Source organism: Anas platyrhynchos, chromosome 33 (genome assembly GCF_047663525.1).
Source record: "Anas platyrhynchos isolate ZD024472 breed Pekin duck chromosome 33, IASCAAS_PekinDuck_T2T, whole genome shotgun sequence".
NCBI classification, from domain to species: Eukaryota; Metazoa; Chordata; class Aves; order Anseriformes; family Anatidae; genus Anas; species Anas platyrhynchos.
Genome location: NC_092618.1, coordinates 1,263,510 through 1,401,042, shown reverse-complemented (window position 1 = coordinate 1,401,042; position 137,533 = coordinate 1,263,510). Strand labels below are relative to the sequence as shown.

General features: G+C 50.5%; 6 protein-coding genes and 4 long non-coding RNA genes across 18 annotated transcripts; 8 read left to right on the top strand and 2 right to left on the bottom strand.

The window, feature by feature from the left end:
- The first annotated feature begins 29,474 nt into the window (after positions 1–29,474).
- Positions 29,475–30,445, top strand: LOC140000144 (uncharacterized). Its single transcript, XR_011805424.1, has 2 exons — positions 29,475–30,001; positions 30,089–30,445. It is a non-coding gene; the product is annotated as an uncharacterized lncRNA (long non-coding RNA).
- LOC140000142 (protein N-terminal glutamine amidohydrolase-like) lies at positions 30,406–46,830 on the bottom strand. Of its 5 annotated transcripts, none has more exons than XM_072029913.1 (6): positions 46,150–46,830; positions 38,302–38,401; positions 37,492–37,542; positions 36,136–36,284; positions 35,665–35,789; positions 30,406–30,707 (listed from the first exon to the last, which is right to left on the bottom strand). In XM_072029913.1, the coding sequence occupies exons 2-6, from the start codon at positions 38,302–38,304 to the stop codon at positions 30,574–30,576; spliced, it is 462 nt and encodes a 153-aa protein (XP_071886014.1). In that variant the 5' UTR covers positions 38,305–38,401; positions 46,150–46,830; the 3' UTR covers positions 30,406–30,573. The 5 variants fall into 5 exon arrangements, 4 of the variants coding, with proteins under 4 accessions (XP_071886014.1, XP_071886011.1, XP_071886012.1 ...); XM_072029910.1 differs by lacking the exon at positions 46,150–46,830 and adding an exon at positions 38,589–38,723; XM_072029911.1 differs by lacking the exons at positions 37,492–37,542; positions 46,150–46,830 and adding an exon at positions 38,589–38,723.
- Positions 39,051–54,725, top strand: LOC140000140 (ATPase family AAA domain-containing protein 2-like). Its single transcript, XM_072029908.1, has 15 exons — positions 39,051–39,185; positions 43,008–43,122; positions 43,559–43,664; positions 44,470–44,592; positions 44,821–44,923; positions 45,144–45,259; positions 47,520–47,694; positions 48,066–48,154; positions 48,490–48,649; positions 49,494–49,584; positions 50,012–50,326; positions 50,637–50,763; positions 51,741–51,924; positions 52,898–53,056; positions 54,584–54,725. Exons 1-15 carry the CDS (start codon positions 39,060–39,062, stop codon positions 54,611–54,613), a joined length of 2,019 nt encoding a protein of 672 aa, XP_071886009.1. The 5' UTR covers positions 39,051–39,059; the 3' UTR covers positions 54,614–54,725.
- LOC140000143 (uncharacterized) lies at positions 39,895–41,269 on the top strand. Its single transcript, XR_011805423.1, has 2 exons — positions 39,895–40,025; positions 40,122–41,269. It is a non-coding gene; the product is annotated as an uncharacterized lncRNA (long non-coding RNA).
- LOC140000141 (ATPase family AAA domain-containing protein 2-like) lies at positions 54,648–61,482 on the top strand. Its single transcript, XM_072029909.1, has 7 exons — positions 54,648–54,780; positions 55,924–56,083; positions 56,438–56,551; positions 56,648–56,797; positions 57,867–58,115; positions 58,801–58,934; positions 60,229–61,482. The coding sequence occupies exons 1-7, from the start codon at positions 54,658–54,660 to the stop codon at positions 60,274–60,276; spliced, it is 978 nt and encodes a 325-aa protein (XP_071886010.1). The 5' UTR covers positions 54,648–54,657; the 3' UTR covers positions 60,277–61,482.
- Positions 61,483–81,477: 19,995 nt separating this feature from the next.
- On the top strand, positions 81,478–82,448 carry LOC113841597 (uncharacterized). The gene is made up of 2 exons (XR_003494072.3): positions 81,478–82,004; positions 82,092–82,448. It is a non-coding gene; the product is annotated as an uncharacterized lncRNA (long non-coding RNA).
- Positions 82,409–98,834, bottom strand: LOC140000134 (protein N-terminal glutamine amidohydrolase-like). Of its 5 annotated transcripts, none has more exons than XM_072029897.1 (6): positions 98,154–98,834; positions 90,305–90,404; positions 89,495–89,545; positions 88,139–88,287; positions 87,668–87,792; positions 82,409–82,710 (listed from the first exon to the last, which is right to left on the bottom strand). In XM_072029897.1, the coding sequence occupies exons 2-6, from the start codon at positions 90,305–90,307 to the stop codon at positions 82,577–82,579; spliced, it is 462 nt and encodes a 153-aa protein (XP_071885998.1). In that variant the 5' UTR covers positions 90,308–90,404; positions 98,154–98,834; the 3' UTR covers positions 82,409–82,576. The 5 variants fall into 5 exon arrangements, 4 of the variants coding, with proteins under 4 accessions (XP_071885998.1, XP_071885995.1, XP_071885996.1 ...); XM_072029894.1 differs by lacking the exon at positions 98,154–98,834 and adding an exon at positions 90,592–90,726; XM_072029895.1 differs by lacking the exons at positions 89,495–89,545; positions 98,154–98,834 and adding an exon at positions 90,592–90,726.
- LOC140000132 (ATPase family AAA domain-containing protein 2-like) lies at positions 91,055–106,728 on the top strand. The gene is made up of 15 exons (XM_072029892.1): positions 91,055–91,189; positions 95,012–95,126; positions 95,563–95,668; positions 96,474–96,596; positions 96,825–96,927; positions 97,148–97,263; positions 99,524–99,698; positions 100,070–100,158; positions 100,493–100,652; positions 101,497–101,587; positions 102,015–102,329; positions 102,640–102,766; positions 103,744–103,927; positions 104,901–105,059; positions 106,587–106,728. Exons 1-15 carry the CDS (start codon positions 91,064–91,066, stop codon positions 106,614–106,616), a joined length of 2,019 nt encoding a protein of 672 aa, XP_071885993.1. The 5' UTR covers positions 91,055–91,063; the 3' UTR covers positions 106,617–106,728.
- On the top strand, positions 91,899–93,273 carry LOC140000135 (uncharacterized). The gene is made up of 2 exons (XR_011805418.1): positions 91,899–92,029; positions 92,126–93,273. It is a non-coding gene; the product is annotated as an uncharacterized lncRNA (long non-coding RNA).
- Positions 106,651–113,236, top strand: LOC140000133 (ATPase family AAA domain-containing protein 2-like). Its single transcript, XM_072029893.1, has 7 exons — positions 106,651–106,783; positions 107,927–108,086; positions 108,441–108,554; positions 108,651–108,800; positions 109,870–110,118; positions 110,804–110,937; positions 112,232–113,236. Exons 1-7 carry the CDS (start codon positions 106,661–106,663, stop codon positions 112,277–112,279), a joined length of 978 nt encoding a protein of 325 aa, XP_071885994.1. The 5' UTR covers positions 106,651–106,660; the 3' UTR covers positions 112,280–113,236.
- The last annotated feature ends 24,297 nt before the right edge of the window (positions 113,237–137,533 follow it).

The following is a 137,533-nucleotide window of genomic DNA, read 5'->3' as shown; positions in this document are numbered from 1 at the left end:
GCGGCACTGCCCAGCTCCAGGCTGGGAGGCCATTCCCTGACACCACAGGCTACCCCGTCTCCTCTCCCTCGTTCCTATGGCTGCATTGCTCCTCCGCCCCGAAGCATTTCCCTGGAGCAGGGCAAGGCACGGGGGCCTCTGCCGCTGTCCCCCCAGCCCTAGCACACCCCCCACTGCCCTCACTCACCTCTGAGGATTTCATTCAGCTTCTCCTCGCTCTGGTCCTCGCAGTAGCGCGCAGCAAGACCTAGACACAGAGACCCCATCAGAGCCCCGCTCCCCAGCACGCTCCCAGCAGCGCAGCCCCTGGCCTGGCCAGCCAGGCTGTGCCCCCTCCTGCACCCTGGAGCAAGGGCCCAGTCGGGGGGCTCTGGGGGCAACAGGGCAGTGCCTGGGGCTGCCAAAGACTGCCCCAAGAGGGACCCAGGGGCTGGGCTCACCAATGAATCTGACGGCCTCAAGTCGCAAGTCGGTCTGAGTGGCCTGCAGGTAGGGCTGGCTCTGCTGCAGGTATTCTTCTACTCTGCCTCTGTCCTGCTGCAGCTGGAGAGAGAGAGAACGCAGGGTCACGGGGCTTGCACACCCTCTCCAGGGTCTCCTCCAGCATCCTGGGGGCAGGGAGGGCAGAGGGGCCTGCAGAAGAGCCCCCTGGGGCTCTGTGCTGGCAGGAAGGGAGCGAGGATGCGGCTGCAGGCAGCGGGCTCTGGCCGGGCACGTTTGCCCAGCTGGGGCAAACCAAGTTGGGTCCTTACCAAGCACTCCCCGATCCTCCACGTCTGTTCTGTCTGGGCCAAGCGCTTCAGCTCCTTGCATCGCAGAAACTCTGCAGTCACGGCGAGAGCTTCCCCAGAGGCCTGCGGAGCAGCAGAGGTTGGGAGGTAGCAGCACAGCCTTGGGAAGGAGACCCTCTGTCCCCTCCTCTTGGCAGGGCTGCGAGCCTTTCCCAGCGCGTTATGGGAGGCTGTGGTGGGGGGCAGTGTGCACTGGGTTCAGTGGCCAAGGCAAGGCCACGGGACAGCCACCATCGGAGGCAGCTCATGCTGCCGGCCAGAGATCCCCCAGAGCAACCCTGTGGCATCAGCACACCCTTGCCCACATAACTGCTCAGCTCTGAGATCTGTACCTTTGCTACGCTCTCACTCTGGTCTCTCATGTGAAAGTAGAGTGGGAGAAGGCTCCTGTGAACTGTCCTCTTCATTTCCTTCTTCCTTTGCCGCAGCACAGCCTCCACCACGGTTTGGAAGAGGCAGATGGAGTGCTCCCGCATGTGGCTGGACTCCTGGCAGGGAGGAGGACAGGAGGAATTTCAGCATTAGCATGGCCGATGTGAAGGGAGCTCCCAGCACTGTGAGATGCTTCAGCGCTGGATCCTTCCCAGAGGAGCTGCTCAGGGGCAGCTGCAAGGCCTGGTGCCCGTGAAGGGCAACGCAATCGGTTGCCATCGCAGGCTGCCCGCCAGCCACCCCACTTTCGCCACCAGCCGCACCAGCCATGCCCAAGCAGAGCTCCCCAGCGCCTGGGCTGACGAGGAGACTGGGAAGGCCCTGCCTGAGTGCTGCCCACAGGGCCGGGCTGAAGGGCAGCCCTCGTTACAGGGGGCCCAGCTGAGGGCTCGGGCTCCCGCAGCACACTTACGTGGTCAAAGAATGGCAGGAGCTTCTCAGCCAGCTGCAGAGCCGGGCCACTGGCCTTCCTCCTCTCCACATGAGCCATCACGTTTTTCAGCACAAGCAGGGCCTTCAGCACCACGTCTGTGTTGGTGTCCTGCAGGGCCTCCAGGATGTCTGGCAGCAAGACCTGAATTTCCCTTGCCTGTAGGAAAGACACCATTTCCCTTCCGTGAGGCAGTGAGAGACCACCCTGGGCAAAGGGCTCTGGTTCCTGAGCACCAGCCTCCTGCCTTGCTTCCTGGCAGCGGGGAGGGACGGGAGGGCAGAAGAGCAAAGCCCCAGGCTGCCAACATGGCTTTGCTTGACGATGGCCCGCTCACCTTCTCAGGGCTCTCTGACACGGTGCAGAGCCCTTTCAGAACCAAAAAGCGCATCATTGGTCTTGGGTGCCTCAGGTAGCTCTGGAGGTGCACTGGGTTAACAAAGTCCTCCTCAGAAATGTGATTCTGGGCCAGCATCTGCAAGAAAGAGCAGTGAGAGCCTGGCAGGGCCTGCAGGGCTCCCTGCAGCCTCTTCTTCTCCCACCTTTGGGCAGGGATGGGGCAGCGCCAGCTGGCACCAAAGAGGCACCAGGCGCGGGGAGCTACGGGGGCTTGCCGGCCCCAGGGACCATGTGTCCGTACGTCCTGCGGGAGCTGGCAGTTTGGGGGTAGATGGGCACAGGGCTGTGCCTGTGTGCCTGAAGGGGCACACGTAGCCCTGCTGTGAGCAAGGTTTCATCTGGGAACTCACAGCCAAGCGACGGATGCAGGTGTCTTTGGTGACTTCGGTGCACCAGTTGCGCAGCGGCAAGTCTTGCATCATGATGTTTAAAACCCTCTCCAAGGTCTGCGGCATGGCCAGGATCACCTCCCACATGGCCAGGTCAGTGCTGCAAGCCCAGAATACTCTGTCAGTGAGGCTGCCTCAGCCGCAGGGCCACAAACTGGGCCAGCCCCGGAGGACCCAGGCTGTACTGCAGCCCCTGTGACTTGGGGAGCACTGAGGGCCCAGCCTGGGCAGGCAGGAGGGGGCTGAGCTGGTGTTCCCTGGGGGCAGGGGGACTCTGGGCTGCCTTGGACAGCTGGGCTGCTGCAGCCCTGGCTGGCCCAGTAGGGCTGGAACACATTGGTGGGAAGGAGGGCTGTGCTCCTTGGGGATGTCCTGCTCTTTGCCATTGGTGTGGCAAGCAGAGAGTCTCCAGGTGCATCTCCCAACACGGAACAAGCCCTCAAGGATGTTAAGGCCAGGACCTGTCACGTGGCGGAGAGAACTGCAGCAGGTTCTTGACTTCTTCCCTGGACATCTTTTTGGTCATCTGGAGAAGCAGGGAGTCCAGGCACTGCCGCGCCAATGCCGTGTGGATGCTGCCCAGGTTTCTCCTGATGCACTCCATGGTCTTTGGCACCTTGGGGGACAAAGTGGGAATGGTGTTGCCAGCAGACAGCAGCCATTGTCACAGCTGCCAATCAAACTTTGGCCCCTTCCATTGCTCTCTGCTGGCTTCAGGTGGCTTCTGGAGCCCAAGAGACCCCGATGTGCGAGGGAGGCAGGGAGGGAGGCAGGGAAGGAGAGAGGAACCACGCCTGGAAGAGCTCAAGGGCAGGGCCATGGCCACAGGCCACTTACATCTTTCAGCCAGTAGAAAGGGTCCTCCAAGGCTGCGTCCAGCACGCTGCAGGCCCCCTGCTTGTCATGGATGCTGGAGTCTTGTAAAGCTTCAAGGGCTGTGAGGATGATGTCCAGCCTCTCATCAGGGAAGAGATGTCCTCCAAACCCCTGTGGGAAGAAGGAGGAGCGAAGACATGCCTCACTGAGTGTCCCAAGGGTGCTGCTTAGCTGAGCAGCAAGGGCAGCTCTGGAGAGAGGGCCCTCGGGGGAAGGGGTGAGGATGGGGCATATGGGGCCAGAGTGCTGGCCCTGCAGGTAACCAGGGCTTGCTGGTGGCCAGGAGGGTGGAGCTGCTGCCGGGACACAGGGGAGCAGCCTTCGCATAGCCCCAGCCTGGGGACAAGAGGAACCCTCTCAGCAGGGCGAGTGAGGCCGTGCCAGCCCCACCGGTTCTGGACCCCTTTGCTCACACGAGATGCCTGCTGATGCTGCGGACAAGATCCCCAGCAAGGCCAGAGCTCATTACCTTGGCAATTTCACACGGAGTTGATGTTGTAGAAAATGGAAGTTTTGCATACTCCAATTTCTTGTGTCTCACTGCATAATATAGCATGTCCTCTCTCAATATGCATTCTAAACAGGGGGCAACAGCGAAGAGTCAGTAGGGAAGAGCATCTTTGCCAACAAGCTTGCCAAATGGTGAAAAGCACTTTCACTAGGAATGGCTGAGGAGGGAGGCTCAGACCCACGGCGAGGAGAGTGGTGGGCAGGGATGTAAAGCACAAGGTGAGGAGTGCTGGGAGCAAGAGGGACCTCAGGGATGATGCAGAAGGAGGAGAAGCAATGGCGTTGGGTGCCGTGGGGGTAGCAGCGTGTCACAGACCCCCTTCTGCTCGGGGTCAGGATGTGCAGGAAGCCCCCTGACACCTGCCTTTAAGACGGCAGGGAGCAAACAGTCAGGGAGCATTCTGGAGGGCGTCACCATCCCTGGTGATGCACGGCTGGCTCTGCTGTTCACTCCTCGGGGAAGATGCCGTTTGGGAAGTGCTCATCGATCGATGGCTTAGACTGGGGGACACCACAAAACAGCGTGGTAGGTGATCTGGGGAGGGTTGGGAAGGACAGCAGCAGAGAACTGCTCCTGGACGGCAGGTGAGCGTCTAGCTTCTGCGGAAAACGATAGCCAGAATGCTGCGGGAAGCTGCTGTGAGGAGCAGAGGAGGCCAGGGAACCTGGCAGAATTCCGTGGGCAGCCTCCACCAAGCACAAAAACAATCCTTCACAATACTCACAGAATCACAGAATGTCTAGGTTGGAAGAGACCTCAAGATCATCGAGTCCAACCTCTAACCTAACACTAACAGTCCCCACTAAACTCGGGGAAAACAAGTAGACAAATCAGTAGATGTTTGTGTGCAGACGGACGCTGCCCACCACACCTTCTTACCTCTTCCTTTTCTGATGATTTTGTATATGTGAGAAAGAGTTTCTAAAGCTGTGAATCTGATGGAATCTTTGTCACTGGTGAAAATGAAGAGGATGCCCAGCAGCTGTCCCAGGATGGGGATGTAGAGCTCTGTGGGCTCATCATCGCTATAGTTTTCATAGTCATCTGTGATCTGGGTGAGGAAGGGAGGAGAGACAAAGGGCTTAGTGGAGGCAGAGCCAGCCCCTGAGATAGCAGGGCCTGGGGAGGGAAGAGCAGGGGCGAAGGAGGGACGAAGACCCTCGATTCACGGTTCTGAGGCACTCACGTGCATCGAGGCTTGCCTCACAGGCACCCCTGAGTGGCAGGATGCTCTGGGATGCAGGAAAGGGTGGAGGGTTCCTTGTGCCTTACCTCGCTCACAAAATAACTGATGATGAAATCACCCAGCCTCTCAATCCTCCTCACAGCGCTCTCACGCACAGCTGAGTCTTTGGAGACAGCAAAGTCCAGCATCACCTGTGAGGAGAGAAGTTGCTGGGTTGACAGTGGTCTGCAAATGAGACCTGAGAGGATTCTTTGGAAATTCTTTGCAAATGCCAAACCTTCAACATATTCTCCAACTCTATGCTGACACTGGTGTTGGCACAGTTGCGTACGAAGCCCTCCAGCATGGTGTCCATGGCTTTCATAGTCTGCAGGGAGGACAGAAGAGCATCGAATTATTTCTGTGGCCCTCCTCACCCCCAGGAGCTGGCTCTGAGCCCCTCGGGAGTTCAGGGGTGGCTTTGGGGCTAAAAAGCTGCTGTGTGCAGACCTCCTGCAGCACAAGATCAGGTCGGGGAAGGGGCGAGGCTGGGAAAGCAAATCTGGGCCCCGGCCCTGCACTGGTCTCTGGTTGTGTCAGCACGGGGAAGCAAGGCAGCAGCTCAGCAGGACTGGGGGTGCTGGTACCTCACCCAGCACATACCTTGGCGTAGAGCACTCCTGTCTCTGGCACATCCGACTCCGGAGGCAGAAAGAAGATGCTCTTGCAGCACATGTTTAGGAGACTCTCCTTTTTGCCACACAGTGCTGTTGGTATGGTGTTGCTGAAGAAAAGAGAGAGAGGAGCCTGTTGGACGCAGTGCCTCGAGGCTTATGAAGGAGGACACGGACCTCCCTTGGCCAGGCATCCCTGGGAGGGACGGGCAGCCTCCCTGCCAGCTTCAGGGCCACCAGGACATTGCCACCAGGGGCTGGGCACGCACCTGAGGAGGGCGACAGTCTCCATGGCCTTCTGCCGGAATGCTGTGCGCAAGCTGTCCATGGGCTCCTTTTCCAGCAGCGCCTGCAGAGCACAAGCAGGATGAGACCTTGGAGCCGCCGGCACCCAGCAGCAGCAGAGCCAGCGCTGCCCCAGCCCTCGCCTCCCAGGGGGCTGGTGCCGGGGGGCCTTGCCCCTTCCCCAACCCGCTGCGCATCCTCTCACCATGATGTTCTCCACCAGCTTATGTTTGCTGCAGAAGCCATGCAAGTTCATCGGCACACCCCTCTCTGTGACACATCTGCACAGATCGCAGATTTTGCTGAGGAACAGCATCTTCTGCTCCTCGTCGTCCTGGCAGCCACAAAGACACCAACAGAGCATTAGGGGGACACCCACGGCCAGCAGGACCAAAGCCTTGAGGGGTCTGGGGCTGTGTGGGACCCCTGGAGGGCAGCGCCAGGAGCACAGCTGTGATGCAAGCGGCTGCCATTACCTTTTCTGTGCCTCTGACATACGCCCTGATGAATTCCACGGCCTTGTCTCTGCACAGTTTCCATGCCTTACCTGGAAAGGAGGAAAGCAAAGAGTGCTGCAGAGAGGGGCTGAATGCAGGGGTGAGGAGAGGAAGGGCCCCAGCCCCAGAAGGCCGTGGGGAGGCCGTGGGGATGCCCAGAGGCTGCAGCAGCTCCACTGGGAAGAGAGGCTGAGGGAGCTGGGCTTGTGGAGCCTGGAGAAGGCTGCGGGGGGACCTCGCTGCGGCCTCCCCGTGCCCAAAGGGGCCTCCAGGAAAGCTGGGGGGGGATCTTCATCATGGACTGCAGCGACAGGACAAGGGGTGACGGCCTTAACCTCAAAGAGGGCAGGTTTCTTTCGGACAGGCAGGGATTTCTCTCCTTCACGCCCAGGGCAGTGAGGCCTTGGCGCAGGCTGCGGTGCCCCCTCCCTGGCACTGCCCACGGCTAGGCTGGGTGGGCTTTGGGCAGCCTGGGCTGGGGGGAAGCATCGTGATCGCCGAGGTCCCCCCCAGCCCAAAGCGTCCTGGCATTCTGTGGTGCTGCGGAGGAAGCTCGGCCCCGTCAGCCCAAGCGCCGCTTTACCCAGGGAAGGAGTCCTGGAGTCAGGCAGGGGTCTCTGTGTCCCCAACCCTCCCCACCCCATCCCGAAGACCCTGACTCACTGGGATCCAGCCACTGTACGTCGTCCTGGCTCTCCTCTACCTGGCTGCTGCCCGCTGCCTGAGCAATGGCGTCTGCCGGGCTGCTGTCCTCTTCCGGCAAAAAGGCCTCAACTGGGGTTCTTTCCACTGCCAGCAAGCTGTCCTCTGCTGGCCGGTTGCTGCCCCTAAAAGACCAGGTCTCCTGCCAGGCCAGCCTGGGCTGCCTGGGGGGCATGCCTCCCTCCTCATCCCCTTCAGAAGCAGCCTCTGGAGTGGGAGAGTTCTCAGATAGAAACCGGCGGCTCCTCCGGGCGGGCGGTTGCGGCATTGTGGGACGTGGGCTATGCTCGGGGACTCCTCGAAGGCCCTGTGCTCCTGCCCTGTCCGTCACTGCCGTGCACCGACACTGAGGGTCCGAGCCACCGCTGCGCTCTTATAAGGCGGAGCCCTGGGGTGTCACCAAGTGACGTCACAATGGGTGCCACTGTGACACGCGCCTGGGCTGGGTGGGCACCCATTGTGACGTCACTTGGTGACACCCCAGGGTGCTGCCTGACGCGAGTGCAGCCGTGGCTCGGACAGCGTGCACTGGGTTCAGTGGCCAAGGCAAGGCCACGGGACTGCCACTATCGGAGGCAGCTCACAATGAGAGAGATCCCAGAGATCACAGCCAGAGATCAGAGGCTGGACTCGATGATCTTGAGGTCTCTTCCAACCTAGAAATTCTGTGATCCCCCAGAGCAACCCTGTGGCATCAGCACACCCTTGCCCACATAACTGCTCAGCTCTGAGATCTGTACCTTTGCTACGCTCTCACTCTGGTCTCTCATGTGAAAGTAGAGTGGGAGAAGGCTCCTGTGCACTGTCCTCTTCATTTCCTTCTTCCTTTGCCGCAGCACATCCTCCACCATGGCTTGGAAGAGGCAAATGGAGTGCTCCCGCACCTGGCTGGATGCCTGGCAGGGAGCAGGACAGGAGGAATTTCAGCATTAGCGTGGCTGATGTGAAGGGAGCTCCCAGCACTGTGAGATGCTTCAGCGCTGGATCCTTCCCAGAGGAGCTGCTCAGGGGCAGCTGCAAGGCCTGGTGCCCGTGAAGGGCAACGCAATCGGTTGCCATCGCAGGCTGCCCGCCAGCCACCCCACTTTCGCCACCAGCCGCTTTTTGTTTTGAATTCTAGCGCTTTCTGTCACTGTTACGCAGTATTTGTGTGTTCTGGGATATCGTGGTTGTTTAGCATTGCTCTTTACTGCTTAGGTGTCTGTGCACAGACAACAACAACAGTACGACTTCTCCCTTTCAGTCTGGAAGACGTTTATCCATCTTGCAAAACCATTGTTGTATTTGGCATAATTGTTGGCAGTTTCTGCAGGAAAAAGCTTGAACTTGAAGACAACGGGTCCACCCACACAGCCCTTTCAAAGCAGTTAACTTTAGTCTGTCAGTAGTTTTCCTTGAGAACCATTTTGGGAGTGGGAGGACTATGAAGGGAAGGTGCTTTTCTAAGTCTTTCACTTGCTCTCTCCCTCTACAGCCAGTCATGCACGGTGATAGTGGTTGTTCCATCCTTGGAGAGAAATTTAAGTATATAACAAGAGTTTGAGACTTCTCTCTAGTCACACTCTAATCTCTTTTTAACTAATGCGCTTGAGCATCTGTAACTGGGGAGATTTCTGCCTGTGCCAGTTTTACACTGAGTCAAATTCTCTGGTCTCTTCCTGTAAAAGATGATTTCTGAGTTGTCCGAATTCCTCCGAAATCTGCGTGAGGCGTCCATGGTCCAAGTCAGGTGTTCCCGGTATACGCTGGATATTCACTCTTCACATTGAAGATCCTTGAACCCATTTATCTTAGAGTTGCTTGTGCTTAAGAACAGATAAAATGTGTTGTGCTGATCAGTCTGCCTTAAAAAGAGAGTGCCTCTTTTTTTTAGGCACTGGTCATCTCGATCTCTTTTTCCACATCTGATAAAGAGTTAGAACGGACACACTCTGTTCTGCCTGTGAGAGGATTATTTAGATTCAGGGAGGCCGCTCCTGAAAAAAAAAAAAAAAAGAGATCTTTTAGCTCGAGAAGGGATTTATTTCTAATCTCATGGCCTGTGAACTTTTGTAACTTAACATTTAATTTATTATTTGGGACCAATTCCCCTTTTTGGGAAACAACTCCCCATTTGGGGAAAATATTCCCTTGTTTGGGGAAATTTCCCCCTTTTTTGGGAAAATTCCCCTGTTTGGGGGAAAAACTCCCTCTTTCTGGGTAACAACAACATACTTTTAGGAACAATTCCCCCTTTTTGGGGAAATTTTTTCCCCAAAAAGGGGGAGTTTTTCTCCAAAATTGAGATTTTTTCTCCAAAGGGGGGAGTTTTTCCCACAAAGGGAGCAATTGTTGCCAAAAAACGGGGAATTATTACCAAAAGGGGGGAGTTGTTCCCCAAAAACGGGGGAATTTTCCCCAAAAAGGTGGCATTGTTACCTAAATAAGGGGAGTCATTCCCAAAAAGTGGGAGTTGTTTACAAAAAGTGGGAAGTTTTGCCAAGAGAGGTGGAATTGTCCCCAAAAGGGGATGTCTTTGAGGTCTTGTGTGGGGTCTCCTGTGAGACAGGAGGGGTCTGGACCCCTCGTTTTTGGGGTCTCCACCAGCACTGGGGTGGGCCTGAGGGCTTGGCTGCTGGTTTGGCTCTGGGGTAACCGGGACAGGGTCCGGATCGGCCCCCTGAGGGGTTCAGGGGCTGCTCTGCTCCCTCTGCGCCTGCCCTAGAGCACCTCGACTCCCCCCAGCAGCCCCTAGCTTTTCTGGGACCACCCCCCCCCCGGTGCTGTTTTGTGTGGGGTGGGGGCGAGAAATGGGGGCTGGAGGCGCTCAGCTCTGCTCTTAGCTCTGCTCTTCCCCTTGTTATACATGAGGTCTCAACTCAATCTGAACTTTGTAATATTTATAAAACAAATATTTCTAAAAGGTATAAAAGCTATAAAAGGTATAAAAGGCAAGTAAACAGCGCTGGGTGTGCGGGGAGTCTACGCTCCACCAGCACGCACACACGAACATCAAACATTCTAAATATACAGAACATTGCTTTACATACTAAACCCAAGTATGCCTATACATACGTACAATCAGGAAAGGTAACAAACAATCCTCCAAGTTCCACGACTCAACTGTCTCCATTTTCCACTCCTTTTCCTGATTACTAACAAGTCTCCGTTTTCCATTCCTTTTGAACAATATGTCTTGCTTTATGTTGTCAAGCAACTCGGTCCTCAGGCCCTATGGATCCCGTTCTTCCCAAATCGAAGACAAGCATATCCAGCTCCTTCTCAAGGCCATAGGGCCTGGGCCAAAAGGCACATCCAGGTCACCATGGGCGTAACAGCAAAAGCCTTCGATGGCTGTAGCAGCAGAGGGGCCGATGGCGTGGCAGAAGGAGCAGTAAAGGAGCCCGCAGCTCCCTCACAGTCTGGCAAACCACACGTTTCTGACTGTGGTCCCACAGGGCTCTTTAAGGCCTCAGAGACTGCTCGCCAGGTGCCGAGCAATCCCACTGCAACCTTGTCGTTTCTAGTTGCAGAGTCCCACACCTTGACCTCAGTTTGGTCCCATGTTTCAGGATCATAAACTGTCCGATTGTTAATAAGGAGAATAAGCTGTGAGGTGACCAGGACAGTCTTTGTTCCTAAGGACGTATGATTCCCCATAATGCGCAGCTGCTTAGCAGCGAGGGGCAGTTGTGTGCTGGCTCCGCTTCTCTCAGCTCGAGCTTCTCTCCAGCTCTGGCGCGCCTGTTTCCAGTACGAGCTTCTCTGAGCAGTTTGCTGAGTTTGGCCGAACCTATCTTCATGAGGCAATCAAAATGCCTGTTCCCGTCCTGGTCTCCATTCTGCCAGCCTGTTCCTCTTCACTTCTTTTTCCTGCTTCTTTATTGATGTAACTTCATCGTGTTGCCTTTTTTTCTTCTTCTTTCTTGAGGGCAGGCTCCCCTCTTATCCCCTTCTCTCCACAGCAGTTCTTTTCAAAACAACTTTTCATTGCTCAAACAACTTTGAATGTAACAACAACAGCAAACACCCAGGAGCTTCCATGCCTTACTGGCTGGAGAACAAGAAACCCAAGCCTGCATGGAGTCTCCTGAATCACCCTTCTTGGTTCCCTCTAAACTCTTTTACATTCCTGATGGCCTCCTCGTTAAGGGTCTAATTTTATCTCAACCACAGGGCTTTCCAAGCCCCATGGCCACACTCCCAAATCTCCCCCTTCTTTATTAATATCAACCATTTTCTCCACACGAATTACCACTCCATATATCACAATCCCTCATCTTCTTTTGAGTATCATTAATCCGTGTCTTGTTTTCAGATTTGGCCAAGGCCAATTGAACCAGAAGAGAATGCTTTCACAATATTCTCTGCAAGATTTATAAACAAGTTTTTAGCAATTATTGGACTCCCATATCTAGAATATTTCACCCAACTCATTGTTCCACACAATGTATACTAATCATCCCCAGCAGCATCACATACATCAAATTTGATTGATCAAAGTAGATAACCAATCCTCTAGGTATAGAGGATTATATATACTTGCAGTGCCGCCTCTTCTGCAAGTGGGGGCTGCACGCCAGTGAGGGGGGCACAGGGTCATAACGGGTGACAACATCGACATCCACTACGCCACCAAGGGCCTGCAAGGTGCGTCCCCAGAGTGTCCCCAAGGTGCCCCCAAGGTGTCTGCAAAGTGTCCCCAAATAGCCGCCAAGGTGTCCCCAAAGTGTCCCCAACCTGTCCCCTCCCTTTTGTCGCCCCCCCCAGGCTGACCCAAGCTGCACCTCGAGGTGTGGCACCAGGGCTCCCTGGGGCATAGCGAGCTGATGGGCTTCAGCTCCTGCCAGATCCCCAGCACCCCGGGGTGCCACGCGCTGACCTGCGTCACCTGGCGGCCCCAGGGGACCTGGCGGGAGCGCCTGAGCCAATTTTGGCTGGGGGGGGGGGGGCCCCCAACCGCTTACCCCCGACCCCGGTTACGGCGACCGCATTCGGCTGCGCACCGGGGCCGCCGGCACCGTGCGCCTGGAGCTCGGCGTCATCCTGGGCCACTTCGAGCGCTATGGGGTGCAGTGCTGAGCCCCCCCCCCGCGGGGGGGACACAGGGGAGCACCGAGCACCCCCAAGACCGACGCCCCTCCCCCCAACTCCACCAGCCCCGGTACTTGGGGGTCTCGGGACTGGTGCAGGATGGAGACGCGGGGAAGGGGCCCGGGGAAAAGGGTCTTTTTGGGACAGGGGGGGGTACTGCTGGGGGGGGGTCCTGGTTGGGAAGGGGGTTCTGGGGGGGCAATTGGGGGTGGGGGTTAATGAGGGGGGCTGGAGGGGGTAATTAGTGGGGATGGGGGAAATTGGAGGACTGGTTGGGGTAATTATTGGGGTGGGGGCAATTGGGGGTGCTGGTGGGGTAATTATTTGGGATGGGGGGCAATTTGGGGGGTCTGTAGGGGGCAATTGGGGGACTGGGGGGGTAATAATTGGTGATGGGGCAATTGGGGGGGCAATGGGGGGAGAAGGGAGTAAGGGGATGTAAAAGGGGGGGCGGGGGTGCAGTGGGGGGGGCGTGGGGCAATAGGGGGGGTCAGACAGGGCAATTGGGGGGGTCAGACGGGGCAATTGGGGGAACAAGAGGGTGGGGGGGGCTGCGATGGGCTTGGGATGTGCAGTGCAAGGGGGTGGGGAGCTCCTTGGAGGGGGTGCAGAAACCCCTGGGGGGGGACATGGACCCCCCCTCTGGGGTGGGGTGACACCGTGTGTGTGTGTCCCCATGTCCCCCCCCCCCCGTGTCCCCGCAGGGCATGGCGGAGCTGCACGTCATCAGGCAGCTGGTGGGGGCCAGCGGCTTCCCCCAGCGCAGCCTCTTTTGCAAGTGGGGGCTGCACGCCGGTGAGGGGGGGGCACAGGGTGACAACAGGTGACAACATCGACGTCCACTACGTCACCAAGGGCCTGCAAGGTGCGTCCCCAGAGTGTCCCCATATTGTCCCCAGGGTGTCCCCAAATAGCTCCCAAGGTGTGTCCCCAAATAGCCCCCAAGGTGTCCCCAATGTGCCTCCAGATTGTCCCCAAATTATCCCCAGAGTGTCCCCAAAGTGTCACAAAATAGCCCCCAAGGAGGGGGCTCCCCTCTGGAGCTCTCCTCAGGCCCTCCCCCCGGTGCCCCCACGTCCCTCGGGAGCCCCCTGAGCACCCCCAGACCCTTCTGAGCACCCCCAGAGCCCTCCTTAGGGCTCTCCCCTGCACTCCCGCATCCCTTGGGAGCTCTTTGACCACCCCTGAAGCCCTCTGAGCACCCCCAGACCCCTCTGAGCATTCCCAGAGTCCCCAAAGCCCTCCTCAGGGCTCCCCCCATTACACCCCCTGCCCCTCAGGAGCCCCCTGAGCACCCCCAGAGCCCTCCTCAGGACTCCCCCCTGCACCCCCACATCCCTCGGGAGCCCTTTGACCACCCCCGGAGCTCTCTGAGCACCCCCAGAGCCCCCTGAACACCCCCGAAGACCCTCTCAGGGTTCCCCCCATTACCCCCCCACCCCTCAGGATCCCCCTGAGCACCCCCAAACCCCTCCGAGCATCCCCAGAGCCCCCTAAGCCCCCCCGTAGCCCTCCTCAGGGCTCCCCCTGTTACCTTCCTGTCCCCTCAGGATCCCCCTGAGCATCCCCAAACCCCTCTGAGCACCCCCGGAGCCCTCTGAGCACCTCAGGAGCCCCATAAACCCCTATAGCCCCCCCTCAGGGCTCCCCCCGTTTCCCCCCTGTTCCTCAGGATCCCCCTGAGCACCCCCAGACCCCTCAGAGCACTCCCGGACCCCACCCCCTCGGCCCCCCCCACGCCCCTCGGAGCCTGGCCCCGACCCCATCTCCCTCCCGAGCCCCCCCCCCCCGCCAGGCGGCCCCCACCTGGCAGCCACAACTTGGGGCGCAGCAGCACCTCCAGCGTCGCCCTCTCGGGGCTCTCCTTTGAGCCCCGCACCTCCGCGGGGCCGTACAGCCCGGCCAGCACCGAGGTGTCACCTGCGCGAAGGGGGACACAGAGGGGACGGCACTGCCACCGGGCCCCGAAAAACCCCGGGGACAGAACAATAATGGATGATGCTCAGAGGGCCTTACGGGGCGAGTGAGCTCTCCAGAAACACCTTTTACCCTGATCTCCTGGGAGACAGCAGACTTCTCCATGGGTTGGGTCAGGCCGGCATATGCGGCCCTCTGTTCTGCTCAGAAGGGAGTCACTTATGACAGTAACCCTTCTCTTCTTCTTGATGGAGGTGGTCGTGATACTGGGGAAGGCTGACTTGCCCTAGAAAACCCCTCCAACCTGGATGGACCTTCATGCACATCATCGTTTGTGTGTCCATTACTTCCAGAGTCTGTTGTTTCAGGGCACCTGAAAGGAAGGTGAGGTAGGCAAGGAGGGGTCCGCCTGCTGCCCCGAGCAGATCTAAACTTCCATCCCTTCGTCACTGAGATGCACTCCTTCTGCCTGATGGCCAGAGGGTAGGGGATCCTCCATTTCCTCTGCTGTGTCTGCCTGACGCATCTGTCCCAGGGCTGGCACAGTACAGTTCAACCTTCTCCGACTCCCTGGTGCTCCTCAGCCTGCCCACCTCCTCCCGAAGCTCTGCCAGGAGGCTGAGCAGTTCTTCTACCTGGGCGCACCTACCACAGGTGGACTCACAGGATGGGATGTCAGGAAGAATTTCTTCATGCAAAGGGTGGAACCGGCTGCCCAGGGCACTGCTGGAGTCCCAGGCCTGGAGCTATTAAAGAAATGCGTGGACTTGGCGCTAAGGGCCGTGGTTTTGTGGTGGGCCTGGTGGTGTTAGCTGACGCTTGGACTTGAGCTGAAGGCCCTTTTCCAAGCGCAAGGGTTCTGTGACTCTTTCACTGATTGAGTAGGCACCATGCAGTCACCGGGCCCAGGGAAAAGACGTCCATGGTGGCCTCCAAGTTAGCTCAGCGTCATGGCACCGAGTCACTGTGAAGGAGCTGCTGGAATAACGAGACAACAACCTAGTTCTATTAAATATATATATTGCTCTTTTGAGGACTGCTGCGGGGCTAGCGGCAACACGGCAGTGGAAATCTCCGTCCTGACGTTGCGGTATGCCTTGACGTCAGCATCACGGTGGTTTCAACTGCCCCGGCACGGACCATGGGTTCCGGGTCTTTCTCTGAAGGCCGGAGGACTGCAAAAGAAAGAAGAGCAGAGATGAAAACCCACTCGTTGCAGAGATCCCCAGGCATCCCCTGCAGACCATGCCAGCCCCACTCGACTCTTCCCCAGGCCAGGAGGAGCAAGAGGGACAAAGGAATCCGTTGAAAGCTGCTGCTCAGCAATGTCCCAAATGCAGCCACCAGTCCTTCCCCACCTGCGCACCACAGGTCAAGTGGGGCACCTTCACAAGCTGGTTCCCTCACCACCTGCCTCCATCCCTTGGGAGGATTCACACACTCCAGGAATCTCCTGGACTCTTTCCTCTCGCTATTGTGCTTCCCCATGAGAGCAAGGGCTAGCAATCGTGACCCTGCTCCTAGCTGCTTGTAGGCTGTCTCATCTCCCTCTTCGTCCTGGTTGCGTGCTCTACAACAGGCTCCCACCTTCTGTCAGCCTTACTGTCACCTTTTCCCCTGACTCTTCCTCAGGGACACTCAACCCTTTCAGCGGCACTGCCCAGCTCCAGGCTGGGAGGCCATTCCCTGACACCACAGGCTACCCCGTCTCCTCTCCCTCGTTCCTATGGCTGCATTGCTCCTCCGCCCCGAAGCATTTCCCTGGAGCAGGGCAAGGCACGGGGGCCTCTGCCGCTGTCCCCCCAGCCCTAGCACACCCCCCACTGCCCTCACTCACCTCTGAGGATTTCATTCAGCTTCTCCTCGCTCTGGTCCTCGCAGTAGCGCGCAGCAAGACCTAGACACAGAGACCCCATCAGAGCCCCGCTCCCCAGCACGCTCCCAGCAGCGCAGCCCCTGGCCTGGCCAGCCAGGCTGTGCCCCCTCCTGCACCCTGGAGCAAGGGCCCAGTCGGGGGGCTCTGGGGGCAACAGGGCAGTGCCTGGGGCTGCCAAAGACTGCCCCAAGAGGGACCCAGGGGCTGGGCTCACCAATGAATCTGACGGCCTCAAGTCGCAAGTCGGTCTGAGTGGCCTGCAGGTAGGGCTGGCTCTGCTGCAGGTATTCTTCTACTCTGCCTCTGTCCTGCTGCAGCTGGAGAGAGAGAACGCAGGGTCACGGGGCTTGCACACCCTCTCCAGGGTCTCCTCCAGCATCCTGGGGGCAGGGAGGGCAGAGGGGCCTGCAGAAGAGCCCCCTGGGGCTCTGTGCTGGCAGGAAGGGAGCGAGGATGCGGCTGCAGGCAGCGGGCTCTGGCCGGGCACGTTTGCCCAGCTGGGGCAAACCAAGTTGGGTCCTTACCAAGCACTCCCCGATCCTCCACGTCTGTTCTGTCTGGGCCAAGCGCTTCAGCTCCTTGCATCGCAGAAACTCTGCAGTCACGGCGAGAGCTTCCCCAGAGGCCTGCGGAGCAGCAGAGGTTGGGAGGTAGCAGCACAGCCTTGGGAAGGAGACCCTCTGTCCCCTCCTCTTGGCAGGGCTGCGAGCCTTTCCCAGCGCGTTATGGGAGGCTGTGGTGGGGGGCAGTGTGCACTGGGTTCAGTGGCCAAGGCAAGGCCACGGGACAGCCACCATCGGAGGCAGCTCATGCTGCCGGCCAGAGATCCCCCAGAGCAACCCTGTGGCATCAGCACACCCTTGCCCACATAACTGCTCAGCTCTGAGATCTGTACCTTTGCTACGCTCTCACTCTGGTCTCTCATGTGAAAGTAGAGTGGGAGAAGGCTCCTGTGAACTGTCCTCTTCATTTCCTTCTTCCTTTGCCGCAGCACAGCCTCCACCACGGTTTGGAAGAGGCAGATGGAGTGCTCCCGCATGTGGCTGGACTCCTGGCAGGGAGGAGGACAGGAGGAATTTCAGCATTAGCATGGCCGATGTGAAGGGAGCTCCCAGCACTGTGAGATGCTTCAGCACTGGATCCTTCCCAGAGGAGCTGCTCAGGGGCAGCTGCAAGGCCTGGTGCCCGTGAAGGGCAACGCAATCGGTTGCCATCGCAGGCTGCCCGCCAGCCACCCCACTTTCGCCACCAGCCGCACCAGCCATGCCCAAGCAGAGCTCCCCAGCGCCTGGGCTGACGAGGAGACTGGGAAGGCCCTGCCTGAGTGCTGCCCACAGGGCCGGGCTGAAGGGCAGCCCTCGTTACAGGGGGCCCAGCTGAGGGCTCGGGCTCCCGCAGCACACTTACGTGGTCAAAGAATGGCAGGAGCTTCTCAGCCAGCTGCAGAGCCGGGCCACTGGCCTTCCTCCTCTCCACATGAGCCATCACGTTTTTCAGCACAAGCAGGGCCTTCAGCACCACGTGTGTGTTGGTGTCCTGCAGGGCCTCCAGGATGTCTGGCAGCAAGACCTGAATTTCCCTTGCCTGTAGGAAAGACACCATTTCCCTTCCGTGAGGCAGTGAGAGACCACCCTGGGCAAAGGGCTCTGGTTCCTGAGCACCAGCCTCCTGCCTTGCTTCCTGGCAGCGGGGAGGGACGGGAGGGCAGAAGAGCAAAGCCCCAGGCTGCCAACATGGCTTTGCTTGACGATGGCCCGCTCACCTTCTCAGGGCTCTCTGACACGGTGCAGAGCCCTTTCAGAACCAAAAAGCGCATCATTGGTCTTGGGTGCCTCAGGTAGCTCTGGAGGTGCACTGGGTTAACAAAGTCCTCCTCAGAAATGTGATTCTGGGCCAGCATCTGCAAGAAAGAGCAGTGAGAGCCTGGCAGGGCCTGCAGGGCTCCCTGCAGCCTCTTCTTCTCCCACCTTTGGGCAGGGATGGGGCAGCGCCAGCTGGCACCAAAGAGGCACCAGGCGCGGGGAGCTACGGGGGCTTGCCGGCCCCAGGGACCATGTGTCCGTACGTCCTGCGGGAGCTGGCAGTTTGGGGGTAGATGGGCACAGGGCTGTGCCTGTGTGCCTGAAGGGGCACACGTAGCCCTGCTGTGAGCAAGGTTTCATCTGGGAACTCACAGCCAAGCGACGGATGCAGGTGTCTTTGGTGACTTCGGTGCACCAGTTGCGCAGCGGCAAGTCTTGCATCATGATGTTTAAAACCCTCTCCAAGGTCTGCGGCATGGCCAGGATCACCTCCCACATGGCCAGGTCAGTGCTGCAAGCCCAGAATACTCTGTCAGTGAGGCTGCCTCAGCCGCAGGGCCACAAACTGGGCCAGCCCCGGAGGACCCAGGCTGTACTGCAGCCCCTGTGACTTGGGGAGCACTGAGGGCCCAGCCTGGGCAGGCAGGAGGGGGCTGAGCTGGTGTTCCCTGGGGGCAGGGGGACTCTGGGCTGCCTTGGACAGCTGGGCTGCTGCAGCCCTGGCTGGCCCAGTAGGGCTGGAACACATTGGTGGGAAGGAGGGCTGTGCTCCTTGGGGATGTCCTGCTCTTTGCCATTGGTGTGGCAAGCAGAGAGTCTCCAGGTGCATCTCCCAACACGGAACAAGCCCTCAAGGATGTTAAGGCCAGGACCTGTCACGTGGCGGAGAGAACTGCAGCAGGTTCTTGACTTCTTCCCTGGACATCTTTTTGGTCATCTGGAGAAGCAGGGAGTCCAGGCACTGCCGCGCCAATGCCGTGTGGATGCTGCCCAGGTTTCTCCTGATGCACTCCATGGTCTTTGGCACCTTGGGGGACAAAGTGGGAATGGTGTTGCCAGCAGACAGCAGCCATTGTCACAGCTGCCAATCAAACTTTGGCCCCTTCCATTGCTCTCTGCTGGCTTCAGGTGGCTTCTGGAGCCCAAGAGACCCCGATGTGCGAGGGAGGCAGGGAGGGAGGCAGGGAAGGAGAGAGGAACCACGCCTGGAAGAGCTCAAGGGCAGGGCCATGGCCACAGGCCACTTACATCTTTCAGCCAGTAGAAAGGGTCCTCCAAGGCTGCGTCCAGCACGCTGCAGGCCCCCTGCTTGTCATGGATGCTGGAGTCTTGTAAAGCTTCAAGGGCTGTGAGGATGATGTCCAGCCTCTCATCAGGGAAGAGATGTCCTCCAAACCCCTGTGGGAAGAAGGAGGAGCGAAGACATGCCTCACTGAGTGTCCCAAGGGTGCTGCTTAGCTGAGCAGCAAGGGCAGCTCTGGAGAGAGGGCCCTCGGGGGAAGGGGTGAGGATGGGGCATATGGGGCCAGAGTGCTGGCCCTGCAGGTAACCAGGGCTTGCTGGTGGCCAGGAGGGTGGAGCTGCTGCCGGGACACAGGGGAGCAGCCTTCGCATAGCCCCAGCCTGGGGACAAGAGGAACCCTCTCAGCAGGGCGAGTGAGGCCGTGCCAGCCCCACCGGTTCTGGACCCCTTTGCTCACACGAGATGCCTGCTGATGCTGCGGACAAGATCCCCAGCAAGGCCAGAGCTCATTACCTTGGCAATTTCACACGGAGTTGATGTTGTAGAAAATGGAAGTTTTGCATACTCCAATTTCTTGTGTCTCACTGCATAATATAGCATGTCCTCTCTCAATATGCATTCTAAACAGGGGGCAACAGCGAAGAGTCAGTAGGGAAGAGCATCTTTGCCAACAAGCTTGCCAAATGGTGAAAAGCACTTTCACTAGGAATGGCTGAGGAGGGAGGCTCAGACCCACGGCGAGGAGAGTGGTGGGCAGGGATGTAAAGCACAAGGTGAGGAGTGCTGGGAGCAAGAGGGACCTCAGGGATGATGCAGAAGGAGGAGAAGCAATGGCGTTGGGTGCCGTGGGGGTAGCAGCGTGTCACAGACCCCCTTCTGCTCGGGGTCAGGATGTGCAGGAAGCCCCCTGACACCTGCCTTTAAGACGGCAGGGAGCAAACAGTCAGGGAGCATTCTGGAGGGCGTCACCATCCCTGGTGATGCACGGCTGGCTCTGCTGTTCACTCCTCGGGGAAGATGCCGTTTGGGAAGTGCTCATCGATCGATGGCTTAGACTGGGGGACACCACAAAACAGCGTGGTAGGTGATCTGGGGAGGGTTGGGAAGGACAGCAGCAGAGAACTGCTCCTGGACGGCAGGTGAGCGTCTAGCTTCTGCGGAAAACGATAGCCAGAATGCTGCGGGAAGCTGCTGTGAGGAGCAGAGGAGGCCAGGGAACCTGGCAGAATTCCGTGGGCAGCCTCCACCAAGCACAAAAACAATCCTTCACAATACTCACAGAATCACAGAATGTCTAGGTTGGAAGAGACCTCAAGATCATCGAGTCCAACCTCTAACCTAACACTAACAGTCCCCACTAAACTCGGGGAAAACAAGTAGACAAATCAGTAGATGTTTGTGTGCAGACGGACGCTGCCCACCACACCTTCTTACCTCTTCCTTTTCTGATGATTTTGTATATGTGAGAAAGAGTTTCTAAAGCTGTGAATCTGATGGAATCTTTGTCACTGGTGAAAATGAAGAGGATGCCCAGCAGCTGTCCCAGGATGGGGATGTAGAGCTCTGTGGGCTCATCATCGCTATAGTTTTCATAGTCATCTGTGATCTGGGTGAGGAAGGGAGGAGAGACAAAGGGCTTAGTGGAGGCAGAGCCAGCCCCTGAGATAGCAGGGCCTGGGGAGGGAAGAGCAGGGGCGAAGGAGGGACGAAGACCCTCGATTCACGGTTCTGAGGCACTCACGTGCATCGAGGCTTGCCTCACAGGCACCCCTGAGTGGCAGGATGCTCTGGGATGCAGGAAAGGGTGGAGGGTTCCTTGTGCCTTACCTCGCTCACAAAATAACTGATGATGAAATCACCCAGCCTCTCAATCCTCCTCACAGCGCTCTCACGCACAGCTGAGTCTTTGGAGACAGCAAAGTCCAGCATCACCTGTGAGGAGAGAAGTTGCTGGGTTGACAGTGGTCTGCAAATGAGACCTGAGAGGATTCTTTGGAAATTCTTTGCAAATGCCAAACCTTCAACATATTCTCCAACTCTATGCTGACACTGGTGTTGGCACAGTTGCGTACGAAGCCCTCCAGCATGGTGTCCATGGCTTTCATAGTCTGCAGGGAGGACAGAAGAGCATCGAATTATTTCTGTGGCCCTCCTCACCCCCAGGAGCTGGCTCTGAGCCCCTCGGGAGTTCAGGGGTGGCTTTGGGGCTAAAAAGCTGCTGTGTGCAGACCTCCTGCAGCACAAGATCAGGTCGGGGAAGGGGCGAGGCTGGGAAAGCAAATCTGGGCCCCGGCCCTGCACTGGTCTCTGGTTGTGTCAGCACGGGGAAGCAAGGCAGCAGCTCAGCAGGACTGGGGGTGCTGGTACCTCACCCAGCACATACCTTGGCGTAGAGCACTCCTGTCTCTGGCACATCCGACTCCGGAGGCAGAAAGAAGATGCTCTTGCAGCACATGTTTAGGAGACTCTCCTTTTTGCCACACAGTGCTGTTGGTATGGTGTTGCTGAAGAAAAGAGAGAGAGGAGCCTGTTGGACGCAGTGCCTCGAGGCTTATGAAGGAGGACACGGACCTCCCTTGGCCAGGCATCCCTGGGAGGGACGGGCAGCCTCCCTGCCAGCTTCAGGGCCACCAGGACATTGCCACCAGGGGCTGGGCACGCACCTGAGGAGGGCGACAGTCTCCATGGCCTTCTGCCGGAATGCTGTGCGCAAGCTGTCCATGGGCTCCTTTTCCAGCAGCGCCTGCAGAGCACAAGCAGGATGAGACCTTGGAGCCGCCGGCACCCAGCAGCAGCAGAGCCAGCGCTGCCCCAGCCCTCGCCTCCCAGGGGGCTGGTGCCGGGGGGCCTTGCCCCTTCCCCAACCCGCTGCGCATCCTCTCACCATGATGTTCTCCACCAGCTTATGTTTGCTGCAGAAGCCATGCAAGTTCATCGGCACACCCCTCTCTGTGACACATGTGCACAGATCGCAGATTTTGCTGAGGAACAGCATCTTCTGCTCCTCGTCGTCCTGGCAGCCACAAAGACACCAACAGAGCATTAGGGGGACACCCACGGCCAGCAGGACCAAAGCCTTGAGGGGTCTGGGGCTGTGTGGGACCCCTGGAGGGCAGCGCCAGGAGCACAGCTGTGATGCAAGCGGCTGCCATTACCTTTTCTGTGCCTCTGACATACGCCCTGATGAATTCCACGGCCTTGTCTCTGCACAGTTTCCATGCCTTACCTGGAAAGGAGGAAAGCAAAGAGTGCTGCAGAGAGGGGCTGAATGCAGGGGTGAGGAGAGGAAGGGCCCCAGCCCCAGAAGGCCGTGGGGAGGCCGTGGGGATGCCCAGAGGCTGCAGCAGCTCCACTGGGAAGAGAGGCTGAGGGAGCTGGGCTTGTGGAGCCTGGAGAAGGCTGCGGGGGGACCTCGCTGCGGCCTCCCAGTGCCCAAAGGGGCCTCCAGGAAAGCTGGGGGGGGATCTTCATCATGGACTGCAGCGACAGGACAAGGGGTGACGGCCTTAACCTCAAAGAGGGCAGGTTTCTTTCGGACAGGCAGGGATTTCTCTCCTTCACGCCCAGGGCAGTGAGGCCTTGGCGCAGGCTGCGGTGCCCCCTCCCTGGCACTGCCCACGGCTAGGCTGGGTGGGCTTTGGGCAGCCTGGGCTGGGGGGAAGCATCGTGATCGCCGAGGTCCCCCCCAGCCCAAAGCGTCCTGGCATTCTGTGGTGCTGCGGAGGAAGCTCGGCCCCGTCAGCCCAAGCGCCGCTTTACCCAGGGAAGGAGTCCTGGAGTCAGGCAGGGGTCTCTGTGTCCCCAACCCTCCCCACCCCATCCCGAAGACCCTGACTCACTGGGATCCAGCCACTGTACGTCGTCCTGGCTCTCCTCTACCCGGCTGCTGCCCGCTGCCTGAGCAATGGCGTCTGCCGGGCTGCTGTCCTCTGCCGGCAAAATGTCCTCTGCCAGGCTGTTGTCCTCTGCCGGCAATATGTCCTCTACCGAGGTGCTGTCCTCTGCCAGCAAGCTGTCTTCTGACAGGCTACTGTCCTCTTCCGGGAAAAAGGCCTCGACTGGGGTTCTTTCCACTGCCAGCAAGCTGTCCTCTGCTGGCCGGTTGCTGCCCCTAGAAGACCAGGTCTCCTGCCAGGCCAGCCTGGGCTGCCTGGGGGGCATGCCTCCCTCCTCATCCCCTTCAGAAGCAGCCTCTGGAGTGGGAGAGTTCTCAGATAGAAACCGGCGGCTCCTCCGGGCGGGCGGTTGCGGCATTGTGGGACGTGGGCTATGCTCGGGGACTCCTCGAAGGCCCTGTGCTCCTGCCCTGTCCGTCACTGCCGTGCACCGACACTGAGGGTCCGAGCCACGGCTGCGCTCTTATAAGGCGGAGCCCTGGGGTGTCACCAAGTGACGTCACAATGGGTGCCACTGTGACACGCGCCTGGGCTGGGTGGGCACCCATTGTGACGTCACTTGGTGACACCCCAGGGTGCTGCCTGACGCGAGTGCAGCCGTGGCTCGGACAGCGTGCACTGGGTTCAGTGGCCAAGGCAAGGCCACGGGACTGCCACTATCGGAGGCAGCTCACAATGAGAGAGATCCCAGAGATCACAGCCAGAGATCAGAGGCTGGACTCGATGATCTTGAGGTCTCTTCCAACCTAGAAATTCTGTGATCCCCCAGAGCAACCCTGTGGCATCAGTACACCCTTGCCCACATAACTGCTCAGCTCTGAGATCTGTACCTTTGCTACGCTCTCACTCTGGTCTCTCATGTGAAAGTAGAGTGGGAGAAGGCTCCTGTGCACTGTCCTCTTCATTTCCTTCTTCCTTTGCCGCAGCACAGCCTCCACCATGGCTTGGAAGAGGCAAATGGAGTGCTCCCGCACCTGGCTGGATGCCTGGCAGGGAGCAGGACAGGAGGAATTTCAGCATTAGCGTGGCTGATGTGAAGGGAGCTCCCAGCACTGTGAGATGCTTCAGCGCTGGATCCTTCCCAGAGGAGCTGCTCAGGGGCAGCTGCAAGGCCTGGTGCCCGTGAAGGGCAACGCAATCGGTTGCCATCGCAGGCTGCCCGCCAGCCACCCCACTTTCGCCACCAGCCGCACCAGCCATGCCCAAGCAGAGCTCCCCAGTGTTATAAGTTGCCCCCTTAATTAATTTTCAGAGAACATTGCATTAATAATAGAAAGGAAGTTATTGAGTAAGCAACAGCAAGCAAAACAGCGCTGGGCGGCCACGGAGTCTCGGCTCCACCAACGGCGCGCACCTCACCCCCGCCAGCATCCCTTTTTATATCTTGGTAATTCCGGGATTACACAGCACATCCTGGTATATTCTGCGACTGCGCGCACTGTTGCTAGGGGGTCGTCTCTGTCCCTCTGGTGGTCGTGAAGATGAAGGCCGTAGTCTTCCTCGGCGTTGTGGTTCAACTTCTTTTTTTAGTTGGTCATGTTGGCCCAGTGTGAGACAGGAAGGCAGGATGTTGATACACTAGTTTAACAACTTATCAGGAGATGGTTACATGAGCTTTGCAGCAGGGTCTTTGAACGAAAGAGGCAACTGAGATGCAGAGGGAGAGAAGGGGAGGGGGTTCTCTTTTTTGTTACATTAAGCAAAAGAATTTTCATAGTGTCTAGCCAAGTATTATACAGCTCCTTACTTCAGCAGGGAGCTTTTGCAACTCCTGCTCCTCAAACGGAACTCCTTGTTTTTATAATACAAAAGACAATGAACAAACATTTATTGTGTATTACATGGTGAGGCCGCCCCTCAGGTGCTGTGCTCAGCTTTGGGCCCCTCAGTACCAGAAGGACATCGAGGCCCTGGAGTGTGCCCAGAACAGGGCTACAAAGCTGGGGAAGGGCCTGGGGCACAAGTCCTGTGAAGAGCGGCTGAGGGAGCTGGGGGTGGTTGGTCTGCGGAAGTGGAGGCTCAGGGGAGACCTCATTGTACTCTACAACTTCCTGAAGGGAGGTTGTGATGAGGAGGGGGTCAGCCTCTTTTCTCAGATAACTAATGATAGGACTTGAGGAAATGGCCACAAGTTGTGCCTGGGGAGATAAGATATCAGGAACAACTTTTTCTCTCAGAGAGCAGTCAGGCACTGGAACGGCCTGCCCAGGGAGGTGGTGGAGTCACCGTCCCTCACAGTGTTCAGGAAGTGCCTGGACAAGGTGCACGAGATATGATTTAGTAGCTTATTGGGTAGTAATGGTAATAGAAGGATGGTTGGACTAAATGATCCTGTGGGTCCTTTCCAACCTCGTGATTCTATGATTCTTTCATGAGGAAGCTGTAGATCGCGATGAGGTTTCCCCTCAGCCTGCTCCTTTCCAGGCCGAATGGGCCCAGTGCCCTCAGTCGCTCCTCATATGTCTTCCCCTCAAGGCCCTTCACCATCTTCGTAGCTCTTCTCTGGACACTCTCCAACAGTTTAATGTTCTTTTTGTACTGTGGTGCCCAGAACTACAGTTGTGTTTTACTATTCCCTGCTTCTTGTGAACATTTGAAGGAAAAGAGGCTGGGTAACTCATTTCTCACACACACACACACAGAGAGCAGAGCTGCAGGTAGCACGGCCTCTGCGCGCTCAGTGCTAGGCCTCGCAGTTTGTAACACACCTGGGCACCTTAAACCCCTTCTCCTCAGGCTAGAGCCTCAAGGTTTTTTAGTATTTGTGAATTCAGTTCATCTTTATTTGAGAAAGAAACCCTGAAAATGCAAATTTCCCTTGCTTGAGCCTTCAGGAAAGCCCAAGGCCTTGCTGGCCCCAGCAGGCAGCAGGGCAGTGCCTCTGCTACAATACAGGATGGGACACCGTTTATCTCATGCTCCTCATCCCCCTCATTTGAAATGTTCTGCCTGAGCCAAATGTCCCTGTGCATGCTGTCAGCCTGCCAGAAAGCCCTGTCCCCAAGGCACAGTGGCGAGGCCTTGCCCTGCCACCGGCCTGCCCTGCCCGACTGGTGGCAGCAGGGTTAGCGCCATTCCTGTACTTCATTTTACTGTGATCCTCTTCTTATTTTGAAGGCAGATGTGGCTGAAGTGTGCAAATCCCTGAAGCAGTACTGTAGCTAATTTTATGGCTTCTTTAGTGCCATCCAAAACAAAAACAACAAAACCCAACACCAAACAAGCAACTCCCCCTGATGGAGCAGTCTAAAGAAAGGATGTTAAGCAACACAGCATTAGCCTGTGCTTTTGTCAGTGTTTCCACTGCCAGGTTGTCTTCCTAAAGGAACCAAACTTTGGCATGGAAAAAAAAAATATCTTGAAACGTTTTCAAAGGGCTATGTGATGGGGTGACAATGAGAGTTAAAATGACTAACAGCGCTGCAAATTTTGGCCCAAAATCCCGCAAATGTTGCCAGGCGGCAGCAGCCAAGGTGTGAGCATTTCTCAGGAGGTGCCAACTGCCCATGGGAGCGATAAGGGCACATGCACACACATTACGTGCAAATAATTAATAGATGACTTTTAGATGCCGGGCGCTGCAGCATGAGTAATGGAGGTCAGTAATTTCTTGTCAGCAGCAGCTTTTCTTGAACGAAAGGTTTTAAGACGTGGCTCATACTGTGGTGGGGAAGAAATCTTTCTGCATTAATCACGAACTTGTCTTTTTCACGAATGTATTCTGCTGGAGGTAAGTACACCCTGCCAAACTGTCTAAAGCAACCAGAAACAGCACTTGATTTCCAGAGAAGGTGGAAATCTGAATAGAAAAGGACACAGGTTTTCTGAGGGCCTTCGTTTTAGTCCCTCTCCATGAGCACGTGTAAACCCTCAAAGTCTCTTGGAGCAGGACACTGGTGGAAGAAGGCAGTCCCAGCCCATTTCTCCCAGCTGCCATGCCAAGCAGTGCAGAGGCAACGGAGAAAGCCATGAATGAGGGATTAAGCATCTAATTCCTCCCAGTAAAACACCACTGGTTCATATGGCAGGTAGGGCACTGTAACCCCCTCCAGGTCCCCTCTTCCCACCCTGCTGCTGGGACCAACGTGGGGGGAACATGGTGCTGCTACCCCTGGTCTAGAGCCAGGCTGGAGGCACTTGGCCTTCCTCTTCTCTTCTTCCTCTGCACCTCAGGACTGAGCTGCTCGGGCTCCGTTTACTGTGTAGCAGCTCCCTGGAACAAGGCGTTTGAAAACATCTTCTGGCTAGACACATACCTTAGCATATTAGAAGGTATTTTTAGTACCTCTGGCAGAACGGATCAAACTCGGCTTTCAGCTCTGCTAATGGAACCCTGTGGACTGTGCTGGCATCGCCTCATATTCGTACTGAGGTAGCAGCTGAGCAAAGTTTACTAAATAGTTGTGTTTACTTCACACAAGACAAAAAAAAAAACAAGTAGAGAAAAACACCAGAGGGGTTCCTGACGTACAGCAGGCTGGGGTTTTTGTGCTAGGAGCGTGGCTTGGGCTGGTAGACGCTCCGTTTGCTGAAGAAACAGCAGCACACAGCAAGGGCAAAACACGCCGAACGTTGCCGCCCGAGTTTGTGATGACTTTGTTTTTGCACAGGGATAAATATAACCACGACCATTTCATACAGCAAAACACTCTGTGATGAGTGCATGAGTACAGTATAAGTGGCCTTACTGATTACAGGAGCTATAAACACGGGCTGGAAACCCTTGTTCCCCTCTGCAAGTCGGAAGCCATGGCAGCGGAGGGAGGTTTTACAGCTAAATCATTAAAAGCCGTGGCAGAGTGCTTTTTCTGGAGGGCTCCGAGTGTGAAGCTGGTGCTCTGCCACCCGACCAGCCATGCCAAGGCGGTGGGAAGCATGCCACCACCATTACACACTCGGAAGAGGGGAAGGCTGAGCTAACTACCATATTCTTACCGTGTAGGCTGGTTAAAAAAAAAAAAAAAAAGTAACATGTAACGATTCCTGCCTTATTGCAGTGTTTGGCTTTCAGATATAGCCCTGCATGGGAAGGCAGGTATGACGTTGGAGAGAGCCAAATGAGCATTTCCTGCTTTTAAGTCATGTAATGTCAGGAATCTGGCCTGCTGGAAACACCCTGCTCATCACACCCAGCAATGCCACCTCCCTCGGGCCTGGCGAGCACCGATCCACAGCTCAGGTCCTTTGTGTGCTGATTTTCGGCAGCACGAACCCGAGCTCTGTGTGCCTCCCGCATGGGAAGCGGCTTAGCTCCCCCAGAAACTCAGGGACTTGCCAGAGGCCTTAGATAAGTAGGCAAGATTTGTTTTAGCCGCCCTCAGCATCCAAGGTATTTCCTACTATAAGAACAAGGAAACATTGAGGACGCTTCAGCTGCCATATTTGTTTATCTTAGGTCAAACCGGGGAGATTTTCCAGAACCGCTGCTGCAGCTGTGCTTTGAGAGGCTGCCCTTCCAGCGAGTGCTTCTCTGCTGACACCATGATGACAAAAAAGCCTCGCTCAGATCTTCGCCGAGCTCCAGGGGCAAGGGCGCAGGCAGCTGCTGAGCAAAGCTGCGCGGATGCCTCCGGACACTCCCCGGGTATGCCTCATTCACCTTGACCTCGGCTGGGTCAGCACGGGGGAAGCCAGGAGGGAGAAGAAAATCACCGGCGCTTGCTCCCTCCAATTTCTGAGCAGGAAATTACCGCAGGCGGACGTGGAGATGGGTTTCACGTTGAGATTCCCCGAGCCTGCGAATCCTAAGTGCCCTAAGAGGGCAACCCCACAAAAGGTGGAGGCAGGTGCTCAGCTGCTGGGGGCTACAGGAATGACCCGGCGGGGTTTTCACACCTCCTGCCTGCTCCTTGCAGTGTCCTTCAACCCACCACCCGCGTTTGCTGGAAAGGCAAGGGGAAAAGGAGAAAACAACCTCACGGCACCGTAAAACGGGAAAATTCGGCCCAATTCATCCTAACAAGGGAAAAGCAGACCCTAGAGCTGACCGTTTTCACAGCAGATGGTTTCACAGCACACATGAGGTCCTGGCTGGATGACGCCGAGCGGGCGAGCAGGGAAGGGCCCCACAGGCCAAAATGTTCCGACCCGGGCTCTGATCCTGGAATCTGATTCATACGAGTGCAGCCCGGTGCCTCCCAGCTGCTCTACTTAATGGTGCAGATCGGATTACAGCCTCCCGGGTGCCTAAATTTAGCCCCCCAAATCCATACATCGATTAGTTTGACATCCTCAAGTGCCACGCACCCATTTCAGTAGGAATTACAAACGCTGGTTCGATCCAAAGGCTTGGTTTGAAGGCCTTGGCACGCTCCTCGATGCCCTCAGGGGCTCAGGCTGACAAGGGCAACACGAAACCCGGTGCCCCAACCCTGTGAGACACAGATCACCTCTGCGCCGCTGTGGGATGATTTGTTTTGAGCTGTAACAGCTCCTGGCACACCGTGCCAGCAGGGAACTGGCCGCACGCTTGCTGCGTGCTGACTGCTCTCTCTGCTGGCCAACTGAAAAATTTTATTTCCACGAGACAGGCCTGCAGAAATGCATCAACCGAGAAAATGCATGTCAGAAAAATAGAGCTTTTTTTTTTCCCCTAAAGTCCCAAACAGGCACATAAAAGAGGTTGAATTGAATAAATGATATTCTTAACAAAAAGGAAGCAGCAGAGGAGAAAGAGGCAGGACAGACATGGGTCTTCTGTCCCATCCCAGCTCACTGCATCCATAGTTTGGTGGAAGCGAGAGGACCGACCCATGGGACAGGGTGACCCCAGCGTGGATGTCAGGCCGTCAAGGCCTTGCCCTAACATTTTCAGTAGCAAACGTTGTAGTGTTGGGTTACTGGAGAATTTCCAGTGACCACCAGCACAGAGAAGCCAGGAGAGAGTGGGACTGTGAGGAACTTTTTTCTGTTTGTTCAATGCCTAATTCAAGGGTGACCGAGTCCAAAAAGCCACCACACGGGGACTCTCAGCACATAAATACTGTAATAGGAATGGACTACAGAAAGTCAGGACTTCTCTGTGGGAAAGGACAAGCTAAAGAGTGAGTAAAGAGAAAAAGGAACGTTTCTTCATGCTGATTTTTAACTTCTACATTCTGAATAATGGTTGTCTCTGTTCTCCTTAACAGCCTTGATCCTGAAATTAGACCAAACGTGGCAAATTCTCCTATCTGAGCCTCACTAAAGGGAGCGTGCCATGGATTTCAGCCACCAGGAACCAGCTCAGTAGTTTAATCAAGGAGCAAACTCATGTCTGGAGGGATGACAACCTGATGTTCTACAGCTCAATGGCTCTGTTGAGTGACGCCCAGGTGCTGGGTTTATGTGGCGAGGTTTTGGTAGTGGGGGGAGCTGCAAGGGTGGCCTCTGTTTACAACAGAGCAACACGTTTATGGTGGGATGTCAACCTCTGATCTGATTTATTAAAAAAAAAAGAAGTTGACTCTTTTGTAATAAAAATAAAAGACTTTATTCAGTTCAGTGTACCCTGGGTACTGTATTTGCCCAAACGCTTATTCCATATAAAGAAATGTAAACCATTCATAAATACAATGTAAGAGCAGCAAAACAAATCAAACCACCTGCAACCTGCAGCAGAAAGAGCTTCTTTACTTCACTGTGCTTTCACGGAGCAGCTGAGATGAGTCTGTCTGCCAAACTGGCGCACAAAGTCCGATAAGGGCAGCACTGAGCCCCAGCCCACTCTGGGATTCATACCGATGAAATCATCCAAGTTCATCTTGGAATCTAAAACAAGAGCAGAGAAGTGAAATGTCAGAGTTCCCGATTCAGCTTCTGTAGCACATACAGCTACCATGAAAATCCCAAGAAAAACCGTTTGAAAGTATAACTCAGAGCAGCTCACAGCACACTTGCTGAGCAGCAGTCCAACAGCTCTGCAGACCATACAGAGCCACCAGAACCAAATTCCATAGAAATGGAATTTGCTCCAGCTGCAAAAAGCCTGTGTAATTAGGCTCACCATTACAGATAGTGTAAGCGAGGAAGGGAAGACAACGTTTGGGAATCCCATACCCAGCAGTCCCAGCCAACACGCAGCCCCTGCAGCCCTCTTGTTTGCACCATATCTACACCGCAGCACAGCTTTGGGATTTTCTGAGCCCCAGCTCTCAGCACCTGCAAGGTCTGGCCCCTAACTTGACCTTTTCCTTGTCAGCCCCTTTGGGTACTGAACATCAAAAACTCTCTCAACCACAGTCCCACTGCTGCCACAAGTGCCAGCACTAGGCCACTTTCTACTTGACTATGTGGGGATTTAAAATAGCACAAGCCCAGCAATTTTCTGTTGGAACTCCAGAACAACCAGCAGAGGATAACAGTTCCAGCATGCAGGTAGCCTGGTAAGCTTGTTTTCCAATCCCCAGCTTGTCTTTTCCTCTCAGATGCTTTTATTTTACAATTAATGTGATTACTCATGTAGTTTAAGATCTGAAAGATAAACAAGTCCCTGCTTTATGTGCACTGAGCATAGCAGAAGAATAATTTAATTAAAATGTTCTGCGAATGGTGAAGAAGCCCAAGGGGGATTGTTCCAGCAGAGTCACAACCAAAGCAGCTGCTGTTAGCAACTTGGGAACTGCTGTCACACTGTCTGTAGGAAGGGAAACAGTCTCTGACAGTCAGGAGGGTGGTGGCAGGGCATAACACAGTGCATCAGGAGTTTAATGAGAGCAAAACCTGTTGTAACAGGCAAGCAAGAAGAAGAAACAAGCTTCACCGTCCCGCGAAGAGCAGATGGTCTAAAGACCAGTCAGTAGGTGGCACTAAAGCAGTATGAGAGCCATGTAACTGCCTGTAGTGCTCTCCCATCTCCTTTGGTTCAGGAGACAGAAGTCCCCCTTTGTCATCCTTGTTATTCACGTGTCACATCTAAAGGCTGTGCACTTATGTGAGACCTTACAGCTTTAGCCAACAGCTCCGCAAAAACAGACCACCACAAAAGCCTTTTTCTGAAGCAGATAAAAAGTGGCAAAAAATAATAATGAAAAATCTCCTGTTTATTTTTAAGATTTACAACACGCTCACAGTCCTCCTCTGATGCTGTAGGTGTTACACTAGTCTGCATTTGGGCACGCACAGAGCTAAGGCTTCCTCTTTGCCCAAACTCACTTTGTTTACAGTCCGTGAGACCTACCTGGTGCATTCCGAGATCCGTGCACGTTTTCATTTCTTTTTTGATCAAGTCTGACACTTTTGCCCTGAGCAGGGACAAAACAAAAACACCATCCGATAGTGCACAGCCTAACAGCCACGATACCTGTGGCATCTGCCAACAGGAGTTTTTGGAGTAATTCCAACCTCCAAAGGGGGTGTTGCTGTAACAATATATGGATGATCTTCTATTGTTAGGACAGGAGAAAACAGCTGTGAAGGAAGGCACTAACAAGCTATTTGAATTTCTGGGAAAACAGGGCTTGAAAGGATTGGAAAATAAATTAAAATTCATAGAAAAAGAGAAGTCAAATAGTTAGGGCATCTAGTGGCTGAGGGGGAACGAAGAATAAATCCAGAGAGGATTCAGTGAGGAAACAGGGGAGGTGATCAGGCATCGGGTAATAGCGAATAAAAGGTTATGGTTTGTTTACTGAAATGCGCTCCTGATTGACAGGCCGCATGCCATTGCACTCGCAAATAAAATAACTTCACAGAAGATCCTGTCTGAAGAAAATTATTTGAGGTGTTTCTCACAACAGTTTTATTTTCAAATGGGAATCAGGTTATAGCACGCATGAGCTGCTTAGATCTGTATCAGTCCTTCTTTCCTTCTGCTAGGATCCTGCCATTACCTTGTGGAGAAGGTACAGAAGGGAACTGCAGCCACCTGCCTGCCCTGTCTAGCAGCTGCCCGTTACAGAAACGCATCACACACGGCACCCACACAGTTCCTCAGCTGCCCTACCTGCATTCTTCAGAAATAAACCCCCAGAATTCATGGCTTCTAGGGATTTCAGTAGTAATAAAAAGAACAAAAAGCCTTTACACATCCATTCTGCCTGTGTGCTGCCAAACACCTGGGGAGAACTGAAAATCAAAGTGAGGCTTTTCAGCGTTAGGAGCTGGTGCTACCAGTTGTATCGAAGCAGTAAGACCTGAGTAACTGCAGGGTGCAAGCTGGATTTTACACAGGCTTGCAGCAAGGAGGGCTGATCTCATCGGGACTTAAACCATGCAGAATCAAACCTCATTCATTTGTAGGAGGAAGACTTAAAAGAAAACCCCAGGCTGGGCTAGCCAGCTCCAGAATGGTGAATCCACACCTCAAAACAGATCTTGTTTAGTTTTATTTAAAAAAGCAGGATGAGCACCTGCAGCAGAGGAACAGAGGCCAGAGCACTGCCAACACAAGACTTACTCCAACACAAGAATTATTCCTTTTGAGTTAGTATTAGGAAAAAAAAATGCTTCACTGGTTCCTGATAGTTTATTGGTTGAATTCCAACAGGAATTTCACAGTCCTTTAACACTTCCTGGTAAACTTCATAAAAAGGCATCACTGGTCCCAGTGCCTTGTCCCAGCACCACAGTGGGTATTTACATTACCCTATTTGGCCTACATTTGACTTAAATGCTACAGAATTTCCTTGCCCAAAGTGCTCTATTTGGGCTCAGCAGCTGCTCTGCCCTGAAGAGGCAATATTTCAGTATCAAGAACAAAACCTCCAATCTTTTTAAGTTTACTAAAAGCTTTAAACCCCCACTGGATAAGTGAAGCAGGGTGTGTTGAGTGTAACTAACATCCTTTAAGACGCAGCAGCACCAGAGCGCTGATTTTCTTTAAATACCCTAAGTTCACAAGCTCATTTCTTTTTAACAGTACAATGCTCATATACATTAAAAAAAAATATATGTATTTATGCTATTTTTCAGTCTTCAAGCATTTGTTTAGCATCAAAGACAGACCAAATAGATGTAATATGAGTCCTTGTAACTGATAAGCTTTTGTAGTCATCTTCTCAAGAGCTTATAACTCTGGCTTCTCTAAATGACAGCAATATAACCTCAAGGAGTAATGTAATGCTCTGATCTCACAAATAAATTGGCACTAAAGCCATATACGTGATCAATTCCGCCAGCTGTTAAATTACAGTCACCTCTAACACCAGCAGCGAGCAATTTAATCTTCCACAAACACAAATTAGCATGGAAAAGAGAGTACTCTAAGTGGGGAGGAAGCAATTATCCATAAAGGCATTTGGCGTGGATGAACATCAATGTCCCAGGCTGTTTTACACTAACCAAAGGTCAGCCACCTGGCTTCCTATCAAGTTTGAAATCAGGTGCTTTATGCCTGATAAGACTGTGCATACATTGAAGCACACACCATTACGAGGTGCCTCAGGTGAGGAAAGGAAAAACAAAATCAAAGCCTGAGAAACTTGCACTGAGCGAAAGGCAGTGTGAACGAGATGTCCTAGACCTGACAGAGTCTCCTCCTGTTCTGACCCCAATCCCAGAGCTACCCAGTCAGCGATCCTCCACCTTGGGTGGGCGCAGGGTAAGCAGTCACCGTCCCCTGCAACACCCAGGTGACTGCCCAGACAAGAGCACATCACCACAGGTGCACTCAGAGCCTTCCAGGTGGCTGGCAACAGGACAAGAAGCAAAGCACTCGAGTGGGAACACAGGAAACTCTGGTTGCATACTGGAATTGTATTGAATTCATGCCTGGGATCAAATATTGGAACACTGTGCCCAGAGAGGTGGTGCAATGGCCGTCCCTGGAGTTGTTCCAGGCTAGACCAGACAGAGTCTTAAAGCCCCTCAGTCTAATTGCACCGGCTTTGAGCAGGGTCTGGACTGGATGACTTGGGGATGCTCCTCCCAGCCTGGCAAGGTACAGGCTAAGGAATGAAGTATGGGAGCAATCAAAGTCTCTGCATCTTTAGCTACCTACCAACATCCCAAGGATGACCTGGGGGCTGGCTGAGACAGGTGTTTCATAGCCTGGAATTTCTAAAAATGCTTCACAAGGCTGTACCTGTGCTCCCGCCCCCACTCATAACTCATTTATACCCAAGTGAAACGCCAAACTTTCTTAGAAAGCAACACAAAAACTGTGAATTAACTTGCCTGTAGCTTAAAACCACAATAAACTTGGCTCTAGACACAAGACATGTTCCTTTGACCCCACCTTCTCTAACAGAAATATATGGTAGCATTGTATTATTAAAAAAGCAGCAAAACCAAACGTGCACAGCATCAACAAACTCCACCAAAACAAAACTTCACCACACTTCTCTCCATCTGGGAAGAAAAGGAGAGAATAAGCACATGGCAAACATTAGCCAGCTTGGCAAACACCTGGTTCGAGTAAGCTGAAACGCCGTGTGATAAAAAAAAGTGGGGTAATCACCGTGTTAAAAATTCCCTTTCCAACCCTAGGCAGGTTGCTTGGCCTCTGTTTCAGCTCCCCACTGCAACATTTCATACCTCTTACTCTCTGCTCAGTTTCTGAAGACCAGCAGTTCGTGTTTGATAACAGCAGTGGCAGCTGCCAGGAAGCACGCTACACTTTACATGTTCGGAAAAGGCAAGCACTGCAGAGCCCCATTTTGTCCCCACACACTGTGCTGGCTGGATACGCTTCCAAAGCACATGTCCAAAAGCACATTTATTTATTGCACCCACCTCTGACTGAATCATTCAACTCTGTTAAAAGGAAAAAGGAGTCCTGCCAGCTCACCTGCTGTTTCAATGCAGGGGTACGAGGGAGGAGGTTTCTGCCATTTCCCATCTGCATCTTTCATGTGAGATCTGTCCGAAGCAAACGTCTCCAGGTACAGATCTGCTCGTATCATCCGGATTTTCCTGAACAACAATGCACAATTGTATCAAGAGATATATGTACATAACGCTGCATTAGCCACTCTGGAGAAGAGCCCTTTCTTCCTCCCAGGGAGCCTTAGCTTAGTTAAATACTCCACTCAGAAACACTGGGCTAAGCTGCTGGGCTGTTAAGAATAAACATCAGCAAGGAAAGGCTTTTGATGATTAAACAACAGCAATTAAAGAGCTTTAGAAAAATAATGCAGTGCATTGAGTTTCTTGGAGTATAACAGAAGACTTCTATCAGTATATATCCACAGAGACAACTTCAACTTGGACTTCATGAAATAAAATTCATGCTCTTCATCTTTATTTTTTTTGTCCTCACCTGTGAAATTCAGGATGAAGGCTGTCATCCAGCCTGAAGGCCTCCGTGCTGTACCCGTCAAAAGGACAGGGGAATGGCAGCTCTGTGTCAAGATCATAAATGAAGTTCTGCTCCCCACTGGAGACACGAAGTAGGATAACGTGGTAGTCCTGGGAAGAACGGTAATTGTCAGGAGTTAAACAGTTGTTAACCAGAAACCGGCACAGGGAGTAGAAAAAAAGCCTCCTGGAAGCTGAGGCTACAGCTTCTCTTCTTTAGAGACTGCTTTCTGATGCTCGGGTATCACGCCTGTGATGTTCCAGCACCAGGAGAGACGTTTCCTAATGCCTGCCTCAGCCCTCGTGCCTTTTGGTAAGCCTTGCTATTCTCCCCATTACTTGTAGCCTTCTTTGATATCAGCCTGGGCAGCTAACCTGAAGAGTACGCTAGTCCTCATACCACATCTTTGATTCCTTAACATGTAGGAAACACGGGTATGGCAGGGGGTTGGAGAAACTCCAGTTATTATTTTCAGTGTTAGTTACTTACATTCATTGCAGTTTTCCAAAAAGTAAATTGAAGATAGTTGTTGTTAACTCCTATTCCTTCTCAGATCATCCCGATAACACTTGTACCTCTTTTTAAACCAAGCCTTTTGTACAATATAAACACACTGATAATTTTCCAGAAAATGATTCTGTAAGGACAGAATTTCAGAAATTCATAGATTTTTTTTTTTTAAAACAGAATTTCTGAAACAAATTGCCATGCAAAATTTATTTTTTCCCTCCCATACAGTATAACCATAACTACACATCTTTAAAAGGAATTCTGTAGTGGCAACTACTGAACTACATTAAATTAAATGACACGCCAAAAACTCTGGAAGAGCTTACATACAAGCTGGCACCTGAAGACATGTATTGCTCACGTTTTTCCATCCCATGTCAGACCTATATGGATATTTTCACCCGTCAGCTTGTTACAAGACATCTATTTAACATCCTACAAAGCTGGCGGGCCCCAACAAAACCAGACAGTAATTTTCACAGAACTGTTGTGCACTCTTACCGATGCTAACTAAGCTTTGTCACCTGGTGGTTTTATGGGCCATCTCACTGCTATTTCCCTGTGAACAATAAAAGGGTTGCATTTAGGCTGCTGTAGAAGAATAATAAATACTAATACAGAACTACAGGACGGCTGAGGTCGGAAGGGACCTCTGGCACATACAGAGTGCTTCCTGATGCTCAGGGGGGACATAAACCTAAATTCATTCCAGCAGAGGTATCTAACACTACCCACATCTGATCCTGCAGACCTCAGCTGCAGAGGCACGCACTTAAATACTGACAAAGAAAGAACAGAGGGCCTTACCCAGACAACAGGCTCATCTCCATGCCCTGACTTCTGTTTCCAGAGCGGGACCTGAAAGTTAAGCAATTTGGCATAAACCACTCCTGACTTACAGAGATTAGTTTCACGTTGGGTAAGTTCTTTGCTAAACTCTGCATTTCATCAGCTTGTATCAGTGCTGCTGTCAGAAAGCTTGCTCCAGTTTTTATCTTTCAGAAACATTAAACTGGACGCTATTCTGGACCATATAATGTAATATTCCCCCTAACCTGATGGATGACAGGGAAAAATCATCCCACAGCCCTTAGGGGCACCGTGATTCCTTCTTCCCACAATCCAAGCGTGTCAGGTAAGGACATTCATAGAAACATTCAGGTTGGAAGAGACCTTTAAGATCATCTAGCCCAACCTTTAACCTTTAATTAAGATTGATCTGTTGTTTTAGGGCAACTTCTTTTAAGCTTGGAAAGAATGCCATGAACCTTTTGTTCCCCTGAGGGTATCCTTATCCTTGGGGCTTCTAGAGGAGAGAGCAGGGCTCTCTTCTGGTGCAGCAGGTCGAGCTGTTTCCTTTTACTGTTTCTCAGGTTCTGGTGTTGCCTTGATGTCTTGAGCAAATACTGCGTGGGGTCTGGAGGCCAGAAACAAATGAAATTCTTCATGCTCCCAGGTGCTGCTGCCTGCGTGCCTCTCAGCTGCTGCAGGGGGGCCTGGGGCCAAGACTCACCTACCCCAGGCTGTACTTAAAAGGCCTGGGGTAGTTAAAGCGCCTCCCACCTCCCCCCGCCTCTGGTTTACCACCCCCACGGAGCGCACAACTCACCCACTCACCATCCTCCTCTCGTTGGAGATGAAAACCGCGTAGAACTCCTCCACAGGGCGCTCCCCCCGACTCCTGATGTAGTCGCACAGCTTCCACACGTTTTCCTCACTGCAAAACACAACCGTCGACGGCACCGTTTTCTTTTCAATCCCCTTTTCACCTTCACTTCCAGCAACCCAAACCGGGCCGGGAAGGTTTCCCTGCGGGGTTTTTAGCTCCGTTTTCAACTCCCCCCCTCAGCGTGCCGCCAGCCTCCAGTCAGGCGCCGGCCGCCATTTTCAGGCGCCTCCCTTACCAGTAGCAGCCGGTGTAGGCGCAGGCGGCTCGGGGAGGCACCGCCGGCCGGTACCGGTCCTCATCCAGCTCCGCCATGCTCCGGGGGCAGATTTCCCGTGCTGGGGAACGGGGCCGGGCTCCTGAGGGAGCCGCCTGAGGGCGGGCGCGGAGCCCGTGAGGAGGCGGTGCCCGCCTGAGGGGGCGGCACGCGCCGCTTCCCGCCCGCCAAAAGGCTCAAACGGTGCTGCGCCTCCCGCCTGTAACCCTCCGCCGGCAAAGATTTAAAAAATACTTCCAAAAAAAAAAAAAAAATTAAAAGAGCGGGCGAGGGCCGGCCCTCAGTGAGGGCCGGAAGAGGGAGCCGCGCCGAGGAGGGAAGAAAGGGGGGAGGAGGGGGATGGAGGGCTCCGTGTGAGGCGGAGGGATCCGCAGCGGGCCGCGGGGCCGCCTCAGTGGGCGCCGCGCCTCCGGGAGGCCCTGCGGCGCCGCCATGGTGGTGCTGAGGCGCAGCGCCGGCAGCCGCCGGCGGTCCCTGGCTGCCATGGACTCGAGCTCCGAGTTCCTCTCGCTGCAGCCCGGCGGCAGGAGGACGAGCAGGCAGAGAGCAGCCCCGGCCGTGAGTTCCCGCGGGGTTCCCTCCGAGCGAGCCCGGGCGGGGAGCTTTGGGGGGGGGTTCGTTCACCAGCCCCCCACCCCCTCAGGCGGCCCCGCGGGCAGGTGCACGCGGGGGGTGCTGAGGGGGCTCGGAGAGCAAGGCTAAAAATCAGGGTTAATTAGTGCTGAAGTAAAAAAACCGTTAGTTAGGGGGTGTAATGTGGTTACGACTTCCCTTAAGGGGTTGATGGTGTTAGGGAAAGCCCGAATTTGCTCTTAGGGACGATTCGTGTGTCTGGTATTTCATCCACACCTTTCCAGCTCCGTCTTGCTGCTCCCATCCCCGCTCAGCATCACCTGAAGGAATTGGCTGCTGTACACACAGCTAGCTAGAGCTCAAGCTCTGCTCTTCCCAAAGGCAGAGCAGAACCACCTCAAAGCACCTCCCAGCTCTCAGGGCGAGCCCCGCCTCCGAGCGATGCTTTCAGCTCTCCGTGCCGCCGAGCTCAGCGTTCTCGGCTCTTTGGGTTCAGGCTGGGGTTTTGTTTTGCTCTTTCTCTTCCCCCTTCTCATTTCAAGTCTACTGAACTAAGCAGGAAGCAGCCCTTGGGGTGTCGTCTCTTTGCAAGCAGGCGCTGGAGGCTGCTTCAGTATCTCCACTTTGCCGTTGCAGTGTGCATGAGAAGCGGTTGTCAAAGCCTGCAAGGACTTGAGCTGCCCGTGGCACGTGAGGGAAGGCTGTGCAAAGTCAGGCAGGGCAAACAGCTGGCCCGCTTTCCTTGTGGGAGCAGGAATGAGGAAGTTAAATGTAAAGTTTTCACTGAAGCGAAAGCAGAATCCTTCTCATGAAACAGGTTGTAAGGTGTGTTTGGTTTGGTTTCTTTCTTTGTGTTTTTTCACCTCTTTGCAGAACTTTCCCATGCTTCAAGGCACAGAGTCACTCCTGTTTCGTTTGTAGGACCGCCAGCCTTTGCTGGAGCACTCATATAGCAGAGACATGTAGAAGTGCCCTAGATGACAGAGATGGCGATCCTGCTCCTAGCTGCTTGTTCACATCCTAATGTCTCTTCCCTGACTTTCTGGTGCGCAAAGACTCGGCAATAGCAGCTTTTGCAGTTTTCCCGATACCAGCAAGCCATTTACCTGCGTATTTCATCCATCTAGATTAAGGAGCATGCAGCAGAAAGTCTCAGGTAAACCGGAGTCTGATGGCTTCGTCTTCTCCCAAGTTTCCAGTCCCAAGGAGTCCTGTGGCAGACCGTAAGCGGCGGCTGTCCCTCTGGAGGCTGTTTGTCTGCAGCTTTACAACCCCGCTGTGATTCCTCAGGCCGAACAAGGTCGTTTTGTTGTGACCTGTACTTGACACCCGTGTGCTCCAGAGTTCCCTTTTTGTTTGGGGAAAGTGGGAAGTGGCCCTTTTCTCTGCTGAGCCTTCCTGAGTCATCTGCGTAGGGACTTGACACCAGAGCTCCTAGCCTAAACACACTTACCTGTTTGGCTGGCACTTGAGCATCTGCTTGCTTCCTTAGAGACACCCAACAGCTAACTTCTTAGAAGCAATTGTTGATCACTTCCCATAGTAGGAGGAAAATAACTTTCAAACTACTACAAAATTCCTTCCTGCAGTTTCCTTGCTCTGGTTTAGCCACTTGCTTCTGCTGAATTTCACTTCTTGAGTGTGTTTTTTCAGCCTTGTGTGACTGATACGAGCCAGTTCTGCCCTGCTGGCAGCCTGCTGCAGGTAACGTAGTGCTTCTCAGTGTCTGCTGTCTCACTGACTTGGGATGCTTTTGTAGGAGCCAGAGGATGGTCAGGGTTCCTGGTCCATTGTTCCTGGCTGTGCCCTTGTTTGAGACAAGGTGAAGATAAAAGAAGAGCTGATAAAGAATAACACGAGTACACGGCACTGTGCTTGTTGCAGAGAAGTCATCAAAGAAATGCATAACTATGTGTACAGAGGTCTCCTGAGTTATTCCACTCTTTCCTTTCTTAAGCCTCCCGGAGGAAAAACATTAAACATCACTGTGGCAGACCAGGCTGGTCTCATCAAGCTTTAGGTCTTGTTTCATCTCTGCTGGGTCTGGGGAATAAAAAATGTCTTCAAGAGTTGTTTCAGATGCCTGGATTCAAACTTGTGCTAGGGCAAGCATCTCGTGAGGCCCCTTTCTATCAGCACGGAGAACAGGAGGGAGAAAAGCATTCTCCCACGTGCCCTTACCAGTGCCCTCCTCTAACTTCTTCATGCCTTTGCTGTTACCTTGAGCAAACACTAACTAAGCTCTTAGTAAAGTTAGTGCCGGGAAGCAGAAAAATCTTGTCTATTTTCTGACTTTGGAGTGAAATTTCATTTGATGTACTCTTGCTGGAACTTCATTTTGTAAACAGAACGACCCCCCAATCAAGGATATCACAGCTTCCCTCCCGTACTAAAAATGATAGTACTCACCCTTGTAGGAGCAGCAATGTGAAGAAGGTCAAGGGCAGTAAGAAGGGTTCAAAGCTTTGATATAACAAGCCTTACACTTTTTTTTGACAGAGCTCCTAATAAGCATCTTTAGCAAGGTCTGGAGATGGGAGAAAAACTCGAACTAGATTTTAATTCTAGGATGTATAATGTCAAGCTTGACTGTTCCTCTGAACAGTCAATTGAATTTAAATTTTTTAATTTAATTAGTTTAGTTTTTTTAATTTAAATTCAATTGAATTCAAAGTTTTGAATTTAAATTCCAATTCAATTTAAAGGTTTTTTTTGTTGTTGTTTTTCACGAAACACTAAGTTTATGTGAAAGGTTTTGCTGCAATATCTTTTTGCCAAGGATATTAAGCTTAAGTTATCCACAAGAAAATGGTGGGGAGAGGGAAGCTTTAGTTTTGAAAGTTTTTTTTTGTTTGTTTGTTTTTTTCCTCCAGGTTTTTCTTGAGCACAGGGTTTCTTGAGAAAGGGTTAGTGGAGCAATAAAGCAAAGAAATTCATGCTTTTGTGATAGAAGTGTTGGAACACCAAGGACTGGAGATGGTAGTGATCACAAACTCATTTACTGATCGCTCAGTTTTCCGTGTGCTGTCTGTATACCCCATGGCACCTACCTTGCGTTCAGAAAGCAATGCAACCTTTGGGGTTAAAAAATAAAAACCAAAGAGGGCGGTGCTTTCCAAGAAAAAAAGATAAGTCCTTTTGGCAAACAGGTAGGTGAACGGAGTATGTACGTTCCTTCCTCGGTGTCCTGCTGTTAACGTGAGAGGATATTCACCAGAACCCAGTAGATAATTGCACTCTGGTTTTTGTGTTTTTTACCATCTTTCATGAAACAACTTCAGGTTACTTGACAGAAGCTAATGGCCTAAGCTTATGTGCATTTGGCATTGTTTTCTCATTGGTGAGCTTCAAGCCTGTGTCTGGCCCATTATTGCTCACAGAATTTGTGGCAGAGCTAGACTTGGACTTAGATTACTGTGCTTAGTCTTAGCACTACAGATTATTAAAACCCTTTCCATTAAACACTTTCTCAAACTAAGAAGTGACTTTCTGAAATAGCTGTTTTCAGAAGATCTGCATCTTAGCTAAGCAATATGACAGAATTTTGCCTGTTGTTAAACACTGAGGCTGACGACAAGTCCATCAGCAGTTTCAGAGAGGACAGACAATGTCTAGATGCATGCTCATCTGCTAGGATTTGTGATTTCTGAAACGTGACTTGCATAAATTCATCTTAAGGTTTTGCAGGATCCACTGTGTCATTAAAATAATGATAATAATAAAACTTACAGGCATCTGTGTAATGCATTTTGGATTTCATATAATTTGCAAAAGTACTTAACGATTCGGTGTCATTTTGTGGTACAGTACAAACAGCAAGAGGAAGTGAGAACAAAGAAAATGACGGTGAAGATGTTCCAAGGCGTTACAACCTTCGACGGAGGAAACCTGTTGACCGCTACCAAGCTCCTATGGAAAGCAGGTTGAACGCACAGTTTCTCTTAAAACCTTATTTCTTGCACATAAGTGAGATAATTTTTTTCAATGCAAATACATGTGTTTGCGCACACAGTTCTGTTTCAGTTCTGTACCTTCATTCTGCACATGAACTTCGCTGTTTTTATCAGACACGTGTGTCCTGTGCCCATTATATTTCTTTGCTGTTTGGCCTACTTAGTGCTATGTATCCTTGATATAACAGTAATTAATCACACTTAATAGTCTTGCTCTTGTGATTTTCAGTTCACCTTTAAAAAGGGCGTAGTTTTCCACTTGTACCATGCACTGATGAAAAGCAAAAACGGTTAAAAATTCTTCTGGAATTAGGGATGAGTGAAACACGTGGCATTTTCTTTATCTTTTGATATCCTCCTCTCTTAAATGTATCTGTATCATTATTCTAAATTCTTTCCTTTCAGTAAGACAAAGAGATCGAGAGAGGACTAACTCGGGCCAGCCCTGTTCTGTCAGACAGAAAGAGTCACTTGAAAATGCTGGGTCACAAAAATGTAGAAGACGTGCCAGGTTGGTGTATGGCTAGTGATAGCTCTTACTTATCCGTAGAGCTGTCAGTCTCCTTACTGCATAATGCTTCAAAGGGTTTTCAGTTTAGTGGTAATTACAGAGTAAGTTTATGATCGGTACTTTGGTAGTCTGAGGATAGAGAGGAAAGAAATATTTGGAGGGCAGGAGGTGGATACTTTTAAGTTGGTTTCTTTTTTAAATCCAATATTTGTGGGTCGCTGATAAGATGATTATGGAGGTAGTGTCTGAGTTTCTGTAACTGAAATTCTTTGGTTCTGGAACTGAAGCCAGAATCCCCCCTTAAAAATCTTAGTCACACTATTTAATCTTGAAGGATACAAATTATTTTCTTAAAACCAAAAATAATTTTATTCGATTTAGAGGGAGAGGCTTTATGGAAGTTTTGTTGGATTAAAAAAAAAAAAAAGTTATCACTCAAATACTGACTCTAGTTTCTGTTTGGAATCAACTAATGTTTCTATATGAAGTTAACCTTAAACAATAAAAGATCTAAATGAAATCATAAATTGCCTTAGTAATGATAAAGGCTTTTTGGATTCTGTAAGCAGTTAGTGCGTAGAGAATGCTGTTGATTGCCAGATATTTTGTTGAGCATTCTTGAAAGCAGACAGTTGTCACGAGGAAAATCATGTCATGGCCTTTGAAATCAGATTGCTAAGGAGTACAATGGACTGGAAAATAGATCTCAGAGTAAATTTTGAGATAGAATTCCCTTAATTTTTGGTGTTACTTAGTATCTGCTCTATTTTCTTTTTAACTTTCTGGTTTATATGCTTGCTTGCAGACAGAGACATGCAGATGACATCAGTGATTCTACACCCTCTTGCTCATCTCCCTTGCTTAGCACATGTGATACGGAGGAGAGTGGTGAGAGCAGTGAGGACAGCGAGAGCACATCTCCAAGAAGGTTGCTGTCATTAGAGAATAGGGGAGGGATGAATCTCCTTCAAATGAATATTTAGCCATGTTTAAGTTTATCTAAATTTAACTGTGTGAGTTTATGTCAATTAGTTAGGTCTTCTATATATTAATTAATGTTTTCTACATTTGCTTGGCATTATTATGAAAAACAAAAATCTTCGAGTTGCATCTTAAAGAAAAAGAAGCCCTATAACTTCTCCTTAATTCAAATCAGGACTTTTCGAGTGAAACTTCAGAAACAGGACCTAAAGAGAGTTCAGAGGGATCAAAAGAAAGTTGGAGGAAGTCAGGGAGATGCAATGCAAATAGATAGTGCGGTAAGTCTTAAACTAATCATCGTGTCAGCGAGTGTTTCCAGGGATTATGAAAGATCTCAGTGTGCCATCTACAACTACCTTTGTTGATGGTTTTCTCTAAAGCAACTTCAAAAGTTGCCCAGAATGTTTCCGTTGTGCTGAGATAATTTCTGATGAAACCTTGATCTAGGTTGCTGCTTTCTTTAACATACAAACTCTGTTGTGTTGAATTTCTCTTTAGATTGGATTTGAGAACGTGGGTGGTCTTTCCGAACACATCGCAGCTTTGAAAGAGATGGTGATTTTTCCCCTCCTGTATCCAGAAGTTTTTCAGCGGTTCAATATTCAGTCCCCCAGGTAACTCATTAAAGTGATAAATCGTAAGTCAGCTGTTTTCAGGAGAAAGTTCAATTCAGGCATCAATATGCTTCCATGCTTCAACATTTTGGCAGCGGTGAACGTTTGTTTTAGTAGTGGCAAAAAGTGGTTTCTTAAAAATGGATAGAATCCAGAATATTTGTAGGTTAAAAATATAAGCAACGTCTTAAAATTTTAAGTTTTACCGTCTGGTGTCTTTAAAAAGTTGGGTTAGTTGGGTTGGAGTGGTTTTGTTCTCAGTTTTATGTACAAGTCAGTGTCGCGTTAAAGGGGTGTAGCTGATTAACCGTCACGGGCCCGTTTGAATTCAGAGTACTGAACCAGTCGGACATTCACCAAAACTGGGGGTCCGTTCGGACAATCACCAAAAACGTAATAACCGCCTGGGGGTCCACTCAGACATTCACCAAAAACGTATTAACCACCTGGGGGTCCGTTCAGACATTCACCAACAATGCATTAACCGTCTGGGGGTCTGGTTAGATTCAGAACACTGAATTATCACGGATAATCACCCTCACCCAAGTCGCATTAATGAAAGCTATCACAATGCAATCAAGTATGGTTTATTACAGCAACAGAATATCAGGTTCTTTTGGATTGCCGGCGATAGTGACTGTCTGCAAAAGCAAGCTAATATGCATGAAATACACAGGCGTTATAGGTGTTATAGATGTGACAGGTGTTATAGGTGTTGCAGATGTTATAGGTGTTATAGGTGTTACAGATGTTATAGATGTTATAGATGGTATAGATGTTACAGGTGTTACAGGTGTTATAGGTGTTATGGGTGCACAGCCTAGAAATAAACGCGTTGAAAGGATCAAAGACTCTATATAGAGATTTATAAGCAAATATTCAGATCTCACCCAAAGGCGTCCCAATGGGGGGGGAAGAGAGGTTCAGCCCGTCGACTGATCCCAGGAGTCAGGAGGTCCTAAGGATGCTGTATGTCCTCGGGATGGTATCTCCCCTGACGATGGTATCTTCCCTCACATCCCCTCTCTCTTGGGCCAATTTATATTATTTTCTATCTTTTAGGTGGAGCTTGAGTGGCTCTAGTCAAGCATATCTTAGTTATGATTGGTGTAAAGTTTTCCCGTCTCCGTTTAAAGTAATAGGCTCCGAGAAATTCAGAGCGCATGCTCAGTGAGGGGTGGTCGCACCTTGGAGGCGGGTAGCTTTTGGGATGGAGGTGTGTTTTGGTATTATAATGATATTATAATGAGCAAAAAGTACACTAGGGTACAGCATTTGTCAAAACATGACAGGTCTTTGGCTTAGGGTGGCAAAAAGTGCTGCTTTGTGCACAAGAACAATCGAGGTCCCACCTGATCACAGAGCCTAGCCGTGGTGTCTCCACTCCACTCCACGCTCCGTGGTGTTCCTTAGAGCTAGCACACCAAGTTTCCCCAGCGCGATAGCATCTAAGGTTGGGAGCCTAGGGAACACTCAGATAATGCAGTTATGCCCTACCCTGAAAGCCTCTTCAAAGCTGTACCTTTTCCTTAAAAACGTGAATGTTAGTTTTATTTTCCTAGTTACTTCAGGCATTTACACCACAGTCAGCTTGATTAGTTTGTAGGCAAGAAGGGATTATCTAGTGGAAGTCAATTGTAATATGTTGCCTGGAAGCCCAATTGTTTTTCCTGCCTACTTTTGTTTTCTTTTTTTTTTTTCCCTCTGAGTGCTAAGGCATCTCTTTTCCTTCCGGCTTTAGGCTTCCTCACGTGCCATCAGCAATAGATGGTCTGAGAGACCAAACCCAGTAACTTAATGCTTTTGAGAGGAGCATTAAATGCTTTACTATCAGATTCTGCATATTATGAAAGCAAGAATATGCAGTTTATCACTGAAGAATGAAGTGGTGATTCACCATTCAGCCCATTCTCAGATTCTGTGCTGAAGTTTGCCTGTTTGGCTCCGGTTTGCTGTGATCAAACTGTTTGTCAGCAGTTTTGGAAGTGTCCTTCTGGGACAGTATGCTCTCTTTTGAAGGTTTTATACACTTGAGTTACCCCCTTATTCATTTCTTTGGGTGAAAAAAATGAATTTTCTTGTGAAACGTTGTAAAAATGCAGAACTTCTATCTGTTCTGACTCTACCCACACTTCAGCTATTACTGCTGTCTTGTACATGATGTGTTTTGGTTAGGAAAGACGCTTGTTCTAGAGATGATGGTTGTAGGAGGTACTCATCATGATGTTTTTTTTCCTATCTGGATCGTTTTTTATTGCAGAGGCTGTCTATTTTATGGCCCCCCAGGAACAGGGAAAACACTAGTTGCTCGTGCACTTGCCGGTGAATATAGCCGAAGTGACAGAAAAATAACATTTTTTATGAGAAGTGCTTCGGACTGCATGAGAAAATACGTGGGGGAATCAGAACGCCAACTTCGTGTGTTATTTGAACAGGTAAGGTTGAAATGCACAGTGTGTTCTGTCAGAGTTGAAACCATTATTTTCTGTGGTCAACGTTTTTAAGTAGAACTTGCTTTTTTTGTATTTTGTTATTTTTTTTTTCCCACTGAAACGGAAATGCCAGTGTTTCTGCTGTGAATGTCAGCTGTAGGAGCTACTGGAACGATTTGCTTCCTGTCACCCGGATACAGTGGGTTGACACAGACTGCTGTCTTCTGTTAGTCATGCCAGATACTCCAGTAGCTCTATCAGTAGAGGTCCCAGAGGCTGAAGTGAAAAATCTAGTTTAGATGACATTCCAACCATGATGTTTTTGTGTATTTTTCCTTTAGATAATGGTGTTTTACTCTGTGTTTTTGTGCTAGGCCTATCAGATGCGACCTTCAATTATTTTCTTTGACGAGATAGATGGTCTCGCTCCTGTGCGCTCTAGTAAACAAGACCACATTCATAGGTATTACAGTTTTGCACCTACATAAAATCTGCTTGATCTTTGGGGAATGAAAAAAAAAAAAAAAGGATGATGACCTGTTTAATTTACTGTGAACACGTTAATTTATCCTGAAAACTTGTAACTCAATGCCAAAACAGGTGCTTCTAAACAATAGTTGAAACCAATTTACTAAGCCTGATATCAGCATGTGGTCTGTGTTAACTTACCTATTGTTTATGTCTTAAAATGAGTCTTGTCCTTAAAGCTTGTCCTTTTTGACTACTCATGGAAGAAAGTCATGTGGAATGTGACAAAATTTACTGAACCAGTAAGTAAAAATTATATTTTTCTATTAGTTCCATTGTTTCAACTCTTCTGACGCTTCTGGACGGCATAGTTAACAGCGGGGAGATCGTGGTAATCGGAGCTACCAACAGACTGGATTCTATAGATCCTGCTTTACGAAGACCAGGACGCTTTGACAGAGAGTTCCTCTTCAACTTGCCAAATAAAGAGGTGAGAACTGAAATTCAACGTTAGCGCTACCATGGCAAAGTCCAACTTTATAGGAAAAAAAAATTGACAACTTGAACAAGAGAGTGATATGTGGAGACACTGCGTTGTTCCATGGAGGGCAAATCTGGTACTGAATATATATGGTCAAGATGATACCACCAAGTAGTTAGTTCTGTAATCAAACCTTTCATTCCCAAAGTTGTACCTGTTTGCTTAATTATTTAGTCCACTTGGGCGCTTTCATCATGAAGTTGTGTTTTTGGTCTCAGTCCTTCACTTATGAATGAATAGGGGGCATGTGTGCATTTGATTGTGCCCCAGATCAGTGGTAGTAGTTTGAGTCATAATTATTTTCTTCTTTATAGTAATTGTAGCAATTTGAAACATTGTGCCAGAAGTGCTTTCTGTGAATTTACTGCCTGAAAAGCAAATGTGATGAAGTAATGAGACTGTCACAATGAAAGCTTGTTAAATTTTAGAGAAGTTTTTTGGACAACAAAGAAATGTTTCTGGATAAATTTTTCATTGCAGTATTTTCCTCTGGGTCTTTAGGTCTCGTAGTTTGGAAACTTGTTATTGAAGCTATAAATGCCTTTTCTTTCACTGTAGGTTCCTAGAAAAAAGTCCAGTGTAACAAATAAGAAATATTCAATTTCCTGGTTGACAATGCAGAGTGTATATTAAATAACTGTAAAATACTTGAAAGTTGAGCAAGTAAGAAAAGCGTATTAGTAGATGAGGGGTTTTGAGGGAGGACTGTTTTGGTTTTTTTGTTTGTTTGTTTCTTGTTGGTATTTTTAAGGAAAACTTGAGACAAGCTAAAATGCAATGATTTTGCTTCCAGGCTAGAAAAGAAATTTTCAAGATTCATACTCGTGACTGGACCCCTAAGCCACCGGACATGTTGCTTGATGAACTAGCTGAGAAATGCATTGGTAAGACTGAAACCAAAATGGATTCTTGCTTGTGACCAAGTTGTAAAGAACCTTAGCTTGTACCAGGCAGTACCCAAGCTCTTGTGCCTTGCTGCACAACTAGTCAACGAGGCAGCTGGCACGCCTTCATAGCAATCAGAGTTAGATGCTTTCATCTATTTACTCTTTGTTGTCGTTCCTCTTGTTGTCTGAGAACATTAAATGGTTCTGGGGCATCTGCCTCAAGAGTATAGTTTTTGATGAGGAGTCTGCTTCAGCTGCATAAGCGCAGGATATCAGGCAGTGAGCAACATGAAACTTCCCTGCAGAGCGGTAGCACTTTGAATTCCCTGTTAACCTGTTTGGTTTTGACATGACAAATTCTTTAAATGTTGCATGTTGTAAACCTGGGCCTTGACTGATGTAACGTTTGATTTTTGTTTGTTAGGATACTGTGGTGCAGATATCAAATCCCTATGTACTGAAGCTGCTCTGTGCTCTCTGCGCCGATGCTATCCTCAGATTTATGCAAGTAGGGAGAAATTGCAACTAGACGTTAATTCTATTAAAATAAAAGCAAAGGACTTTTTCATGGCTCCGAAGAAGGTTGTTCCGGCATCAAACAGGATCGAGGCTTCACCCGTACAAGCACTATCACCCATTTTCAAGCCACTTTTTAAAAGATCAGTAGCGAATATTTTACAAGTTGTGCAGAAGATCTTCCCGCAGGCACAGCTAGTGCTAAAGGAGGACCGACAGCAAGGTATAACCACAGCATCCACTTCTTTATAATTCTGCTAAAGATTGTTCGTAAGCTCCTTTATTCTAAGGGAGAGAAAAAAATCACCAAGAGTAGCGTACCTTATACGTACACATCAGTGGGACTTGGTACAGCTTTGTAGGGCCTTGTGCCATCTGCTTAGATCTGTGGTGGGATGAACTCTAGGAAATAGCTTTCAGTGTGTGCTCTCAAATGAAGAAAGGGTTTTGGCACTGATTTAGAAGCTGTATTAATGTAAGAGAAAGAGACAAAGGCTATTCAGGGAAGTTAACAAACCTCTTTTGCCTTTCAGACCATTTAAATCCTATTTTACAAGATGGTATGTTCAACAGTGATGACGATGCATCCTTGGTTTCCGGAGATGAATTCAAAGATGGAATGCCTGACGGACCGGAGAAAAAACTCCTCTGTTTCAGCAGGTAAAGAAAGATAGATCCCTGTTATGTTTAAATTCTCAGGTCTGATGAGTCTTTGTAAACAGTTCCAGCTGTTAAAAGTGTGAGGGGTGGTAGACGAAGGGGTAACATCAAGTTAGTGTGTAGAAGGGGTGCTTGGTATTCACAAGAAGAAAGGGTGAAGGGACTAAAGTTGTAATGAAGTTGCTCTGAATGACCCAATTGAAATGCCCAGGCTTCTCTTCCTAAGCCAAAGTGATCCGTAGACTACCAGAACACGTTGACTTAATCCATGGCATTCTTTGAAAGACTCAAGACCGCATACATGTCCTATCTGTCCTTTTAGCTAAAAGTACCCCAACTTTAGGGGTTTGTGTTGCCACCTTTTGCCCTTCTGTTTTCCAGGATTGTTAAACCAGTAGTGAATTTTGTAGTAGAAAGAACACTGAGAAATGGCTTGTTAAAACACCTTGAGAAAAATTTGAATGGTGTCTTTATTTGTTAAGCCACCAAGTTGTGTTAATCTTGTGGTATTTTAGTATGGAAGTCATGCAAGCCCACGGTTGGAAAGTTAGATCATGTTGTCGCAGCTGGATCAGTTATTTTTCTCAGTTTCTATTGCTGTGCTGTCCAGAAGATTTTCTGTCCTCTAGAGCAAGGCTAAGTCTCTAGCATCTTTGATTTAAGCCAGCAAAGGTACAGCCTGACTGTAGTGGGGAAACAAATGCTCATTGCAAATTTATTTCCTAGTAGTAAGGCAAGATTGCAGGGATATTAATTTGCAGTCTTGGTTTAGTAAAGAATAGGAAACACAAGGGAAGAAGATGAAACAATTGGAATGACTGAATAACTTAACTGGAAATCTTACATGTATTTAATGTACCACTGCCATTGGGATTATTTGGGGAGGGAAAAGAAAATCTATAGGAAAAGTACTTGGAACATCTGTGTGTCTATTCAGCACCTCATTTATAAGCTTGTTTTCTTAACTCTTGTTCTAGGAGTGCTTTCTGCGAACCAACATCACGCCGGCCCCGTCTGCTAATAGTAGGAAAAGAAGGGTACGGCCAGGTTTCTTACGTGGCACCCGTGGTGTTGCACGCTTTGGAGAAGTTTCCCGTTCACACCCTGGACCTTTCTGTTCTGCTTACAAACATTGCACCGCCAGAAGAAATCTGCGGACAGGTACCTTTTTTCTTTTTATTCTCATCGGATTCACTGACTGTATGTAGAGGATCAATCGAGTTGCAAGTAAGGTGAGCAAAATTCATTGGTAATGGAGGTGGCCTTCTTTTAATGTGCTGGGATGTTTGCTTCTGTCTGAAAATCCCCTTTTCTTTTAGACAGCACCACAAACAATCTGGATGTTGTACATGTCCACGTTTTCCATACCCAATTTTACAGTGAGGATGTTGCTAGCAGCTCAGGAAGCTGGGCGGTATTGCTAATGAACATCTCTTTGTGGAAAGAAATGCTGCTCATCTCCCTGGGATCCAGAAAGTAGTTCTCATTGCCTCCTAAGACTGTGTGCTCCCAGTAGATGGCTCTGTACCAGACTGCATGTCGGCTACTTTTTGTAGCCTTCTTTTAAATTATATTAGTAAGGCAACCAAGGTTTGGGGCTTCTGTTTATTTTGTTTTCACACGGACATACACAACTTGTGCTGTTGCAGTGTGTGCAATAAAAGCATTAACACGCTGATGTGGTTTTAGCTAGAAAAAATGAACAGATTTGGTGTTTTTACTTTTAGGCAGGAAATCCATTTTACTGTTTGGCATCACTACCTTAAAATATTTTTACCTTTAGTGGAAACATTTGAGAGCTATACAAGTAAGAACAGGCATGTTACACTACTGAATACTGATGTGTCCCAAAAGAGGGACATTTCCTTTCTTTGTTATGCGATGATTGTGGCTGTGGCCATATAGCTACGGTGTCTAGCCACTGCCTGAATATATCCTTCCCATCTTCTGACTAGAGTTCTCCGAATACTGATAATCTGAAAGGGTGCCCAGAGAAATTCCTTATGTGAAAGGATGCTTGCCACTCTGTTCACATAGTTTCATTTCATGGGGCAGTCAGATGGCTATGTAGCTATGTATTAACAGGTTATTCTCCGTGTTTTAGTTTTCTTACCCAAGCTTTCCTTTTCACTAGCTGATCCGAAATGCTCAGAAGACAGCACCAAGCATAAGTTATGTCCCAGATATCCATTTATGGTGGGACAACGCTGGACCTGCCTTGAAACTTACTTTTCTAACTCTACTACGTAACATTCCAGCATTTTCGCCAGTTTTGCTGCTTGCTACGTCTGATGTACGTCACTCAGATCTCCCAGAAGAGGTGTTTTTCAATACTTTTCTTACTATTTCTTCAGTTTCTTGTAATTTTTGAATGCTTCCAGCATCAAAATGCTGTGCTGTTAAATGCATACTGTTATTACTCAGGCACCCTAACAAATCACTTAAAATTTGCTTAGAGAAAAGGAATACTGTGAAAGCATCTGCTTAAAGTTTTTTCTGAGTCAAGCAAGTGACTTTCACCCCCTTCTCACGCATGCAAATAATAAATTAATACAATAATTCCGGTGGCTACAAAGTGGTTCAGTCAAGAATATGCAGTGCTTGAAATGACAAGAGGATGTCTTTACTGAAGAGACTTCTTCTGACAGTCTGTCATTCCATGCTATGTTGGGTAAACTGCTAATAATGCAATTTAGTAGAGAATTGAAACACTTTGATTAAAAAAAAAAAAAAATCAGTTTCTTTCTTCATATAGGCCAAAGCTTTCCAAGCTGGAAAGCTGAGTTCCAATTTCTGCTCAAGTAACTTTGGAATGGAATTCTAGTTGTATTCCTAAATAAACTGTAGTAAAAAAAGTACATGCAGAACTTCATTGACTTCTGAGAGTTTACATTAAGGGAAGGTGCCCAAAACAGGAACACGCTGTTCTCGTTCTGATTATTTTGTCTCAGTTATTGGGGGAAGAGAACGGGTCTTACCTAGACGTGTTTATTATCAACTGCTTTGAAAGTGCTTGAGTTCCCACAGAAGTTTTTGTGCAGGTTCTAAATTCCTTCTAAAATAAGTAGTGAAATTCCTTACCTACCTTTTAATACTAGAAATTGAAAATGGAGGAAGACGTAGAGGTACTAGCTACTTCAGACACCTTTTGGTAGAGAAATAAAAACTCAGCAAAAAGCCCTCACTTGTCTGCTGAAGCCTTTCTCTTCCCTCTATAGCCATAAAGGTTCTAAGTAAAGGATGCAGCAAGGCAAGTAAATACAAAGGAAGCGATGTTGGATGTGGTGAAAGGCATTACTTTATCAGTGTAGCGTACAATCCCTTCACCGAGCTTTAATTCTACAGGTGATTCTTAAAGGTGATATTTGAATTTGCCGTGCCAGCCTGTGAAAATGTAGCCGTTTAAGGCCAGGAAGATAACTTTTTTCAGTTTGTGTTCTTCAGGTTATTATTAATTTTAAAAGGTACTCGTCTTTTTGGAATAGAAGATGAGTTTTTGTGGCCTTAAATCTGAAATGTCTTTCCTCCTTCTGCTTTAGATCCAAAAATTATTTAATAAGGAATTTGGAGAAGTGTGCAATATTGAGGTGCCTGGTAGGGCAGAGAGAGCAGCTTTTTTTGAGGACCTAATTCTAAATCAAGTGGCTAAGCCTCCTGTAAAGAAAACGGGTGAGGAGGATATAAGAAGTACATCTAAAACTTTCCTATCGAAGTTACTAGCTCTTTGGGATTTGCTTTGGTGGTCATTTTCTGTCAGTAATTTGTCATATGCTTGAATTTGAGTACTGTAAATTGGCTAATTTTTCCTGATTAATTGAAGTTGATCGGACATTGGAAGTCCTGCCTGTAGCACCACCAGCTGAGCCTCAGAAGCCACAAGAGGAAGAAGTAGGGATGCTGGAGGAGGAAGAGGAGGATACCTTGCGTGAACTTAGAATTTTCTTGAGGGACATTACTCACAGACTTGCCACTGACAGACGTTTCAGGGAATTTGCAAAGCCCGTTGACCCACAGAAGGTAAACTAGTGCTGATCTGTGTGTCTGTAACTTCTCAGCGTTCGTATTTCTCAGCGTTTTGGGGAAGGTTCAACTTTGTTTTTAGGGCTGCGCTATTAGGATTTTGCAAGAAGCAGAGGCAGTGCTTTTACTTCTGCTGACTCTCAAACGTCTCTTATTGGATTATTCGCTGAAAGCCCTGGTTTCATTCTAAAAAGCCAGTCCAAATGCCAACACAGTTTGCTCGTGAAAAGGCTTTGGTATGTAGGCATGTCACAGCACTGAAAAGCCCAGAGATCCTCCCTTATAATTACAAACAGTATTTACAGGACTACTTTAATGAAGTCTAAAGCCCTTTATTGGACTGTCAGTACCTGTGGGAACAGGAATAGGAGCAGCCGTTTGTAAAAGTAAGTTTTGAGATCCTGTTCTCTGTTTCATCTGGAACTCCTCAATAGGAATCAACCATAAGTGCAGTGTGTTTTCTTTTTCCTCCAATTGGCTGCTTAGATCCCTTTTTCTCCTTAATTGATTAGATAAGTCTAAACTAGGGGCGTATATTTCAAAGACAGATGTAACTTGAATATACCTGCGGATCAGCAAAGTCCTCTTCATGTGGGCATCCACTGGCTTTTCTTCCCCTTTTCTCCTAGGTTCTTGAGCTGTGAAAAATCCAGACAGATACGTATGTCCTCATCTGAACTAGTTATTAGGCTCCTCTTACGGTCTGAGGGAAGAACTCGGCACCTCTGGGCCCAGTTACCTCATTCTAAAGTAGATGCCTGCAATAGGTACTTCACAGGTGCAATGCATGCACCTTTTCCTCAATGTCGACAACAAAGAGAATGTCGGATGGCTTACTCAGCTTTCACTGTTGTGATTTTCTGAAGCAAAGTGAAATGAATCTCCCACCCTCAGTGTTTCTTCTCTACCATGCACGTGCTTCTGACCGCCCTACCTCTTGTTGTCCTCTCCTAGCAGCTCTAATGCCAGTTGAAAGAGCCCTTCCATTTTTGAGAAGCAAACTGGTTAATTTCAGCATCTTCTGATGCATCGCAAATGTTCAGAGTTTTTAGGAAGTCGTTTATTTAAAGTTTTCAGAATAATTTGGTAGACAGTGCGCAAGGTTAAGAAAACCTCTGAATGCTTGTATTTGATCTGCAGGTACCTGACTATGCCACAAGGATTAAAGAGCCGATGGATCTTTTAACAGTTCTGACTCAAATTGACTCGCACCAGTACCTCACTGCAGGAGACTATCTGAAGGACATCGATCTAATCTGTAACAATGCCTTAGAGTACTACCCGGATCAAAGATCTACAGGTGAGGATGTGCTTTTTAGCCCTAGTTTAAAAAATCGGTCAAACGTATAGATGGATAAATGCTGTGTTCAAACAGTAGACTTCAGATGGATTAGATGATTTTGGACATCCACAGAGAACATCTCTTACCACATTGTAACTATTTTACCATTTTGCTACTTGGGCATGGAATTGTGATATAAGTGTTCCCAAGGAACTAGTGCTTTTGTTTAATTAACTTCTACGTTGTTATGCTGAAAATATTCACTGAGATAACCTTTTGGAACCAACCTATGAAGAAAGCAATTTTTTTCTGTGATCAAAACAGTTTCATTGGTTGGTAGACAACATTCAGTTAAAGTCTGTAAAATTTCAGATCGTCACAGAGCCTATGTTTTGCAAGACACTGCATATTCAATGGTGAGGAACGAAATGGATACAGAGTTTGGACGACTTTGTGAACAAATTAAAGAATCTCGTGAGAAAAGAGGTACGTGCTTTAACGCTAAGGATTTTAAGACTTGTCTCTGCATTTGTAACTGAAAATGCACGACGAAGATCTTTGGTATCTATTCTTTATTGCAAGGTCGCACCTCTCCAGCGTGGTCTCCATGGGACGACTCCAAGTCACCACAGCAGAACCCTGCTACTGAAGACGACAAACCAGAGGAAGAGAGTAATGAAAATGAGGAGATGACAGCGGCACCTGTAGATGCCAGTACACCCATTTCTAATGGTAAGTTGCATTTTATTCAGCTGCTCTTGTCATTCATACCTTCTCTGTTCTTGAGGCGCAACAGGTGTCTCTGATGCCTGGCTCTTTATGCCAGAGGTATTTTGTTTTCAAATTTACTTCAAAATGTGAGAGAGAAATCCAGAGGTCATTCATTCAATATAGTGATGAATTAAAGTTCAAAGAAAGTTGGTTTACAACATAAAAAACAAACAAACAAACAAACAAAAACAACTTTGATGGCCCAATTGACATTTAGCCGCCCCTAAATTGCTAATTCTTGAGGTAAAAAATGTTGTGGATGGCAGTTTCTGAATACTTAACTAGTTTTTAATTATGCAAAATGGCATTTTTACCCCCACTCCACCCCTCCCTTCCCCAAATGCTAAAATCTTAGCTACCTCATACTGTGATTCCCAGTTGAAGGAGGGAAGTCTAACTAGTGAGAGTGGGAATTTTGCCATGGACTCCACCCATATCCTTTTGCAATACTATATGAATACTACGAATGTTGGGCAAAACCACAAAGTTTGTTTTTTCACAAAAGGTTTACCAAATCAGGAAGCGTACGAGGTATAAGTCTTCATGTTTTTTCTCCTTTGAATATTCCCTTAAAATTGTCTCATTAATTAATCTCTTCCAAACACGTATTCAGCTTTTGAAGTCTTCAGCTTGATACCAGACTCGAAGGAGAGCTTATTTCCAGAGGCTTTTATGATGTTCATCTGTATTAGTTCATGTAGTAAGACAGTGACTTTGTCAAATAACCTCACGTTGTATTAATGCTGCCCATCCAAAGTAAGAATCCTCAGCATGTAAAATCCTGAAAGTGACTGTTTAGTGAATGAAATTCCGTAGCTGTGTGTGTGGTTTGTTTGCTTGTTTTTAATCTTAATAGCAAACTGACCCCATTAACTTTCAACTCTTTTCTCAGCATATGTAGGGATATAGGCAGTGGTAGCTCAGTTCCTTTGTTTTCCTTGTCAGTTGAGTAAGATGAAGATAATGGATTTTGAAGAAAGAATTCTTTTGGTTATGTTTTGGATTATTTTTTTATGCTGTCTCTTTGTAGGTGCGTCAGAAAGAAAGCGCAGAAGGAACAACTGTGCGCGTGCTGCAGCAAAGAGGAGTTCTCAATTCGATACAGAGAACAGAGTACCAACAGATGACCAAAACAATAGTGATGGAGAAGAGTTTGTGGACAAACATGTTTCTGACGTATGTCAAGTTAAACTTAACACTGAAAAGGAAAGTGCTAAGCTTTGTGGATATTCAACACCAAGATGGGGAACTATAACTAATGGAAATCCAAGTTCAAATGGTAAGGGAGAAGTCCATCAGATCCTTTAGCACCCTATTCTTGCTGAGGAGGATTGCACTATTTATTAGCTTTAGCCTTCAATTTCACTCTATTTTTTCTGTTACAGCTCTCAAAAATCATCACACAGTTTATTCCATAACGATGTTGCTCCTCTAATTGTGCAAGCCTAGCCCACATGTTTCTGTAGGTGCTGTTTTTTTGATTCTAAAGTGTGTTTTTTTCTAATGGTACCTAACTGAAAGCAGGCAGTCACTGACACTCTTTTATTGTACGAGGTGCTTTCCAATAACGAGCAGCTTAGGTGAAAAAGCAGCACTTCAAGATGCGTGGATCCAGAGTAACATGTGGAATAGGAGACTTAAGCCCTAATGTTGTACTCTAAGATGTGTTCCCTAACCTGAATTGGCAACATGACTATTTTTTTTCACTATTAACCTTTTCATTAGTGCTTTTTGTTTGTTTGTGGGTATTTTTGTTTGCTTTTTTTTGTCTTAGTTTCTGTTTTTTTATGGAGCAGTGGCTTTAGCTGGAAAGAAGGGAGAAGCCAAGTATTTCTCAGTGCAGACGATAACAATTCTGTCTCTGTATTTGTAGAGAGAGACTGTTTTGCAGGTACAGGATACTTCACTGAGACTGTATTCTAGATAAACAGGAAACCTGACTGAAGAAATTTGTGTCCTTCCAGATTCCTGGGCATTTCAAGCAGTGACTCCTGAACATTCTTGGGAAGAAGACCAGCAACAGATAAGTGATGAGAACCCTGTACAAGTTCCTACAGAGACAGACTACATAGTTATCGTGGATCGCTATGAGCTCAAAGTATGTCTAATTTCAGCTTTTTTTTTGATGCTCAAATAGGACATATGCACTGTGACTGTTTAGTTTCCATACCTCGTGTAGATTTCTGTAGGCTACCATTTGCTTCTGGTCATCTGTAGTTTAGGAGACAGATTCTTTGCCTAATTTTTAAGATAAAAGGCCTTGCTGAATTTTAAAATACCACATTGACAACCTGCTAGCACTATTATGGATATCATTTAATGATTTGTAATTTTAATGATGGGTTTGAGGGCTTTTATTTGGGGATTTTTTTTTCATGCTTTGATGTATTAAGAACCTGAAAAGGATCTTTATTTCTTGCAGTGATGATTTTAAACCTGAAGTTAGCAGGTTGACGTAAACTAGCTAGCCATGGAGAAGTGACTACTTTTCTGAAATTCCTTGAAAGTGCAGCATTAGAAGTTCTTATAGTGTGTGTGTGTGTATATATATACACGAGGGAGGCAGAGTTTGCTGATTAGATGATAGCAGCATTATTTCCAGGGGGCAGTAGTATTTCCATTTGGTATGGCTGCTCCCTAAAGCTACATACTCGCAGGCTCACACTGCTAATGGACAGCTGTGGCAGTGGAAGAAGGTGCTGCCACTAGCTTGTCACTGTTGCTGTGCCAGAGATTATCATCTCTGCATCTTTGGTAATAGAAATGGCTGTGTGAGAGAGAGGTGATTGCTACAAGCAGTCACTTTGCTATTTACCCACCCCTGAATTTAAAGGTAGGACTGAGCAAACTAATCCACCTTTGCTCTGGGCGTTTGAGCAATCTGTTCTGCCAGCAGAGTTGTAGGCATGGCACACGTGGGTAAAGGTAATCACCTAAGGGTGCTTCCTTTTCCAGCTGGCACAGCTGTATCTACAAGATCTGCAGCCTTTTTACAGTGCCCCGCGCTGCTGCAACGCTTCTCTAATGAAATGCAACAGTGGCTTTGCTGTGGCAGCAGCTGTCCTACAAAGAGGATCGTGTCATTCCCTGCTGCTTTGGGAGCAGTCGACTTGCAATTACAACCGTTGATGTGATTGATTAGTAGTAAAAGATTGTCCGAAATTTCAGCCTTTCCTTTCTCTGAAATATGAAAAATTAACTCATATTTTCCCTGCTGAAATCTTATGGGATATTTAATCTGTTCTCTGAAGTGTCACATTTTATTTAATAGCGTAAGAAAAAGTAGGCTGTCACTTGTATTGTTACTGTTCAACCTCTGAAAACATATAGAGCGTATTCAAAGGATCTTATACTATTCTAAAGTTGTTGTTTTGCTCCATTGTTGTCTTCAGAAACTGTTATGCTTTGTCACTAAGATAACGAAGGGATTTGACATTTAACACCTGGAAAAAGTATATGGCGTCATTAATCAGTGTATTTACAACCATAGAGAAGACTACGACAAAACCGATTTGGTGGAGGTAATTTTTGTTTTGAATTCTAGCGCTTTCTGTCACTGTTACGCAGTATTTGTGTGTTCTGGGATATCGTGGTTGTTTAGCATTGCTCTTTACTGCTTAGGTGTCTGTGCACAGACAACAACAACAGTACGACTTCTCCCTTTCAGTCTGGAAGACGTTTATCCATCTTGCAAAACCATTGTTGTATTTGGCATAATTGTTGGCAGTTTCTGCAGGAAAAAGCTTGAACTTGAAGACAACGGGTCCACCCACACAGCCCTTTCAAAGCAGTTAACTTTAGTCTGTCAGTAGTTTTCCTTGAGAACCATTTTGGGAGTGGGAGGACTATGAAGGGAAGGTGCTTTTCTAAGTCTTTCACTTGCTCTCTCCCTCTACAGCCAGTCATGCACGGTGATAGTGGTTGTTCCATCCTTGGAGAGAAATTTAAGTATATAACAAGAGTTTGAGACTTCTCTCTAGTCACACTCTAATCTCTTTTTAACTAATGCGCTTGAGCATCTGTAACTGGGGAGATTTCTGCCTGTGCCAGTTTTACACTGAGTCAAATTCTCTGGTCTCTTCCTGTAAAAGATGATTTCTGAGTTGTCCGAATTCCTCCGAAATCTGCGTGAGGCGTCCATGGTCCAAGTCAGGTGTTCCCGGTATACGCTGGATATTCACTCTTCACATTGAAGATCCTTGAACCCATTTATCTTAGAGTTGCTTGTGCTTAAGAACAGATAAAATGTGTTGTGCTGATCAGTCTGCCTTAAAAAGAGAGTGCCTCTTTTTTTTAGGCACTGGTCATCTCGATCTCTTTTTCCACATCTGATAAAGAGTTAGAACGGACACACTCTGTTCTGCCTGTGAGAGGATTATTTAGATTCAGGGAGGCCGCTCCTGAAAAAAAAAAAAAAAAAGAGATCTTTTAGCTCGAGAAGGGATTTATTTCTAATCTCATGGCCTGTGAACTTTTGTAACTTAACATTTAATTTATTATTTGGGACCAATTCCCCTTTTTGGGAAACAACTCCCCATTTGGGGAAAATATTCCCTTGTTTGGGGAAATTTCCCCCTTTTTTGGGAAAATTCCCCTGTTTGGGGGAAAAACTCCCTCTTTCTGGGTAACAACAACATACTTTTAGGAACAATTCCCCCTTTTTGGGGAAATTTTTTCCCCAAAAAGGGGGAGTTTTTCTCCAAAATTGAGATTTTTTCTCCAAAGGGGGGAGTTTTTCCCACAAAGGGAGCAATTGTTGCCAAAAAACGGGGAATTATTACCAAAAGGGGGGAGTTGTTCCCCAAAAACGGGGGAATTTTCCCCAAAAAGGTGGCATTGTTACCTAAATAAGGGGAGTCATTCCCAAAAAGTGGGAGTTGTTTACAAAAAGTGGGAAGTTTTGCCAAGAGAGGTGGAATTGTCCCCAAAAGGGGATGTCTTTGAGGTCTTGTGTGGGGTCTCCTGTGAGACAGGAGGGGTCTGGACCCCTCGTTTTTGGGGTCTCCACCAGCACTGGGGTGGGCCTGAGGGCTTGGCTGCTGGTTTGGCTCTGGGGTAACCGGGACAGGGTCCGGATCGGCCCCCTGAGGGGTTCAGGGGCTGCTCTGCTCCCTCTGCGCCTGCCCTAGAGCACCTCGACTCCCCCCAGCAGCCCCTAGCTTTTCTGGGACCACCCCCCCCCCGGTGCTGTTTTGTGTGGGGTGGGGGCGAGAAATGGGGGCTGGAGGCGCTCAGCTCTGCTCTTAGCTCTGCTCTTCCCCTTGTTATACATGAGGTCTCAACTCAATCTGAACTTTGTAATATTTATAAAACAAATATTTCTAAAAGGTATAAAAGCTATAAAAGGTATAAAAGGCAAGTAAACAGCGCTGGGTGTGCGGGGAGTCTACGCTCCACCAGCACGCACACACGAACATCAAACATTCTAAATATACAGAACATTGCTTTACATACTAAACCCAAGTATGCCTATACATACGTACAATCAGGAAAGGTAACAAACAATCCTCCAAGTTCCACGACTCAACTGTCTCCATTTTCCACTCCTTTTCCTGATTACTAACAAGTCTCCGTTTTCCATTCCTTTTGAACAATATGTCTTGCTTTATGTTGTCAAGCAACTCGGTCCTCAGGCCCTATGGATCCCGTTCTTCCCAAATCGAAGACAAGCATATCCAGCTCCTTCTCAAGGCCATAGGGCCTGGGCCAAAAGGCACATCCAGGTCACCATGGGCGTAACAGCAAAAGCCTTCGATGGCTGTAGCAGCAGAGGGGCCGATGGCGTGGCAGAAGGAGCAGTAAAGGAGCCCGCAGCTCCCTCACAGTCTGGCAAACCACACGTTTCTGACTGTGGTCCCACAGGGCTCTTTAAGGCCTCAGAGACTGCTCGCCAGGTGCCGAGCAATCCCACTGCAACCTTGTCGTTTCTAGTTGCAGAGTCCCACACCTTGACCTCAGTTTGGTCCCATGTTTCAGGATCATAAACTGTCCGATTGTTAATAAGGAGAATAAGCTGTGAGGTGACCAGGACAGTCTTTGTTCCTAAGGACGTATGATTCCCCATAATGCGCAGCTGCTTAGCAGCGAGGGGCAGTTGTGTGCTGGCTCCGCTTCTCTCAGCTCGAGCTTCTCTCCAGCTCTGGCGCGCCTGTTTCCAGTACGAGCTTCTCTGAGCAGTTTGCTGAGTTTGGCCGAACCTATCTTCATGAGGCAATCAAAATGCCTGTTCCCGTCCTGGTCTCCATTCTGCCAGCCTGTTCCTCTTCACTTCTTTTTCCTGCTTCTTTATTGATGTAACTTCATCGTGTTGCCTTTTTTTCTTCTTCTTTCTTGAGGGCAGGCTCCCCTCTTATCCCCTTCTCTCCACAGCAGTTCTTTTCAAAACAACTTTTCATTGCTCAAACAACTTTGAATGTAACAACAACAGCAAACACCCAGGAGCTTCCATGCCTTACTGGCTGGAGAACAAGAAACCCAAGCCTGCATGGAGTCTCCTGAATCACCCTTCTTGGTTCCCTCTAAACTCTTTTACATTCCTGATGGCCTCCTCGTTAAGGGTCTAATTTTATCTCAACCACAGGGCTTTCCAAGCCCCATGGCCACACTCCCAAATCTCCCCCTTCTTTATTAATATCAACCATTTTCTCCACACGAATTACCACTCCATATATCACAATCCCTCATCTTCTTTTGAGTATCATTAATCCGTGTCTTGTTTTCAGATTTGGCCAAGGCCAATTGAACCAGAAGAGAATGCTTTCACAATATTCTCTGCAAGATTTATAAACAAGTTTTTAGCAATTATTGGACTCCCATATCTAGAATATTTCACCCAACTCATTGTTCCACACAATGTATACTAATCATCCCCAGCAGCATCACATACATCAAATTTGATTGATCAAAGTAGATAACCAATCCTCTAGGTATAGAGGATTATATATACTTGCAGTGCCGCCTCTTCTGCAAGTGGGGGCTGCACGCCAGTGAGGGGGGCACAGGGTCATAACGGGTGACAACATCGACATCCACTACGCCACCAAGGGCCTGCAAGGTGCGTCCCCAGAGTGTCCCCAAGGTGCCCCCAAGGTGTCTGCAAAGTGTCCCCAAATAGCCGCCAAGGTGTCCCCAAAGTGTCCCCAACCTGTCCCCTCCCTTTTGTCACCCCCCCCAGGCTGACCCAAGCTGCACCTCGAGGTGTGGCACCAGGGCTCCCTGGGGCATAGCGAGCTGATGGGCTTCAGCTCCTGCCAGATCCCCAGCACCCCGGGGTGCCACGCGCTGACCTGCGTCACCTGGCGGCCCCAGGGGACCTGGCGGGAGCGCCTGAGCCAATTTTGGCTGGGGGGGGGGGGGCCCCCAACCGCTTACCCCCGACCCCGGTTACGGCGACCGCATTCGGCTGCGCACCGGGGCCGCCGGCACCGTGCGCCTGGAGCTCGGCGTCATCCTGGGCCACTTCGAGCGCTACGGGGTGCAGTGCTGAGCCCCCCCCCCGCGGGGGGGACACAGGGGAGCACCGAGCACCCCCAAGACCGACGCCCCTCCCCCCAACTCCACCAGCCCTGGTACTTGGGGGTCTCGGGACTGGTGCAGGATGGAGACGCGGGGAAGGGGCCCGGGGAAAAGGGTCTTTTTGGGACAGGGGGGGTACTGCTGGGGGGGGGGTCCTGGTTGGGAAGGGGGTTCTGGGGGGGCAATTGGGGGTGGGGGTTAATGAGGGGGGCTGGAGGGGGTAATTAGTGGGGATGGGGGAAATTGGAGGACTGGTTGGGGTAATTATTGGGGTGGGGGCGATTGGGGGTGCTGGTGGGGTAATTATTTGGGATGGGGGGCAATTTGGGGGGTCTGTAGGGGGCAATTGGGGGACTGGGGGGGTAATAATTGGTGATGGGGCAATTGGGGGGGCAATGGGGGGAGAAGGGAGTAAGGGGATGTAAAAGGGGGGGCGGGGGTGCAGTGGGGGGGGCGTGGGGCAATAGGGGGGGTCAGACAGGGCAATTGGGGGGGTCAGACGGGGCAATTGGGGGAACAAGAGGGTGGGGGGGGCTGCGATGGGCTTGGGATGTGCAGTGCAAGGGGGTGGGGAGCTCCTTGGAGGGGGTGCAGAAACCCCTGGGGGGGGACATGGACCCCCCCTCTGGGGTGGGGTGACACCGTGTGTGTGTGTCCCCATGTCCCCCCCCCCCCGTGTCCCCGCAGGGCATGGCGGAGCTGCACGTCATCAGGCAGCTGGTGGGGGCCAGCGGCTTCCCCCAGCGCAGCCTCTTTTGCAAGTGGGGGCTGCACGCCGGTGAGGGGGGGGCACAGGGTGACAACAGGTGACAACATCGACGTCCACTACGTCACCAAGGGCCTGCAAGGTGCGTCCCCAGAGTGTCCCCATATTGTCCCCAGGGTGTCCCCAAATAGCTCCCAAGGTGTGTCCCCAAATAGCCCCCAAGGTGTCCCCAATGTGCCTCCAGATTGTCCCCAAATTATCCCCAGAGTGTCCCCAAAGTGTCACAAAATAGCCCCCAAGGAGGGGGCTCCCCTCTGGAGCTCTCCTCAGGCCCTCCCCCCGGTGCCCCCACGTCCCTCGGGAGCCCCCTGAGCACCCCCAGACCCTTCTGAGCACCCCCAGAGCCCTCCTTAGGGCTCTCCCCTGCACTCCCGCATCCCTTGGGAGCTCTTTGACCACCCCTGAAGCCCTCTGAGCACCCCCAGACCCCTCTGAGCATTCCCAGAGTCCCCAAAGCCCTCCTCAGGGCTCCCCCCATTACACCCCCTGCCCCTCAGGAGCCCCCTGAGCACCCCCAGAGCCCTCCTCAGGACTCCCCCCTGCACCCCCACATCCCTCGGGAGCCCTTTGACCACCCCCGGAGCTCTCTGAGCACCCCCAGAGCCCCCTGAACACCCCCGAAGACCCTCTCAGGGTTCCCCCCATTACCCCCCCACCCCTCAGGATCCCCCTGAGCACCCCCAAACCCCTCCGAGCATCCCCAGAGCCCCCTAAGCCCCCCCGTAGCCCTCCTCAGGGCTCCCCCTGTTACCTTCCTGTCCCCTCAGGATCCCCCTGAGCATCCCCAAACCCCTCTGAGCACCCCCGGAGCCCTCTGAGCACCTCAGGAGCCCCATAAACCCCTATAGCCCCCCCTCAGGGCTCCCCCCGTTTCCCCCCTGTTCCTCAGGATCCCCCTGAGCACCCCCAGACCCCTCAGAGCACTCCCGGACCCCACCCCCTCGGCCCCCCCCACGCCCCTCGGAGCCTGGCCCCGACCCCATCTCCCTCCCGAGCCCCCCCCCCCCCCCAGGCGGCCCCCACCTGGCAGCCACAACTTGGGGCGCAGCAGCACCTCCAGCGTCGCCCTCTCGGGGCTCTCCTTTGAGCCCCGCACCTCCGCGGGGCCGTACAGCCCGGCCAGCACCGAGGTGTCACCTGCGCGAAGGGGGACACAGAGGGGACGGCACTGCCACCGGGCCCCGAAAAACCCCGGGGACAGAACAATAATGGATGATGCTCAGAGGGCCTTACGGGGCGAGTGAGCTCTCCAGAAACACCTTTTACCCTGATCTCCTGGGAGACAGCAGACTTCTCCATGGGTTGGGTCAGGCCGGCATATGCGGCCCTCTGTTCTGCTCAGAAGGGAGTCACTTATGACAGTAACCCTTCTCTTCTTCTTGATGGAGGTGGTCGTGATACTGGGGAAGGCTGACTTGCCCTAGAAAACCCCTCCAACCTGGATGGACCTTCATGCACATCATCGTTTGTGTGTCCATTACTTCCAGAGTCTGTTGTTTCAGGGCACCTGAAAGGAAGGTGAGGTAGGCAAGGAGGGGTCCGCCTGCTGCCCCGAGCAGATCTAAACTTCCATCCCTTCGTCACTGAGATGCACTCCTTCTGCCTGATGGCCAGAGGGTAGGGGATCCTCCATTTCCTCTGCTGTGTCTGCCTGACGCATCTGTCCCAGGGCTGGCACAGTACAGTTCAACCTTCTCCGACTCCCTGGTGCTCCTCAGCCTGCCCACCTCCTCCCGAAGCTCTGCCAGGAGGCTGAGCAGTTCTTCTACCTGGGCGCACCTACCACAGGTGGACTCACAGGATGGGATGTCAGGAAGAATTTCTTCATGCAAAGGGTGGAACCGGCTGCCCAGGGCACTGCTGGAGTCCCAGGCCTGGAGCTATTAAAGAAATGCGTGGACTTGGCGCTAAGGGCCGTGGTTTTGTGGTGGGCCTGGTGGTGTTAGCTGACGCTTGGACTTGAGCTGAAGGCCCTTTTCCAAGCGCAAGGGTTCTGTGACTCTTTCACTGATTGAGTAGGCACCATGCAGTCACCGGGCCCAGGGAAAAGACGTCCTTGGTGGCCTCCAAGTTAGCTCAGCGTCATGGCACCGAGTCACTGTGAAGGAGCTGCTGGAATAACGAGACAACAACCTAGTTCTATTAAATATATATATTGCTCTTTTGAGGACTGCTGCGGGGCTAGCGGCAACACGGCAGTGGAAATCTCCGTCCTGACGTTGCGGTATGCCTTGACGTCAGCATCACGGTGGTTTCAACTGCCCCGGAACGGACCATGGGTTCCGGGTCTTTCTCTGAAGGCCGGAGGACTGCAAAAGAAAGAAGAGCAGAGATGAAAACCCACTCGTTGCAGAGATCCCCAGGCATCCCCTGCAGACCATGCCGGCCCCACTCGACTCTTCCCCAGGCCAGGAGGAGCAAGAGGGACAAAGGAATCCGTTGAAAGCTGCTGCTCAGCAATGTCCCAAATGCAGCCACCAGTCCTTCCCCACCTGCGCACCACAGGTCAAGTGGGGCACCTTCACAAGCTGGTTCCCTCACCACCTGCCTCCATCCCTTGGGAGGATTCACACACTCCAGGAATCTCCTGGACTCTTTCCTCTCGCTATTGTGCTTCCCCATGAGAGCAAGGGCTAGCAATCGTGACCCTGCTCCTAGCTGCTTGTAGGCTGTCTCATCTCCCTCTTCGTCCTGGTTGCGTGCTCTACAACAGGCTCCCACCTTCTGTCAGCCTTACTGTCACCCTTTCCCCTGACTCTTCCTCAGGGACACTCAACCCTTTCATCGGCACTGCCCAGCTCCAGGCTGGGAGGCCATTCCCTGACACCACAGGCTACCCCGTCTCCTCTCCCTCGTTCCTATGGCTGCATTGCTCCTCCGCCCCGAAGCATTTCCCTGGAGCAGGGCAAGGCACGGGGGCCTCTGCCGCTGTCCCCCCAGCCCTAGCACACCCCCCACTGCCCTCACTCACCTCTGAGGATTTCATTCAGCTTCTCCTCGCTCTGGTCCTCGCAGTAGCGCGCAGCAAGACCTAGACACAGAGACCCCATCAGAGCCCCGCTCCCCAGCACGCTCCCAGCAGCGCAGCCCCTGGCCTGGCCAGCCAGGCTGTGCCCCCTCCTGCACCCTGGAGCAAGGGCCCAGTCGGGGGGCTCTGGGGGCAACAGGGCAGTGCCTGGGGCTGCCAAAGACTGCCCCAAGAGGGACCCAGGGGCTGGGCTCACCAATGAATCTGACGGCCTCAAGTCGCAAGTCGGTCTGAGTGGCCTGCAGGTAGGGCTGGCTCTGCTGCAGGTATTCTTCTACTCTGCCTCTGTCCTGCTGCAGCTGGAGAGAGAGAGAACGCAGGGTCACGGGGCTTGCACACCCTCTCCAGGGTCTCCTCCAGCATCCTGGGGGCAGGGAGGGCAGAGGGGCCTGCAGAAGAGCCCCCTGGGGCTCTGTGCTGGCAGGAAGGGAGCGAGGATGCGGCTGCAGGCAGCGGGCTCTGGCCGGGCACGTTTGCCCAGCTGGGGCAAACCAAGTTGGGTCCTTACCAAGCACTCCCCGATCCTCCACGTCTGTTCTGTCTGGGCCAAGCGCTTCAGCTCCTTGCATCGCAGAAACTCTGCAGTCACGGCGAGAGCTTCCCCAGAGGCCTGCGGAGCAGCAGAGGTTGGGAGGTAGCAGCACAGCCTTGGGAAGGAGACCCTCTGTCCCCTCCTCTTGGCAGGGCTGCGAGCCTTTCCCAGCGCGTTATGGGAGGCTGTGGTGGGGGGCAGTGTGCACTGGGTTCAGTGGCCAAGGCAAGGCCACGGGACAGCCACCATCGGAGGCAGCTCATGCTGCCGGCCAGAGATCCCCCAGAGCAACCCTGTGGCATCAGCACACCCTTGCCCACATAACTGCTCAGCTCTGAGATCTGTACCTTTGCTACGCTCTCACTCTGGTCTCTCATGTGAAAGTAGAGTGGGAGAAGGCTCCTGTGAACTGTCCTCTTCATTTCCTTCTTCCTTTGCCGCAGCACAGCCTCCACCACGGTTTGGAAGAGGCAGATGGAGTGCTCCCGCATGTGGCTGGACTCCTGGCAGGGAGGAGGACAGGAGGAATTTCAGCATTAGCATGGCCGATGTGAAGGGAGCTCCCAGCACTGTGAGATGCTTCAGCGCTGGATCCTTCCCAGAGGAGCTGCTCAGGGGCAGCTGCAAGGCCTGGTGCCCGTGAAGGGCAACGCAATCGGTTGCCATCGCAGGCTGCCCGCCAGCCACCCCACTTTCGCCACCAGCCGCACCAGCCATGCCCAAGCAGAGCTCCCCAGCGCCTGGGCTGACGAGGAGACTGGGAAGGCCCTGCCTGAGTGCTGCCCACAGGGCCGGGCTGAAGGGCAGCCCTCGTTACAGGGGGCCCAGCTGAGGGCTCGGGCTCCCGCAGCACACTTACGTGGTCAAAGAATGGCAGGAGCTTCTCAGCCAGCTGCAGAGCCGGGCCACTGGCCTTCCTCCTCTCCACATGAGCCATCACGTTTTTCAGCACAAGCAGGGCCTTCAGCACCACGTGTGTGTTGGTGTCCTGCAGGGCCTCCAGGATGTCTGGCAGCAAGACCTGAATTTCCCTTGCCTGTAGGAAAGACACCATTTCCCTTCCGTGAGGCAGTGAGAGACCACCCTGGGCAAAGGGCTCTGGTTCCTGAGCACCAGCCTCCTGCCTTGCTTCCTGGCAGCGGGGAGGGACGGGAGGGCAGAAGAGCAAAGCCCCAGGCTGCCAACATGGCTTTGCTTGACGATGGCCCGCTCACCTTCTCAGGGCTCTCTGACACGGTGCAGAGCCCTTTCAGAACCAAAAAGCGCATCATTGGTCTTGGGTGCCTCAGGTAGCTCTGGAGGTGCACTGGGTTAACAAAGTCCTCCTCAGAAATGTGATTCTGGGCCAGCATCTGCAAGAAAGAGCAGTGAGAGCCTGGCAGGGCCTGCAGGGCTCCCTGCAGCTTCTTCTTCTCCCACCTTTGGGCAGGGATGGGGCAGCGCCAGCTGGCACCAAAGAGGCACCAGGCGCGGGGAGCTACGGGGGCTTGCCGGCCCCAGGGACCATGTGTCCGTACGTCCTGCGGGAGCTGGCAGTTTGGGGGTAGATGGGCACAGGGCTGTGCCTGTGTGCCTGAAGGGGCACACGTAGCCCTGCTGGGAGCAAGGTTTCATCTGGGAACTCACAGCCAAGCGACGGATGCAGGTGTCTTTGGTGACTTCGGTGCACCAGTTGCGCAGCGGCAAGTCTTGCATCATGATGTTTAAAACCCTCTCCAAGGTCTGCGGCATGGCCAGGATCACCTCCCACATGGCCAGGTCAGTGCTGCAAGCCCAGAATACTCTGTCAGTGAGGCTGCCTCAGCCGCAGGGCCACAAACTGGGCCAGCCCCGGAGGACCCAGGCTGTACTGCAGCCCCTGTGACTTGGGGAGCACTGAGGGCCCAGCCTGGGCAGGCAGGAGGGGGCTGAGCTGGTGTTCCCTGGGGGCAGGGGGACTCTGGGCTGCCTTGGACAGCTGGGCTGCTGCAGCCCTGGCTGGCCCAGTAGGGCTGGAACACATTGGTGGGAAGGAGGGCTGTGCTCCTTGGGGATGTCCTGCTCTTTGCCATTGGTGTGGCAAGCAGAGAGTCTCCAGGTGCATCTCCCAACACGGAACAAGCCCTCAAGGATGTTAAGGCCAGGACCTGTCACGTGGCGGAGAGAACTGCAGCAGGTTCTTGACTTCTTCCCTGGACATCTTTTTGGTCATCTGGAGAAGCAGGGAGTCCAGGCACTGCCGCGCCGATGCCGTGTGGATGCTGCCCAGGTTTCTCCTGATGCACTCCATGGTCTTTGGCACCTTGGGGGACAAAGTGGGAATGGTGTTGCCAGCAGACAGCAGCCATTGTCACAGCTGCCAATCAAACTTTGGCCCCTTCCATTGCTCTCTGCTGGCTTCAGGTGGCTTCTGGAGCCCAAGAGACCCCGATGTGCGAGGGAGGCAGGGAGGGAGGCAGGGAAGGAGAGAGGAACCACGCCTGGAAGAGCTCAAGGGCAGGGCCATGGCCACAGGCCACTTACATCTTTCAGCCAGTAGAAAGGGTCCTCCAAGGCTGCGTCCAGCACGCTGCAGGCCCCCTGCTTGTCATGGATGCTGGAGTCTTGTAAAGCTTCAAGGGCTGTGAGGATGATGTCCAGCCTCTCATCAGGGAAGAGATGTCCTCCAAACCCCTGTGGGAAGAAGGAGGAGCGAAGACATGCCTCACTGAGTGTCCCAAGGGTGCTGCTTAGCTGAGCAGCAAGGGCAGCTCTGGAGAGAGGGCCCTCGGGGGAAGGGGTGAGGATGGGGCATATGGGGCCAGAGTGCTGGCCCTGCAGGTAACCAGGGCTTGCTGGTGGCCAGGAGGGTGGAGCTGCTGCCGGGACACAGAGGAGCAGCCTTCGCATAGCCCCAGCCTGGGGACAAGAGGAACCCTCTCAGCAGGGCGAGTGAGGCCGTGCCAGCCCCACCGGTTCTGGACCCCTTTGCTCACACGAGATGCCTGCTGATGCTGCGGACAAGATCCCCAGCAAGGCCAGAGCTCATTACCTTGGCAATTTCACACGGAGTTGATGTTGTAGAAAATGGAAGTTTTGCATACTCCAATTTCTTGTGTCTCACTGCATAATATAGCATGTCCTCTCTCAATATGCATTCTAAACAGGGGGCAACAGCGAAGAGTCAGTAGGGAAGAGCATCTTTGCCAACAAGCTTGCCAAATGGTGAAAAGCACTTTCACTAGGAATGGCTGAGGAGGGAGGCTCAGACCCACGGCGAGGAGAGTGGTGGGCAGGGATGTAAAGCACAAGGTGAGGAGTGCTGGGAGCAAGAGGGACCTCAGGGATGATGCAGAAGGAGGAGAAGCAATGGCGTTGGGTGCCGTGGGGGTAGCAGCGTGTCACAGACCCCCTTCTGCTCGGGGTCAGGATGTGCAGGAAGCCCCCTGACACCTGCCTTTAAGACGGCAGGGAGCAAACAGTCAGGGAGCATTCTGGAGGGCGTCACCATCCCTGGTGATGCACGGCTGGCTCTGCTGTTCACTCCTCGGGGAAGATGCCGTTTGGGAAGTGCTCATCGATCGATGGCTTAGACTGGGGGACACCACAAAACAGCGTGGTAGGTGATCTGGGGAGGGTTGGGAAGGACAGCAGCAGAGAACTGCTCCTGGACGGCAGGTGAGCGTCTAGCTTCTGCGGAAAACGATAGCCAGAATGCTGCGGGAAGCTGCTGTGAGGAGCAGAGGAGGCCAGGGAACCTGGCAGAATTCCGTGGGCAGCCTCCACCAAGCACAAAAACAATCCTTCACAATACTCACAGAATCACAGAATGTCTAGGTTGGAAGAGACCTCAAGATCATCGAGTCCAACCTCTAACCTAACACTAACAGTCCCCACTAAACTCGGGGAAAACAAGTAGACAAATCAGTAGATGTTTGTGTGCAGACGGACGCTGCCCACCACACCTTCTTACCTCTTCCTTTTCTGATGATTTTGTATATGTGAGAAAGAGTTTCTAAAGCTGTGAATCTGATGGAATCTTTGTCACTGGTGAAAATGAAGAGGATGCCCAGCAGCTGTCCCAGGATGGGGATGTAGAGCTCTGTGGGCTCATCATCGCTATAGTTTTCATAGTCATCTGTGATCTGGGTGAGGAAGGGAGGAGAGACAAAGGGCTTAGTGGAGGCAGAGCCAGCCCCTGAGATAGCAGGGCCTGGGGAGGGAAGAGCAGGGGCGAAGGAGGGACGAAGACCCTCGATTCACGGTTCTGAGGCACTCACGTGCATCGAGGCTTGCCTCACAGGCACCCCTGAGTGGCAGGATGCTCTGGGATGCAGGAAAGGGTGGAGGGTTCCTTGTGCCTTACCTCGCTCACAAAATAACTGATGATGAAATCACCCAGCCTCTCAATCCTCCTCACAGCGCTCTCACGCACAGCTGAGTCTTTGGAGACAGCAAAGTCCAGCATCACCTGTGAGGAGAGAAGTTGCTGGGTTGACAGTGGTCTGCAAATGAGACCTGAGAGGATTCTTTGGAAATTCTTTGCAAATGCCAAACCTTCAACATATTCTCCAACTCTATGCTGACACTGGTGTTGGCACAGTTGCGTACGAAGCCCTCCAGCATGGTGTCCATGGCTTTCATAGTCTGCAGGGAGGACAGAAGAGCATCGAATTATTTCTGTGGCCCTCCTCACCCCCAGGAGCTGGCTCTGAGCCCCTCGGGAGTTCAGGGGTGGCTTTGGGGCTAAAAAGCTGCTGTGTGCAGACCTCCTGCAGCACAAGATCAGGTCGGGGAAGGGGCGAGGCTGGGAAAGCAAATCTGGGCCCCGGCCCTGCACTGGTCTCTGGTTGTGTCAGCACGGGGAAGCAAGGCAGCAGCTCAGCAGGACTGGGGGTGCTGGTACCTCACCCAGCACATACCTTGGCGTAGAGCACTCCTGTCTCTGGCACATCCGACTCCGGAGGCAGAAAGAAGATGCTCTTGCAGCACATGTTTAGGAGACTCTCCTTTTTGCCACACAGTGCTGTTGGTATGGTGTTGCTGAAGAAAAGAGAGAGAGGAGCCTGTTGGACGCAGTGCCTCGAGGCTTATGAAGGAGGACACGGACCTCCCTTGGCCAGGCATCCCTGGGAGGGACGGGCAGCCTCCCTGCCAGCTTCAGGGCCACCAGGACATTGCCACCAGGGGCTGGGCACGCACCTGAGGAGGGCGACAGTCTCCATGGCCTTCTGCCGGAATGCTGTGCGCAAGCTGTCCATGGGCTCCTTTTCCAGCAGCGCCTGCAGAGCACAAGCAGGATGAGACCTTGGAGCCGCCGGCACCCAGCAGCAGCAGAGCCAGCGCTGCCCCAGCCCTCGCCTCCCAGGGGGCTGGTGCCGGGGGGCCTTGCCCCTTCCCCAACCCGCTGCGCATCCTCTCACCATGATGTTCTCCACCAGCTTATGTTTGCTGCAGAAGCCATGCAAGTTCATCGGCACACCCCTCTCTGTGACACATGTGCACAGATCGCAGATTTTGCTGAGGAACAGCATCTTCTGCTCCTCGTCGTCCTGGCAGCCACAAAGACACCAACAGAGCATTAGGGGGACACCCACGGCCAGCAGGACCAAAGCCTTGAGGGGTCTGGGGCTGTGTGGGACCCCTGGAGGGCAGCGCCAGGAGCACAGCTGTGATGCAAGCGGCTGCCATTACCTTTTCTGTGCCTCTGACATACGCCCTGATGAATTCCACGGCCTTGTCTCTGCACAGTTTCCATGCCTTACCTGGAAAGGAGGAAAGCAAAGAGTGCTGCAGAGAGGGGCTGAATGCAGGGGTGAGGAGAGGAAGGGCCCCAGCCCCAGAAGGCCGTGGGGAGGCCGTGGGGATGCCCAGAGGCTGCAGCAGCTCCACTGGGAAGAGAGGCTGAGGGAGCTGGGCTTGTGGAGCCTGGAGAAGGCTGCGGGGGGACCTCGCTGCGGCCTCCCAGTGCCCAAAGGGGCCTCCAGGAAAGCTGGGGGGGGATCTTCATCATGGACTGCAGCGACAGGACAAGGGGTGACGGCCTTAACCTCAAAGAGGGCAGGTTTCTTTCGGACAGGCAGGGATTTCTCTCCTTCACGCCCAGGGCAGTGAGGCCTTGGCGCAGGCTGCGGTGCCCCCTCCCTGGCACTGCCCACGGCCAGGCTGGGTGGGCTTTGGGCAGCCTGGGCTGGGGGGAAGCATCGTGATCGCCGAGGTCCCCCCCAGCCCAAAGCGTCCTGGCATTCTGTGGTGCTGCGGAGGAAGCTCGGCCCCGTCAGCCCAAGCGCCGCTTTACCCAGGGAAGGAGTCCTGGAGTCAGGCAGGGGTCTCTGTGTCCCCAACCCTCCCCACCCCATCCCGAAGACCCTGACTCACTGGGATCCAGCCACTGTAAGTCGTCCTGGCTCTCCTCTACCCCGCTGCTGCCCGCTGCCTGAGCAATGTCCTCTGCCGGGCTGCTGTCCTCTTCCGGCAAAAAGGCCTCGACTGGGGTTCTTTCCACTGCCAGCAAGCTGTCCTCTGCTGGCCGGTTGCTGCCCCTAGAAGACCAGGTCTCCTGCCAGGCCAGCCTGGGCTGCCTGGGGGGCATGCCTCCCTCCTCATCCCCTTCAGAAGCAGCCTCTGGAGTGGGAGAGTTCTCAGATAGAAACCGGCGGCTCCTCTGGGCGGGCGGTTGCGGCATTGTGGGACGTGGGCTATGCTCGGGGACTCCTCGAAGGCCCTGTGCTCCTGCCCTGTCCGTCACTGCCGTGCACCGACACTGAGGGTCCGAGCCACGGCTGCGCTCTTATAAGGCGGAGCCCTGGGGTGTCACCAAGTGACGTCACAATGGGTGCCACTGTGACACGCGCCTGGGCTGGGTGGGCACCCATTGTGACGTCACTTGGTGACACCCCAGGGTGCTGCCTGACGCGAGTGCAGCCGTGGCTCGGACAGCGTGCACTGGGTTCAGTGGCCAAGGCAAGGCCACGGGACTGCCACTATCGGAGGCAGCTCACAATGAGAGAGATCCCAGAGATCACAGCCAGAGATCAGAGGCTGGACTCGATGATCTTGAGGTCTCTTCCAACCTAGAAATTCTGTGATCCCCCAGAGCAACCCTGTGGCATCAGTACACCCTTGCCCACATAACTGCTCAGCTCTGAGATCTGTACCTTTGCTACGCTCTCACTCTGGTCTCTCATGTGAAAGTAGAGTGGGAGAAGGCTCCTGTGCACTGTCCTCTTCATTTCCTTCTTCCTTTGCCGCAGCACATCCTCCACCATGGCTTGGAAGAGGCAAATGGAGTGCTCCCGCACCTGGCTGGATGCCTGGCAGGGAGCAGGACAGGAGGAATTTCAGCATTAGCGTGGCTGATGTGAAGGGAGCTCCCAGCACTGTGAGATGCTTCAGCGCTGGATCCTTCCCAGAGGAGCTGCTCAGGGGCAGCTGCAAGGCCTGGTGCCCGTGAAGGGCAACGCAATCGGTTGCCATCGCAGGCTGCCCGCCAGCCACCCCACTTTCGCCACCAGCCGCACCAGCCATGCCCAAGCAGAGCTCCCCAGTGTTATAAGTTGCCCCCTTAATTAATTTTCAGAGAACATTGCATTAATAATAGAAAGGAAGTTATTGAGTAAGCAACAGCAAGCAAAACAGCGCTGGGCGGCCACGGAGTCTCGGCTCCACCAACGGCGCGCACCTCACCCCCGCCAGCATCCCTTTTTATATCTTGGTAATTCCGGGATTACACAGCACATCCTGGTATATTCTGCGACTGCGCGCACTGTTGCTAGGGGGTCGTCTCTGTCCCTCTGGTGGTCGTGAAGATGAAGGCCGTAGTCTTCCTCGGCGTTGTGGTTCAACTTCTTTTTTTAGTTGGTCATGTTGGCCCAGTGTGAGACAGGAAGGCAGGATGTTGATACACTAGTTAGCAACTTATCAGGAGATGGTTACATGAGCTTTGCAGCAGGGTCTTTGAACGAAAGAGGCAACTGAGATGCAGAGGGAGAGAAGGGGAGGGGGTTCTCTTTTTTGTTACATTAAGCAAAAGAATTTTCATAGTGTCTAGCCAAGTATTATACAGCTCCTTACTTCAGCAGGGAGCTTTTGCAACTCCTGCTCCTCAAACGGAACTCCTTGTTTTTATAATACAAAAGACAATGAACAAACATTTATTGTGTATTACATGGTGAGGCCGCCCCTCAGGTGCTGTGCTCAGCTTTGGGCCCCTCAGTACCAGAAGGACATCGAGGCCCTGGAGTGTGCCCAGAACAGGGCTACAAAGCTGGGGAAGGGCCTGGGGCACAAGTCCTGTGAAGAGCGGCTGAGGGAGCTGGGGGTGGTTGGTCTGCGGAAGTGGAGGCTCAGGGGAGACCTCATTGTACTCTACAACTTCCTGAAGGGAGGTTGTGATGAGGAGGGGGTCAGCCTCTTTTCTCAGATAACTAATGATAGGACTTGAGGAAATGGCCACAAGTTGTGCCTGGGGAGATAAGATATCAGGAACAACTTTTTCTCTCAGAGAGCAGTCAGGCACTGGAACGGCCTGCCCAGGGAGGTGGTGGAGTCACCGTCCCTCACAGTGTTCAGGAAGTGCCTGGACAAGGTGCACGAGATATGATTTAGTAGCTTATTGGGTAGTAATGGTAATAGAAGGATGGTTGGACTAAATGATCCTGTGGGTCCTTTCCAACCTCATGATTCTATGATTCTTTCATGAGGAAGCTGTAGATCGCGATGAGGTTTCCCCTCAGCCTGCTCCTTTCCAGGCCGAATGGGCCCAGTGCCCTCAGTCGCTCCTCATATGTCTTCCCCTCAAGGCCCTTCACCATCTTCGTAGCTCTTCTCTGGACACTCTCCAACAGTTTAATGTTCTTTTTGTACTGTGGTGCCCAGAACTACAGTTGTGTTTTACTATTCCCTGCTTCTTGTGAACATTTGAAGGAAAAGAGGCTGGGTAACTCATTTCTCACACACACACACACAGAGAGCAGAGCTGCAGGTAGCACGGCCTCTGCGCGCTCAGTGCTAGGCCTCGCAGTTTGTAACACACCTGGGCACCTTAAACCCCTTCTCCTCAGGCTAGAGCCTCAAGGTTTTTTAGTATTTGTGAATTCAGTTCATCTTTATTTGAGAAAGAAACCCTGAAAATGCAAATTTCCCTTGCTTGAGCCTTCAGGAAAGCCCAAGGCCTTGCTGGCCCCAGCAGGCAGCAGGGCAGTGCCTCTGCTACAATACAGGATGGGACACAGTTTATCTCATGCTCCTCATCCCCCTCATTTGAAATGTTCTGCCTGAGCCAAATGTCCCTGTGCATGCTGTCAGCCTGCCAGAAAGCCCTGTCCCCAAGGCACAGTGGCGAGGCCTTGCCCTGCCACCGGCCTGCCCTGCCCGACTGGTGGCAGCAGGGTTAGCGCCATTCCTGTACTTCATTTTACTGTGATCCTCTTCTTATTTTGAAGGCAGATGTGGCTGAAGTGTGCAAATCCCTGAAGCAGTACTGTAGCTAATTTTATGGCTTCTTTAGTGCCATCCAAAACAAAAACAACAAAACCCAACACCAAACAAGCAACTCCCCCTGATGGAGCAGTCTAAAGAAAGGATGTTAAGCAACACAGCATTAGCCTGTGCTTTTGTCAGTGTTTCCACTGCCAGGTTGTCTTCCTAAAGGAACCAAACTTTGGCATGGAAAAAAAAAATATCTTGAAACGTTTTCAAAGGGCTATGTGATGGGGTGACAATGAGAGTTAAAATGACTAACAGCGCTGCAAATTTTGGCCCAAAATCCCGCAAATGTTGCCAGGCGGCAGCAGCCAAGGTGTGAGCATTTCTCAGGAGGTGCCAACTGCCCATGGGAGCGATAAGGGCACATGCACACACATTACGTGCAAATAATTAATAGATGACTTTTAGATGCCGGGCGCTGCAGCATGAGTAATGGAGGTCAGTAATTTCTTGTCAGCAGCAGCTTTTCTTGAACGAAAGGTTTTAAGACGTGGCTCATACTGTGGTGGGGAAGAAATCTTTCTGCATTAATCACGAACTTGTCTTTTTCACGAATGTATTCTGCTGGAGGTAAGTACACCCTGCCAAACTGTCTAAAGCAACCAGAAACAGCACTTGATTTCCAGAGAAGGTGGAAATCTGAATAGAAAAGGACACAGGTTTTCTGAGGGCCTTCGTTTTAGTCCCTCTCCATGAGCACGTGTAAACCCTCAAAGTCTCTTGGAGCAGGACACTGGTGGAAGAAGGCAGTCCCAGCCCATTTCTCCCAGCTGCCATGCCAAGCAGTGCAGAGGCAACGGAGAAAGCCATGAATGAGGGATTAAGCATCTAATTCCTCCCAGTAAAACACCACTGGTTCATATGGCAGGTAGGGCACTGTAACCCCCTCCAGGTCCCCTCTTCCCACCCTGCTGCTGGGACCAACGTGGGGGGAACATGGTGCTGCTACCCCTGGTCTAGAGCCAGGCTGGAGGCACTTGGCCTTCCTCTTCTCTTCTTCCTCTGCACCTCAGGACTGAGCTGCTCGGGCTCCGTTTACTGTGTAGCAGCTCCCTGGAACAAGGCGTTTGAAAACATCTTCTGGCTAGACACATACCTTAGCATATTAGAAGGTATTTTTAGTACCTCTGGCAGAACGGATCAAACTCGGCTTTCAGCTCTGCTAATGGAACCCTGTGGACTGTGCTGGCATCGCCTCATATTCGTACTGAGGTAGCAGCTGAGCAAAGTTTACTAAATAGTTGTGTTTACTTCACACAAGACAAAAAAAAAAACAAGTAGAGAAAAACACCAGAGGGGTTCCTGACGTACAGCAGGCTGGGGTTTTTGTGCTAGGAGCGTGGCTTGGGCTGGTAGACGCTCCGTTTGCTGAAGAAACAGCAGCACACAGCAAGGGCAAAACACGCCGAACGTTGCCGCCCGAGTTTGTGATGACTTTGTTTTTGCACAGGGATAAATATAACCACGACCATTTCATACAGCAAAACACTCTGTGATGAGTGCATGAGTACAGTATAAGTGGCCTTACTGATTACAGGAGCTATAAACACGGGCTGGAAACCCTTGTTCCCCTCTGCAAGTCGGAAGCCATGGCAGCGGAGGGAGGTTTTACAGCTAAATCATTAAAAGCCGTGGCAGAGTGCTTTTTCTGGAGGGCTCCGAGTGTGAAGCTGGTGCTCTGCCACCCGACCAGCCATGCCAAGGCGGTGGGAAGCATGCCACCACCATTACACACTCGGAAGAGGGGAAGGCTGAGCTAACTACCATATTCTTACCGTGTAGGCTGGTTAAAAAAAAAAAAAAAAAGTAACATGTAACGATTCCTGCCTTATTGCAGTGTTTGGCTTTCAGATATAGCCCTGCATGGGAAGGCAGGTATGACGTTGGAGAGAGCCAAATGAGCATTTCCTGCTTTTAAGTCATGTAATGTCAGGAATCTGGCCTGCTGGAAACACCCTGCTCATCACACCCAGCAATGCCACCTCCCTCGGGCCTGGCGAGCACCGATCCACAGCTCAGGTCCTTTGTGTGCTGATTTTCGGCAGCACGAACCCGAGCTCTGTGTGCCTCCCGCATGGGAAGCGGCTTAGCTCCCCCAGAAACTCAGGGACTTGCCAGAGGCCTTAGATAAGTAGGCAAGATTTGTTTTAGCCGCCCTCAGCATGCAAGGTATTTCCTACTATAAGAACAAGGAAACATTGAGGACGCTTCAGCTGCCATATTTGTTTATCTTAGGTCAAACCGGGGAGATTTTCCAGAACCGCTGCTGCAGCTGTGCTTTGAGAGGCTGCCCTTCCAGCGAGTGCTTCTCTGCTGACACCATGATGACAAAAAAGCCTCGCTCAGATCTTCGCCGAGCTCCAGGGGCAAGGGCGCAGGCAGCTGCTGAGCAAAGCTGCGCGGATGCCTCCGGACACTCCCCGGGTATGCCTCATTCACCTTGACCTCGGCTGGGTCAGCACGGGGGAAGCCAGGAGGGAGAAGAAAATCACCGGCGCTTGCTCCCTCCAATTTCTGAGCAGGAAATTACCGCAGGCGGACGTGGAGATGGGTTTCACGTTGAGATTCCCCGAGCCTGCGAATCCTAAGTGCCCTAAGAGGGCAACCCCACAAAAGGTGGAGGCAGGTGCTCAGCTGCTGGGGGCTACAGGAATGACCCGGCGGGGTTTTCACACCTCCTGCCTGCTCCTTGCAGTGTCCTTCAACCCACCACCCGCGTTTGCTGGAAAGGCAAGGGGAAAAGGAGAAAACAACCTCACGGCACCGTAAAACGGGAAAATTCGGCCCAATTCATCCTAACAAGGGAAAAGCAGACCCTAGAGCTGACCGTTTTCACAGCAGATGGTTTCACAGCACACATGAGGTCCTGGCTGGATGACGCCGAGCGGGCGAGCAGGGAAGGGCCCCACAGGCCAAAATGTTCCGACCCGGGCTCTGATCCTGGAATCTGATTCATACGAGTGCAGCCCGGTGCCTCCCAGCTGCTCTACTTAATGGTGCAGATCGGATTACAGCCTCCCGGGTGCCTAAATTTAGCCCCCCAAATCCATACATCGATTAGTTTGACATCCTCAAGTGCCACGCACCCATTTCAGTAGGAATTACAAACGCTGGTTCGATCCAAAGGCTTGGTTTGAAGGCCTTGGCACGCTCCTCGATGCCCTCAGGGGCTCAGGCTGACAAGGGCAACACGAAACCCGGTGCCCCAACCCTGTGAGACACAGATCACCTCTGCGCCGCTGTGGGATGATTTGTTTTGAGCTGTAACAGCTCCTGGCACACCGTGCCAGCAGGGAACTGGCCGCACGCTTGCTGCGTGCTGACTGCTCTCTCTGCTGGCCAACTGAAAAATTTTATTTCCACGAGACAGGCCTGCAGAAATGCATCAACCGAGAAAATGCATGTCAGAAAAATAGAGCTTTTTTTTTTCCCCTAAAGTCCCAAACAGGCACATAAAAGAGGTTGAATTGAATAAATGATATTCTTAACAAAAAGGAAGCAGCAGAGGAGAAAGAGGCAGGACAGACATGGGTCTTCTGTCCCATCCCAGCTCACTGCATCCATAGTTTGGTGGAAGCGAGAGGACCGACCCATGGGACAGGGTGACCCCAGCGTGGATGTCAGGCCGTCAAGGCCTTGCCCTAACATTTTCAGTAGCAAACGTTGTAGTGTTGGGTTACTGGAGAATTTCCAGTGACCACCAGCACAGAGAAGCCAGGAGAGAGTGGGACTGTGAGGAACTTTTTTCTGTTTGTTCAATGCCTAATTCAAGGGTGACCGAGTCCAAAAAGCCACCACACGGGGACTCTCAGCACATAAATACTGTAATAGGAATGGACTACAGAAAGTCAGGACTTCTCTGTGGGAAAGGACAAGCTAAAGAGTGAGTAAAGAGAAAAAGGAACGTTTCTTCATGCTGATTTTTAACTTCTACATTCTGAATAATGGTTGTCTCTGTTCTCCTTAACAGCCTTGATCCTGAAATTAGACCAAACGTGGCAAATTCTCCTATCTGAGCCTCACTAAAGGGAGCGTGCCATGGATTTCAGCCACCAGGAACCAGCTCAGTAGTTTAATCAAGGAGCAAACTCATGTCTGGAGGGATGACAACCTGATGTTCTACAGCTCAATGGCTCTGTTGAGTGACGCCCAGGTGCTGGGTTTATGTGGCGAGGTTTTGGTAGTGGGGGGAGCTGCAAGGGTGGCCTCTGTTTACAACAGAGCAACACGTTTATGGTGGGATGTCAACCTCTGATCTGATTTATTAAAAAAAAAAGAAGTTGACTCTTTTGTAATAAAAATAAAAGACTTTATTCAGTTCAGTGTACCCTGGGTACTGTATTTGCCCAAACGCTTATTCCATATAAAGAAATGTAAACCATTCATAAATACAATGTAAGAGCAGCAAAACAAATCAAACCACCTGCAACCTGCAGCAGAAAGAGCTTCTTTACTTCACTGTGCTTTCACGGAGCAGCTGAGATGAGTCTGTCTGCCAAACTGGCGCACAAAGTCCGATAAGGGCAGCACTGAGCCCCAGCCCACTCTGGGATTCATACCGATGAAATCATCCAAGTTCATCTTGGAATCTAAAACAAGAGCAGAGAAGTGAAATGTCAGAGTTCCCGATTCAGCTTCTGTAGCACATACAGCTACCATGAAAATCCCAAGAAAAACCGTTTGAAAGTATAACTCAGAGCAGCTCACAGCACACTTGCTGAGCAGCAGTCCAACAGCTCTGCAGACCATACAGAGCCACCAGAACCAAATTCCATAGAAATGGAATTTGCTCCAGCTGCAAAAAGCCTGTGTAATTAGGCTCACCATTACAGATAGTGTAAGCGAGGAAGGGAAGACAACGTTTGGGAATCCCATACCCAGCAGTCCCAGCCAACACGCAGCCCCTGCAGCCCTCTTGTTTGCACCATATCTACACCGCAGCACAGCTTTGGGATTTTCTGAGCCCCAGCTCTCAGCACCTGCAAGGTCTGGCCCCTAACTTGACCTTTTCCTTGTCAGCCCCTTTGGGTACTGAACATCAAAAACTCTCTCAACCACAGTCCCACTGCTGCCACAAGTGCCAGCACTAGGCCACTTTCTACTTGACTACGTGGGGATTTAAAATAGCACAAGCCCAGCAATTTTCTGTTGGAACTCCAGAACAACCAGCAGAGGATAACAGTTCCAGCATGCAGGTAGCCTGGTAAGCTTGTTTTCCAATCCCCAGCTTGTCTTTTCCTCTCAGATGCTTTTATTTTACAATTAATGTGATTACTCATGTAGTTTAAGATCTGAAAGATAAACAAGTCCCTGCTTTATGTGCACTGAGCATAGCAGAAGAATAATTTAATTAAAATGTTCTGCGAATGGTGAAGAAGCCCAAGGGGGATTGTTCCAGCAGAGTCACAACCAAAGCAGCTGCTGTTAGCAACTTGGGAACTGCTGTCACACTGTCTGTAGGAAGGGAAACAGTCTCTGACAGTCAGGAGGGTGGTGGCAGGGCATAACACAGTGCATCAGGAGTTTAATGAGAGCAAAACCTGTTGTAACAGGCAAGCAAGAAGAAGAAACAAGCTTCACCGTCCCGCGAAGAGCAGATGGTCTAAAGACCAGTCAGTAGGTGGCACTAAAGCAGTATGAGAGCCATGTAACTGCCTGTAGTGCTCTCCCATCTCCTTTGGTTCAGGAGACAGAAGTCCCCCTTTGTCATCCTTGTTATTCACGTGTCACATCTAAAGGCTGTGCACTTATGTGAGACCTTACAGCTTTAGCCAACAGCTCCGCAAAAACAGACCACCACAAAAGCCTTTTTCTGAAGCAGATAAAAAGTGGCAAAAAATAATAATGAAAAATCTCCTGTTTATTTTTAAGATTTACAACACGCTCACAGTCCTCCTCTGATGCTGTAGGTGTTACACTAGTCTGCATTTGGGCACGCACAGAGCTAAGGCTTCCTCTTTGCCCAAACTCACTTTGTTTACAGTCCGTGAGACCTACCTGGTGCATTCCGAGATCCGTGCACGTTTTCATTTCTTTTTTGATCAAGTCTGACACTTTTGCCCTGAGCAGGGACAAAACAAAAACACCATCCGATAGTGCACAGCCTAACAGCCACGATACCTGTGGCATCTGCCAACAGGAGTTTTTGGAGTAATTCCAACCTCCAAAGGGGGTGTTGCTGTAACAATATATGGATGATCTTCTATTGTTAGGACAGGAGAAAACAGCTGTGAAGGAAGGCACTAACAAGCTATTTGAATTTCTGGGAAAACAGGGCTTGAAAGGATTGGAAAATAAATTAAAATTCATAGAAAAAGAGAAGTCAAATAGTTAGGGCATCTAGTGGCTGAGGGGGAACGAAGAATAAATCCAGAGAGGATTCAGTGAGGAAACAGGGGAGGTGATCAGGCATCGGGTAATAGCGAATAAAAGGTTATGGTTTGTTTACTGAAATGCGCTCCTGATTGACAGGCCGCATGCCATTGCACTCGCAAATAAAATAACTTCACAGAAGATCCTGTCTGAAGAAAATTATTTGAGGTGTTTCTCACAACAGTTTTATTTTCAAATGGGAATCAGGTTATAGCACGCATGAGCTGCTTAGATCTGTATCAGTCCTTCTTTCCTTCTGCTAGGATCCTGCCATTACCTTGTGGAGAAGGTACAGAAGGGAACTGCAGCCACCTGCCTGCCCTGTCTAGCAGCTGCCCGTTACAGAAACGCATCACACACGGCACCCACACAGTTCCTCAGCTGCCCTACCTGCATTCTTCAGAAATAAACCCCCAGAATTCATGGCTTCTAGGGATTTCAGTAGTAATAAAAAGAACAAAAAGCCTTTACACATCCATTCTGCCTGTGTGCTGCCAAACACCTGGGGAGAACTGAAAATCAAAGTGAGGCTTTTCAGCGTTAGGAGCTGGTGCTACCAGTTGTATCGAAGCAGTAAGACCTGAGTAACTGCAGGGTGCAAGCTGGATTTTACACAGGCTTGCAGCAAGGAGGGCTGATCTCATCGGGACTTAAACCATGCAGAATCAAACCTCATTCATTTGTAGGAGGAAGACTTAAAAGAAAACCCCAGGCTGGGCTAGCCAGCTCCAGAATGGTGAATCCACACCTCAAAACAGATCTTGTTTAGTTTTATTTAAAAAAGCAGGATGAGCACCTGCAGCAGAGGAACAGAGGCCAGAGCACTGCCAACACAAGACTTACTCCAACACAAGAATTATTCCTTTTGAGTTAGTATTAGGAAAAAAAAATGCTTCACTGGTTCCTGATAGTTTATTGGTTGAATTCCAACAGGAATTTCACAGTCCTTTAACACTTCCTGGTAAACTTCATAAAAAGGCATCACTGGTCCCAGTGCCTTGTCCCAGCACCACAGTGGGTATTTACATTACCCTATTTGGCCTACATTTGACTTAAATGCTACAGAATTTCCTTGCCCAAAGTGCTCTATTTGGGCTCAGCAGCTGCTCTGCCCTGAAGAGGCAATATTTCAGTATCAAGAACAAAACCTCCAATCTTTTTAAGTTTACTAAAAGCTTTAAACCCCCACTGGATAAGTGAAGCAGGGTGTGTTGAGTGTAACTAACATCCTTTAAGACGCAGCAGCACCAGAGCGCTGATTTTCTTTAAATACCCTAAGTTCACAAGCTCATTTCTTTTTAACAGTACAATGCTCATATACATTAAAAAAAAATATATGTATTTATGCTATTTTTCAGTCTTCAAGCATTTGTTTAGCATCAAAGACAGACCAAATAGATGTAATATGAGTCCTTGTAACTGATAAGCTTTTGTAGTCATCTTCTCAAGAGCTTATAACTCTGGCTTCTCTAAATGACAGCAATATAACCTCAAGGAGTAATGTAATGCTCTGATCTCACAAATAAATTGGCACTAAAGCCATATACGTGATCAATTCCGCCAGCTGTTAAATTACAGTCACCTCTAACACCAGCAGCGAGCAATTTAATCTTCCACAAACACAAATTAGCATGGAAAAGAGAGTACTCTAAGTGGGGAGGAAGCAATTATCCATAAAGGCATTTGGCGTGGATGAACATCAATGTCCCAGGCTGTTTTACACTAACCAAAGGTCAGCCACCTGGCTTCCTATCAAGTTTGAAATCAGGTGCTTTATGCCTGATAAGACTGTGCATACATTGAAGCACACACCATTACGAGGTGCCTCAGGTGAGGAAAGGAAAAACAAAATCAAAGCCTGAGAAACTTGCACTGAGCGAAAGGCAGTGTGAACGAGATGTCCTAGACCTGACAGAGTCTCCTCCTGTTCTGACCCCAATCCCAGAGCTACCCAGTCAGCGATCCTCCACCTTGGGTGGGCGCAGGGTAAGCAGTCACCGTCCCCTGCAACACCCAGGTGACTGCCCAGACAAGAGCACATCACCACAGGTGCACTCAGAGCCTTCCAGGTGGCTGGCAACAGGACAAGAAGCAAAGCACTCGAGTGGGAACACAGGAAACTCTGGTTGCATACTGGAATTGTATTGAATTCATGCCTGGGATCAAATATTGGAACACTGTGCCCAGAGAGGTGGTGCAATGGCCGTCCCTGGAGTTGTTCCAGGCTAGACCAGACAGAGTCTTAAAGCCCCTCAGTCTAATTGCACCGGCTTTGAGCAGGGTCTGGACTGGATGACTTGGGGATGCTCCTCCCAGCCTGGCAAGGTACAGGCTAAGGAATGAAGTATGGGAGCAATCAAAGTCTCTGCATCTTTAGCTACCTACCAACATCCCAAGGATGACCTGGGGGCTGGCTGAGACAGGTGTTTCATAGCCTGGAATTTCTAAAAATGCTTCACAAGGCTGTACCTGTGCTCCCGCCCCCACTCATAACTCATTTATACCCAAGTGAAACGCCAAACTTTCTTAGAAAGCAACACAAAAACTGTGAATTAACTTGCCTGTAGCTTAAAACCACAATAAACTTGGCTCTAGACACAAGACATGTTCCTTTGACCCCACCTTCTCTAACAGAAATATATGGTAGCATTGTATTATTAAAAAAGCAGCAAAACCAAACGTGCACAGCATCAACAAACTCCACCAAAACAAAACTTCACCACACTTCTCTCCATCTGGGAAGAAAAGGAGAGAATAAGCACATGGCAAACATTAGCCAGCTTGGCAAACACCTGGTTCGAGTAAGCTGAAACGCCGTGTGATAAAAAAAAGTGGGGTAATCACCGTGTTAAAAATTCCCTTTCCAACCCTAGGCAGGTTGCTTGGCCTCTGTTTCAGCTCCCCACTGCAACATTTCATACCTCTTACTCTCTGCTCAGTTTCTGAAGACCAGCAGTTCGTGTTTGATAACAGCAGTGGCAGCTGCCAGGAAGCACGCTACACTTTACATGTTCGGAAAAGGCAAGCACTGCAGAGCCCCATTTTGTCCCCACACACTGTGCTGGCTGGATACGCTTCCAAAGCACATGTCCAAAAGCACATTTATTTATTGCACCCACCTCTGACTGAATCATTCAACTCTGTTAAAAGGAAAAAGGAGTCCTGCCAGCTCACCTGCTGTTTCAATGCAGGGGTACGAGGGAGGAGGTTTCTGCCATTTCCCATCTGCATCTTTCATGTGAGATCTGTCCGAAGCAAACGTCTCCAGGTACAGATCTGCTCGTATCATCCGGATTTTCCTGAACAACAATGCACAATTGTATCAAGAGATATATGTACATAACGCTGCATTAGCCACTCTGGAGAAGAGCCCTTTCTTCCTCCCAGGGAGCCTTAGCTTAGTTAAATACTCCACTCAGAAACACTGGGCTAAGCTGCTGGGCTGTTAAGAATAAACATCAGCAAGGAAAGGCTTTTGATGATTAAACAACAGCAATTAAAGAGCTTTAGAAAAATAATGCAGTGCATTGAGTTTCTTGGAGTATAACAGAAGACTTCTATCAGTATATATCCACAGAGACAACTTCAACTTGGACTTCATGAAATAAAATTCATGCTCTTCATCTTTATTTTTTTTGTCCTCACCTGTGAAATTCAGGATGAAGGCTGTCATCCAGCCTGAAGGCCTCCGTGCTGTACCCGTCAAAAGGACAGGGGAATGGCAGCTCTGTGTCAAGATCATAAATGAAGTTCTGCTCCCCACTGGAGACACGAAGTAGGATAACGTGGTAGTCCTGGGAAGAACGGTAATTGTCAGGAGTTAAACAGTTGTTAACCAGAAACCGGCACAGGGAGTAGAAAAAAAGCCTCCTGGAAGCTGAGGCTACAGCTTCTCTTCTTTAGAGACTGCTTTCTGATGCTCGGGTTTCACGCATGTGATGTTCCAGCACCAGGAGAGACGTTTCCTAATGCCTGCCTCAGCCCTCGTGCCTTTTGGTAAGCCTTGCTATTCTCCCCATTACTTGTAGCCTTCTTTGATATCAGCCTGGGCAGCTAACCTGAAGAGTACGCTAGTCCTCATACCACATCTTTGATTCCTTAACATGTAGGAAACACGGGTATGGCAGGGGGTTGGAGAAACTCCAGTTATTATTTTCAGTGTTAGTTACTTACATTCATTGCAGTTTTCCAAAAAGTAAATTGAAGATAGTTGTTGTTAACTCCTATTCCTTCTCAGATCATCCCGATAACACTTGGACCTCTTTTTAAACCAAGCCTTTTGTACAATATAAACACACTGATAATTTTCCAGAAAATGATTCTGTAAGGACAGAATTTCAGAAATTCATAGATTTTTTTTTTTTAAAACAGAATTTCTGAAACAAATTGCCATGCAAAATTTATTTTTTCCCTCCCATACAGTATAACCATAACTACACATCTTTAAAAGGAATTCTGTAGTGGCAACTACTGAACTACATTAAATTAAATGACACGCCAAAAACTCTGGAAGAGCTTACATACAAGCTGGCACCTGAAGACATGTATTGCTCACGTTTTTCCATCCCATGTCAGACCTATATGGATATTTTCACCCGTCAGCTTGTTACAAGACATCTATTTAACATCCTACAAAGCTGGCGGGCCCCAACAAAACCAGACAGTAATTTTCACAGAACTGTTGTGCACTCTTACCGATGCTAACTAAGCTTTGTCACCTGGTGGTTTTATGGGCCATCTCACTGCTATTTCCCTGTGAACAATAAAAGGGTTGCATTTAGGCTGCTGTAGAAGAATAATAAATACTAATACAGAACTACAGGACGGCTGAGGTCGGAAGGGACCTCTGGCACATACAGAGTGCTTCCTGATGCTCAGGGGGGACATAAACCTAAATTCATTCCAGCAGAGGTATCTAACACTACCCACATCTGATCCTGCAGACCTCAGCTGCAGAGGCACGCACTTAAATACTGACAAAGAAAGAACAGAGGGCCTTACCCAGACAACAGGCTCATCTCCATGCCCTGACTTCTGTTTCCAGAGCGGGACCTGAAAGTTAAGCAATTTGGCATAAACCACTCCTGACTTACAGAGATTAGTTTCACGTTGGGTAAGTTCTTTGCTAAACTCTGCATTTCATCAGCTTGTATCAGTGCTGCTGTCAGAAAGCTTGCTCCAGTTTTTATCTTTCAGAAACATTAAACTGGACGCTATTCTGGACCATATAATGTAATATTCCCCCTAACCTGATGGATGACAGGGAAAAATCATCCCACAGCCCTTAGGGGCACCGTGATTCCTTCTTCCCACAATCCAAGCGTGTCAGGTAAGGACATTCATAGAAACATTCAGGTTGGAAGAGACCTTTAAGATCATCTAGCCCAACCTTTAACCTTTAATTAAGATTGATCTGTTGTTTTAGGGCAACTTCTTTTAAGCTTGGAAAGAATGCCATGAACCTTTTGTTCCCCTGAGGGTATCCTTATCCTTGGGGCTTCTAGAGGAGAGAGCAGGGCTCTCTTCTGGTGCAGCAGGTCGAGCTGTTTCCTTTTACTGTTTCTCAGGTTCTGGTGTTGCCTTGATGTCTTGAGCAAATACTGCGTGGGGTCTGGAGGCCAGAAACAAATGAAATTCTTCATGCTCCCAGGTGCTGCTGCCTGCGTGCCTCTCAGCTGCTGCAGGGGGGCCTGGGGCCAAGACTCACCTACCCCAGGCTGTACTTAAAAGGCCTGGGGTAGTTAAAGCGCCTCCCACCTCCCCCCGCCTCTGGTTTACCACCCCCACGGAGCGCACAACTCACCCACTCACCATCCTCCTCTCGTTGGAGATGAAAACCGCGTAGAACTCCTCCACAGGGCGCTCCCCCCGACTCCTGATGTAGTCGCACAGCTTCCACACGTTTTCCTCACTGCAAAACACAACCGTCGACGGCACCGTTTTCTTTTCAATCCCCTTTTCACCTTCACTTCCAGCAACCCAAACCGGGCCGGGAAGGTTTCCCTGCGGGGTTTTTAGCTCCGTTTTCAACTCCCCCCCTCAGCGTGCCGCCAGCCTCCAGTCAGGCGCCGGCCGCCATTTTCAGGCGCCTCCCTTACCAGTAGCAGCCGGTGTAGGCGCAGGCGGCTCGGGGAGGCACCGCCGGCCGGTACCGGTCCTCATCCAGCTCCGCCATGCTCCGGGGGCAGATTTCCCGTGCTGGGGAACGGGGCCGGGCTCCTGAGGGAGCCGCCTGAGGGCGGGCGCGGAGCCCGTGAGGAGGCGGTGCCCGCCTGAGGGGGCGGCACGCGCCGCTTCCCGCCCGCCAAAAGGCTCAAACGGTGCTGCGCCTCCCGCCTGTAACCCTCCGCCGGCAAAGATTTAAAAAATACTTCCAAAAAAAAAAAAAAAAATTAAAAGAGCGGGCGAGGGCCGGCCCTCAGTGAGGGCCGGAAGAGGGAGCCGCGCCGAGGAGGGAAGAAAGGGGGGAGGAGGGGGATGGAGGGCTCCGTGTGAGGCGGAGGGATCCGCAGCGGGCCGCGGGGCCGCCTCAGTGGGCGCCGCGCCTCCGGGAGGCCCTGCGGCGCCGCCATGGTGGTGCTGAGGCGCAGCGCCGGCAGCCGCCGGCGGTCCCTGGCTGCCATGGACTCGAGCTCCGAGTTCCTCTCGCTGCAGCCCGGCGGCAGGAGGACGAGCAGGCAGAGAGCAGCCCCGGCCGTGAGTTCCCGCGGGGTTCCCTCCGAGCGAGCCCGGGCGGGGAGCTTTGGGGGGGGGTTCGTTCACCAGCCCCCCACCCCCTCAGGCGGCCCCGCGGGCAGGTGCACGCGGGGGGTGCTGAGGGGGCTCGGAGAGCAAGGCTAAAAATCAGGGTTAATTAGTGCTGAAGTAAAAAAACCGTTAGTTAGGGGGTGTAATGTGGTTACGACTTCCCTTAAGGGGTTGATGGTGTTAGGGAAAGCCCGAATTTGCTCTTAGGGACGATTCGTGTGTCTGGTATTTCATCCACACCTTTCCAGCTCCGTCTTGCTGCTCCCATCCCCGCTCAGCATCACCTGAAGGAATTGGCTGCTGTACACACAGCTAGCTAGAGCTCAAGCTCTGCTCTTCCCAAAGGCAGAGCAGAACCACCTCAAAGCACCTCCCAGCTCTCAGGGCGAGCCCCGCCTCCGAGCGATGCTTTCAGCTCTCCGTGCCGCCGAGCTCAGCGTTCTCGGCTCTTTGGGTTCAGGCTGGGGTTTTGTTTTGCTCTTTCTCTTCCCCCTTCTCATTTCAAGTCTACTGAACTAAGCAGGAAGCAGCCCTTGGGGTGTCGTCTCTTTGCAAGCAGGCGCTGGAGGCTGCTTCAGTATCTCCACTTTGCCGTTGCAGTGTGCATGAGAAGCGGTTGTCAAAGCCTGCAAGGACTTGAGCTGCCCGTGGCACGTGAGGGAAGGCTGTGCAAAGTCAGGCAGGGCAAACAGCTGGCCCGCTTTCCTTGTGGGAGCAGGAATGAGGAAGTTAAATGTAAAGTTTTCACTGAAGCGAAAGCAGAATCCTTCTCATGAAACAGGTTGTAAGGTGTGTTTGGTTTGGTTTCTTTCTTTGTGTTTTTTCACCTCTTTGCAGAACTTTCCCATGCTTCAAGGCACAGAGTCACTCCTGTTTCGTTTGTAGGACCGCCAGCCTTTGCTGGAGCACTCATATAGCAGAGACATGTAGAAGTGCCCTAGATGACAGAGATGGCGATCCTGCTCCTAGCTGCTTGTTCACATCCTAATGTCTCTTCCCTGACTTTCTGGTGCGCAAAGACTCGGCAATAGCAGCTTTTGCAGTTTTCCCGATACCAGCAAGCCATTTACCTGCGTATTTCATCCATCTAGATTAAGGAGCATGCAGCAGAAAGTCTCAGGTAAACCGGAGTCTGATGGCTTCGTCTTCTCCCAAGTTTCCAGTCCCAAGGAGTCCTGTGGCAGACCGTAAGCGGCGGCTGTCCCTCTGGAGGCTGTTTGTCTGCAGCTTTACAACCCCGCTGTGATTCCTCAGGCCGAACAAGGTCGTTTTGTTGTGACCTGTACTTGACACCCGTGTGCTCCAGAGTTCCCTTTTTGTTTGGGGAAAGTGGGAAGTGGCCCTTTTCTCTGCTGAGCCTTCCTGAGTCATCTGCGTAGGGACTTGACACCAGAGCTCCTAGCCTAAACACACTTACCTGTTTGGCTGGCACTTGAGCATCTGCTTGCTTCCTTAGAGACACCCAACAGCTAACTTCTTAGAAGCAATTGTTGATCACTTCCCATAGTAGGAGGAAAATAACTTTCAAACTACTACAAAATTCCTTCCTGCAGTTTCCTTGCTCTGGTTTAGCCACTTGCTTCTGCTGAATTTCACTTCTTGAGTGTGTTTTTTCAGCCTTGTGTGACTGATACGAGCCAGTTCTGCCCTGCTGGCAGCCTGCTGCAGGTAACGTAGTGCTTCTCAGTGTCTGCTGTCTCACTGACTTGGGATGCTTTTGTAGGAGCCAGAGGATGGTCAGGGTTCCTGGTCCATTGTTCCTGGCTGTGCCCTTGTTTGAGACAAGGTGAAGATAAAAGAAGAGCTGATAAAGAATAACACGAGTACACGGCACTGTGCTTGTTGCAGAGAAGTCATCAAAGAAATGCATAACTATGTGTACAGAGGTCTCCTGAGTTATTCCACTCTTTCCTTTCTTAAGCCTCCCGGAGGAAAAACATTAAACATCACTGTGGCAGACCAGGCTGGTCTCATCAAGCTTTAGGTCTTGTTTCATCTCTGCTGGGTCTGGGGAATAAAAAATGTCTTCAAGAGTTGTTTCAGATGCCTGGATTCAAACTTGTGCTAGGGCAAGCATCTCGTGAGGCCCCTTTCTATCAGCACGGAGAACAGGAGGGAGAAAAGCATTCTCCCACGTGCCCTTACCAGTGCCCTCCTCTAACTTCTTCATGCCTTTGCTGTTACCTTGAGCAAACACTAACTAAGCTCTTAGTAAAGTTAGTGCCGGGAAGCAGAAAAATCTTGTCTATTTTCTGACTTTGGAGTGAAATTTCATTTGATGTACTCTTGCTGGAACTTCATTTTGTAAACAGAACGACCCCCCAATCAAGGATATCACAGCTTCCCTCCCGTACTAAAAATGATAGTACTCACCCTTGTAGGAGCAGCAATGTGAAGAAGGTCAAGGGCAGTAAGAAGGGTTCAAAGCTTTGATATAACAAGCCTTACACTTTTTTTTGACAGAGCTCCTAATAAGCATCTTTAGCAAGGTCTGGAGATGGGAGAAAAACTCGAACTAGATTTTAATTCTAGGATGTATAATGTCAAGCTTGACTGTTCCTCTGAACAGTCAATTGAATTTAAATTTTTTAATTTAATTAGTTTAGTTTTTTTAATTTAAATTCAATTGAATTCAAAGTTTTGAATTTAAATTCCAATTCAATTTAAAGGTTTTTTTTGTTGTTGTTTTTCACGAAACACTAAGTTTATGTGAAAGGTTTTGCTGCAATATCTTTTTGCCAAGGATATTAAGCTTAAGTTATCCACAAGAAAATGGTGGGGAGAGGGAAGCTTTAGTTTTGAAAGTTTTTTTTTGTTTGTTTGTTTTTTTCCTCCAGGTTTTTCTTGAGCACAGGGTTTCTTGAGAAAGGGTTAGTGGAGCAATAAAGCAAAGAAATTCATGCTTTTGTGATAGAAGTGTTGGAACACCAAGGACTGGAGATGGTAGTGATCACAAACTCATTTACTGATCGCTCAGTTTTCCGTGTGCTGTCTGTATACCCCATGGCACCTACCTTGCGTTCAGAAAGCAATGCAACCTTTGGGGTTAAAAAATAAAAACCAAAGAGGGCGGTGCTTTCCAAGAAAAAAAGATAAGTCCTTTTGGCAAACAGGTAGGTGAACGGAGTATGTACGTTCCTTCCTCGGTGTCCTGCTGTTAACGTGAGAGGATATTCACCAGAACCCAGTAGATAATTGCACTCTGGTTTTTGTGTTTTTTACCATCTTTCATGAAACAACTTCAGGTTACTTGACAGAAGCTAATGGCCTAAGCTTATGTGCATTTGGCATTGTTTTCTCATTGGTGAGCTTCAAGCCTGTGTCTGGCCCATTATTGCTCACAGAATTTGTGGCAGAGCTAGACTTGGACTTAGATTACTGTGCTTAGTCTTAGCACTACAGATTATTAAAACCCTTTCCATTAAACACTTTCTCAAACTAAGAAGTGACTTTCTGAAATAGCTGTTTTCAGAAGATCTGCATCTTAGCTAAGCAATATGACAGAATTTTGCCTGTTGTTAAACACTGAGGCTGACGACAAGTCCATCAGCAGTTTCAGAGAGGACAGACAATGTCTAGATGCATGCTCATCTGCTAGGATTTGTGATTTCTGAAACGTGACTTGCATAAATTCATCTTAAGGTTTTGCAGGATCCACTGTGTCATTAAAATAATGATAATAATAAAACTTACAGGCATCTGTGTAATGCATTTTGGATTTCATATAATTTGCAAAAGTACTTAACGATTCGGTGTCATTTTGTGGTACAGTACAAACAGCAAGAGGAAGTGAGAACAAAGAAAATGACGGTGAAGATGTTCCAAGGCGTTACAACCTTCGACGGAGGAAACCTGTTGACCGCTACCAAGCTCCTATGGAAAGCAGGTTGAACGCACAGTTTCTCTTAAAACCTTATTTCTTGCACATAAGTGAGATAATTTTTTTCAATGCAAATACATGTGTTTGCGCACACAGTTCTGTTTCAGTTCTGTACCTTCATTCTGCACATGAACTTCGCTGTTTTTATCAGACACGTGTGTCCTGTGCCCATTATATTTCTTTGCTGTTTGGCCTACTTAGTGCTATGTATCCTTGATATAACAGTAATTAATCACACTTAATAGTCTTGCTCTTGTGATTTTCAGTTCACCTTTAAAAAGGGCGTAGTTTTCCACTTGTACCATGCACTGATGAAAAGCAAAAACGGTTAAAAATTCTTCTGGAATTAGGGATGAGTGAAACACGTGGCATTTTCTTTATCTTTTGATATCCTCCTCTCTTAAATGTATCTGTATCATTATTCTAAATTCTTTCCTTTCAGTAAGACAAAGAGATCGAGAGAGGACTAACTCGGGCCAGCCCTGTTCTGTCAGACAGAAAGAGTCACTTGAAAATGCTGGGTCACAAAAATGTAGAAGACGTGCCAGGTTGGTGTATGGCTAGTGATAGCTCTTACTTATCCGTAGAGCTGTCAGTCTCCTTACTGCATAATGCTTCAAAGGGTTTTCAGTTTAGTGGTAATTACAGAGTAAGTTTATGATCGGTACTTTGGTAGTCTGAGGATAGAGAGGAAAGAAATATTTGGAGGGCAGGAGGTGGATACTTTTAAGTTGGTTTCTTTTTTAAATCCAATATTTGTGGGTCGCTGATAAGATGATTATGGAGGTAGTGTCTGAGTTTCTGTAACTGAAATTCTTTGGTTCTGGAACTGAAGCCAGAATCCCCCCTTAAAAATCTTAGTCACACTATTTAATCTTGAAGGATACAAATTATTTTCTTAAAACCAAAAATAATTTTATTCGATTTAGAGGGAGAGGCTTTATGGAAGTTTTGTTGGATTAAAAAAAAAAAAAAGTTATCACTCAAATACTGACTCTAGTTTCTGTTTGGAATCAACTAATGTTTCTATATGAAGTTAACCTTAAACAATAAAAGATCTAAATGAAATCATAAATTGCCTTAGTAATGATAAAGGCTTTTTGGATTCTGTAAGCAGTTAGTGCGTAGAGAATGCTGTTGATTGCCAGATATTTTGTTGAGCATTCTTGAAAGCAGACAGTTGTCACGAGGAAAATCATGTCATGGCCTTTGAAATCAGATTGCTAAGGAGTACAATGGACTGGAAAATAGATCTCAGAGTAAATTTTGAGATAGAATTCCCTTAATTTTTGGTGTTACTTAGTATCTGCTCTATTTTCTTTTTAACTTTCTGGTTTATATGCTTGCTTGCAGACAGAGACATGCAGATGACATCAGTGATTCTACACCCTCTTGCTCATCTCCCTTGCTTAGCACATGTGATACGGAGGAGAGTGGTGAGAGCAGTGAGGACAGCGAGAGCACATCTCCAAGAAGGTTGCTGTCATTAGAGAATAGGGGAGGGATGAATCTCCTTCAAATGAATATTTAGCCATGTTTAAGTTTATCTAAATTTAACTGTGTGAGTTTATGTCAATTAGTTAGGTCTTCTATATATTAATTAATGTTTTCTACATTTGCTTGGCATTATTATGAAAAACAAAAATCTTCGAGTTGCATCTTAAAGAAAAAGAAGCCCTATAACTTCTCCTTAATTCAAATCAGGACTTTTCGAGTGAAACTTCAGAAACAGGACCTAAAGAGAGTTCAGAGGGATCAAAAGAAAGTTGGAGGAAGTCAGGGAGATGCAATGCAAATAGATAGTGCGGTAAGTCTTAAACTAATCATCGTGTCAGCGAGTGTTTCCAGGGATTATGAAAGATCTCAGTGTGCCATCTACAACTACCTTTGTTGATGGTTTTCTCTAAAGCAACTTCAAAAGTTGCCCAGAATGTTTCCGTTGTGCTGAGATAATTTCTGATGAAACCTTGATCTAGGTTGCTGCTTTCTTTAACATACAAACTCTGTTGTGTTGAATTTCTCTTTAGATTGGATTTGAGAACGTGGGTGGTCTTTCCGAACACATCGCAGCTTTGAAAGAGATGGTGATTTTTCCCCTCCTGTATCCAGAAGTTTTTCAGCGGTTCAATATTCAGTCCCCCAGGTAACTCATTAAAGTGATAAATCGTAAGTCAGCTGTTTTCAGGAGAAAGTTCAATTCAGGCATCAATATGCTTCCATGCTTCAACATTTTGGCAGCGGTGAACGTTTGTTTTAGTAGTGGCAAAAAGTGGTTTCTTAAAAATGGATAGAATCCAGAATATTTGTAGGTTAAAAATATAAGCAACGTCTTAAAATTTTAAGTTTTACCGTCTGGTGTCTTTAAAAAGTTGGGTTAGTTGGGTTGGAGTGGTTTTGTTCTCAGTTTTATGTACAAGTCAGTGTCGCGTTAAAGGGGTGTAGCTGATTAACCGTCACGGGCCCGTTTGAATTCAGAGTACTGAACCAGTCGGACATTCACCAAAACTGGGGGTCCGTTCGGACAATCACCAAAAACGTAATAACCGCCTGGGGGTCCACTCAGACATTCACCAAAAACGTATTAACCACCTGGGGGTCCGTTCAGACATTCACCAACAATGCATTAACCGTCTGGGGGTCTGGTTAGATTCAGAACACTGAATTATCACGGATAATCACCCTCACCCAAGTCGCATTAATGAAAGCTATCACAATGCAATCAAGTATGGTTTATTACAGCAACAGAATATCAGGTTCTTTTGGATTGCCGGCGATAGTGACTGTCTGCAAAAGCAAGCTAATATGCATGAAATACACAGGCGTTATAGGTGTTATAGATGTGACAGGTGTTATAGGTGTTGCAGATGTTATAGGTGTTATAGGTGTTACAGATGTTATAGATGTTATAGATGGTATAGATGTTACAGGTGTTACAGGTGTTATAGGTGTTATGGGTGCACAGCCTAGAAATAAACGCGTTGAAAGGATCAAAGACTCTATATAGAGATTTATAAGCAAATATTCAGATCTCACCCAAAGGCGTCCCAATGGGGGGGGAAGAGAGGTTCAGCCCGTCGACTGATCCCAGGAGTCAGGAGGTCCTAAGGATGCTGTATGTCCTCGGGATGGTATCTCCCCTGACGATGGTATCTTCCCTCACATCCCCTCTCTCTTGGGCCAATTTATATTATTTTCTATCTTTTAGGTGGAGCTTGAGTGGCTCTAGTCAAGCATATCTTAGTTATGATTGGTGTAAAGTTTTCCCGTCTCCGTTTAAAGTAATAGGCTCCGAGAAATTCAGAGCGCATGCTCAGTGAGGGGTGGTCGCACCTTGGAGGCGGGTAGCTTTTGGGATGGAGGTGTGTTTTGGTATTATAATGATATTATAATGAGCAAAAAGTACACTAGGGTACAGCATTTGTCAAAACATGACAGGTCTTTGGCTTAGGGTGGCAAAAAGTGCTGCTTTGTGCACAAGAACAATCGAGGTCCCACCTGATCACAGAGCCTAGCCGTGGTGTCTCCACTCCACTCCACGCTCCGTGGTGTTCCTTAGAGCTAGCACACCAAGTTTCCCCAGCGCGATAGCATCTAAGGTTGGGAGCCTAGGGAACACTCAGATAATGCAGTTATGCCCTACCCTGAAAGCCTCTTCAAAGCTGTACCTTTTCCTTAAAAACGTGAATGTTAGTTTTATTTTCCTAGTTACTTCAGGCATTTACACCACAGTCAGCTTGATTAGTTTGTAGGCAAGAAGGGATTATCTAGTGGAAGTCAATTGTAATATGTTGCCTGGAAGCCCAATTGTTTTTCCTGCCTACTTTTGTTTTCTTTTTTTTTTTTCCCTCTGAGTGCTAAGGCATCTCTTTTCCTTCCGGCTTTAGGCTTCCTCACGTGCCATCAGCAATAGATGGTCTGAGAGACCAAACCCAGTAACTTAATGCTTTTGAGAGGAGCATTAAATGCTTTACTATCAGATTCTGCATATTATGAAAGCAAGAATATGCAGTTTATCACTGAAGAATGAAGTGGTGATTCACCATTCAGCCCATTCTCAGATTCTGTGCTGAAGTTTGCCTGTTTGGCTCCGGTTTGCTGTGATCAAACTGTTTGTCAGCAGTTTTGGAAGTGTCCTTCTGGGACAGTATGCTCTCTTTTGAAGGTTTTATACACTTGAGTTACCCCCTTATTCATTTCTTTGGGTGAAAAAAATGAATTTTCTTGTGAAACGTTGTAAAAATGCAGAACTTCTATCTGTTCTGACTCTACCCACACTTCAGCTATTACTGCTGTCTTGTACATGATGTGTTTTGGTTAGGAAAGACGCTTGTTCTAGAGATGATGGTTGTAGGAGGTACTCATCATGATGTTTTTTTTCCTATCTGGATCGTTTTTTATTGCAGAGGCTGTCTATTTTATGGCCCCCCAGGAACAGGGAAAACACTAGTTGCTCGTGCACTTGCCGGTGAATATAGCCGAAGTGACAGAAAAATAACATTTTTTATGAGAAGTGCTTCGGACTGCATGAGAAAATACGTGGGGGAATCAGAACGCCAACTTCGTGTGTTATTTGAACAGGTAAGGTTGAAATGCACAGTGTGTTCTGTCAGAGTTGAAACCATTATTTTCTGTGGTCAACGTTTTTAAGTAGAACTTGCTTTTTTTGTATTTTGTTATTTTTTTTTTCCCACTGAAACGGAAATGCCAGTGTTTCTGCTGTGAATGTCAGCTGTAGGAGCTACTGGAACGATTTGCTTCCTGTCACCCGGATACAGTGGGTTGACACAGACTGCTGTCTTCTGTTAGTCATGCCAGATACTCCAGTAGCTCTATCAGTAGAGGTCCCAGAGGCTGAAGTGAAAAATCTAGTTTAGATGACATTCCAACCATGATGTTTTTGTGTATTTTTCCTTTAGATAATGGTGTTTTACTCTGTGTTTTTGTGCTAGGCCTATCAGATGCGACCTTCAATTATTTTCTTTGACGAGATAGATGGTCTCGCTCCTGTGCGCTCTAGTAAACAAGACCACATTCATAGGTATTACAGTTTTGCACCTACATAAAATCTGCTTGATCTTTGGGGAATGAAAAAAAAAAAAAAGGATGATGACCTGTTTAATTTACTGTGAACACGTTAATTTATCCTGAAAACTTGTAACTCAATGCCAAAACAGGTGCTTCTAAACAATAGTTGAAACCAATTTACTAAGCCTGATATCAGCATGTGGTCTGTGTTAACTTACCTATTGTTTATGTCTTAAAATGAGTCTTGTCCTTAAAGCTTGTCCTTTTTGACTACTCATGGAAGAAAGTCATGTGGAATGTGACAAAATTTACTGAACCAGTAAGTAAAAATTATATTTTTCTATTAGTTCCATTGTTTCAACTCTTCTGACGCTTCTGGACGGCATAGTTAACAGCGGGGAGATCGTGGTAATCGGAGCTACCAACAGACTGGATTCTATAGATCCTGCTTTACGAAGACCAGGACGCTTTGACAGAGAGTTCCTCTTCAACTTGCCAAATAAAGAGGTGAGAACTGAAATTCAACGTTAGCGCTACCATGGCAAAGTCCAACTTTATAGGAAAAAAAAATTGACAACTTGAACAAGAGAGTGATATGTGGAGACACTGCGTTGTTCCATGGAGGGCAAATCTGGTACTGAATATATATGGTCAAGATGATACCACCAAGTAGTTAGTTCTGTAATCAAACCTTTCATTCCCAAAGTTGTACCTGTTTGCTTAATTATTTAGTCCACTTGGGCGCTTTCATCATGAAGTTGTGTTTTTGGTCTCAGTCCTTCACTTATGAATGAATAGGGGGCATGTGTGCATTTGATTGTGCCCCAGATCAGTGGTAGTAGTTTGAGTCATAATTATTTTCTTCTTTATAGTAATTGTAGCAATTTGAAACATTGTGCCAGAAGTGCTTTCTGTGAATTTACTGCCTGAAAAGCAAATGTGATGAAGTAATGAGACTGTCACAATGAAAGCTTGTTAAATTTTAGAGAAGTTTTTTGGACAACAAAGAAATGTTTCTGGATAAATTTTTCATTGCAGTATTTTCCTCTGGGTCTTTAGGTCTCGTAGTTTGGAAACTTGTTATTGAAGCTATAAATGCCTTTTCTTTCACTGTAGGTTCCTAGAAAAAAGTCCAGTGTAACAAATAAGAAATATTCAATTTCCTGGTTGACAATGCAGAGTGTATATTAAATAACTGTAAAATACTTGAAAGTTGAGCAAGTAAGAAAAGCGTATTAGTAGATGAGGGGTTTTGAGGGAGGACTGTTTTGGTTTTTTTGTTTGTTTGTTTCTTGTTGGTATTTTTAAGGAAAACTTGAGACAAGCTAAAATGCAATGATTTTGCTTCCAGGCTAGAAAAGAAATTTTCAAGATTCATACTCGTGACTGGACCCCTAAGCCACCGGACATGTTGCTTGATGAACTAGCTGAGAAATGCATTGGTAAGACTGAAACCAAAATGGATTCTTGCTTGTGACCAAGTTGTAAAGAACCTTAGCTTGTACCAGGCAGTACCCAAGCTCTTGTGCCTTGCTGCACAACTAGTCAACGAGGCAGCTGGCACGCCTTCATAGCAATCAGAGTTAGATGCTTTCATCTATTTACTCTTTGTTGTCGTTCCTCTTGTTGTCTGAGAACATTAAATGGTTCTGGGGCATCTGCCTCAAGAGTATAGTTTTTGATGAGGAGTCTGCTTCAGCTGCATAAGCGCAGGATATCAGGCAGTGAGCAACATGAAACTTCCCTGCAGAGCGGTAGCACTTTGAATTCCCTGTTAACCTGTTTGGTTTTGACATGACAAATTCTTTAAATGTTGCATGTTGTAAACCTGGGCCTTGACTGATGTAACGTTTGATTTTTGTTTGTTAGGATACTGTGGTGCAGATATCAAATCCCTATGTACTGAAGCTGCTCTGTGCTCTCTGCGCCGATGCTATCCTCAGATTTATGCAAGTAGGGAGAAATTGCAACTAGACGTTAATTCTATTAAAATAAAAGCAAAGGACTTTTTCATGGCTCCGAAGAAGGTTGTTCCGGCATCAAACAGGATCGAGGCTTCACCCGTACAAGCACTATCACCCATTTTCAAGCCACTTTTTAAAAGATCAGTAGCGAATATTTTACAAGTTGTGCAGAAGATCTTCCCGCAGGCACAGCTAGTGCTAAAGGAGGACCGACAGCAAGGTATAACCACAGCATCCACTTCTTTATAATTCTGCTAAAGATTGTTCGTAAGCTCCTTTATTCTAAGGGAGAGAAAAAAATCACCAAGAGTAGCGTACCTTATACGTACACATCAGTGGGACTTGGTACAGCTTTGTAGGGCCTTGTGCCATCTGCTTAGATCTGTGGTGGGATGAACTCTAGGAAATAGCTTTCAGTGTGTGCTCTCAAATGAAGAAAGGGTTTTGGCACTGATTTAGAAGCTGTATTAATGTAAGAGAAAGAGACAAAGGCTATTCAGGGAAGTTAACAAACCTCTTTTGCCTTTCAGACCATTTAAATCCTATTTTACAAGATGGTATGTTCAACAGTGATGACGATGCATCCTTGGTTTCCGGAGATGAATTCAAAGATGGAATGCCTGACGGACCGGAGAAAAAACTCCTCTGTTTCAGCAGGTAAAGAAAGATAGATCCCTGTTATGTTTAAATTCTCAGGTCTGATGAGTCTTTGTAAACAGTTCCAGCTGTTAAAAGTGTGAGGGGTGGTAGACGAAGGGGTAACATCAAGTTAGTGTGTAGAAGGGGTGCTTGGTATTCACAAGAAGAAAGGGTGAAGGGACTAAAGTTGTAATGAAGTTGCTCTGAATGACCCAATTGAAATGCCCAGGCTTCTCTTCCTAAGCCAAAGTGATCCGTAGACTACCAGAACACGTTGACTTAATCCATGGCATTCTTTGAAAGACTCAAGACCGCATACATGTCCTATCTGTCCTTTTAGCTAAAAGTACCCCAACTTTAGGGGTTTGTGTTGCCACCTTTTGCCCTTCTGTTTTCCAGGATTGTTAAACCAGTAGTGAATTTTGTAGTAGAAAGAACACTGAGAAATGGCTTGTTAAAACACCTTGAGAAAAATTTGAATGGTGTCTTTATTTGTTAAGCCACCAAGTTGTGTTAATCTTGTGGTATTTTAGTATGGAAGTCATGCAAGCCCACGGTTGGAAAGTTAGATCATGTTGTCGCAGCTGGATCAGTTATTTTTCTCAGTTTCTATTGCTGTGCTGTCCAGAAGATTTTCTGTCCTCTAGAGCAAGGCTAAGTCTCTAGCATCTTTGATTTAAGCCAGCAAAGGTACAGCCTGACTGTAGTGGGGAAACAAATGCTCATTGCAAATTTATTTCCTAGTAGTAAGGCAAGATTGCAGGGATATTAATTTGCAGTCTTGGTTTAGTAAAGAATAGGAAACACAAGGGAAGAAGATGAAACAATTGGAATGACTGAATAACTTAACTGGAAATCTTACATGTATTTAATGTACCACTGCCATTGGGATTATTTGGGGAGGGAAAAGAAAATCTATAGGAAAAGTACTTGGAACATCTGTGTGTCTATTCAGCACCTCATTTATAAGCTTGTTTTCTTAACTCTTGTTCTAGGAGTGCTTTCTGCGAACCAACATCACGCCGGCCCCGTCTGCTAATAGTAGGAAAAGAAGGGTACGGCCAGGTTTCTTACGTGGCACCCGTGGTGTTGCACGCTTTGGAGAAGTTTCCCGTTCACACCCTGGACCTTTCTGTTCTGCTTACAAACATTGCACCGCCAGAAGAAATCTGCGGACAGGTACCTTTTTTCTTTTTATTCTCATCGGATTCACTGACTGTATGTAGAGGATCAATCGAGTTGCAAGTAAGGTGAGCAAAATTCATTGGTAATGGAGGTGGCCTTCTTTTAATGTGCTGGGATGTTTGCTTCTGTCTGAAAATCCCCTTTTCTTTTAGACAGCACCACAAACAATCTGGATGTTGTACATGTCCACGTTTTCCATACCCAATTTTACAGTGAGGATGTTGCTAGCAGCTCAGGAAGCTGGGCGGTATTGCTAATGAACATCTCTTTGTGGAAAGAAATGCTGCTCATCTCCCTGGGATCCAGAAAGTAGTTCTCATTGCCTCCTAAGACTGTGTGCTCCCAGTAGATGGCTCTGTACCAGACTGCATGTCGGCTACTTTTTGTAGCCTTCTTTTAAATTATATTAGTAAGGCAACCAAGGTTTGGGGCTTCTGTTTATTTTGTTTTCACACGGACATACACAACTTGTGCTGTTGCAGTGTGTGCAATAAAAGCATTAACACGCTGATGTGGTTTTAGCTAGAAAAAATGAACAGATTTGGTGTTTTTACTTTTAGGCAGGAAATCCATTTTACTGTTTGGCATCACTACCTTAAAATATTTTTACCTTTAGTGGAAACATTTGAGAGCTATACAAGTAAGAACAGGCATGTTACACTACTGAATACTGATGTGTCCCAAAAGAGGGACATTTCCTTTCTTTGTTATGCGATGATTGTGGCTGTGGCCATATAGCTACGGTGTCTAGCCACTGCCTGAATATATCCTTCCCATCTTCTGACTAGAGTTCTCCGAATACTGATAATCTGAAAGGGTGCCCAGAGAAATTCCTTATGTGAAAGGATGCTTGCCACTCTGTTCACATAGTTTCATTTCATGGGGCAGTCAGATGGCTATGTAGCTATGTATTAACAGGTTATTCTCCGTGTTTTAGTTTTCTTACCCAAGCTTTCCTTTTCACTAGCTGATCCGAAATGCTCAGAAGACAGCACCAAGCATAAGTTATGTCCCAGATATCCATTTATGGTGGGACAACGCTGGACCTGCCTTGAAACTTACTTTTCTAACTCTACTACGTAACATTCCAGCATTTTCGCCAGTTTTGCTGCTTGCTACGTCTGATGTACGTCACTCAGATCTCCCAGAAGAGGTGTTTTTCAATACTTTTCTTACTATTTCTTCAGTTTCTTGTAATTTTTGAATGCTTCCAGCATCAAAATGCTGTGCTGTTAAATGCATACTGTTATTACTCAGGCACCCTAACAAATCACTTAAAATTTGCTTAGAGAAAAGGAATACTGTGAAAGCATCTGCTTAAAGTTTTTTCTGAGTCAAGCAAGTGACTTTCACCCCCTTCTCACGCATGCAAATAATAAATTAATACAATAATTCCGGTGGCTACAAAGTGGTTCAGTCAAGAATATGCAGTGCTTGAAATGACAAGAGGATGTCTTTACTGAAGAGACTTCTTCTGACAGTCTGTCATTCCATGCTATGTTGGGTAAACTGCTAATAATGCAATTTAGTAGAGAATTGAAACACTTTGATTAAAAAAAAAAAAAAATCAGTTTCTTTCTTCATATAGGCCAAAGCTTTCCAAGCTGGAAAGCTGAGTTCCAATTTCTGCTCAAGTAACTTTGGAATGGAATTCTAGTTGTATTCCTAAATAAACTGTAGTAAAAAAAGTACATGCAGAACTTCATTGACTTCTGAGAGTTTACATTAAGGGAAGGTGCCCAAAACAGGAACACGCTGTTCTCGTTCTGATTATTTTGTCTCAGTTATTGGGGGAAGAGAACGGGTCTTACCTAGACGTGTTTATTATCAACTGCTTTGAAAGTGCTTGAGTTCCCACAGAAGTTTTTGTGCAGGTTCTAAATTCCTTCTAAAATAAGTAGTGAAATTCCTTACCTACCTTTTAATACTAGAAATTGAAAATGGAGGAAGACGTAGAGGTACTAGCTACTTCAGACACCTTTTGGTAGAGAAATAAAAACTCAGCAAAAAGCCCTCACTTGTCTGCTGAAGCCTTTCTCTTCCCTCTATAGCCATAAAGGTTCTAAGTAAAGGATGCAGCAAGGCAAGTAAATACAAAGGAAGCGATGTTGGATGTGGTGAAAGGCATTACTTTATCAGTGTAGCGTACAATCCCTTCACCGAGCTTTAATTCTACAGGTGATTCTTAAAGGTGATATTTGAATTTGCCGTGCCAGCCTGTGAAAATGTAGCCGTTTAAGGCCAGGAAGATAACTTTTTTCAGTTTGTGTTCTTCAGGTTATTATTAATTTTAAAAGGTACTCGTCTTTTTGGAATAGAAGATGAGTTTTTGTGGCCTTAAATCTGAAATGTCTTTCCTCCTTCTGCTTTAGATCCAAAAATTATTTAATAAGGAATTTGGAGAAGTGTGCAATATTGAGGTGCCTGGTAGGGCAGAGAGAGCAGCTTTTTTTGAGGACCTAATTCTAAATCAAGTGGCTAAGCCTCCTGTAAAGAAAACGGGTGAGGAGGATATAAGAAGTACATCTAAAACTTTCCTATCGAAGTTACTAGCTCTTTGGGATTTGCTTTGGTGGTCATTTTCTGTCAGTAATTTGTCATATGCTTGAATTTGAGTACTGTAAATTGGCTAATTTTTCCTGATTAATTGAAGTTGATCGGACATTGGAAGTCCTGCCTGTAGCACCACCAGCTGAGCCTCAGAAGCCACAAGAGGAAGAAGTAGGGATGCTGGAGGAGGAAGAGGAGGATACCTTGCGTGAACTTAGAATTTTCTTGAGGGACATTACTCACAGACTTGCCACTGACAGACGTTTCAGGGAATTTGCAAAGCCCGTTGACCCACAGAAGGTAAACTAGTGCTGATCTGTGTGTCTGTAACTTCTCAGCGTTCGTATTTCTCAGCGTTTTGGGGAAGGTTCAACTTTGTTTTTAGGGCTGCGCTATTAGGATTTTGCAAGAAGCAGAGGCAGTGCTTTTACTTCTGCTGACTCTCAAACGTCTCTTATTGGATTATTCGCTGAAAGCCCTGGTTTCATTCTAAAAAGCCAGTCCAAATGCCAACACAGTTTGCTCGTGAAAAGGCTTTGGTATGTAGGCATGTCACAGCACTGAAAAGCCCAGAGATCCTCCCTTATAATTACAAACAGTATTTACAGGACTACTTTAATGAAGTCTAAAGCCCTTTATTGGACTGTCAGTACCTGTGGGAACAGGAATAGGAGCAGCCGTTTGTAAAAGTAAGTTTTGAGATCCTGTTCTCTGTTTCATCTGGAACTCCTCAATAGGAATCAACCATAAGTGCAGTGTGTTTTCTTTTTCCTCCAATTGGCTGCTTAGATCCCTTTTTCTCCTTAATTGATTAGATAAGTCTAAACTAGGGGCGTATATTTCAAAGACAGATGTAACTTGAATATACCTGCGGATCAGCAAAGTCCTCTTCATGTGGGCATCCACTGGCTTTTCTTCCCCTTTTCTCCTAGGTTCTTGAGCTGTGAAAAATCCAGACAGATACGTATGTCCTCATCTGAACTAGTTATTAGGCTCCTCTTACGGTCTGAGGGAAGAACTCGGCACCTCTGGGCCCAGTTACCTCATTCTAAAGTAGATGCCTGCAATAGGTACTTCACAGGTGCAATGCATGCACCTTTTCCTCAATGTCGACAACAAAGAGAATGTCGGATGGCTTACTCAGCTTTCACTGTTGTGATTTTCTGAAGCAAAGTGAAATGAATCTCCCACCCTCAGTGTTTCTTCTCTACCATGCACGTGCTTCTGACCGCCCTACCTCTTGTTGTCCTCTCCTAGCAGCTCTAATGCCAGTTGAAAGAGCCCTTCCATTTTTGAGAAGCAAACTGGTTAATTTCAGCATCTTCTGATGCATCGCAAATGTTCAGAGTTTTTAGGAAGTCGTTTATTTAAAGTTTTCAGAATAATTTGGTAGACAGTGCGCAAGGTTAAGAAAACCTCTGAATGCTTGTATTTGATCTGCAGGTACCTGACTATGCCACAAGGATTAAAGAGCCGATGGATCTTTTAACAGTTCTGACTCAAATTGACTCGCACCAGTACCTCACTGCAGGAGACTATCTGAAGGACATCGATCTAATCTGTAACAATGCCTTAGAGTACTACCCGGATCAAAGATCTACAGGTGAGGATGTGCTTTTTAGCCCTAGTTTAAAAAATCGGTCAAACGTATAGATGGATAAATGCTGTGTTCAAACAGTAGACTTCAGATGGATTAGATGATTTTGGACATCCACAGAGAACATCTCTTACCACATTGTAACTATTTTACCATTTTGCTACTTGGGCATGGAATTGTGATATAAGTGTTCCCAAGGAACTAGTGCTTTTGTTTAATTAACTTCTACGTTGTTATGCTGAAAATATTCACTGAGATAACCTTTTGGAACCAACCTATGAAGAAAGCAATTTTTTTCTGTGATCAAAACAGTTTCATTGGTTGGTAGACAACATTCAGTTAAAGTCTGTAAAATTTCAGATCGTCACAGAGCCTATGTTTTGCAAGACACTGCATATTCAATGGTGAGGAACGAAATGGATACAGAGTTTGGACGACTTTGTGAACAAATTAAAGAATCTCGTGAGAAAAGAGGTACGTGCTTTAACGCTAAGGATTTTAAGACTTGTCTCTGCATTTGTAACTGAAAATGCACGACGAAGATCTTTGGTATCTATTCTTTATTGCAAGGTCGCACCTCTCCAGCGTGGTCTCCATGGGACGACTCCAAGTCACCACAGCAGAACCCTGCTACTGAAGACGACAAACCAGAGGAAGAGAGTAATGAAAATGAGGAGATGACAGCGGCACCTGTAGATGCCAGTACACCCATTTCTAATGGTAAGTTGCATTTTATTCAGCTGCTCTTGTCATTCATACCTTCTCTGTTCTTGAGGCGCAACAGGTGTCTCTGATGCCTGGCTCTTTATGCCAGAGGTATTTTGTTTTCAAATTTACTTCAAAATGTGAGAGAGAAATCCAGAGGTCATTCATTCAATATAGTGATGAATTAAAGTTCAAAGAAAGTTGGTTTACAACATAAAAAACAAACAAACAAACAAACAAAAACAACTTTGATGGCCCAATTGACATTTAGCCGCCCCTAAATTGCTAATTCTTGAGGTAAAAAATGTTGTGGATGGCAGTTTCTGAATACTTAACTAGTTTTTAATTATGCAAAATGGCATTTTTACCCCCACTCCACCCCTCCCTTCCCCAAATGCTAAAATCTTAGCTACCTCATACTGTGATTCCCAGTTGAAGGAGGGAAGTCTAACTAGTGAGAGTGGGAATTTTGCCATGGACTCCACCCATATCCTTTTGCAATACTATATGAATACTACGAATGTTGGGCAAAACCACAAAGTTTGTTTTTTCACAAAAGGTTTACCAAATCAGGAAGCGTACGAGGTATAAGTCTTCATGTTTTTTCTCCTTTGAATATTCCCTTAAAATTGTCTCATTAATTAATCTCTTCCAAACACGTATTCAGCTTTTGAAGTCTTCAGCTTGATACCAGACTTGAAGGAGAGCTTATTTCCAGAGGCTTTTATGATGTTCATCTGTATTAGTTCATGTAGTAAGACAGTGACTTTGTCAAATAACCTCACGTTGTATTAATGCTGCCCATCCAAAGTAAGAATCCTCAGCATGTAAAATCCTGAAAGTGACTGTTTAGTGAATGAAATTCCGTAGCTGTGTGTGTGGTTTGTTTGCTTGTTTTTAATCTTAATAGCAAACTGACCCCATTAACTTTCAACTCTTTTCTCAGCATATGTAGGGATATAGGCAGTGGTAGCTCAGTTCCTTTGTTTTCCTTGTCAGTTGAGTAAGATGAAGATAATGGATTTTGAAGAAAGAATTCTTTTGGTTATGTTTTGGATTATTTTTTTATGCTGTCTCTTTGTAGGTGCGTCAGAAAGAAAGCGCAGAAGGAACAACTGTGCGCGTGCTGCAGCAAAGAGGAGTTCTCAATTCGATACAGAGAACAGAGTACCAACAGATGACCAAAACAATAGTGATGGAGAAGAGTTTGTGGACAAACATGTTTCTGACGTATGTCAAGTTAAACTTAACACTGAAAAGGAAAGTGCTAAGCTTTGTGGATATTCAACACCAAGATGGGGAACTATAACTAATGGAAATCCAAGTTCAAATGGTAAGGGAGAAGTCCATCAGATCCTTTAGCACCCTATTCTTGCTGAGGAGGATTGCACTATTTATTAGCTTTAGCCTTCAATTTCACTCTATTTTTTCTGTTACAGCTCTCAAAAATCATCACACAGTTTATTCCATAACGATGTTGCTCCTCTAATTGTGCAAGCCTAGCCCACATGTTTCTGTAGGTGCTGTTTTTTTGATTCTAAAGTGTGTTTTTTTCTAATGGTACCTAACTGAAAGCAGGCAGTCACTGACACTCTTTTATTGTACGAGGTGCTTTCCAATAACGAGCAGCTTAGGTGAAAAAGCAGCACTTCAAGATGCGTGGATCCAGAGTAACATGTGGAATAGGAGACTTAAGCCCTAATGTTGTACTCTAAGATGTGTTCCCTAACCTGAATTGGCAACATGACTATTTTTTTTCACTATTAACCTTTTCATTAGTGCTTTTTGTTTGTTTGTGGGTATTTTTGTTTGCTTTTTTTTGTCTTAGTTTCTGTTTTTTTATGGAGCAGTGGCTTTAGCTGGAAAGAAGGGAGAAGCCAAGTATTTCTCAGTGCAGACGATAACAATTCTGTCTCTGTATTTGTAGAGAGAGACTGTTTTGCAGGTACAGGATACTTCACTGAGACTGTATTCTAGATAAACAGGAAACCTGACTGAAGAAATTTGTGTCCTTCCAGATTCCTGGGCATTTCAAGCAGTGACTCCTGAACATTCTTGGGAAGAAGACCAGCAACAGATAAGTGATGAGAACCCTGTACAAGTTCCTACAGAGACAGACTACATAGTTATCGTGGATCGCTATGAGCTCAAAGTATGTCTAATTTCAGCTTTTTTTTTGATGCTCAAATAGGACATATGCACTGTGACTGTTTAGTTTCCATACCTCGTGTAGATTTCTGTAGGCTACCATTTGCTTCTGGTCATCTGTAGTTTAGGAGACAGATTCTTTGCCTAATTTTTAAGATAAAAGGCCTTGCTGAATTTTAAAATACCACATTGACAACCTGCTAGCACTATTATGGATATCATTTAATGATTTGTAATTTTAATGATGGGTTTGAGGGCTTTTATTTGGGGATTTTTTTTTCATGCTTTGATGTATTAAGAACCTGAAAAGGATCTTTATTTCTTGCAGTGATGATTTTAAACCTGAAGTTAGCAGGTTGACGTAAACTAGCTAGCCATGGAGAAGTGACTACTTTTCTGAAATTCCTTGAAAGTGCAGCATTAGAAGTTCTTATAGTGTGTGTGTGTGTATATATATACACGAGGGAGGCAGAGTTTGCTGATTAGATGATAGCAGCATTATTTCCAGGGGGCAGTAGTATTTCCATTTGGTATGGCTGCTCCCTAAAGCTACATACTCGCAGGCTCACACTGCTAATGGACAGCTGTGGCAGTGGAAGAAGGTGCTGCCACTAGCTTGTCACTGTTGCTGTGCCAGAGATTATCATCTCTGCATCTTTGGTAATAGAAATGGCTGTGTGAGAGAGAGGTGATTGCTACAAGCAGTCACTTTGCTATTTACCCACCCCTGAATTTAAAGGTAGGACTGAGCAAACTAATCCACCTTTGCTCTGGGCGTTTGAGCAATCTGTTCTGCCAGCAGAGTTGTAGGCATGGCACACGTGGGTAAAGGTAATCACCTAAGGGTGCTTCCTTTTCCAGCTGGCACAGCTGTATCTACAAGATCTGCAGCCTTTTTACAGTGCCCCGCGCTGCTGCAACGCTTCTCTAATGAAATGCAACAGTGGCTTTGCTGTGGCAGCAGCTGTCCTACAAAGAGGATCGTGTCATTCCCTGCTGCTTTGGGAGCAGTCGACTTGCAATTACAACCGTTGATGTGATTGATTAGTAGTAAAAGATTGTCCGAAATTTCAGCCTTTCCTTTCTCTGAAATATGAAAAATTAACTCATATTTTCCCTGCTGAAATCTTATGGGATATTTAATCTGTTCTCTGAAGTGTCACATTTTATTTAATAGCGTAAGAAAAAGTAGGCTGTCACTTGTATTGTTACTGTTCAACCTCTGAAAACATATAGAGCGTATTCAAAGGATCTTATACTATTCTAAAGTTGTTGTTTTGCTCCATTGTTGTCTTCAGAAACTGTTATGCTTTGTCACTAAGATAACGAAGGGATTTGACATTTAACACCTGGAAAAAGTATATGGCGTCATTAATCAGTGTATTTACAACCATAGAGAAGACTACGACAAAACCGATTTGGTGGAGGTAATTTTTGTTTTGAATTCTAGCGCTTTCTGTCACTGTTACGCAGTATTTGTGTGTTCTGGGATATCGTGGTTGTTTAGCATTGCTCTTTACTGCTTAGGTGTCTGTGCACAGACAACAACAACAGTACGACTTCTCCCTTTCAGTCTGGAAGACGTTTATCCATCTTGCAAAACCATTGTTGTATTTGGCATAATTGTTGGCAGTTTCTGCAGGAAAAAGCTTGAACTTGAAGACAACGGGTCCACCCACACAGCCCTTTCAAAGCAGTTAACTTTAGTCTGTCAGTAGTTTTCCTTGAGAACCATTTTGGGAGTGGGAGGACTATGAAGGGAAGGTGCTTTTCTAAGTCTTTCACTTGCTCTCTCCCTCTACAGCCAGTCATGCACGGTGATAGTGGTTGTTCCATCCTTGGAGAGAAATTTAAGTATATAACAAGAGTTTGAGACTTCTCTCTAGTCACACTCTAATCTCTTTTTAACTAATGCGCTTGAGCATCTGTAACTGGGGAGATTTCTGCCTGTGCCAGTTTTACACTGAGTCAAATTCTCTGGTCTCTTCCTGTAAAAGATGATTTCTGAGTTGTCCGAATTCCTCCGAAATCTGCGTGAGGCGTCCATGGTCCAAGTCAGGTGTTCCCGGTATACGCTGGATATTCACTCTTCACATTGAAGATCCTTGAACCCATTTATCTTAGAGTTGCTTGTGCTTAAGAACAGATAAAATGTGTTGTGCTGATCAGTCTGCCTTAAAAAGAGAGTGCCTCTTTTTTTTAGGCACTGGTCATCTCGATCTCTTTTTCCACATCTGATAAAGAGTTAGAACGGACACACTCTGTTCTGCCTGTGAGAGGATTATTTAGATTCAGGGAGGCCGCTCCTGAAAAAAAAAAAAAAAAGAGATCTTTTAGCTCGAGAAGGGATTTATTTCTAATCTCATGGCCTGTGAACTTTTGTAACTTAACATTTAATTTATTATTTGGGACCAATTCCCCTTTTTGGGAAACAACTCCCCATTTGGGGAAAATATTCCCTTGTTTGGGGAAATTTCCCCCTTTTTTGGGAAAATTCCCCTGTTTGGGGGAAAAACTCCCTCTTTCTGGGTAACAACAACATACTTTTAGGAACAATTCCCCCTTTTTGGGGAAATTTTTTCCCCAAAAAGGGGGAGTTTTTCTCCAAAATTGAGATTTTTTCTCCAAAGGGGGGAGTTTTTCCCACAAAGGGAGCAATTGTTGCCAAAAAACGGGGAATTATTACCAAAAGGGGGGAGTTGTTCCCCAAAAACGGGGGAATTTTCCCCAAAAAGGTGGCATTGTTACCTAAATAAGGGGAGTCATTCCCAAAAAGTGGGAGTTGTTTACAAAAAGTGGGAAGTTTTGCCAAGAGAGGTGGAATTGTCCCCAAAAGGGGATGTCTTTGAGGTCTTGTGTGGGGTCTCCTGTGAGACAGGAGGGGTCTGGACCCCTCGTTTTTGGGGTCTCCACCAGCACTGGGGTGGGCCTGAGGGCTTGGCTGCTGGTTTGGCTCTGGGGTAACCGGGACAGGGTCCGGATCGGCCCCCTGAGGGGTTCAGGGGCTGCTCTGCTCCCTCTGCGCCTGCCCTAGAGCACCTCGACTCCCCCCAGCAGCCCCTAGCTTTTCTGGGACCACCCCCCCCCCGGTGCTGTTTTGTGTGGGGTGGGGGCGAGAAATGGGGGCTGGAGGCGCTCAGCTCTGCTCTTAGCTCTGCTCTTCCCCTTGTTATACATGAGGTCTCAACTCAATCTGAACTTTGTAATATTTATAAAACAAATATTTCTAAAAGGTATAAAAGCTATAAAAGGTATAAAAGGCAAGTAAACAGCGCTGGGTGTGCGGGGAGTCTACGCTCCACCAGCACGCACACACGAACATCAAACATTCTAAATATACAGAACATTGCTTTACATACTAAACCCAAGTATGCCTATACATACGTACAATCAGGAAAGGTAACAAACAATCCTCCAAGTTCCACGACTCAACTGTCTCCATTTTCCACTCCTTTTCCTGATTACTAACAAGTCTCCGTTTTCCATTCCTTTTGAACAATATGTCTTGCTTTATGTTGTCAAGCAACTCGGTCCTCAGGCCCTATGGATCCCGTTCTTCCCAAATCGAAGACAAGCATATCCAGCTCCTTCTCAAGGCCATAGGGCCTGGGCCAAAAGGCACATCCAGGTCACCATGGGCGTAACAGCAAAAGCCTTCGATGGCTGTAGCAGCAGAGGGGCCGATGGCGTGGCAGAAGGAGCAGTAAAGGAGCCCGCAGCTCCCTCACAGTCTGGCAAACCACACGTTTCTGACTGTGGTCCCACAGGGCTCTTTAAGGCCTCAGAGACTGCTCGCCAGGTGCCGAGCAATCCCACTGCAACCTTGTCGTTTCTAGTTGCAGAGTCCCACACCTTGACCTCAGTTTGGTCCCATGTTTCAGGATCATAAACTGTCCGATTGTTAATAAGGAGAATAAGCTGTGAGGTGACCAGGACAGTCTTTGTTCCTAAGGACGTATGATTCCCCATAATGCGCAGCTGCTTAGCAGCGAGGGGCAGTTGTGTGCTGGCTCCGCTTCTCTCAGCTCGAGCTTCTCTCCAGCTCTGGCGCGCCTGTTTCCAGTACGAGCTTCTCTGAGCAGTTTGCTGAGTTTGGCCGAACCTATCTTCATGAGGCAATCAAAATGCCTGTTCCCGTCCTGGTCTCCATTCTGCCAGCCTGTTCCTCTTCACTTCTTTTTCCTGCTTCTTTATTGATGTAACTTCATCGTGTTGCCTTTTTTTCTTCTTCTTTCTTGAGGGCAGGCTCCCCTCTTATCCCCTTCTCTCCACAGCAGTTCTTTTCAAAACAACTTTTCATTGCTCAAACAACTTTGAATGTAACAACAACAGCAAACACCCAGGAGCTTCCATGCCTTACTGGCTGGAGAACAAGAAACCCGAGCCTGCATGGAGTCTCCTGAATCACCCTTCTTGGTTCCCTCTAAACTCTTTTACATTCCTGATGGCCTCCTCGTTAAGGGTCTAATTTTATCTCAACCACAGGGCTTTCCAAGCCCCATGGCCACACTCCCAAATCTCCCCCTTCTTTATTAATATCAACCATTTTCTCCACACGAATTACCACTCCATATATCACAATCCCTCATCTTCTTTTGAGTATCATTAATCCGTGTCTTGTTTTCAGATTTGGCCAAGGCCAATTGAACCAGAAGAGAATGCTTTCACAATATTCTCTGCAAGATTTATAAACAAGTTTTTAGCAATTATTGGACTCCCATATCTAGAATATTTCACCCAACTCATTGTTCCACACAATGTATACTAATCATCCCCAGCAGCATCACATACATCAAATTTGATTGATCAAAGTAGATAACCAATCCTCTAGGTATAGAGGATTATATATACTTGCAGTGCCGCCTCTTCTGCAAGTGGGGGCTGCACGCCAGTGAGGGGGGCACAGGGTCATAACGGGTGACAACATCGACATCCACTACGCCACCAAGGGCCTGCAAGGTGCGTCCCCAGAGTGTCCCCAAGGTGCCCCCAAGGTGTCTGCAAAGTGTCCCCAAATAGCCGCCAAGGTGTCCCCAAAGTGTCCCCAACCTGTCCCCTCCCTTTTGTCGCCCCCCCCAGGCTGACCCAAGCTGCACCTCGAGGTGTGGCACCAGGGCTCCCTGGGGCATAGCGAGCTGATGGGCTTCAGCTCCTGCCAGATCCCCAGCACCCCGGGGTGCCACGCGCTGACCTGCGTCACCTGGCGGCCCCAGGGGACCTGGCGGGAGCGCCTGAGCCAATTTTGGCTGGGGGGGGGGGGGCCCCCAACCGCTTACCCCCGACCCCGGTTACGGCGACCGCATTCGGCTGCGCACCGGGGCCGCCGGCACCGTGCGCCTGGAGCTCGGCGTCATCCTGGGCCACTTCGAGCGCTACGGGGTGCAGTGCTGAGCCCCCCCCCCGCGGGGGGGACACAGGGGAGCACCGAGCACCCCCAAGACCGACGCCCCTCCCCCCAACTCCACCAGCCCCGGTACTTGGGGGTCTCGGGACTGGTGCAGGATGGAGACGCGGGGAAGGGGCCCGGGGAAAAGGGTCTTTTTGGGACGGGGGGGGTACTGCTGGGGGGGGGTCCTGGTTGGGAAGGGGGTTCTGGGGGGGCAATTGGGGGTGGGGGTTAATGAGGGGGGCTGGAGGGGGTAATTAGTGGGGATGGGGGAAATTGGAGGACTGGTTGGGGTAATTATTGGGGTGGGGGCGATTGGGGGTGCTGGTGGGGTAATTATTTGGGATGGGGGGCAATTTGGGGGGTCTGTAGGGGGCAATTGGGGGACTGGGGGGGTAATAATTGGTGATGGGGCAATTGGGGGGGCAATGGGGGGAGAAGGGAGTAAGGGGATGTAAAAGGGGGGGCGGGGGTGCAGTGGGGGGGGCGTGGGGCAATAGGGGGGGTCAGACAGGGCAATTGGGGGGGTCAGACGGGGCAATTGGGGGAACAAGAGGGTGGGGGGGGCTGCGATGGGCTTGGGATGTGCAGTGCAAGGGGGTGGGGAGCTCCTTGGAGGGGGTGCAGAAACCCCTGGGGGGGGACATGGACCCCCCCTCTGGGGTGGGGTGACACCGTGTGTGTGTGTCCCCATGTCCCCCCCCCCCCGTGTCCCCGCAGGGCATGGCGGAGCTGCACGTCATCAGGCAGCTGGTGGGGGCCAGCGGCTTCCCCCAGCGCAGCCTCTTTTGCAAGTGGGGGCTGCACGCCGGTGAGGGGGGGGCACAGGGTGACAACAGGTGACAACATCGACGTCCACTACGTCACCAAGGGCCTGCAAGGTGCGTCCCCAGAGTGTCCCCATATTGTCCCCAGGGTGTCCCCAAATAGCTCCCAAGGTGTGTCCCCAAATAGCCCCCAAGGTGTCCCCAATGTGCCTCCAGATTGTCCCCAAATTATCCCCAGAGTGTCCCCAAAGTGTCACAAAATAGCCCCCAAGGAGGGGGCTCCCCTCTGGAGCTCTCCTCAGGCCCTCCCCCCGGTGCCCCCACGTCCCTCGGGAGCCCCCTGAGCACCCCCAGACCCTTCTGAGCACCCCCAGAGCCCTCCTTAGGGCTCTCCCCTGCACTCCCGCATCCCTTGGGAGCTCTTTGACCACCCCTGAAGCCCTCTGAGCACCCCCAGACCCCTCTGAGCATTCCCAGAGTCCCCAAAGCCCTCCTCAGGGCTCCCCCCATTACACCCCCTGCCCCTCAGGAGCCCCCTGAGCACCCCCAGAGCCCTCCTCAGGACTCCCCCCTGCACCCCCACATCCCTCGGGAGCCCTTTGACCACCCCCGGAGCTCTCTGAGCACCCCCAGAGCCCCCTGAACACCCCCGAAGACCCTCTCAGGGTTCCCCCCATTACCCCCCCACCCCTCAGGATCCCCCTGAGCACCCCCAAACCCCTCCGAGCATCCCCAGAGCCCCCTAAGCCCCCCCGTAGCCCTCCTCAGGGCTCCCCCTGTTACCTTCCTGTCCCCTCAGGATCCCCCTGAGCATCCCCAAACCCCTCTGAGCACCCCCGGAGCCCTCTGAGCACCTCAGGAGCCCCATAAACCCCTATAGCCCCCCCTCAGGGCTCCCCCCGTTTCCCCCCTGTTCCTCAGGATCCCCCTGAGCACCCCCAGACCCCTCAGAGCACTCCCGGACCCCACCCCCTCGGCCCCCCCCACGCCCCTCGGAGCCTGGCCCCGACCCCATCTCCCTCCCGAGCCCCCCCCCCCCCCCAGGCGGCCCCCACCTGGCAGCCACAACTTGGGGCGCAGCAGCACCTCCAGCGTCGCCCTCTCGGGGCTCTCCTTTGAGCCCCGCACCTCCGCGGGGCCGTACAGCCCGGCCAGCACCGAGGTGTCACCTGCGCGAAGGGGGACACAGAGGGGACGGCACTGCCACCGGGCCCCGAAAAACCCCGGGGACAGAACAATAATGGATGATGCTCAGAGGGCCTTACGGGGCGAGTGAGCTCTCCAGAAACACCTTTTACCCTGATCTCCTGGGAGACAGCAGACTTCTCCATGGGTTGGGTCAGGCCGGCATATGCGGCCCTCTGTTCTGCTCAGAAGGGAGTCACTTATGACAGTAACCCTTCTCTTCTTCTTGATGGAGGTGGTCGTGATACTGGGGAAGGCTGACTTGCCCTAGAAAACCCCTCCAACCTGGATGGACCTTCATGCACATCATCGTTTGTGTGTCCATTACTTCCAGAGTCTGTTGTTTCAGGGCACCTGAAAGGAAGGTGAGGTAGGCAAGGAGGGGTCCGCCTGCTGCCCCGAGCAGATCTAAACTTCCATCCCTTCGTCACTGAGATGCACTCCTTCTGCCTGATGGCCAGAGGGTAGGGGATCCTCCATTTCCTCTGCTGTGTCTGCCTGACGCATCTGTCCCAGGGCTGGCACAGTACAGTTCAACCTTCTCCGACTCCCTGGTGCTCTTCAGCCTGCCCACCTCCTCCCGAAGCTCTGCCAGGAGGCTGAGCAGTTCTTCTACCTGGGCGCACCTACCACAGGTGGACTCACAGGATGGGATGTCAGGAAGAATTTCTTCATGCAAAGGGTGGAACCGGCTGCCCAGGGCACTGCTGGAGTCCCAGGCCTGGAGCTATTAAAGAAATGCGTGGACTTGGCGCTAAGGGCCGTGGTTTTGTGGTGGGCCTGGTGGTGTTAGCTGACGCTTGGACTTGAGCTGAAGGCCCTTTTCCAAGCGCAAGGGTTCTGTGACTCTTTCACTGATTGAGTAGGCACCATGCAGTCACCGGGCCCAGGGAAAAGACGTCCATGGTGGCCTCCAAGTTAGCTCAGCGTCATGGCACCGAGTCACTGTGAAGGAGCTGCTGGAATAACGAGACAACAACCTAGTTCTATTAAATATATATATTGCTCTTTTGAGGACTGCTGCGGGGCTAGCGGCAACACGGCAGTGGAAATCTCCGTCCTGACGTTGCGGTATGCCTTGACGTCAGCATCACGGTGGTTTCAACTGCCCCGGAACGGACCATGGGTTCCGGGTCTTTCTCTGAAGGCCGGAGGACTGCAAAAGAAAGAAGAGCAGAGATGAAAACCCACTCGTTGCAGAGATCCCCAGGCATCCCCTGCAGACCATGCCAGCCCCACTCGACTCTTCCCCAGGCCAGGAGGAGCAAGAGGGACAAAGGAATCCGTTGAAAGCTGCTGCTCAGCAATGTCCCAAATGCAGCCACCAGTCCTTCCCCACCTGCGCACCACAGGTCAAGTGGGGCACCTTCACAAGCTGGTTCCCTCACCACCTGCCTCCATCCCTTGGGAGGATTCACACACTCCAGGAATCTCCTGGACTCTTTCCTCTCGCTATTGTGCTTCCCCATGAGAGCAAGGGCTAGCAATCGTGACCCTGCTCCTAGCTGCTTGTAGGCTGTCTCATCTCCCTCTTCGTCCTGGTTGCGTGCTCTACAACAGGCTCCCACCTTCTGTCAGCCTTACTGTCACCCTTTCCCCTGACTCTTCCTCAGGGACACTCAACCCTTTCAGCGGCACTGCCCAGCTCCAGGCTGGGAGGCCATTCCCTGACACCACAGGCTACCCCGTCTCCTCTCCCTCGTTCCTATGGCTGCATTGCTCCTCCGCCCCGAAGCATTTCCCTGGAGCAGGGCAAGGCACGGGGGCCTCTGCCGCTGTCCCCCCAGCCCTAGCACACCCCCCACTGCCCTCACTCACCTCTGAGGATTTCATTCAGCTTCTCCTCGCTCTGGTCCTCGCAGTAGCGCGCAGCAAGACCTAGACACAGAGACCCCATCAGAGCCCCGCTCCCCAGCACGCTCCCAGCAGCGCAGCCCCTGGCCTGGCCAGCCAGGCTGTGCCCCCTCCTGCACCCTGGAGCAAGGGCCCAGTCGGGGGGCTCTGGGGGCAACAGGGCAGTGCCTGGGGCTGCCAAAGACTGCCCCAAGAGGGACCCAGGGGCTGGGCTCACCAATGAATCTGACGGCCTCAAGTCGCAAGTCGGTCTGAGTGGCCTGCAGGTAGGGCTGGCTCTGCTGCAGGTATTCTTCTACTCTGCCTCTGTCCTGCTGCAGCTGGAGAGAGAGAGAACGCAGGGTCACGGGGCTTGCACACCCTCTCCAGGGTCTCCTCCAGCATCCTGGGGGCAGGGAGGGCAGAGGGGCCTGCAGAAGAGCCCCCTGGGGCTCTGTGCTGGCAGGAAGGGAGCGAGGATGCGGCTGCAGGCAGCGGGCTCTGGCCGGGCACGTTTGCCCAGCTGGGGCAAACCAAGTTGGGTCCTTACCAAGCACTCCCCGATCCTCCACGTCTGTTCTGTCTGGGCCAAGCGCTTCAGCTCCTTGCATCGCAGAAACTCTGCAGTCACGGCGAGAGCTTCCCCAGAGGCCTGCGGAGCAGCAGAGGTTGGGAGGTAGCAGCACAGCCTTGGGAAGGAGACCCTCTGTCCCCTCCTCTTGGCAGGGCTGCGAGCCTTTCCCAGCGCGTTATGGGAGGCTGTGGTGGGGGGCAGTGTGCACTGGGTTCAGTGGCCAAGGCAAGGCCACGGGACAGCCACCATCGGAGGCAGCTCATGCTGCCGGCCAGAGATCCCCCAGAGCAACCCTGTGGCATCAGCACACCCTTGCCCACATAACTGCTCAGCTCTGAGATCTGTACCTTTGCTACGCTCTCACTCTGGTCTCTCATGTGAAAGTAGAGTGGGAGAAGGCTCCTGTGAACTGTCCTCTTCATTTCCTTCTTCCTTTGCCGCAGCACAGCCTCCACCACGGTTTGGAAGAGGCAGATGGAGTGCTCCCGCATGTGGCTGGACTCCTGGCAGGGAGGAGGACAGGAGGAATTTCAGCATTAGCATGGCCGATGTGAAGGGAGCTCCCAGCACTGTGAGATGCTTCAGCGCTGGATCCTTCCCAGAGGAGCTGCTCAGGGGCAGCTGCAAGGCCTGGTGCCCGTGAAGGGCAACGCAATCGGTTGCCATCGCAGGCTGCCCGCCAGCCACCCCACTTTCGCCACCAGCCGCACCAGCCATGCCCAAGCAGAGCTCCCCAGCGCCTGGGCTGACGAGGAGACTGGGAAGGCCCTGCCTGAGTGCTGCCCACAGGGCCGGGCTGAAGGGCAGCCCTCGTTACAGGGGGCCCAGCTGAGGGCTCGGGCTCCCGCAGCACACTTACGTGGTCAAAGAATGGCAGGAGCTTCTCAGCCAGCTGCAGAGCCGGGCCACTGGCCTTCCTCCTCTCCACATGAGCCATCACGTTTTTCAGCACAAGCAGGGCCTTCAGCACCACGTCTGTGTTGGTGTCCTGCAGGGCCTCCAGGATGTCTGGCAGCAAGACCTGAATTTCCCTTGCCTGTAGGAAAGACACCATTTCCCTTCCGTGAGGCAGTGAGAGACCACCCTGGGCAAAGGGCTCTGGTTCCTGAGCACCAGCCTCCTGCCTTGCTTCCTGGCAGCGGGGAGGGACGGGAGGGCAGAAGAGCAAAGCCCCAGGCTGCCAACATGGCTTTGCTTGACGATGGCCCGCTCACCTTCTCAGGGCTCTCTGACACGGTGCAGAGCCCTTTCAGAACCAAAAAGCGCATCATTGGTCTTGGGTGCCTCAGGTAGCTCTGGAGGTGCACTGGGTTAACAAAGTCCTCCTCAGAAATGTGATTCTGGGCCAGCATCTGCAAGAAAGAGCAGTGAGAGCCTGGCAGGGCCTGCAGGGCTCCCTGCAGCCTCTTCTTCTCCCACCTTTGGGCAGGGATGGGGCAGCGCCAGCTGGCACCAAAGAGGCACCAGGCGCGGGGAGCTACGGGGGCTTGCCGGCCCCAGGGACCATGTGTCCGTACGTCCTGCGGGAGCTGGCAGTTTGGGGGTAGATGGGCACAGGGCTGTGCCTGTGTGCCTGAAGGGGCACACGTAGCCCTGCTGTGAGCAAGGTTTCATCTGGGAACTCACAGCCAAGCGACGGATGCAGGTGTCTTTGGTGACTTCGGTGCACCAGTTGCGCAGCGGCAAGTCTTGCATCATGATGTTTAAAACCCTCTCCAAGGTCTGCGGCATGGCCAGGATCACCTCCCACATGGCCAGGTCAGTGCTGCAAGCCCAGAATACTCTGTCAGTGAGGCTGCCTCAGCCGCAGGGCCACAAACTGGGCCAGCCCCGGAGGACCCAGGCTGTACTGCAGCCCCTGTGACTTGGGGAGCACTGAGGGCCCAGCCTGGGCAGGCAGGAGGGGGCTGAGCTGGTGTTCCCTGGGGGCAGGGGGACTCTGGGCTGCCTTGGACAGCTGGGCTGCTGCAGCCCTGGCTGGCCCAGTAGGGCTGGAACACATTGGTGGGAAGGAGGGCTGTGCTCCTTGGGGATGTCCTGCTCTTTGCCATTGGTGTGGCAAGCAGAGAGTCTCCAGGTGCATCTCCCAACACGGAACAAGCCCTCAAGGATGTTAAGGCCAGGACCTGTCACGTGGCGGAGAGAACTGCAGCAGGTTCTTGACTTCTTCCCTGGACATCTTTTTGGTCATCTGGAGAAGCAGGGAGTCCAGGCACTGCCGCGCCAATGCCGTGTGGATGCTGCCCAGGTTTCTCCTGATGCACTCCATGGTCTTTGGCACCTTGGGGGACAAAGTGGGAATGGTGTTGCCAGCAGACAGCAGCCATTGTCACAGCTGCCAATCAAACTTTGGCCCCTTCCATTGCTCTCTGCTGGCTTCAGGTGGCTTCTGGAGCCCAAGAGACCCCGATGTGCGAGGGAGGCAGGGAGGGAGGCAGGGAAGGAGAGAGGAACCACGCCTGGAAGAGCTCAAGGGCAGGGCCATGGCCACAGGCCACTTACATCTTTCAGCCAGTAGAAAGGGTCCTCCAAGGCTGCGTCCAGCACGCTGCAGGCCCCCTGCTTGTCATGGATGCTGGAGTCTTGTAAAGCTTCAAGGGCTGTGAGGATGATGTCCAGCCTCTCATCAGGGAAGAGATGTCCTCCAAACCCCTGTGGGAAGAAGGAGGAGCGAAGACATGCCTCACTGAGTGTCCCAAGGGTGCTGCTTAGCTGAGCAGCAAGGGCAGCTCTGGAGAGAGGGCCCTCGGGGGAAGGGGTGAGGATGGGGCATATGGGGCCAGAGTGCTGGCCCTGCAGGTAACCAGGGCTTGCTGGTGGCCAGGAGGGTGGAGCTGCTGCCGGGACACAGGGGAGCAGCCTTCGCATAGCCCCAGCCTGGGGACAAGAGGAACCCTCTCAGCAGGGCGAGTGAGGCCGTGCCAGCCCCACCGGTTCTGGACCCCTTTGCTCACACGAGATGCCTGCTGATGCTGCGGACAAGATCCCCAGCAAGGCCAGAGCTCATTACCTTGGCAATTTCACACGGAGTTGATGTTGTAGAAAATGGAAGTTTTGCATACTCCAATTTCTTGTGTCTCACTGCATAATATAGCATGTCCTCTCTCAATATGCATTCTAAACAGGGGGCAACAGCGAAGAGTCAGTAGGGAAGAGCATCTTTGCCAACAAGCTTGCCAAATGGTGAAAAGCACTTTCACTAGGAATGGCTGAGGAGGGAGGCTCAGACCCACGGCGAGGAGAGTGGTGGGCAGGGATGTAAAGCACAAGGTGAGGAGTGCTGGGAGCAAGAGGGACCTCAGGGATGATGCAGAAGGAGGAGAAGCAATGGCGTTGGGTGCCGTGGGGGTAGCAGCGTGTCACAGACCCCCTTCTGCTCGGGGTCAGGATGTGCAGGAAGCCCCCTGACACCTGCCTTTAAGACGGCAGGGAGCAAACAGTCAGGGAGCATTCTGGAGGGCGTCACCATCCCTGGTGATGCACGGCTGGCTCTGCTGTTCACTCCTCGGGGAAGATGCCGTTTGGGAAGTGCTCATCGATCGATGGCTTAGACTGGGGGACACCACAAAACAGCGTGGTAGGTGATCTGGGGAGGGTTGGGAAGGACAGCAGCAGAGAACTGCTCCTGGACGGCAGGTGAGCGTCTAGCTTCTGCGGAAAACGATAGCCAGAATGCTGCGGGAAGCTGCTGTGAGGAGCAGAGGAGGCCAGGGAACCTGGCAGAATTCCGTGGGCAGCCTCCACCAAGCACAAAAACAATCCTTCACAATACTCACAGAATCACAGAATGTCTAGGTTGGAAGAGACCTCAAGATCATCGAGTCCAACCTCTAACCTAACACTAACAGTCCCCACTAAACTCGGGGAAAACAAGTAGACAAATCAGTAGATGTTTGTGTGCAGACGGACGCTGCCCACCACACCTTCTTACCTCTTCCTTTTCTGATGATTTTGTATATGTGAGAAAGAGTTTCTAAAGCTGTGAATCTGATGGAATCTTTGTCACTGGTGAAAATGAAGAGGATGCCCAGCAGCTGTCCCAGGATGGGGATGTAGAGCTCTGTGGGCTCATCATCGCTATAGTTTTCATAGTCATCTGTGATCTGGGTGAGGAAGGGAGGAGAGACAAAGGGCTTAGTGGAGGCAGAGCCAGCCCCTGAGATAGCAGGGCCTGGGGAGGGAAGAGCAGGGGCGAAGGAGGGACGAAGACCCTCGATTCACGGTTCTGAGGCACTCACGTGCATCGAGGCTTGCCTCACAGGCACCCCTGAGTGGCAGGATGCTCTGGGATGCAGGAAAGGGTGGAGGGTTCCTTGTGCCTTACCTCGCTCACAAAATAACTGATGATGAAATCACCCAGCCTCTCAATCCTCCTCACAGCGCTCTCACGCACAGCTGAGTCTTTGGAGACAGCAAAGTCCAGCATCACCTGTGAGGAGAGAAGTTGCTGGGTTGACAGTGGTCTGCAAATGAGACCTGAGAGGATTCTTTGGAAATTCTTTGCAAATGCCAAACCTTCAACATATTCTCCAACTCTATGCTGACACTGGTGTTGGCACAGTTGCGTACGAAGCCCTCCAGCATGGTGTCCATGGCTTTCATAGTCTGCAGGGAGGACAGAAGAGCATCGAATTATTTCTGTGGCCCTCCTCACCCCCAGGAGCTGGCTCTGAGCCCCTCGGGAGTTCAGGGGTGGCTTTGGGGCTAAAAAGCTGCTGTGTGCAGACCTCCTGCAGCACAAGATCAGGTCGGGGAAGGGGCGAGGCTGGGAAAGCAAATCTGGGCCCCGGCCCTGCACTGGTCTCTGGTTGTGTCAGCACGGGGAAGCAAGGCAGCAGCTCAGCAGGACTGGGGGTGCTGGTACCTCACCCAGCACATACCTTGGCGTAGAGCACTCCTGTCTCTGGCACATCCGACTCCGGAGGCAGAAAGAAGATGCTCTTGCAGCACATGTTTAGGAGACTCTCCTTTTTGCCACACAGTGCTGTTGGTATGGTGTTGCTGAAGAAAAGAGAGAGAGGAGCCTGTTGGACGCAGTGCCTCGAGGCTTATGAAGGAGGACACGGACCTCCCTTGGCCAGGCATCCCTGGGAGGGACGGGCAGCCTCCCTGCCAGCTTCAGGGCCACCAGGACATTGCCACCAGGGGCTGGGCACGCACCTGAGGAGGGCGACAGTCTCCATGGCCTTCTGCCGGAATGCTGTGCGCAAGCTGTCCATGGGCTCCTTTTCCAGCAGCGCCTGCAGAGCACAAGCAGGATGAGACCTTGGAGCCGCCGGCACCCAGCAGCAGCAGAGCCAGCGCTGCCCCAGCCCTCGCCTCCCAGGGGGCTGGTGCCGGGGGGCCTTGCCCCTTCCCCAACCCGCTGCGCATCCTCTCACCATGATGTTCTCCACCAGCTTATGTTTGCTGCAGAAGCCATGCAAGTTCATCGGCACACCCCTCTCTGTGACACATGTGCACAGATCGCAGATTTTGCTGAGGAACAGCATCTTCTGCTCCTCGTCGTCCTGGCAGCCACAAAGACACCAACAGAGCATTAGGGGGACACCCACGGCCAGCAGGACCAAAGCCTTGAGGGGTCTGGGGCTGTGTGGGACCCCTGGAGGGCAGCGCCAGGAGCACAGCTGTGATGCAAGCGGCTGCCATTACCTTTTCTGTGCCTCTGACATACGCCCTGATGAATTCCACGGCCTTGTCTCTGCACAGTTTCCATGCCTTACCTGGAAAGGAGGAAAGCAAAGAGTGCTGCAGAGAGGGGCTGAATGCAGGGGTGAGGAGAGGAAGGGCCCCAGCCCCAGAAGGCCGTGGGGAGGCCGTGGGGATGCCCAGAGGCTGCAGCAGCTCCACTGGGAAGAGAGGCTGAGGGAGCTGGGCTTGTGGAGCCTGGAGAAGGCTGCGGGGGGACCTCGCTGCGGCCTCCCCGTGCCCAAAGGGGCCTCCAGGAAAGCTGGGGGGGGATCTTCATCATGGACTGCAGCGACAGGACAAGGGGTGACGGCCTTAACCTCAAAGAGGGCAGGTTTCTTTCGGACAGGCAGGGATTTCTCTCCTTCACGCCCAGGGCAGTGAGGCCTTGGCGCAGGCTGCGGTGCCCCCTCCCTGGCACTGCCCACGGCTAGGCTGGGTGGGCTTTGGGCAGCCTGGGCTGGGGGGAAGCATCGTGATCGCCGAGGTCCCCCCCAGCCCAAAGCGTCCTGGCATTCTGTGGTGCTGCGGAGGAAGCTCGGCCCCGTCAGCCCAAGCGCCGCTTTACCCAGGGAAGGAGTCCTGGAGTCAGGCAGGGGTCTCTGTGTCCCCAACCCTCCCCACCCCATCCCGAAGACCCTGACTCACTGGGATCCAGCCACTGTACGTCGTCCTGGCTCTCCTCTACCCGGCTGCTGCCCGCTGCCTGAGCAATGGCGTCTGCCGGGCTGCTGTCCTCTGCCGGCAAAATGTCCTCTGCCAGGCTGTTGTCCTCTGCCGGCAATATGTCCTCTACCGAGGTGCTGTCCTCTGCCAGCAAGCTGTCTTCTGACAGGCTACTGTCCTCTTCCGGGAAAAAGGCCTCGACTGGGGTTCTTTCCACTGCCAGCAAGCTGTCCTCTGCTGGCCGGTTGCTGCCCCTAGAAGACCAGGTCTCCTGCCAGGCCAGCCTGGGCTGCCTGGGGGGCATGCCTCCCTCCTCATCCCCTTCAGAAGCAGCCTCTGGAGTGGGAGAGTTCTCAGATAGAAACCGGCGGCTCCTCCGGGCGGGCGGTTGCGGCATTGTGGGACGTGGGCTATGCTCGGGGACTCCTCGAAGGCCCTGTGCTCCTGCCCTGTCCGTCACTGCCGTGCACCGACACTGAGGGTCCGAGCCACCGCTGCGCTCTTATAAGGCGGAGCCCTGGGGTGTCACCAAGTGACGTCACAATGGGTGCCACTGTGACACGCGCCTGGGCTGGGTGGGCACCCATTGTGACGTCACTTGGTGACACCCCAGGGTGCTGCCTGACGCGAGTGCAGCCGTGGCTCGGACAGCGTGCACTGGGTTCAGTGGCCAAGGCAAGGCCACGGGACTGCCACTATCGGAGGCAGCTCACAATGAGAGAGATCCCAGAGATCACAGCCAGAGATCAGAGGCGGGACTCGATGATCTTGAGGTCTCTTCCAACCTAGAAATTCTGTGATCCCCCAGAGCAACCCTGTGGCATCAGCACACCCTTGCCCACATAACTGCTCAGCTCTGAGATCTGTACCTTTGCTACGCTCTCACTCTGGTCTCTCATGTGAAAGTAGAGTGGGAGAAGGCTCCTGTGCACTGTCCTCTTCATTTCCTTCTTCCTTTGCCGCAGCACATCCTCCACCATGGCTTGGAAGAGGCAAATGGAGTGCTCCCGCACCTGGCTGGATGCCTGGCAGGGAGCAGGACAGGAGGAATTTCAGCATTAGCGTGGCTGATGTGAAGGGAGCTCCCAGCACTGTGAGATGCTTCAGCGCTGGATCCTTCCCAGAGGAGCTGCTCAGGGGCAGCTGCAAGGCCTGGTGCCCGTGAAGGGCAACGCAATCGGTTGCCATCGCAGGCTGCCCGCCAGCCACCCCACTTTCGCCACCAGCCGCTTTTTGTTTTGAATTCTAGCGCTTTCTGTCACTGTTACGCAGTATTTGTGTGTTCTGGGATATCGTGGTTGTTTAGCATTGCTCTTTACTGCTTAGGTGTCTGTGCACAGACAACAACAACAGTACGACTTCTCCCTTTCAGTCTGGAAGACGTTTATCCATCTTGCAAAACCATTGTTGTATTTGGCATAATTGTTGGCAGTTTCTGCAGGAAAAAGCTTGAACTTGAAGACAACGGGTCCACCCACACAGCCCTTTCAAAGCAGTTAACTTTAGTCTGTCAGTAGTTTTCCTTGAGAACCATTTTGGGAGTGGGAGGACTATGAAGGGAAGGTGCTTTTCTAAGTCTTTCACTTGCTCTCTCCCTCTACAGCCAGTCATGCACGGTGATAGTGGTTGTTCCATCCTTGGAGAGAAATTTAAGTATATAACAAGAGTTTGAGACTTCTCTCTAGTCACACTCTAATCTCTTTTTAACTAATGCGCTTGAGCATCTGTAACTGGGGAGATTTCTGCCTGTGCCAGTTTTACACTGAGTCAAATTCTCTGGTCTCTTCCTGTAAAAGATGATTTCTGAGTTGTCCGAATTCCTCCGAAATCTGCGTGAGGCGTCCATGGTCCAAGTCAGGTGTTCCCGGTATACGCTGGATATTCACTCTTCACATTGAAGATCCTTGAACCCATTTATCTTAGAGTTGCTTGTGCTTAAGAACAGATAAAATGTGTTGTGCTGATCAGTCTGCCTTAAAAAGAGAGTGCCTCTTTTTTTTAGGCACTGGTCATCTCGATCTCTTTTTCCACATCTGATAAAGAGTTAGAACGGACACACTCTGTTCTGCCTGTGAGAGGATTATTTAGATTCAGGGAGGCCGCTCCTGAAAAAAAAAAAAAAAAGAGATCTTTTAGCTCGAGAAGGGATTTATTTCTAATCTCATGGCCTGTGAACTTTTGTAACTTAACATTTAATTTATTATTTGGGACCAATTCCCCTTTTTGGGAAACAACTCCCCATTTGGGGAAAATATTCCCTTGTTTGGGGAAATTTCCCCCTTTTTTGGGAAAATTCCCCTGTTTGGGGGAAAAACTCCCTCTTTCTGGGTAACAACAACATACTTTTAGGAACAATTCCCCCTTTTTGGGGAAATTTTTTCCCCAAAAAGGGGGAGTTTTTCTCCAAAATTGAGATTTTTTCTCCAAAGGGGGGAGTTTTTCCCACAAAGGGAGCAATTGTTGCCAAAAAACGGGGAATTATTACCAAAAGGGGGGAGTTGTTCCCCAAAAACGGGGGAATTTTCCCCAAAAAGGTGGCATTGTTACCTAAATAAGGGGAGTCATTCCCAAAAAGTGGGAGTTGTTTACAAAAAGTGGGAAGTTTTGCCAAGAGAGGTGGAATTGTCCCCAAAAGGGGATGTCTTTGAGGTCTTGTGTGGGGTCTCCTGTGAGACAGGAGGGGTCTGGACCCCTCGTTTTTGGGGTCTCCACCAGCACTGGGGTGGGCCTGAGGGCTTGGCTGCTGGTTTGGCTCTGGGGTAACCGGGACAGGGTCCGGATCGGCCCCCTGAGGGGTTCAGGGGCTGCTCTGCTCCCTCTGCGCCTGCCCTAGAGCACCTCGACTCCCCCCAGCAGCCCCTAGCTTTTCTGGGACCACCCCCCCCCCGGTGCTGTTTTGTGTGGGGTGGGGGCGAGAAATGGGGGCTGGAGGCGCTCAGCTCTGCTCTTAGCTCTGCTCTTCCCCTTGTTATACATGAGGTCTCAACTCAATCTGAACTTTGTAATATTTATAAAACAAATATTTCTAAAAGGTATAAAAGCTATAAAAGGTATAAAAGGCAAGTAAACAGCGCTGGGTGTGCGGGGAGTCTACGCTCCACCAGCACGCACACACGAACATCAAACATTCTAAATATACAGAACATTGCTTTACATACTAAACCCAAGTATGCCTATACATACGTACAATCAGGAAAGGTAACAAACAATCCTCCAAGTTCCACGACTCAACTGTCTCCATTTTCCACTCCTTTTCCTGATTACTAACAAGTCTCCGTTTTCCATTCCTTTTGAACAATATGTCTTGCTTTATGTTGTCAAGCAACTCGGTCCTCAGGCCCTATGGATCCCGTTCTTCCCAAATCGAAGACAAGCATATCCAGCTCCTTCTCAAGGCCATAGGGCCTGGGCCAAAAGGCACATCCAGGTCACCATGGGCGTAACAGCAAAAGCCTTCGATGGCTGTAGCAGCAGAGGGGCCGATGGCGTGGCAGAAGGAGCAGTAAAGGAGCCCGCAGCTCCCTCACAGTCTGGCAAACCACACGTTTCTGACTGTGGTCCCACAGGGCTCTTTAAGGCCTCAGAGACTGCTCGCCAGGTGCCGAGCAATCCCACTGCAACCTTGTCGTTTCTAGTTGCAGAGTCCCACACCTTGACCTCAGTTTGGTCCCATGTTTCAGGATCATAAACTGTCCGATTGTTAATAAGGAGAATAAGCTGTGAGGTGACCAGGACAGTCTTTGTTCCTAAGGACGTATGATTCCCCATAATGCGCAGCTGCTTAGCAGCGAGGGGCAGTTGTGTGCTGGCTCCGCTTCTCTCAGCTCGAGCTTCTCTCCAGCTCTGGCGCGCCTGTTTCCAGTACGAGCTTCTCTGAGCAGTTTGCTGAGTTTGGCCGAACCTATCTTCATGAGGCAATCAAAATGCCTGTTCCCGTCCTGGTCTCCATTCTGCCAGCCTGTTCCTCTTCACTTCTTTTTCCTGCTTCTTTATTGATGTAACTTCATCGTGTTGCCTTTTTTTCTTCTTCTTTCTTGAGGGCAGGCTCCCCTCTTATCCCCTTCTCTCCACAGCAGTTCTTTTCAAAACAACTTTTCATTGCTCAAACAACTTTGAATGTAACAACAACAGCAAACACCCAGGAGCTTCCATGCCTTACTGGCTGGAGAACAAGAAACCCGAGCCTGCATGGAGTCTCCTGAATCACCCTTCTTGGTTCCCTCTAAACTCTTTTACATTCCTGATGGCCTCCTCGTTAAGGGTCTAATTTTATCTCAACCACAGGGCTTTCCAAGCCCCATGGCCACACTCCCAAATCTCCCCCTTCTTTATTAATATCAACCATTTTCTCCACACGAATTACCACTCCATATATCACAATCCCTCATCTTCTTTTGAGTATCATTAATCCGTGTCTTGTTTTCAGATTTGGCCAAGGCCAATTGAACCAGAAGAGAATGCTTTCACAATATTCTCTGCAAGATTTATAAACAAGTTTTTAGCAATTATTGGACCCCCATATCTAGAATATTTCACCCAACTCATTGTTCCACACAATGTATACTAATCATCCCCAGCAGCATCACATACATCAAATTTGATTGATCAAAGTAGATAACCAATCCTCTAGGTATAGAGGATTATATATACTTGCAGTGCCGCCTCTTCTGCAAGTGGGGGCTGCACGCCAGTGAGGGGGGCACAGGGTCATAACGGGTGACAACATCGACATCCACTACGCCACCAAGGGCCTGCAAGGTGCGTCCCCAGAGTGTCCCCAAGGTGCCCCCAAGGTGTCTGCAAAGTGTCCCCAAATAGCCGCCAAGGTGTCCCCAAAGTGTCCCCAACCTGTCCCCTCCCTTTTGTCGCCCCCCCCAGGCTGACCCAAGCTGCACCTCGAGGTGTGGCACCAGGGCTCCCTGGGGCATAGCGAGCTGATGGGCTTCAGCTCCTGCCAGATCCCCAGCACCCCGGGGTGCCACGCGCTGACCTGCGTCACCTGGCGGCCCCAGGGGACCTGGCGGGAGCGCCTGAGCCAATTTTGGCTGGGGGGGGGGGGGCCCCCAACCGCTTACCCCCGACCCCGGTTACGGCGACCGCATTCGGCTGCGCACCGGGGCCGCCGGCACCGTGCGCCTGGAGCTCGGCGTCATCCTGGGCCACTTCGAGCGCTACGGGGTGCAGTGCTGAGCCCCCCCCCCGCGGGGGGGACACAGGGGAGCACCGAGCACCCCCAAGACCGACGCCCCTCCCCCCAACTCCACCAGCCCCGGTACTTGGGGGTCTCGGGACTGGTGCAGGATGGAGACGCGGGGAAGGGGCCCGGGGAAAAGGGTCTTTTTGGGACAGGGGGGGGTACTGCTGGGGGGGGGTCCTGGTTGGGAAGGGGGTTCTGGGGGGGCAATTGGGGGTGGGGGTTAATGAGGGGGGCTGGAGGGGGTAATTAGTGGGGATGGGGGAAATTGGAGGACTGGTTGGGGTAATTATTGGGGTGGGGGCGATTGGGGGTGCTGGTGGGGTAATTATTTGGGATGGGGGGCAATTTGGGGGGTCTGTAGGGGGCAATTGGGGGACTGGGGGGGTAATAATTGGTGATGGGGCAATTGGGGGGGCAATGGGGGGAGAAGGGAGTAAGGGGATGTAAAAGGGGGGGCGGGGGTGCAGTGGGGGGGGCGTGGGGCAATAGGGGGGGTCAGACAGGGCAATTGGGGGGGTCAGACGGGGCAATTGGGGGAACAAGAGGGTGGGGGGGGCTGCGATGGGCTTGGGATGTGCAGTGCAAGGGGGTGGGGAGCTCCTTGGAGGGGGTGCAGAAACCCCTGGGGGGGGACATGGACCCCCCCTCTGGGGTGGGGTGACACCGTGTGTGTGTGTCCCCATGTCCCCCCCCCCCCGTGTCCCCGCAGGGCATGGCGGAGCTGCACGTCATCAGGCAGCTGGTGGGGGCCAGCGGCTTCCCCCAGCGCAGCCTCTTTTGCAAGTGGGGGCTGCACGCCGGTGAGGGGGGGGCACAGGGTGACAACAGGTGACAACATCGACGTCCACTACGTCACCAAGGGCCTGCAAGGTGCGTCCCCAGAGTGTCCCCATATTGTCCCCAGGGTGTCCCCAAATAGCTCCCAAGGTGTGTCCCCAAATAGCCCCCAAGGTGTCCCCAATGTGCCTCCAGATTGTCCCCAAATTATCCCCAGAGTGTCCCCAAAGTGTCACAAAATAGCCCCCAAGGAGGGGGCTCCCCTCTGGAGCTCTCCTCAGGCCCTCCCCCCGGTACCCGCACGTCCCTCGGGAGCCCCCTGAGCACCCCCAGACCCTTCTGAGCACCCCCAGAGCCCTCCTTAGGGCTCTCCCCTGCACTCCCGCATCCCTTGGGAGCTCTTTGACCACCCCTGAAGCCCTCTGAGCACCCCCAGACCCCTCTGAGCATTCCCAGAGTCCCCAAAGCCCTCCTCAGGGCTCCCCCCATTACACCCCCTGCCCCTCAGGAGCCCCCTGAGCACCCCCAGAGCCCTCCTCAGGACTCCCCCCTGCACCCCCACATCCCTCGGGAGCCCTTTGACCACCCCCGGAGCTCTCTGAGCACCCCCAGAGCCCCCTGAACACCCCCGAAGACCCTCTCAGGGTTCCCCCCATTACCCCCCCACCCCTCAGGATCCCCCTGAGCACCCCCAAACCCCTCCGAGCATCCCCAGAGCCCCCTAAGCCCCCCCGTAGCCCTCCTCAGGGCTCCCCCTGTTACCTTCCTGTCCCCTCAGGATCCCCCTGAGCATCCCCAAACCCCTCTGAGCACCCCCGGAGCCCTCTGAGCACCTCAGGAGCCCCATAAACCCCTATAGCCCCCCCTCAGGGCTCCCCCCGTTTCCCCCCTGTTCCTCAGGATCCCCCTGAGCACCCCCAGACCCCTCAGAGCACTCCCGGACCCCACCCCCTCGGCCCCCCCCACGCCCCTCGGAGCCTGGCCCCGACCCCATCTCCCTCCCGAGCCCCCCCCCCCCCCCAGGCGGCCCCCACCTGGCAGCCACAACTTGGGGCGCAGCAGCACCTCCAGCGTCGCCCTCTCGGGGCTCTCCTTTGAGCCCCGCACCTCCGCGGGGCCGTACAGCCCGGCCAGCACCGAGGTGTCACCTGCGCGAAGGGGGACACAGAGGGGACGGCACTGCCACCGGGCCCCGAAAAACCCCGGGGACAGAACAATAATGGATGATGCTCAGAGGGCCTTACGGGGCGAGTGAGCTCTCCAGAAACACCTTTTACCCTGATCTCCTGGGAGACAGCAGACTTCTCCATGGGTTGGGTCAGGCCGGCATATGCGGCCCTCTGTTCTGCTCAGAAGGGAGTCACTTATGACAGTAACCCTTCTCTTCTTCTTGATGGAGGTGGTCGTGATACTGGGGAAGGCTGACTTGCCCTAGAAAACCCCTCCAACCTGGATGGACCTTCATGCACATCATCGTTTGTGTGTCCATTACTTCCAGAGTCTGTTGTTTCAGGGCACCTGAAAGGAAGGTGAGGTAGGCAAGGAGGGGTCCGCCTGCTGCCCCGAGCAGATCTAAACTTCCATCCCTTCGTCACTGAGATGCACTCCTTCTGCCTGATGGCCAGAGGGTAGGGGATCCTCCATTTCCTCTGCTGTGTCTGCCTGACGCATCTGTCCCAGGGCTGGCACAGTACAGTTCAACCTTCTCCGACTCCCTGGTGCTCCTCAGCCTGCCCACCTCCTCCCGAAGCTCTGCCAGGAGGCTGAGCAGTTCTTCTACCTGGGCGCACCTACCACAGGTGGACTCACAGGATGGGATGTCAGGAAGAATTTCTTCATGCAAAGGGTGGAACCGGCTGCCCAGGGCACTGCTGGAGTCCCAGGCCTGGAGCTATTAAAGAAATGCGTGGACTTGGCGCTAAGGGCCGTGGTTTTGTGGTGGGCCTGGTGGTGTTAGCTGACGCTTGGACTTGAGCTGAAGGCCCTTTTCCAAGCGCAAGGGTTCTGTGACTCTTTCACTGATTGAGTAGGCACCATGCAGTCACCGGGCCCAGGGAAAAGACGTCCATGGTGGCCTCCAAGTTAGCTCAGCGTCATGGCACCGAGTCACTGTGAAGGAGCTGCTGGAATAACGAGACAACAACCTAGTTCTATTAAATATATATATTGCTCTTTTGAGGACTGCTGCGGGGCTAGCGGCAACACGGCAGTGGAAATCTCCGTCCTGACGTTGCGGTATGCCTTGACGTCAGCATCACGGTGGTTTCAACTGCCCCGGAACGGACCATGGGTTCCGGGTCTTTCTCTGAAGGCCGGAGGACTGCAAAAGAAAGAAGAGCAGAGATGAAAACCCACTCGTTGCAGAGATCCCCAGGCATCCCCTGCAGACCATGCCAGCCCCACTCGACTCTTCCCCAGGCCAGGAGGAGCAAGAGGGACAAAGGAATCCGTTGAAAGCTGCTGCTCAGCAATGTCCCAAATGCAGCCACCAGTCCTTCCCCACCTGCGCACCACAGGTCAAGTGGGGCACCTTCACAAGCTGGTTCCCTCACCACCTGCCTCCATCCCTTGGGAGGATTCACACACTCCAGGAATCTCCTGGACTCTTTCCTCTCGCTATTGTGCTTCCCCATGAGAGCAAGGGCTAGCAATCGTGACCCTGCTCCTAGCTGCTTGTAGGCTGTCTCATCTCCCTCTTCGTCCTGGTTGCGTGCTCTACAACAGGCTCCCACCTTCTGTCAGCCTTACTGTCACCCTTTCCCCTGACTCTTCCTCAGGGACACTCAACCCTTTCAGCGGCACTGCCCAGCTCCAGGCTGGGAGGCCATTCCCTGACACCACAGGCTACCCCGTCTCCTCTCCCTCGTTCCTATGGCTGCATTGCTCCTCCGCCCCGAAGCATTTCCCTGGAGCAGGGCAAGGCACGGGGGCCTCTGCCGCTGTCCCCCCAGCCCTAGCACACCCCCCACTGCCCTCACTCACCTCTGAGGATTTCATTCAGCTTCTCCTCGCTCTGGTCCTCGCAGTAGCGCGCAGCAAGACCTAGACACAGAGACCCCATCAGAGCCCCGCTCCCCAGCACGCTCCCAGCAGCGCAGCCCCTGGCCTGGCCAGCCAGGCTGTGCCCCCTCCTGCACCCTGGAGCAAGGGCCCAGTCGGGGGGCTCTGGGGGCAACAGGGCAGTGCCTGGGGCTGCCAAAGACTGCCCCAAGAGGGACCCAGGGGCTGGGCTCACCAATGAATCTGACGGCCTCAAGTCGCAAGTCGGTCTGAGTGGCCTGCAGGTAGGGCTGGCTCTGCTGCAGGTATTCTTCTACTCTGCCTCTGTCCTGCTGCAGCTGGAGAGAGAGAGAACGCAGGGTCACGGGGCTTGCACACCCTCTCCAGGGTCTCCTCCAGCATCCTGGGGGCAGGGAGGGCAGAGGGGCCTGCAGAAGAGCCCCCTGGGGCTCTGTGCTGGCAGGAAGGGAGCGAGGATGCGGCTGCAGGCAGCGGGCTCTGGCCGGGCACGTTTGCCCAGCTGGGGCAAACCAAGTTGGGTCCTTACCAAGCACTCCCCGATCCTCCACGTCTGTTCTGTCTGGGCCAAGCGCTTCAGCTCCTTGCATCGCAGAAACTCTGCAGTCACGGCGAGAGCTTCCCCAGAGGCCTGCGGAGCAGCAGAGGTTGGGAGGTAGCAGCACAGCCTTGGGAAGGAGACCCTCTGTCCCCTCCTCTTGGCAGGGCTGCAAGCCTTTCCCAGCGCGTTATGGGAGGCTGTGGTGGGGGGCAGTGTGCACTGGGTTCAGTGGCCAAGGCAAGGCCACGGGACAGCCACCATCGGAGGCAGCTCATGCTGCCGGCCAGAGATCCCCCAGAGCAACCCTGTGGCATCAGCACACCCTTGCCCACATAACTGCTCAGCTCTGAGATCTGTACCTTTGCTACGCTCTCACTCTGGTCTCTCATGTGAAAGTAGAGTGGGAGAAGGCTCCTGTGAACTGTCCTCTTCATTTCCTTCTTCCTTTGCCGCAGCACAGCCTCCACCACGGTTTGGAAGAGGCAGATGGAGTGCTCCCGCATGTGGCTGGACTCCTGGCAGGGAGGAGGACAGGAGGAATTTCAGCATTAGCATGGCCGATGTGAAGGGAGCTCCCAGCACTGTGAGATGCTTCAGCGCTGGATCCTTCCCAGAGGAGCTGCTCAGGGGCAGCTGCAAGGCCTGGTGCCCGTGAAGGGCAACGCAATCGGTTGCCATCGCAGGCTGCCCGCCAGCCACCCCACTTTCGCCACCAGCCGCACCAGCCATGCCCAAGCAGAGCTCCCCAGCGCCTGGGCTGACGAGGAGACTGGGAAGGCCCTGCCTGAGTGCTGCCCACAGGGCCGGGCTGAAGGGCAGCCCTCGTTACAGGGGGCCCAGCTGAGGGCTCGGGCTCCCGCAGCACACTTACATGGTCAAAGAGTGGCAGGAGCTTCTCAGCCAGCTGCAGAGCCGGGCCACTGGCCTTCCTCCTCTCCACATGAGCCATCACGTTTTTCAGCACAAGC

What these genes read in the sequence shown, in the direction of transcription:
- LOC140000142 (XM_072029910.1), bottom strand. Translation starts at nt 38,665, where the DNA reads ATGGCGGAGCTGGATGAGGACCGGTACCGGCCGGCGGTGCCTCCCCGA. An exon ending in TCTCCAACGAGAGGAGGATG is followed by an intron (nt 37,543 to 38,301) that starts GTGAGTGGGTGA and finishes CTTAACTTTCAG; the next exon opens with GTCCCGCTCTGGAAACAGAA. An exon ending in GAGATGAGCCTGTTGTCTGG is followed by an intron (nt 36,285 to 37,491) that starts GTAAGGCCCTCT and finishes CGTTCTTCCCAG; the next exon opens with GACTACCACGTTATCCTACT.
- LOC140000140 (XM_072029908.1), top strand. Translation starts at nt 39,060, where the DNA reads ATGGTGGTGCTGAGGCGCAGCGCCGGCAGCCGCCGGCGGTCCCTGGCT. An exon ending in TTCAATATTCAGTCCCCCAG is followed by an intron (nt 45,260 to 47,519) that starts GTAACTCATTAA and finishes TTTTTATTGCAG; the next exon opens with AGGCTGTCTATTTTATGGCC. An exon ending in TGCTGCTTGCTACGTCTGAT is followed by an intron (nt 53,057 to 54,583) that starts GTACGTCACTCA and finishes GATTAATTGAAG; the next exon opens with TTGATCGGACATTGGAAGTC.
- LOC140000141 (XM_072029909.1), top strand. Translation starts at nt 54,658, where the DNA reads ATGCTGGAGGAGGAAGAGGAGGATACCTTGCGTGAACTTAGAATTTTC. An exon ending in CCCGGATCAAAGATCTACAG is followed by an intron (nt 56,084 to 56,437) that starts GTGAGGATGTGC and finishes GTAAAATTTCAG; the next exon opens with ATCGTCACAGAGCCTATGTT. An exon ending in CAGTACACCCATTTCTAATG is followed by an intron (nt 56,798 to 57,866) that starts GTAAGTTGCATT and finishes GTCTCTTTGTAG; the next exon opens with GTGCGTCAGAAAGAAAGCGC.
- LOC140000134 (XM_072029894.1), bottom strand. Translation starts at nt 90,668, where the DNA reads ATGGCGGAGCTGGATGAGGACCGGTACCGGCCGGCGGTGCCTCCCCGA. An exon ending in TCTCCAACGAGAGGAGGATG is followed by an intron (nt 89,546 to 90,304) that starts GTGAGTGGGTGA and finishes CTTAACTTTCAG; the next exon opens with GTCCCGCTCTGGAAACAGAA. An exon ending in CTTCATCCTGAATTTCACAG is followed by an intron (nt 87,793 to 88,138) that starts GTGAGGACAAAA and finishes ATTGTTGTTCAG; the next exon opens with GAAAATCCGGATGATACGAG.
- LOC140000132 (XM_072029892.1), top strand. Translation starts at nt 91,064, where the DNA reads ATGGTGGTGCTGAGGCGCAGCGCCGGCAGCCGCCGGCGGTCCCTGGCT. An exon ending in GGCAGAGAGCAGCCCCGGCC is followed by an intron (nt 91,190 to 95,011) that starts GTGAGTTCCCGC and finishes TTTGTGGTACAG; the next exon opens with TACAAACAGCAAGAGGAAGT. An exon ending in AAATGTAGAAGACGTGCCAG is followed by an intron (nt 95,669 to 96,473) that starts GTTGGTGTATGG and finishes GCTTGCTTGCAG; the next exon opens with ACAGAGACATGCAGATGACA.
- LOC140000133 (XM_072029893.1), top strand. Translation starts at nt 106,661, where the DNA reads ATGCTGGAGGAGGAAGAGGAGGATACCTTGCGTGAACTTAGAATTTTC. An exon ending in CCCGGATCAAAGATCTACAG is followed by an intron (nt 108,087 to 108,440) that starts GTGAGGATGTGC and finishes GTAAAATTTCAG; the next exon opens with ATCGTCACAGAGCCTATGTT. An exon ending in TGGAAATCCAAGTTCAAATG is followed by an intron (nt 110,119 to 110,803) that starts GTAAGGGAGAAG and finishes GTGTCCTTCCAG; the next exon opens with ATTCCTGGGCATTTCAAGCA.